The sequence below is a fragment of the Columba livia genome, chromosome 2, assembly GCF_036013475.1.
Source record: "Columba livia isolate bColLiv1 breed racing homer chromosome 2, bColLiv1.pat.W.v2, whole genome shotgun sequence".
Classification (NCBI taxonomy): Eukaryota; Metazoa; Chordata; class Aves; order Columbiformes; family Columbidae; genus Columba; species Columba livia.
The window spans coordinates 61807973-61936707 of NC_088603.1; the positions used below are offsets into that span (position 1 = coordinate 61807973).

Genomic DNA, 128735 nt, shown 5'->3' on the forward strand with positions numbered 1-128735 from the left:
GTTATTTCATTAACACATGTGCACATCTCCTGAACTGCGGCTTCTGTATTTGCATGCTTTTATTATTAATTAATATTTCAATAAAATTGATGAGCAGCACCAATTCAATAAACATAATTAGATTAGTTTCTACACAAAGCTAAAGGACAGCACAGCACAATGCAAAATACAGAATATCCTAAGTCAAACTTCCTGTGCATGACAATGGCCCTTTATAATTGTTTACCTACTTGAAATTCTGCCACATCATTTATACAATTAAATATTCCTTGCAATTTTATACATTAAAAATATATTTGCACTGCTAGTGGGGTTCTGGCAGGTAGCTAGTTTTGCCTTCCTGTAAATGACTGAGACTAAACACATAGCTGTATATTGTACATGTCAATGGACTATATGTAACATAGCATGACATTGACAATACGTATGGTCCACATACATGTACAAATGACAATATATTTTTGACTATTTCTGTAACTTGAAAAATTGTACTTGATTTTCACCAGATGAAAGACTGGAGTAGACTTGATTGATTTTTTCCTGTAAATATTTCAGTAAGTGGTTAAAAAGTGCAACAAAAACAAAAAAAAACACCCTATTTTTCCAAATGAAGTGACTACTTGGCATAATTTTGATGGAAGTTTCAACCAAGTTAATACTCCTTGATTCACACAAATATTCTGATTAAAACTTACAACATTTGCAAATTACAAGCAAACTAAAGTGACCTTCAATAACAATAATGTGAACTTGGTCGAAGTGGCTTAATGTATTAACAAGGGAGCTGCCTAAGCAGGAGAGAATTCTCTGTCTTGTAGAGAACTATGAAAGGAAGGAGAAAAAAAGAAAAAAATATTGAAAATAACAAAACCTTTGAACAGAATTCATATGAGGATAAACATTATAGAAATAAAAGGGATGGGCAGTAAGTACAGAAACTTGAAGCTGCATCAACTGCAGGAAGCAGATCTGCATCCCACCCCGAAGACCTTGTCTTGAAATGAAAGAAGAACTGGCATGTTGGCTGATAGAAAGAATGAAGTAGGGAAATATGAAGTTTTATTTTTAATAGATCTGTATACTTCTCCTAGTGTTAATTAAAATCAGTATTATTCTGGAATTCAGCATGAAATTTGGTTGTGCTTTTCTTATTGTGAAGCTCTGAAAAGGAAAACCACGGGGACAGTTTTTCTACTTTCTGTTGCCATTCGCACAGGGGCAAGAATGTTCAATCCTTAAATTTGGGCTTGTAGGAATTTTGCATTCTGAAAGTCCCTGCAGGACCCAGAGTATGGCCAGTGCCTGCATTCTGCTCCATTCCTGGATTCCAAGGAACTATAGTCCTGCTGCAGTAGCTTGGGAATATCTAAAAAGAGTGTGTCAGGGAGAATGACACTTGGTCAGCCATGTTTTCAAATGTTTATTTAGAAGAGCAACAGGGAATTTGAAATGCTAGGTCACACTGACAAATCATCAGGTCAGTTCACATGTGAACTCACGTGTGACCTTCCACCATAGCTTTTTCCTAGAAGAAAAGATAATATCCTTCAGTTACAGTTATAGCCTACAAACACAGTTGTGCTAACCTCTTGGGAAAATGCAGCTAATCTTAGGATAAAATAATGAGATCTCAAGGTCATGGTCAAGGGTTGTTTTTTTTTTTTGTTTTTGTTTATTTGTTTATTTGTTTGGGGTTTTTTTTATTGGGTTTGGGATTTTTGTTGGTGGTGGTTTTTTTATTTGTTTGTTCAGGGTTTTTTTTGTTGCTTGGTTTGGTTTAGTTTGTTTGGTTTTTTTCCCCTTGTAGGGGAATAGACTTCCAGAGGAGATTGAGCTAATCAAGGGTTGGAATACTCTCAAGATTTGCTGTGAGGCCCTATTCTGTGGCAGAGAACTACTGTCTTGTCAGTGTAAAACTAAATAGATTATTTTCTGAACCGAGAAAAATCATTCTTTGTGCAGGGCTGAGAGAAGGCTTCTGGGAGCTCTAGGGAATTCATTGTAAAGTGTAATTGTATCCTTGTATCATGTAAAGTAAGTGTACTGAATGCTGCAAAAATCCACAAGGTAGATGCATGTTGACATTAACATGATTTTATTGTTCAAATAAATGTCGAAGGCATACATAGCAGTTGATGATGGCATTCTTGAGTTAAAAATGAAAATAAATGCAGACAAAGAAGAACTGCCCAATCTCCCACTTTAAAATATGGAAGGAGTTAATTTGCAGACAGCAGTAAAATGAATCCATAGTTACATTGCTTTATTAAGGTAGTGTGATCATATAGTGGGTTGACCTTGGCTAGCTGTCAAGTGTCCACCAAGCCACTCTTTGTCCTTCCTCAATGGGAGATAGAATAAAGGCTCATTGGTCAAGATAAGGAAAGGGAGATCACTCACAGGCAAAACAGATTCAACTTGGGGAAATTAGTTCATCACCAGTTAAGTAGAGCAGGGTATTGAGAAATACGAACAAATTTTAAAACACCTGCCGCCCACCCCTTCTTTCATCCCTGACATAACTTCACTCCCATCTTCTCTACCACCTCCCCCTGAGCAGTACAGGGGAATGGGGAATGGGGGTTGTGGTCAGTTCATAACAGTTTGTCTCTGCTGATCCTTCCTCCTCACACTCTTCCCCTATCCCAGTGTGGGGTCCTTCCCATAGAAGACCATCTTCCATGAGCTTCTTCAATGTGGGTCCTTCCCACAGGCCGCAGTTCTTCACAAAGTGCTCCAGTGTAGGTCCTTTCCAGGGGGTGCAGTCCTTTAGGACCACAGTCCTCCAACGTGGGTCCCCCAATGTGGTCACAGGTCCTGACACAAAACTTTATCCAGCCTGGGCTTCTCTCCACGGGGCCACAGGTCCTGCCAGGAGCCTGCTCCACTGCAGTCCCTTCACAGAGTCACAACCTCCTTCAGGGACCATCTACCTACTCCTGTGTGGGGTCTTCCATGAGCTGCATGGTGGATATTTGCTCCACCATGGACCACCATGGGCTGCCAAGGGACAACATGTCCATCACCACGGTCTTCAGCACAGGTTGCAGATTAATTTCTGCAATGGTGCCCAGAGCACATCCTGCCCCTCCTCCTTCACTGACCTGGCTGTCTGCAGAGTTGTCTCTCTCATATATTTTCACTCCTCTCTCCCAGCTGCTGCTGTTGTGCAGCATTTTTCACCCCTTCTTAAATATACCACCACAGCATGCTGCCCCTAGGCTTAGCTTTGGCCAGCTGTGGATCTGTCTTGGAGCCAGCTGGAACTGGCTCTGTCTGACATGGAGCCAGGTTTCGGCATCTTCCCACAGAGCCACCCCTGTAGCACCTTTGCTACCGAAACCTTGCCACATAAACCAAACACAGATAACCTTAAAATGGGCTTTTGTGATTTTATAATACAGCTTTACAAAACTTAGTTTGGGAGCTGTAAAAGATAAGTGTCTTGAACAAGAAACATCAGTTGAAGAACAAAATAAAACATTTTTTCTCTTCCCCACTGTGGCCCCTGGAGGGTGAGCTACCTAGCAGATGGTGAACTGAAGGATGGAATGGAGACAAGAGAAGATTAGGTTGGCAGAACATGCTTGCTCTGAAGTATCTTTGATTTCTTCTTGAGACTCATTTGTCTTTACCAATACTGGATGATGGCACATTTTCAACAGTACACATTCAGGACTGGAAACTAAATTCATAATTTTAATTAAACTAAATTGCTAAATTAAACCTCTATTTGAGGACAGAGGTCTTCAAAGCATGACCAGAAATTGAGTGTCGTTATGTTATTTGATAAAAATCCCATCTCCACATACTACATATAGCACAAAACAGCAATGGCAAGCAGAGGGCATAGACCACCTCTCTAGGAAGCCTCTTCCTATTCAGGGAATCTTGTGATTGCACAAGATGTCTTATGGCATGTTTAGGGGACAAACCAAAGGCAAAGAAATGGAGGGACCATGGTGTCTGGGAAAGGACTGAATGCAGATAAATACAGGACTAAAAGGACAAAAAGGGTTGCTCATGTGTAAACAGGTTGCTGGTCAGTACGGTTATCTGGCCATACCCTGCACCTGATCATTACCTGTCGGGGATTGGCTCAAGGAGCACAGACATGAGTCCACCAAGCAACTGTACGAGCAGAGCCCATTTTAGTTGACATAAGTAGGCCTTAGTTAGCTTGTCTATTAGGCCGTGGGAAAGGGGGGAACGGAAAAGTACTAACTAAGGCAGGGTCAGGATATTTTTGAAGAGATAAGAGTCAGAAGAATGTGGGATGCGCATAGCTAGCTAAACCCAAGTAGGTGGAGTAAGTAAATGTGCTTAGCCTATTAGATAGAGACAAGTATGCATAATTATGGTATTTGGTATAAATGCACGCTATCTCGGGCAATAAAGTTGAAGTATGCTTTATCACTCATATTGAGTCGGCTGCATTTCTTCCTCCGTCCGCTCGGGTCTGGAACTCTGATGGGATTTCTCTCTGCAATTACCTGCTGTCCTGCCTTCTTAAATTCCATTTCTAAATATTTTCCTAGGTGAGGGGGTTCTCTGTTCTGTGTGGATGTGATCATATGAAGCTCTAAGTGTCAGCAACTGGAGTTAAACCATGGATTATAGGGCCTGCATATCACCAGTGTCATTCATTGGAAAGACTGGAGTGAGTAAAAACAAGTGCCAACAGACTGCAGTGTGAATCGGGGTCATATGTGTCTATGGTGCAAGCAATTAGACCAAGTGAGAGTACAAATATCAAGCCAAACTAGGTGGAAATGAAATCAAGAGGTGTGGGCACAAGGTGTGTCTGTGGGAGTGAGGCAACTGGAGAAGCTCACATCCAAAGGGACCAGGAGGTCTATGCCGAGTGATGAAGAGGCTGTAAGATCTGAAGGTCAACTGAGACACTGCATGTGTATGCGTGTGTCTGCGCAGGGGGCAACTGGGGAGAAAAAAGATCCAGGCTGGGTGGACTGCGTGTCTAAGCTATTGGGGGGGGTGTGCCTGGTTACTGGAAAGGTCCACAGAGTGCATGGTTGTGTGCTGCTGTGTGCAAGGAAATCTGTGCCAGCAGCATGAGTGGGACTGTGACGGTCTTGGGACTAGCGTGGCCAGATGTCAGCAACTGTGGAGACCTGGGATCCATGGCCATTTACTGGATGGACTGCATGTCTAAGCCTAGCTACTGAGAGATCCACAGTGCATGTGTTTGTGAGTGACGAGGTCTGTACCAGCCATTGGAATGGGGCTGCTGGCTTTGGGGGCTCATGTCTAGGGTACAGCAGCAGGGGAGATCAGGGATCCAGGTACCTGCAGATCCATAGTGTGTGTTTGTCTCTGAGCGAGATCTGTACCAGCAACTGGAATTTGCCCTCACCTCCACAGGTAGATTGTTTTAACTGGATTCCAGCACAGCAGCTGTCAAGTTATGGTCCACCAAGCTCTGCCAGGTCATTGGAGTCTGGTTACAAATGAAGGTATGAGGATGCACAACAACAGTTCATTAGATTTCTGCTGACTCCTGGACTATCTGTGCTCTAAGATTTTGCATGGGGTAACTCCAGATTAGGGTAGGCCTGCTCCTAGGCCAGTGGCAAGCTAAAGGAACACAAGGTTTTATGGAATGCCTACTGCACTGCACAGTCCAGTCTTCCACGTGATTTTTATTTACTTTACGTCAACAACTACAGCTTAAAGCACAACCTACTAGCAATCCGGACCAGACCTGCCGGAGCTCGAGAGGCCACAGAGGACTGCGGTGCCACTCGTTCTCCGCTTCTCCATCGGGAGGGGGGAATAGGATGCTCGGGATGGCAGAAGCTGGGCGACCTGGCCTCGACTTCCCCGCCAGCCGGGGCGGAGGGTGACGGTCCCGCCCCGCGCCGCCCCTACTCCCAACTAGGGGAGCGCTCAGAGAGCTATCAACTCCTGGCCTCCTCTCCACCTGCCCCGGCCCACCTGCTGCCCAGCACCCGGCAACACGCAGGGAGGAGCGGGCAAAGACGCCGCCAGGCGCAACCAGCCATTTAAGGCAGCAAAAGCAGCAGCTGCCCCTGCGTTACTCATTACCTCAGGTTCCGCGGGGGGCGGGAGCGGCCGCGCGCCGGACAGCCCTCCCGGCCTATGGAGGCGAGCGGCGGAGGGGCGGGCAGGCGGTGCCGGACGCTTGCCAATGCCTGGGCAGCGAGGGCGGAGCTTGCTGGAGCTGCCGCGCCGGCTTCACACGGGCTCTCGGTAGCGCCAGAGACTGGGGCAGAGGCAGCTTGGGCTGACGGGACCTGCCGCCACTCGACAGCCGGCGGTGAGTGGGCACCCCTTTCGGGGGGGTGGGGGGTGTTTTTCTTGCCCCCTCCCGCCTCGTTAGCGCGCTGGCTAATATATTTTTGTTCGGGTAACGAAGGCGCCAGGGGAGGAGGGGCTGGGCGTGCTGGAGGAGCTGCCGTGGGCTGGTGGTGCCCGCTGCTGCCGCGCGACCAGTGGCCCGCCCCTACCGGAGGGGCGCGCTGCGCCCTGCGCCCTGCCTTGCTGCGTGTGGCTGTTATGTAACGGCCGCGGGGGGCTGCGCGCGAGGCGGCGGCGGCGGCAGCAGCAGCAGCTTTCCTCCGCAGGATTAACCCCCTCGTTGTCTCCCCTATTCTCTGCGTCCCTTCTGTTCTCCCGCGAGAGCCCCGGGGAAGCGACTGGACCGGCGGGGAGAGGGGCTCGGTGCGGAGCTGCTCTCCTTTACCTGCCCGTGGGGATGGGCCCCGGCACCCTCATCTTCCGCCGCCATTGGGGAGGGAAGGCGCGGCCGCAACCTGCGCGGGGTGGGGGAGAATGTTTCCCCGCTCCTGGCGGCACTGCCGTGGTAGGTCGGTGGACGGGTGATGCTGGCGCCTGGCTGTGGGCGGCTGGCAAGCCGGGCTCTGCCTGTGGGCATCTCCCGGAGGAGCTGGGGGAAAGATCCACCTTGCGCACACACCAAACGTTCTGCTATTAGCCATTATCTAGATACGACAGCAAAGCCTCTGCAGCTGCTTCTTCGTGTTGTTATGCAGAACAAGCGGTCCCCTTTTATGGAGATCGATGGGTGAAGACGATTTGCCTTTTTTTTTTTTAATTTCTTTTCATGAGTGCCCGAGTGTTAGCTGAAGGCTGTCTCCGAGAGCTGCTCCTATACAGCGTCCTCCATGAAAACTAGCATCAGGTGTGGGAGACTGTTTAGGGACTGCAGTTTAACACCCGCAGGTATTAAGCCAAGTGCAGTACACACGGGTGAAAAAAACTGGGAGCAGACAAAATTCCGTGAATTAATCTGTGACTTAGGCTACATAGATTGGAGGAGAAAAAACAAAACAAAAACAAAACAAAACAAAAAAAACCCAAAAACAAACAAAAAAAACCCCACCACTTCCCAAAACAGCAGCGGTTGCAAGTGTTTCTTCAAGCTTGGGTAAAACCTTTTGTACCTGGCTGAAAATCTTCCACGGGAAAGCTGGGTGTATCCTACACGGTGCTGAATGCGCAATTGAAAAGTGTGTGTCTTAAACGTTCGCAGCTTTGAATCTTGCAGTAGGTGCTGCTGACAGGCGATCTCCCATGTTTTGCAAGGTCTACATGAGTAGGTTTAGGGGGAAAAATTCTTTCAGATTTTACAGAGGATTGCGTAACTGCTTATGTTTATTTAAATGGCAAAGAGAAGGAGGGGCAAAACCAACCCCCAGCCTGAAATGAAACACATGGGATGAGACAGTTTTCACTGACTTCTACTGAGCTTTCACTCTGTTTTATCAACTAATATAATTAAATAGCATGCTTTAGAAGGTTGGCAAGTGTTAGCATGATAATGAAACAGGGGTTTTTCTTCCTGTGCTGTGAAAACTTGGTGAAAAACCAGAGATACCTATATACTTTAATAGTCTCGGGTTTAAAATAGCGTGGCTGTTGATCAAATGTGTATTATTTATTTTTAACATGTCAGTGGCCATTTTTTTAATCCTTTTGTGATGAGCCACTTATTTTTCAATTATTTTTTTTTTACAGGCCCTACAGCAACTCAACCTCACCCCTCCAAAAAACAAAATTAAATACTGCTTTGAATGCTTGTATATCAGCTAGGTCACAGTCATATGCCTTTAAATAATCCATCATTTGTAACTACTAAAGTGTATGTCCAGTATTAAATCATTGTACAGTGTAATGGTTAGACAGCATGCTGTGTAAGGATCAAATTGCAGGTAAAGTTCACATAGGAATCTCCTTCAGTGCTTGCACTTGACCCTTGTAAATGTAAGAAAAGATCTTTATAAATGGAAATATACATCCAGCAAGTAGTTGTTTCTGTGCCAAATTTAAACTGGATTTGCTGTGGTGAAAATAATGTATTTTAATTAATTTTTATAGTAGATCTGTTCATTCCAGTTACTTTCTGTAGGCAGCTGTATGATAGAAATTATTTTTAGTTCTTATGCCTTGAGGTTAATTTGGAAAAAAGCAGACTCTTAAGGAGGGAGGCAGGCAGTTATGTCAATTTATGTTAAGATTAGTGTATTCTAAATATAGGTAGAGGCAATTAATTGTACTTATGCATGTAAGAATGCTTTAGAGAATAAACCATACAATGTTTAAACATGATAACTTGCTTTCAGATGATAAGCTATGATGAAAATTAAAATAATATCAGATATTTTTCTTATTTTGCATACTTTGATTATGTGAGTCTTCAGTGTGAGAATGTAACTGTGTTCACAAGCCTGTATCACTCTATGAAGAAAAACTTAAGCAAAGAACAGTTTTTCCTGTGGTGTAGTCACTCAATGATGTCATGTCCTTTCTATTTTACATGCATACTGCTTGCAGACCTTGCATAAATGAAATGGAGTCTTTTCAGCAAGCAACAAACAGGGTTTTTTTCCTTTCACCCATTTTTATGTTGTGCATAACTGAAATTAAATGAAGGTATATAATTTTCACCCCTACTTTTTCTCTGCCATGCTGGCATGATTACTTTGGGCATAAGTACTTTCAGGTGCCTCTGTCAGTTAGCTGAAAAGAACTTTGCTTACTGTTTATATTGCCATAGTGTCTAGAAGCTGTGATCAGAGACCTTAACTAATGTGTAAGGTGCAATATAACTGTGGAATAACTTGGGCCTGGCCCCCAAAATGTGGTGATTCAAAATGGAACACCACACTGTAAGCAGTACAAAAAAGGGAATGCAGCTGTTGTTAAGAAGCTTACATTGGTACGTGTGTGTGCATTATTCAGCTGTGGATTTTATCTTTCTCGTATGTTAGAGCAAAGGGGAATGTAGGTCTCAATAGAATACTCTCACAGTTCTCTGACAGAAATTCTGGTATCAAAGTGCAATCTTGGGGCATGTGAATAATGGCTTGGGTTTGGGGGACTTTAAAATGTGTTTAAGTTGACTAAATGCTGAAAGTTGAAATAAAAATTAAATAGCCTGAAGATAAAATGTTTTGCATTGGGACAATGTAGATTTTTTTTTTTTATTTTATTTTTACCATTCTTTAGATTTAAGGTTGTTCTTTAAATTTTTGAAATGAGAGTTTTCATTTCAAAATCAAAGCATTATACAGGAAAAATTGCTTTGCCTTATTCCTCAATGTTTTCTATAAGCTGTTCTAGCTCTTTCTTCCTATCATCTCCCAAACCCACAAAAAATATGTAGTAACAAATACACCTTCAGAAGAAAGAAATTTCTTAGTGAATTCATCACTCTGCCCAACCTAAACTGCCCATACGTATAAGTACTGCAAGAATTTCCCATTTTCGTGTAGTCTGGTTATTAGAATACTTTCAAATAGTAGTGAAAGTAACTGTATATTGAGAGGATGTTATTGGTAAGAAGACCATACATCAGGGCATAAGGAGCACATGGCCTGTACATGTGGTACAGGACAAGTACGCATATCCTGCCAGGTTTCAGGACCGTTTTTCTGACTGGACTTTTATCTGAAGTGCTGACAGAGCAGAACAGACTGTTTTTTGTGTGTGTGTTTGTTTGTTTTGTTGTTGTTTGTTTGTGTTGTTTTGTGTTTTTTTTGTTTGTTTGTTTGTTTTTGTTTTGGCTTATATCAAAACATATGGGACGTTTTTCTCTATTGTTGGTTGTTACATGTAGCGGGTGAGCAATTCAGTTTGCACCCGCTAAGAGGGAATTTTAACTTTGCTGGGATTCTAAAGCAGATGTGGAGAAGCCTAGGTTCTTGCTCTTGCCAGTCTTAAGGTTCTGTCTTCTTTTCCTCCTCATCTTTCCCCTGCCTCATAAGTATCCAGATACGAATTTAACCTTGTCCTGAATAGAAACCTGGGAGCTAGAAACCAAGAGGACACAGACCAAAGCTTTAATGCATTGTGTGACAGATGAAAAGACAAAAATGAATCTGCAGTGTAACTGTCTTAAGTAATCATACGAAGTTCATTCTTAACCAGTTTGGCTAATCTCAAGAATATGCTTGTTCAAATATTGGAGCATTCAGCAAAATGAGCACAGAGGAGCTTAACAAAAAGGACATAACAGTTTTCGTTTGAATCTCTGAGTGTTGCAGTCCTAGTTGAAACAAGTTCTTAAATGCACAGTTGAGGAATGGTGTTCTACTGGATCAGTGCTAAGGAAATTCTTGCAATGGAAATTCAGATGCTAAGAGGTCTTGCTCACGAAAATGTTATTTTGTTGATGACTCTGCTTATTTTCAAATTAAAACCAAATCTGCATCTGCTTGTCTCATCTGATTTTAGCTGTGGAAGGACCATTACCCAAACATTTCACCAGACAGGAGCTTATAGGTGTGAAAGAACTTACTGATGATTTAGCAAGGCAAGTATATTGTACTGAGCTCTGTGTAATTGAAAAAAATCTCAAAGGCTATTTTTCTTTTTTTTTTTTTTTTTAATTCAGACAAAACTGAAGCAGCAGACTTGAAGAACATAAGGAATTTTTAGACAATCTAATCTGACTCATCTATTAGTTACTTTCAGTTAGTTATCCGAGACCAATAACATATATTTGATAAAAATCCTTCTTTCAACGATGCTTGACTAAATGTATCTTCTTTCAGGATGTAAAGTATTTGTAGCTATTCTTGGAAGTTACCTTTAGTGTTTCCAAGGGTCGATTGCCTCCCCTAAGGAAGTCTTTATTTCTAATTTGCACTGGCATAACCTGAATTTTCAGCCATTGAGGTTTTTTTATATCTTTGATAGTAAAGAGCTGTTTAGTATGTGATGCAGTTCCTCTACAAAGGCATTTCAGTACCTCACTCAAGTGACTTCAGTCACTTGACAAATTACATTGGTGGAATTCTTTTAAGTCTCTGTAGGTGGTACACAAAACCCCCTTTCTTATTGGTGTTTGAAATGATCTCCTTGCTGCACAATCTCTGATCTCATTTCATGGCGTGAATCTTCATTACTCGTGGCTTTGCGGAAATATTCGGAAAGGGTTCTATGGAAGTTCTGATTAGTAGTCTGCCTTGGGTGGGGATGGCAGGAGGGGACATTGTATAGTGTATGAAGAAATGAGGCAAAGCAGATTCTACAATTGCAATATTACAAGTTGGGGAACCTGTACTCAACTAATCCTAAAGTGATGATAGGCCTAGCGTGTTATTTGAAGCTGTAAATTAAATTTATGACTGCTGTGGAGAACAGCCATTGTCTTCCAGTCTTTTTGGTTCTGTGATTCCCAAGTCCTTTTTTTTTGATAGGCCATGAAAAAAATACCTCATCTAAACAGATGAGGCTCCTCTTTTGTTGTGCCTTAATCAGCACTTCTGTGAAGGCTCTTGCAGACACTGTCCTGTGTGTTTATTTGCAGAATATGTGTCCAGATTATTTCTTAATCTACCAATGATAGCAGCCAAACAGAGCTCGGAATGCATAATTAGTAAGTGAAATCTTTAAATGGGCTAGTCATATAATGGAAAAAAATGCATAGTAAGAGTAAGAGTTCACCAATACCTAAATGTGTGGTGGATGCTTGTATTTATGCTTTTGCCTTCATAGTTGAAACCTTGATTACAGTATATTGTAAAGCTAGGTAAGAGTTATTTAGTTACATAAAGAGTTGTTACGTGGTTTTAAGTGTTGTCAGGTGAACATGTGTCTTTTAGAGGAAAAACGTTCTAATGGAACTATTGCTGATAAAGGTGTGTTTATCTGTGTATAGGTGCTTCATTTATGCATATATAAAGAGGTCATATTTTATCAAGTGGTTCTTTGAAACAGAGAAATGTAATTTACTAAAAACTAAGCTTAGTTCTGTATATAAATATGTGATATTGTACCAGTAACTATGTAGGTGGATAGTAATAGTTTTTAGAAATAGAATAAATAATCTCTCTACTTGATAATGTGTTTTCTAAGGTTGTTCCTTTAATGGCACGTATAACTTAATCAGAGTCTGAAAGACTATTTTGGTGAGGAGAAACATTGAACAACTTGAGTAGTCGCCTTTTTTGTTACTCTTTATGTGTCCTGCTGAAGGTTGTAATGTAGCTCTATGATCTACCCAACTTTCTCCTTCTCCATAGTGCTGGATACGAGTATGTTGTTAAGAGAAATCAAGCTTCAGCCATGTAGTTCCTCATAAAGCCTGTGAAAGGATTTAGTTTAAGTAAAGATGGGTTTAAATGTAGATAAAGTTGTGTTAGCTTTGATGGGTCTGCGGTGTTTTCTGCTCATTTTCCTTCTGTGTTATATTCTAGGGAAAATGGATGCCTCTCATTCACCTGAGCATCACATGGGGACAAATAAGCACAGAGCAGAACTCAGAAGAGATATGTCTTAACTCTGATTCCTACTGATAGCTGTAAAGGAAGCTTAAGGGAAGCTTTAAGAGCATTCTTCAAAGCCTTGCATTTTATTAGGAGGATGTTGCATTTCTCCAGCTATTTATCCCTTCCCTCAGCTTGGATGTTTATGCAAAACTGTGGGAAAAATATTCCATCTGCTGTGCTTTGTCTCTGCTGTTTTTATTTGGCATAAATAATTACAGACAAAACAAGTGAGAATTCCCTTTAATGGTGATGCTGTAACATTTTTTAAATGTGGGGAAGATAGATCAAGTACTAAAATAAAACAGATTCAGTTAGATAAATTAAAATGCCTTGCACAGTTTGATAGCATTATGGATCCAATTCACTCATAAAAATAGCACTTCTCATGCTCATTGAAAAGTTACTTTCTTTTTTGCTTGAATTGGCTGTAGGGTCTTAAGAAATTTTGGATGGTGGCTAGCTGTGGTGCAGTGGATAGGTTTTACCAACAGTGCAGAAACATATCTGACAAAAATGGTACCTTAAGCACTTGCATGCTTACCAACACTTGATGTGCAGTAAGGATTAGCAGAAGAATGGAAGGTAAAAACAGAAAACAACATAAAACTACAAGGTTGTGTGCCTGTGGGCAGAATTCTTTGTAGTATACCTATTTTCTAAAAGACAATCACCTTTCAGGTTTAATACCATCTAAGAAATAAGGAAGGCTGGTGGTTTGGCTAGGCTGAGGAGCTGAGAATGTAGGTGTGGAAAAGCTGAAGGCAATGCATTTATAAGAGAATGGCACAGAAATAGGTCTTTTTGTGAGGTTAAAACAAGTAAAATTGTTAATGTTGACGTATGGGTTTTCAAATCTTTATGTAATACTGGACTTATCTCAACTTGCTGGCTGTATTAACTGCATTGCAAGGGGTCTACCATCTCTCTCTTTTCCCCCTACTGTGTTTCTAGTTCTCCATAAAATCAGTAGGTTCCTGGCAGTAGGTTTTCTTGAGCATTCATTCAAATGTGAACACATACATGAAGTGCTATCTGACTGAATGTAGAATCCTATTTTTCTTGGTCAACTAAATAAATGTATAGATGCTTTTGCACATTAGTCTTATATTTCCCCACTTTGGAAGGTCAGGGTGTAAGGAAGATCAGCTGGATGAAATTCATCCATAAGCTAGGAAAAGCCTGCATAGTCATACTTGGCTTAACAGCTCACAAAAATGGAATAGAGTGCTTGAAAGATTTTGTTTTGTTTGTTGTTTTTGTTTGTTTGTTTTGTGTTTTTAACCTGCTGGTAACATTTTGCAGATAGTAGAACAGTATCTTTGCATATAAATGTAGGGTTTGTTCTGTGGATTACCTACTTTCCCTTCTCACTTACCAGATCAGGTCCAGTCAACATGACTTTATGAAAGGAAGGTCCTGTTTGACCAACCTGATCTCCTATGACAAGGTGACCTAGCTAGTAGGTGAAGGAAAAGCTGTGGATGTTGTGTGCTTAGACTTCAGTAAAGCCTTTGACACCATATCCCACAGCATTCTCCTGGAGAAACTGGCAGCTCACAACTTGGATGGGTGAACTCTTCATTGGATAAAGAACTGGCTGGGTGGCTGGGCCCGAAGTGTTGTGGTGAATGGAGCCAAATCCAGTTGATGGCTTATCATGAGTGGTGTTCCCCAGGACTCAGTATTGGGGCCAGTTCTGTTTACTCTCTTTATCAGTGATCCGGATGAGAGGATTGTGTGTATCCTTAGTGAGTTTAGAGATGACTCCAAACTGGGTGGGAGTGTTGGGTGTTGGGTGTTGAATGTTGGGTGGCAGGGTTGGAAGGCTCTACAGAGGGAACTGGACCAGATGGATCATTGGGCCGAGGCCAGCTGTATGAGGTTTAACAAGGCCAAGTGCTGTGTCCTTCACCTGGGTCACAACAACCCCAGGCAGTGCTACAGGCTTGTGGAAGAGTGGCTGAAAAGCTGCCTGGCAGAAAAGGATCTGTGGATGTTAATCAACAGCCAGTTGAACAGCCAGCAGTGTGCCCAGGTGGCCAAGAAGGCCAACAGCATCATGGCTTGTATCAGGAGTAGTATGGCCAGCAGGAATAGGGAAGTGATTGTCCCACTGTACTTGGCACTGGTGAGGCCACACCTTGAATCCTGTGTTTACTTTTGCTCCCCTCATCATAAGGACATTGAGGCACTAGAGAGAGTTCAAAGGAGGGTGATGAAGCTGATGAGAGGCCTGAAGCACAAGTCTGATGAGGAGCAGATGTGGGAACTGGGGCTGTTTAGCCTGGAGTAAAGGAGGCTTATGGGAGACCTTATTGCTGTTTACAACTTCCTGAAAGGAGGTTGTACCATGGAGGGTGTTTGTCTCTTCTCCCACGTAGTATGTGATAGGACAAGAGGAAATGGCCTCAAGTTGTGCCAGGGGAGGATTAGATCGGATATTAGGAAAAAAATCCTTCTCAGAAGGGGTTGTCAGATATTGGAACAGACTGCCCAGGGAAGTGGTGGAGTCACCATCCCTGAGAGTGTTTAAAAGGCATTTAGATGAGGTTCTTAGGGACATGGTTTAGTGCTAAGGTTAGGTTAGGTTATGGTTGGACTCGATCCTGAGGGTCTCTTCCAACCAAAATGGTTCTATGATCATGGACACAGAATGTACAATAGAATTGCTGAGTGGCAAGGAGGTTGCAGAAAGACTGCCTGGGTAATCTCTATTTTGAATTGCATCTTTGTAATTATTTAGGATACAGTTAAGGTACCGTCTCCACTCTACTTTCTTACAAAAGCTCTATGGTGTGACTGTAAGCAAAGCAGAACCTTGGACTGCATAAGAACAATAGCAAAAGGAATCATAGAACAGAAGGGAGTCAAGGACAGAATTTTTAGATTTTTACTTCTTAGTTTTCTGGGGCATATGGTAGAAGAGGTTAAAAATTTAGGGAGGAATCAGGGCTAAAATTGAGAACTTGAGCAGATATTTCATTTTAGGCCTACTTTATCCAAGTTATAATCTTTGGGCTCAAGATGAGGAATTTGCACTGCAGACTTCGGGTTTTAGCTAGAGGATGACCCTGATGGTCAGTGTAAACATAACTGTGGAGTTGTATTGCGAATTGCATTGGAGCTAGGTGTTGCACATGATAAATAAGGTTGGCATATGTGAAGGCAAGGATTACAGGAAAGAGTAGATGTTAATAATAGCGTTATTGCGTTGTAACTGTGCCATTGTGCTGTTGAGGCTTTTCCCCAAGGTCAGTGGCCTGCTGAACAGAGGCTTGCTTGATGCTTGAATGCTTTCTGCCATTAAAAAGTTTGAACTGAACATTTTCATTAGTTCACAGGACTTTTGACCTCTTTTTTTGACCAACCTTTCTTGGTAAATATTCTAAAAACCCCTGGTTTTGTAATACTTGCTGCAAATAAAAGGAATTCAGCTTACATTCAGAGGAAATGTTCCTAGCCTAGAGGCAAGCTAAACAAAGCAGATGAGAAAGTATATGATATAACCCAAAAAGCTAGACATTCACACTTTTGATAGTGGTGGTTTGGCTTTTGTTGTTGTTGTTGTTTTTTTTTTAAAAAAAAACATTTTTTAGTGTGAAGATAGTCAACTGTGTTAATACATTTGCAGCTAGTAAGACTGTATTTTCTCCCTAGAGGCAGAATGTTGGTTCTTCAGAGCACTCTGTACAATCATATACCTGCTTTATGTGGTCTAATAATTAAAGCAGTGTACAGTATGGGATGGGTCCCAGGGCCCTCATTATGTTCTGGACTTTGGCAGCAGAACAGAAGTGTTTCTTCATCTCTCTGCTTTGGTTTCCCCGTCTGTGACATGGCAGCATTGCTAACTTCTGTTATAAATACTAAGCTGTCTGCACTTCTTGAGCAGATTAGACATGCACTAGTTCTCAGAGACAGAGAAGGTACTGCAGTGAATTCTGACTGCATCAGATACATGCATATTCTGTAGAGTTGCCTAAGCTGCTGAAATTGTTAGCAAAAATACTCTGGGCTTAAGTAAGTCTTTGGGTCTTCCTTGTTGGTGCTGGGAGATTAATTACTTCTAAGAGCAATTCCCCCAAATATAAAGCAATGCTGTACCAGAATTCCTTCAATATGTTGACACCTGGAGAGGATGCAGATAAGTGGAAGTGTAAATTAATATAAATCTTTCAGTAGAGCTGACAGTTGGTCTGTACTGAGGCTCTGGGCTTATTTATATGTACCTAGTATTCATGAAGCTACAAAGAATTGACAGCCGGAATTCACAGAAACAATAGCTGCTTGTTCCCTTATTATTGGAAGAATCCAGGTTAATATGTGACTTCATCTAGGGGAGTTTTCTCAGCTGTCTGTCTGCAGATTGTATTGTAGTCTGTATTGTAGTCTCTGGCAAAAGAAAGTTTGATGATATGAGAATACTTCTTTTTCTAATGGGTTAGGCATATGCTGAGAACATAGATCTGTACTTTCAGTCTGTTTTAGCATGAGTTAGTCATGACTTCAGTCAGTTTGATCTCTAGCTTAATCTCTGTCTTCATCAGTATCTGTCTATATAATGTGCTGTATTATCTATTGCAGAGTGAGAGAAGGGACCAGAACAGGTTTTTTTTTGTTATACTAATATGACACAGACTATACCACAACATACCATAACATAACACCTAGTTGTCTAAATATTCATTTGATTTCTGGAATTCCGTTTTTTTGGGACAGTTGTTCTTTCACAAGCCTTCTGAACTCTAGCATCTGCTTATACCTCTTAATGTCATATATGGCTGTGTTTGGTGATGTGGACCTGCTAGCTTGGAGCCAGCAGTATTTGGAGAGGTTGGGATCCCTGGCTAGTCCCACCTTCCTTCCCTCTGCTGGCTCTGGAAACATGGTATCTAATTGTGTACATATTAGACTTTCTGGATGGTGATGAAAGGTGTTTCTTTGGTTAGCTGTAATTGTTGTACTTGGCATCTGCACAGCTCATGCTTTTCAATAGCAGCTTAATTTTGTTTTACAGAATTTAATAATTGGTATTTTGGAGTAGTCACTGTATTTTGTCACTTCCACCTGTCACCCTGTTGTGGCCTGTTCACAAATTACTGGCCTTTACTTCAAGCAGAAGCTAGCACGTACCTTCTGATACCTTTGTCCTGGAAAAAAAAAAAAAAAGGTGAGGAAGACTCAAGACTGCATTTGATCTTGAATTTTTGGCAAACAGGTTATTATGTATTTCTCATTGGAAGATTATTTCTTTAATGTAGCATGATCTCTCTCCTCATCTCTTATCACTAATAAAGATACTGACCCCATTACAAATCTGATTTCATGTCCTGTGTTCTGCAATTCTTTACCTTTTCATAGAGTATATTAATTAATATATTTCTCTTCAGAGCATGTTGTTTGTAGTGTTAAGAAACAAAATTTTAAGTTAAGGGTAAGTCAGTATTTTCATAAACCATGTAGCTTTTTAGTAAATTTCCTGCTATTACATGGGATTTTAACAAACTGTAATTATGGTTCAATAAGAAAAGGCATACCTATGACAATTTTGGGCAACCACAGCAGAAGCCTAGTTTTAATCTATCCTTGACTGCGTTAGACGGCGAGAAGTTCTTTGAAATGAGTCTGCTTTGCATACCAGATGTCACCATTCAATGCTGAACCCTTTTCTCTGGAGCGTGTCCTGTTCCCCCAGCCCAGAAATACTTGAAACACCCCAATACAATGTTCATTTATTGATGTCTGAGAGAACTAAGTCTATTACTGGCCTTTCTAAAGGCCAAATATGTTCTTTAGGCATTTTTCCTATACCAAGTCCAGAAACTAATTTATTAGTAACTGAAAGTAAGTAAAAAATGTTTTCAATAGATACAGCTATCATATTGAAGACAGTAGTATGGACAAAAAATAATTTAGCCGTTTTAAAAATCACACAATTCAGGAAATCAGAACCCTTTCAAGTGTGGGTTTCAGCTCATGATTTGAAATCACTACTTCCTTTTTTAAACACACTTCTGCTGTGCTGTACAAAGTTGAGTTATGGCTATGGGTAACATGGGATAAGGCAAAGTTGGTCAGCAATGTAGTGACGCTGACTAAAGAAATTTTAGTTCAGGAGATACTTAAAAATGTAGGCGCGTGGTTATTTTTTCTAGTTTCGGATGAGACAAGACCAACACAGATGTTTTCTTGCTTATAGTTTGTAAACTGTTCAGTTGTTGTATCTTTCAAGGATATTTACATTGAGTATAGATTCTTGACAGAATTGTTAAGAGCAAGAGGGGGGGGATTGGACTAGAAGATCTTTTGAGGTCCCTTCTAATCCCAAAGATACTGTAAAGAGAGGGCTAGCCCAGAAAATCTCTTCGAAGATTGATTGATTGATTGCTTCTATGGCATGCTTCTGACATGTTAAGGCTTTTTTCTTTATGAAGACACCTGAAAATAATTTGTGTTCTGCTGCTCTGTTTAAGGTTTCTTTTAAAAAAGGCAAACCTATCCTACATGAACACAGGGTAACCTGAAAGTTGTTCTCTGTAGTAATGATATCCCTTCTCAGTGCTTCTGCATCATCAATTTAATTCCAAATGAATTCTACAGCTACAGTTCTTTGAATATAAACTTGAGAAATAAATGGTTTTGTTAACTAGAGAGACTTACCTAGGCATTTCTGAGGCTTCCTTACTTGTTATCCCCTACATTATATAACTTTAGTAGTATAACATTAATACTTCACCACACTTTCAAAATATTCATTTTTCAATTAAAAAAAAAAAATAAAGGTCTCTTTATTTTTCCTTTAGAAAAAAAAAGTAGATAGTAATGCCCACAATGCAAATGGCATATATTTATTCAAATCAGTAGAGTGACAATAGCCATTAAATAAAGGAACAAATACCAAGTCTTCTCTTATAGGCTGACGCAATGACAGTGCAATTAGGTTTGTGCCCTATTTTGGAATGTTCCTTCCTTGACTTTTTTTTTTAATATGCTAGATTTTTTTTAGATGGGCAGAGTTACACAGTTCTATGTATTGACTGTTGTTTGATAGTGGAGGGCAGTGAGTTCTTGCTAACTTGGTATAACACTTATTCTTCATATGTTATGACCGAAACTGTAGCCTGTAAGTAAACTAGTGCAAGTTAATGTAGTGAGTTTACTCTTCTCTTCTTTGTAGCACAATGGCTGACAATAAAGCGAAGTCAACAAAACCTGTGCATAAGACTCCTCCAAAGTCTCCTTCAGACCCAGCAAAGGACCGAGCAGCAAAAAGATTATCTTACGATTTAAACAGCTCCTATGAGGGAGCTATGGCAGGAGAAATAAGTGCTCTGGAAGAGGCCTTTAGAAAATTTGCCATCCATGGTGATACAAGAGCCACAGGAAAAGAAATGCATGGGAAGAACTGGTCAAAGCTATGTAAGGACTGTCATGTGATAGATGGGAAGAATGTGACAGTCACAGATGTTGACATTGTCTTCAGTAAAATCAAGTAAGTTTATTTCTGACAATATTTCCGTGTCTCCCCAGCATGTTTTGTAGATATCATCTAAATTTATCTTCTGTTGCTTACAGATGTTGTGAGGCACTGTATGTGTTTGCCACAGTTGATCCTTTTCTTTTTCCTTATACTGTGATGCTTTGTCTGAAGATACAGCTTTCAGCTTCTGTCATGTTATCTTAAACTGAGTTCAGTGTCACAGGTGTTATGCCATACAAAGAGTTATGATGTGATCAAGACAAATGCAGGGTATCCACTTCTTTTGAACTGCAGTAAATGATGTGAATGTTTCCTGAAGGATATCTGAGTGAAGTCAGGATGTAGTTTTATATCTTGCCAAAATTCAGCCACAGAGGACAGAGGTTAAGGTGTACTAAAAGCCATTATTCTGACAACAGTTCTAATGTCCAGCACACCACCGACTCAAGTTTAGAGTGTAGGGCCATGCCAAACAGATGATGAATTTGTGATGCAGACTGATGGCTGTAATTAGTTGGTTAGGATTATCTCAGTGGTCCTAGTTGTGAGCAGACTGGAGCTTTAGTGAAACTTTCTCCCCAGATCGAAAACATAGGGAGGCTTGATCCAGAAACGTGTCACATCCAAGGGAAGACATTCAAATGTTCTGGCATATTCTGTATGAAGCCCCAAATTTTTTTTTTTTTTTTTTTTTTTTTTTCTTGCATTATGTGTAGCAGTGGGTCATTTTCACCTTCTCTCTCCTCTGGTATCTGATCTGATAGCCTTGTCTTTTCTGCTTTTCATTACCGCAGTAACTGTTTAAATAGTCTCTGTCGAGGGTTTAGATTGTGGGTGACAATAAAACCCTGGCAGATGTATTGTTAACCTTCTCTCCCCCCCCCACTTCTTTCTTTTGCCCCTCCCTATCCCCCCCCCTTCCCACTAAGGACAGGTGATTGGGAGGAAAAGAAGGACAGAGAGCAGAGAGTTGGAAAAATTAAAAATGTTTTACTAGTGCTACTAGTAAGAATAGAGAAAACAATACAAAATATACAAAACCAATCTTGAAAGTCCCAGTAACTGCAGAGCTGGCACCCAAAGTCCTGGATTGGACTCTGCAGCCAACCAGAGCTGGATTCAGTCTCTCACTAGGCCTCAGTTCGCAGGGACGACTAGCAAGATCCTCTCCTAATGTCAGCCATAAGCAGAAGGGAAAAGAAGGCAAAAAGGGAAAAGAGACAAGCTCCTTGTGATCTCCCACTTTTATACAAAGTATTTACGTGAATGGAATGTTATACACAGTTGGTGGTCAGTTTCTTGGTCACTTGTTTTGCACCGCCCCTCTCGCGAGATGTCCATCCATACTTATCAGTAACTTCACGTTCCATTGCTATGTTTACCAAAACATGTATCTGGTTCTCCAGGAAAATGCAGCTAATATTAAGGCTTTAGCTGACAAGCAAATTCCCTAAAAGAGAAACTTGTTTTATAACAAAACTGGGACATTCCACCCCTTATAATATGCCATTCACAGAATACTTAAACCTTATCAATACAACCTCTCAATACAATCTAATTAATAACTACTCTATATATATACACACACACGTACATCTATACACAGGAGTAATTAATCTTAATCAGTGGACCTTCCTTTGAAAAGCTTCATTAAGTTCATTTTGTCACAAGAGTCTCCCAGGGCAGGAAAAATGGTACAAGTGCATCTCGTGACCACTCTTTTTGGGTTAAAGACATCAACTTTGAAGAAGTTGTCAGGTGCCACTCGAAGAAGCTAGCTCTGGTTTCATCTTCACTGTCTCGATCTGAAAGACACTTATTAAACACTGTTAGTACGGCAATTCACATCATGCAGTTCAGTATTGAATATTTTCACCTAAAATCAAATCCCCTTGAGGTACACACTGAAATTCTTCATCCTTAAGCATTACCCACCAGGTGCTGCCAGGTCCCTGGGCAAAAACAATCCTGTGAATGGGCTTGCCTTTGCCTGAGGCAGGAGTAACCCAGACTGCCTTTCCTAACATATTTTTCATGTGTACTACAGGGACTTTATCTCCTTCCACAGTACGAAGAATTTCTGATTGGGCAGGCCTGGCTCGATTGGTTGATCCCCTAATATTGACCAACCAAGTGGCTTTTGCTAAATGTGAATCCCAGTTTTTAAAGATTCCACCACCAAGTGCCTTTAGTGTAGTTTTTCACAAACCATTGTACCTTTCAATTTTCCCAGGGGCTGGTTCATGATATGGAATACAATATACCCACTCAATACCATGTTCTTTGGCCCAATTGTCTATAATACTGTTTTTGAAATGAGTACTGTTGTCTGATTCAATTCTTTCTGGCGTACCGTGTCGCCAAAGGACTTGCCTTTCAAGGCCCAAGATAGTATTTCGGGCTGTAGCAGGAGGTATGGCATATGTTTCCAACCATCCAGTGGTTGCTTCCACCTTTGTAAGTACGTAACACTTACCTTGACGTGTTTGTGGAAGTGTAATATAATCAATCTGCCAAGCTTCTCCATACTTTAACTATCACCCCCCATACCATACAGGTTTTAAATGTTTTGCTTGTTTGATTTCAGCGCAGGTTTCACATTCATGAATAACCTGTGAAATAGTGTCCATAGCTAAGTCCACCCCTCGATCGTGAGCCTATTTATATGTTGCATCTCTACCTTGATGCCCTGAAGCATCATGGGCCCACCGAGCTAGGAAAAGTTCACCTTTATGATGCCAGTCTAAGTCCACCTCAGCTACTTGAGTCTTAGCAGCTTGATCTGCTTGTTGGTTGTTTAGATGTTCCTTGGTGGCTCGACTTTTAGGCACATGAGCATCTACATGACAAACTTTTATAGGCAGGCTCTCTAGCCGAGCAGCAATGTCTTGCCACAGTGTGGCAGCCCAAATGGATTTAGCTCTGTGCTGCTAGTTGCTTTTCTTCCGTTGCTGTAGCCACCCCCACAAAGCATATGCTACCATCCATGAGTCAGTATAGAGAGAAAATATTGGCCACTTCTCTCGTTCAGCAATGTCCAAAGCCAGCTGGATGGGTTTCACTTCTGCAAATTGACTAGATTCACCTTGTCATGGTTCTGTAACTTGTCATGTGGGACTCCACACAGCAGCTTTCCACCTTCGATGTTTTCCTACAAGACGACAGGATCCATCTGTGAACAGTGCATACTGCTTTATCAGTCTTTGAAAGAGTATTATATGGTGGTGCTTCTTCAGCACGTGTTACTTCCTCCTCATCTGGAGACATCCGAAAGCCTTTACTTTCTGGCCAGTCTGTAATCACTTCTAAGACCCCTGAGCGACTGGGATTTCCAATTCGAGCTCATCGCGTGATCGGTGCAATCCATTTACTCCACGTAACATCGGTTGCATGATATGCAGAGGGAACCGTCCTTTTGAACATGCAGCTCAGCACCAGCAGTCGAGGTGCTAGGAGGAGCTGTGCTTCAGTACCGATCACTTCTGAAGCAGCTCAAACTCCTTCATGTGCTGCTAGTATCTCTTTTTCAGTTGGAGTACAGTTGGCCTCAGATCCTTTGTATCCTCAACTCCAAAAACCTAAGGGTTGACCTCAAGTTTCTCCTGGTGCTTTCTGCCAGAGGCTCCAGGTAAGTCCATTATCTCCGGCTGCAGTGTAGAGCACATTTTTAACATCTAGTCCAGTCCGAACCCGTCTGAGGGCCACCACATGAGTTATCTCACGCTTAATTTGTTCAAAGGCTTGTTGTTGTTCAGGGCCCCACTCAAATTGGTTCTTTTTACGAGTCACTCGATAGAGAGGGCTCGCAATCTGGCTGTAGTCAGGAATATGCATTCTCCAAAAACCTACAACGCCCAAGAAAGTCTGTGTCTCCTTTTTATTAGTAGGTGGAGACATAGCTGCAGTTTTGTTGATCACATCCATTGGGATCTGATGACGGCCATCTTGCCACTTTATTCCTAAAAACTGGATCTCTTGTGCAGGTCCCTTGACTTTGCTTTGTTTTATGGCAAAACCAGCATCCAAAAGAATCTGAATTGTTCTCTCACCTTTCTTGAAGACTTCTTTCGCTGTGTCGCCCCATACGATGATGTCACCAATATACTGCAAGTGTTCTGGAGCTTTACCTTGCTCCAGCGTGGTCTGGATCAGTCCATTGCAGATGGTAGGACTGTGTTTCCACCCCTGGGGCAAGTGATTCCACGTGTACTGGATGCCCCTCCAGGTGAAAGCAAACTGTGGCCTGCACTCTGCTGCTACAGGAATAGAGAAAAAAGCATTAGCAATGTCAATTGCTGCCTTTGACTCCAGTTCAAATTGCAGTTCTAGCATGTCAGGCACAGCAGCACTCAGTGGTGGTGTAACTTCTTTCAGGCCATGATAGTCCACAGTTAGTCTCCACTCATCACTAGACTTACGCACTGGCCAAATTGGGCTGTTAAAAGGTGAGTGAGTTTTACTGATCACATCCTAGCTTTCCAGTTGACGGATCAACTTCTGGATGGGAATCAAAGAGTCTCGATTGGTGTGATATTGCTGGCGATGCACCGTTGTGGTAGCAATTGATACTTGCTGATCATCAACCGTCAGCAGTCCTACAACAGAAGGGTCATCTGAAAGACCAGGCAAATCAGACAGCTGTTCAGTTTCCTCAGTGTCCACAGCTGCTATACCAAATGCCCACCTATACCCTTTTGGGTCCTTAAAATACCCTCTCCTGAGGTAATCTATGCCAAGGATGCACAGAGCATCTGGACCAGTCACAATGGGATGCTTTTGCCATTTTTTTCCAGTTAGGCTCATTTCAGCCTCTACAACAGTCAGTTCCTGGGATTCTCCAGTCACTCCAACAATATTGATGGATTGCGTTCCTTTATAATTAGAAGGAATTATTGTGCACTGAGCACCAGTGTCCACTAAAGCTTTGTACTCCTGGGGGTGTGTTGTACCAGGCCATCGTATTTGTACAGTCCAATAAACTGTTATCCCTTTCCTCCACCTGGTTGGAGGCAGAGCACCTCTAATTTCTGTTTTGCACAGTCTCTGGGTGTGAATTAGAGGTTCCTTCCAGAGCATCAGAATCTCTTCTGCTCCTTTTGTAAACTGGAGCAGCCACCTTCCTAGGAGTTTTTCCTTTTATCTCACATATTCGTTCTTGAAGTTCTGAGGTAGGTCTTCCATGCCACTTGTTCATGTTTTCTCCGTGCTCGTGTAGGAAGAACCACAGTGAACCTCTTGTTGTGGGCTGCCTCTGTCCTCTCTCTCGAGATTGGAAACGCCTTCTCCTAGTAGCTGAAACATAGGTTCATACAGGTCATGAATGGTACGTGTCTTCTCTGAGTTGTTTGATTTCTTGCAATAGCTTTTCAAACCAGTCATCAGATATTTCACACAGTTTCTCCACAGCAGAGACACAAGCCCGTAGAGAACCAGCAAGGCTGTCCTCAAAGTCTCAGAGCTGCTCAATCACTTCAGTAATATTTTGTACACCTCCAGCTGACCAGACCATTCCTGCCAATGACTTAGCATATGCAGGTGGTGCACTTTGTACAAATCTGCGCCACAGAGGTCGTGTACAATTGATTCTGTCTGGGTCCGTCCCCTCTTGGCTGTTTGGTCCAAAATAGATGATCTCTCTCACACCTAATTCTCTCAGGAATTGGATAACTCTCTCTATAGTATTCCATTTCCCTAGTGTGCATATACAATCTTCCTTGCAGGGAAATCTTACTTTCATAGCTGCCAGGAGTCAGGTCCAGAGGGTAGTTGCATTAGGGTCTCTTGAAATTGCCCTATCAGTGGTGGAATCTTTTGACAGAGATCCCAGCTGCCTGGCTTCACCACCTTCCAATTCAATTGTTTCTGCTCCATTGTCCCAGCATCGGAGCAGCCAGGTTAAAATATTCGCGCCTTCACAATGACTGAAGTCTTTTCGCAGATCTCTCAGCTCACCTGGAGAAAAGGACTGAAGGACTGAGTGGTGGTCACTTCATCTCCTCCCTGTCCTGATGCTGCCCCTTGGGTTGATGTTGGCCCTGTGCCATCACCTGCTGCATGGGTAGTCTTTCTAGTGACTTTCTTACAACCAGCAACTGATGCTGGTATGGTTTCACCATCCAGAGTCTAAATGACTGTCACAGTGATTGCTATGATTACAGCAGCAACAGTGACCAGTGTGTGAAGAAGGCAGGCCTGCCTTGTTAGCCTTTGAGGCTGGAGAAGTAATGTTACCTGCAGCAACCGTGGCAGAGGAGCTCTGTATAGGAGCTGGAGCTTCAGCCTGTGAAGCCGCGATTGGGGGGGCAGTGGCTGCAGTGGCAGCTTTCACTAGGAGTGCTAGCGGCTAGGAGTGCTTTTTGCTAAAGCTTCCGAATACGCACTGCAAGTCTCAGGACTAAAAAGAGATGCAAACCTCCTATTGAACCTCATTTATCTTAACAGTAATACAAACTGACACACATTCAGCAAACCAGATAACACCATCACAGTTCTATCAAAGCTCCAAGGATATTCAAAACTCTCTAAAACATTTGCAAACTGTCCTAGTGAAAAAACGAAAGTATTGTTAGTCAGCCTTTCTAAAGATTCTCTCGACCAATTAGCAAACACATATCTGTACTGCTCTCTTATCTCTCCCGGAGGCTTTTCAAGGTAAAGCAGAAACAAGCAGAAATTCATTAGCGGCTGCAGTATAATAAAATAAACCAGTGCCAAACCACATAGTATCATCATAACCATCGTCCAGTTTCTTGTTATATAATGAATACTTCAATTCAAAAAGAAAGCCCAACACAGATATGGGATCACTGAGCACAATGTAGAAAATAATTGATACAACTTATGCCATAACATCTTTAAATCAATGTAATTAACTTTGCCGTAATATCACTAAATAATGTCCGAAGCAAACAGACGCGCAAGTATCACAACTCTGAGTTGTCACAGTGCCAAGAAAATTGAAAGGTACGTCAGAGCAGTAGAAAAGCCAAAAATCTCCAGATTTACCCCTTTCTCTTGCCCCATGTTGGGTGCCATTTATCTGTTGAGGTTTTAGATTGTGGGGTGACAATAAAACCCTGGCAGATGTATTGTTAACCTCCTCTTCCCCACCACTTCTCCCTTTTGCCCCTCCCTTTCCCACTAATGACAGGTGATTGGGAGGAAAAGGAGGACAGAGAGAAGAGAGTTAGAAAAATTAAATATGTTTTACTAGTGCTACTAGTAAGAATAGAGAAAACAATACAAAATATACAAAACCAATCTTGAAAGTCCCAGTAACTGCAGAGCTGGCACCCAAAGTCCTGGATTGGACTCTGCAGCCAACCAGAGCTGGATTCAGTCTCTCACTAGGCCTCAGTTCGCAGGGACGACTAGCAAGATCCTCTCCTAATGTCAGCCATAAGCAGAAGGGAAAAGAAGGCAAAAAGGGAAAAGAGACAAGCTCCTTGTGATCTCCCACTTTTATACAAAGTATTTACGTGAATGGAATGTTATACACAGTTGGTGGTCAGTTTCTTGGTCACTTGTTTTGCACCGCCCCTCTCGCGAGATGTCCATCCATACTTATCAGTAACTTCACGTTCCATTGCTATGTTTACCAAAACATGTATCTGGTTGTCCAGGAAAATGCAGCTAATATTAAGGCTTTAGCTGACAAGCAAATTCACTAAAAGAGAAACTTCTTTTTTAACAAAACCAGGATAGTCTCACACCTCATTGTGTTGAGGGACATGCTTTAAGGAAGGTCCCTTAATTGTACTTGTAGCTTGTATGAATGTTTATTTGGCTTATGCTCTCAACTGTTGTGGTATAATGTTGGGGAGGACATGCAAACTTGAGTTGCTTACAAGGGTAGCTGAGAACTTGCTGAAAGCACTGACCATTTAGAGTGCATCAAAGCATAGAAAGGCAGTGGACCTTGATCCTGAAAGGCTGTCCAGTGTAATACAAATAGTTAGAATGATATTACTTATTTGATTTCTTTTTCTTTGTTTCTTTTCACCTCAGAGATCTTATCTAGATAATTGAAAACACTATATATGCACACTTCAGCCCTCTTGTTTTTGTATCAGTCCGCATTCTCTTTGAGTCCCTACTTTTATTTTTTGGAAGTTGTGCTGCTGGAGTTAGGTATACTGTCAGTGAACTAGCTTATTTGAAATGGATGTTTAGGGTATAGGGTTGCTTGTTTCTTTCTTGATCTATGATACACAGTGCTGGCATTTATTTTCAAATTTTCTTTGGCTTTCATCAACTTAAATTTTCCCTGTATTTGTCATCACAGGAAATAATAAAAAAATCTTAGAGCTACTTTCTCATGTCAGTATCTGGGCAAGTTAGTGATAGAATAGCCCCATTATATGGCATAAACAATTGTGCAACATTAGCAGCTCTAAAGAAGTATCAGCTTTGGTGCCTGCTGAGGTAGAAGGAATCAGGTCCTGTTGTGCAGGCATGAGTTTTGATGTGTGGGGACCTGAGGCTCAAGGGGAATGTTAACATATTCCCTTGTGATTGTTTATTCTCAGCTCAGCTGAGGGGTTCTTGTGTCTGCCTCTGTGGGGAGATACCTGTTCAGCAGTTTCTCAGACCTTTCTTCCTGACCGCTATGAAGTGTTGTCATTTTTCCTGGAAGAAGCATACCATCTTTTCTTCTCTCTGTCTAGTATTTAATAGTTTACAAGTTAAATGCATCAAATGCAAAGGCATTTTAATCTTGTTTATTAATTACTTGCTTACCTATACTGTACATATAATGTATTTTATATATTCTTCTCTTTTAAAGTTATTTTCTTTTTAAATTGCTATTGCTTAAATGGCAGATGGGGAAACTTACTATAGCTGAGATTTGCTATCTTTATTAGGAATATCTGTTTTTCATGTGCATGCTTTTGGTAGGTATACTTAAGTATACTTCCGCATTTTCTTAAATGTTTATTATTGAGAGCATATGTCAGCAATTCTTTTTAGTCTAGATCACATTTATTTCATCTATAGTATTTTATGTTTTAACAAGAGAGGATTTAATGGCTGTAGTTACTCAAGTATTAGCAATATACTGTAACTTAGGAGGCTGATGCATAGGCTGAGTATGCAGGGTTTCTCAAGCGTGTTCAGACAGCTGCTTTTCCTTGCTTTCTCTTTTGCTTCATGTTTAACCCTCAGCTAAAGGATAATGATAGATTTGTTGATGCATTAAAATAGGCATATTCACAAAATATACTTTACTCATTTCTGTGCTATAAGCAGCTTTTTCCCAGCAGAGCATGTGGCTTTTTGTCAACCCTTCTGTGTTGAAAGAAAAACATTGAAGACTATTAAAGAATCTACAGTTCCTCAGAAAGTGCCAGGTATACGCCTCAGTAAGAGTTATGTGTATAGGTATCAGAAGGCTCTGTACTCCACTGTTGCTTTTATGTTCTTCAGCTAGACTGCTTCTCACAACATGGACTTTGGCCTGGGGTTCTTAGGGTCAGCCATAGTGGTTCAGTCAGATGGGGCTGATGGATCTTGGCAGTTGTAGTCTGGCCAGGGAACACACTCAAAGATAAGATGTTTGTCAGGATAAGAAGAATTGGTCTAATTGGTCTAATGCAAAGAATGCACAGTAGTACACATGAAAGGAGGACTGATAGAATTGTATGTTTGGTAAGAAAAGATGTAAATTGGGTGATCTCCCCCCGGTATTTTTGTTTAACAGTAATTTGTATGTTCTTAAGGGTCTCACAAATCCTTCCATTTTGGTGGATTGTTACATAAACTGTTGTGTGTTTAAAAATTTGTTTAATGATGTATTTTTCTGCCTTTTTTTTCTTCTCTATTTTTAAAACCTTTCTATTGTCAGTGCAGAAAATACATTAAATTAAGCAGTAATGAATTTTGCAATGGAATTACTTGAAATGAAAAGCCAAAGCCCACTTGTGAGAGTAGCCATGTGTATGAATATAAGTTTATGCTAAATATTTGGATTGCACTTATGCGGTTAGGATAGACTCCCATTTCTATAAAGTTTGAAAAATTTTTGTTTTTTTTTAGGTTATAAAAATATACAACAAAGACATCTCACATGATATTGTTATCTTTCTATGCATGTTGTACCTAGAAAAGCAAAAGAAATTGTGAGGAGTGAATTATGAAGTTTTACAGTATCTTATAGGAAGAAGTCTATTAAAAATGCAGCAAAACCAACAAAAGTGTACATAACTGTAAATGCAGTTACATACTAAGCTTTCCTTATTGTATTTTATAGTTTCACAGCCAAAACTTGAAGTTGGACTCTTCATGTGTTTGTGGGACTGCATACTATGGTAACACTATAGTTACAGGATAAACTTCCATTTCAAAGCTAGCTCCTTGCATTAAGTTATGTAAAAATCTCATTTGCTAATTGGTATCAAGATAGCTTTTTCTCTTTAAATGGCAAAAGGAAGCAATGCCTTATCTGAAAAACCTGCTTATATAGTTTTTGTTTGTTTTTTAAAAAAAGAAATAGCCTGAAAATACATAGTAGGAAGTATTTTTTTTAACTGGCCCATAAAGTCACAGTCACATTCCATGAGAAGGAAAGATTTCATAAATTACTGTATGTGAAATGTTTTATGACGGGACCAAACCAAATATTTTTGCAATGATAACAATTTCAATCTTCTCCTAGCTCAGGCTTTTACTAAAATGTAAGGTTTTAGTGTAAATATCTTAGTAATATCAGATAATTCAAAGCATTTTTCACATACTATCTGGACCTTGTATAGACATCTTTATATTGGGCAAATTAAGAGTGATAAGGCAATCTGAGTCTACTGAATTTTGAGACATACAACTTGCAGACATGCAGTAGCATTTGAAAATGGATGGTTTTCATGAGAATGGGAATTCCATGGATATCTTTTTAGTAGCTGAAACAATTGTCTTCCTTCTTGGAAGTTTTCCTCATCAACTGGCCATTTCTTTTATGTTACTGTTCCAGAGTTGTAAAATTTTGTAGGCTGTGTATCTTGTGCTTGCAGAGTGCAGATATGGGTTCAGTGAATCTTGTTGCCTTGGAGAAAGCAAGCTCATTGGTGACACAAGAGAAGGGCACAGAAGTGTTCTGCATTTGGTATGAAAAGCAACATGTGACTGCATTCTTCTTAATCCAGTAAGAGAGTGAGACACAACAGTCTAAGAACTTTAGGGTTTTTGTATTAAGGAAAGCAGAATACCCAAGTAGAATAGATGTTACTGATCTCTGACCAGCATTATGGAATGTTGCCTTAAGAACTTAAATTTCTTTGTTTATTGGGGTCAACAACTGCTCTGGGAAACTGGATATGTTAGCTATGCCATACACATACTCCACTTGTTGTATGTAGTTAATACGGTAATAGTAATAGCCCTGATATAAATACCTCTGCTCTTATTTTAGAAGTGTTACCACTAAACACTGCAAGAATATTGTTTAAGCACTGCCATAAAACTGCTAATTCTATGACATTATTAGATAGAAAAATAAAAATATTTCTGTTTACACTGGCATGTTACTATGGTTGCAGGCAGGCCTGGGTGATGTCAGGCCCTGGATTCATTGTAAGCATTTATTTAGGTAGTTGTCTCCAAGGAAACATTTATTTGTTTTGATGTTACTATGTGTTAAATGTTAAACAAATTTTTGTGGTTCTATACTGGATTGTTATTGAAGACTAGTTAATCTACAGAAGCCTTGTAAATATACCTTACTCCCCATTCTCTAAAATATTTTTGGTAAAAGATCAAGTGAAAGCATAATTGTCCTCTCAAATTCCATTAATAGTTTCTTATATTGCTTTGACATGTTTTCTTGTTGCTGAGGAAGCCATGTGTTCTAAAGGCCAGAAAACTCTCCTCCATTTTTTTGAGAAAGGAAGGTTTTGTTCCCATGGAGAACCTTCACAACACACTTTACTGTGCTCTGACTTCTCAGCAGTCCCGCCCATGCTCTACCCTTAGTACATCTTGCAGTCAGCTGTTCAGCCTGGTTCACACAGTCTGGATCAGTCAGGTCTCTGCAGGGCTGCTTCCACTTGAGGCGAGCTGGGTCTTAATTCAGCAGTAGTTCACCACTGCTGCAAGACTGTGGAAGAATTAAAGTGGATAATGTTTGCTTTAAGCAGCTGGCAAGATAACTCTTGGCAAGAATGGGTACATGCTTTCCCCATTTGTCAACTATAATATAATTATTGTCCTTTCTTTTTATTGAACAATTACGATACTTCTTGCCTTCTGAATGTATGTGAAAGGAGTAAAACTTTGATACTTGCACTCATTTAAAACAAATATCTCTCCTTGAGGTTTCTCTGAAACAACTTGTATTTAACAGAGATTTTACTGAAGCCTCTCCTAATTTTAAAAAATATCAGAATAGGTATGGAGTGGTCTTTCTATATAAATCGAGCACAAAGTAGTTGTAAGTTGTGTTTTACTTCCCTACTGGAGAAATTCTTTTAATGGTGACACAGAATCTGATTTGCATAATCATACGTTATGCTCGAAGTAGCTGTAACAGTTAACTTGTGTACATTAATATATCTGTGTTACAAAATAAGTTTTAAGTGGATACAGAATGGCATGTGAAGCATAATCTGTGCTAAAAATTATCTCCCAGGCAAATTGTGAAGTAGTAGAGTTATAGACAGAAATGTAGGAAAGTTACAACAGAAACATTCCTACGTTTCTGTCTATAACTCTACTACTTCACAATTATTCTTTACCGCATCATCTGTATGTATCGTCAAGTATTCATGTATGTACATATGAATGTATTGTTTCATCAAGTATTCTTTACCACATTATCTGCACCGTATTTTAATTGATTCAATCTCCTGTTCAAGAAGCCAAATGTAATGTTGCCTTTTGCACTTTATCCTTGAGATATTAAAAAAAAAAAAGCAAATGTTCTCCCCCTTCTACTAAGAGGCATAACTTCTCATAAATGATTACTTTTTTAGAAGATGTATTTAGATTCACTTGCTGTTATGCAAACTTGTTCTGTGCATGTAAAATGGATTAAGTTCTGTACCCCAAATGATATATGCTGATTATGATTTTAAAAACATCATCATGAGTAGACATCACATGAAAACCCATAGATATGGTGGTGGGCGATTAATTTCCCAGATGATACAGAATGCTGCATGATATCATACAAAGTTAGCTTGGTATTTCCTACAGCTTGTGGCATATGCTGCTTATAGACTACAATGACTTCTAGTGGTTTAGAGTAGAGGTAAGACTCTGACATGAGATCTTGTGTGTTTTTAGAGGGTTTTTAATTTTTTTTTTTTTTTTTTTTTTTGCAAATCAGCCTTATTGCACAATAATGTAAAATCACCTGTTTTTCATTTATAAAAGCAATTAATCAAAATCTGTGAGGGAGATGAAGACCAACGTGAGAGATTTCTCTAAGTACACTGGTAGCAAAAGGTGAGCCGACTACTTGGTGTGGCAGGGGACCTACTGACAAGGGACAGGGAAAAGGCGGAGATCCTCGAGGAATTTTTTTGCCTCCCTTTTGAATCAATAGGGCTTTCCCTTAGCATTCCCCAGTCCCTGAGCCTGCCAGCAGAATCTCTGGGCATGAAGCAGAACCCACAGTAGAGGAAGACAGAGTAAAGAATGACCTGAGCCAATTAGACATACGCAAATCCTTGGGACCAGGTAGGATGCATCATCTTCAAATGGCTGTGGCAGCTGGGGGAGGTTCCCAGTGACTGGGAAGACAGATGTCACATACATCCTCAAGAAGGGCAAGAAGGAGGATGCAGTTACCTACAGGCCAGTCAGCGTAACCTCAACCATGGATGCTGTCAATTAACTCCTCTTGGAAGGCCTTTCTCAACACACAAAGGATGAGAAGGTGCTTTGGAGCAGCCAGTGTGGATTTGCCAAGGGCAAGTCATGCCTGATCAACCTCCTTGCTTTCTTTCTATGGTAAGGTGACTGGCACTGCAGACAAAGGGGTGGAGTATATCTTTGTTATGGCAAGGCCTTGGCCCTAGTTGCATCATCACCAGGTTGGTGAGCTATGGGCTGGATAGCAGGCTGACAGTCTAGGAAACAGCTCTGGTGGTTGTAATAGACAACTGACTCATGAATATGGGTCAGCAGCAGCCCTTGCAGTGAGTGAGTTACAGCAGCATGGGCTGCATGAGTAAATGTGTGGCCAGCAGGTCTGGGGAAGTGACCCTTCCTTTATGTTTGGCACTTGTGAGACTGTATCTGGAGTGCTGTGCCCAGTCTGGGGCTTCCCTGTGCAAGAAAGAGAGTTATACACTGGAGGAAGCCCAGTGCAGGGCCACCAAGATGGTTGGGGACTGCTTATGGTATATGATGACCATGGCAGGAAAAAATTATGTATCATTCTTTATGTTCCTGTACAGAGAATAGAAACTAGCTTGGTGTTCTGAAGTTAGAGCAGAAATGTTATAGGAACAAAGCATGTGTTTGACTTCTAAACTAGGACATGAGCTAGAAACCCTACATCTTGTAAAGAAAGCTAATATACCATAAGTGTTGTAATTCTGTTATGTTTAATTTGCCTGTGTGTATAAAGCTACCAAAAGAATTAAGATGTGGTCTGTTTAGGGTGTGATGCTGGTAAATGGAAGCATTTGATGCAGTTTTTCGTCTTCCTTCAACTTTTTTGTTTTTTAAAGATAATGAGTTTACTTGGGAGACCCCCATTCTTGTGTTCTTTCCATTTTCTAGATATTTAAGAGGACTATTTTACAGCTGAATCAGAACACATCTCATCAAAGACTGGTTGTAACGTTAAGCTGAAGAAGGTTTCCCCAATGCCCCAGCTTAAAAACCCACCAACCAAAGACAAAAACACAAAAAAACCCAACCAAACAAAAAGCTAACAAACAAACAAAACCCATGTGTCTCTACTATCCTCCCTGTCCTGTTTTGTCTTCACCACCAACAGGAATGTAAAACTCTTCCTCAGAGAAGTCTTGGCATATTGTTTTCAACTTTGTGGAAAGCCATGTTAATCAGGCTACTAGATCCCATGATTTGTAGTTGCCTGGAGTCTTGAAATGCTTGGTAGCTGGAGTCTGGGGCTAACATTACAGAGGAGGAAGCGAAAGGGTCACTTGTCAAGACTGAGTGTGCAACACCTGATCTGCCCCTTAACGCTGGGCACTGGGTCTTATCTTGATGGAGTTAGATCTGGGCCAGGCAGGTTTAAGTTATTGATTTGAAATTGTTCCTGGGAGCAATGTTATATACAATGCACCGTCTTCCTGTGTTTTGGTCTAGCTCTAGTCAGACTACTAGTTGGCTAGAAGTTTTAGATGCTATATATGAGTTAGGACTTGCAGTGTTAGGAAACCCAAGTGGTATTACCAGAAGCCACTTCTTTGAAAGTCATCACCCTGATTAATTAAAAGTGCTGTTACTTCCTGCTTTCTGGCTTTATTGCAGATGCTTGTTGTTTTCTTCTGTCTGTGTGCACACTAAACTGAAGAAACATGAAGGAAATCTAATTTTTTTTCTTTCATCATCTGGTAAGACAGAGTTAGTGCTGTAGGCCTGTTCATCTCTTTGTCTCTGCTTATACAGCAGAGCATTGTACCACTTAGTGCAATTTGTGATCATGGGCACCAGCAGCTGCAGAACAGTGGTGATCTTTGACACCAGGCTGTGACTCTCATGACACATGACAGCACTTGCTTCATTGCCCAGTTATCTTGGGTCTTTATTCTGTGCCCCTCAGTTGCAAATAGTGTTCAAGAAGATAAGCTGATGAGAGGAGCAGTTGCTGTGCTGTCAGTGGCTGTGTTTTTCTTTAAAAGCTACCAGTCGCATCCTTTACATAGCATATATAGTTATAGAAGTATGTACTAGGATAAGTTGGTTTTGTTTCAGCTAACAACAGATACACAGTGATACTATAGCATAATAGCATTACACCACAACCAAAAAAATCAGTATGAGAAAACAAGATAGGTCTGTGCTTATTGTTTGGAATCTAACTCTGTTATACAAGATCTCCAGATATGCTTATTGTGCTTCCCAGTTCAGTACCAATTATCCCTGGATTTATCTTCATATCTGAGGTGTTTGTTATTCAGTGTGGGGTAGTGTTTGTTAAGCTTCTGAATGGAACTGACAGTGCTGAGAATGGAGAGTTTATCTGACCCAGGGAAGTGTGGAAGTAATACAAGAGGCTACTGACATGAGGATCATAGAGGAGAGGGTAGGCAGCACGCACTTACTCATCATCACATGCAGTCTGTATTTCACACAAAGTTGTTGTGTATTCATTTTTTTGAAGAGCGAGGCTCTGTGGTATGGGGTGAATGAAAAGTGGTGACTGCACTGTTTATCACCTTGTCCAGTTGCTTCCATGTGTATATATACTGCTGCCCACCAAGCTAGTTTCTGGCACTAGGGGAACATGGTGAACCCTATTTTGATACTCCTTATGCTTAGTCTTCCTATGTCTCAAAATGAAACAGGTAGCTGAGATTTGGAAGAAAGATTACTATTTACATATGCTTCCTGTGATGAAGGCTGTATGGAAATAGATGCCTGGAACACTTGTATTCCAAGGGGATATCAGTGTGCTCTTGTGTGTTAAATACCATACTGCATACTATTCTCATTTGGCAGGGTGTCAATGCAAGGTTTCGCAGGTTTGCTAACAGTATGCATTGATTAATGTTTACAGCTCTACAAGAGGGTGTCTAGGGAGAAGTTTTTGAGTGTGGGGGGTTTTTGTTGTTTTTGTTTATTTTGCAAAAGAAGTGAACAGGTGAGTTGGTATTCTTAAAAGAGCCTATGGATAGACAAAGAAAGAAAAAGTGAGTGCCTTGACATTTATAGGGTCTTACTCTTTCATCTGAAGTGCTTTTTAATTTAAGAGATTTCAAATACAAGAAAACAATAGGCCAAAGTACTGAAAGGTAACTATAATGAAAGAAAATGTATACCAAATATGGTAGCTCATAGCCACTCTATTAGATTATATTCTTGTGTATATACAAAAATAAAGAATTTTGATATTTTTAAGCGTTGTATTGGAAATACGTGTCAGAGAAAAATGGTTATGAACTGTCTGTGATTTGAGTTTGGGACTTTTTTTTTATGCTAATAGTTAAAGATAATGAGTGATGTGAATGTAAATCTGAGAGTAATGACTATAATCTGATTAAACAGTTTTTGCTCCCAGTAGATCCTGGTACTGGTTTAAAATGAACAGTGAAAAGTATTCATTGTAGTAATTCATTGAGAGGACCAATACATTTACCATGTGTTTCAGCAGCTCATTCTTTATTAAGACAACACAAATAGCACTAAGCTTTTGTAGTAAAAAGAAATAAAAATTATTTCCTTACTTTTACAGAAAAGCTGAAACTGTGGTTTCCTTTTCCAGACAGCTTGCTTTGCTTTCATCACTTCACCTCACATGAGAGTAATGGCAGAGCTTTACGTTGTGCTTAAGTGGATAAGTGGATGGCGTAGCTGGGAAAACTGTTGAGCTAAACTGCACAGAACTAGCTTGATTTTTTTTTTTAATTTTATTTTATTTTTAAAAAGTTTTTAGGCAACAGACTGTGGCATATTGGGTCTCATCTAGCCTGATGAAGAAAGCTATAGATACTGAGGGTATTGAGGAGTCAGTTACAGAAGCTGTTTTTTTTCCTGCTGTACTGACTGGTTGAACACTACTTGTTAAGCTAATGGCCTGGTTTTGAGTTTGAGCTGCAAATCTAGCTGACTGCAACTTCAGCCAACATTGGCCATTTGGAACAGTTTGTCTGATTTTAATAATTATTTTTTTTATTTAGTCCTGTGTTCTGTGAACAACAGTACAGTATCTCATGCATGCTTGGGAGATTGTTCATTTTACCGCCCTGGTAGATGCTACACTGTGCCAACCAGTCACTGGCTTCCTTAAGTTTTAGTTCTATGTCTTTAAGTACTAACCTATGAAAGGCATAGTGCAGATGGACAGTGAAGTGACAGTCACCTGAGGTAAACAGTAAAGGTACATAAGAGCTATCAGACTTAAGGGCTACCCATAGAGAACTAGATTTCTTTAATGTTAGGGACACTGACTTGATGTTATCTACCATGACATTTGCACTTTTTGCAAGCGTTTCAACTCTGTCAAAGCCTTGAGATGAAGAAGATGACAAGATGTGCTTTCTGGAGACAGTTATCCAAATGATTTATCCTAAGTGTTGATTAGTTTCCTGTGCTTGCTACAAGTGTGATCTCTTAATCTTGGAAGAAGTCATTTGCTTAACAACACAGCTTCTCTAACATATGTGATGACGCTAAAGGAGTTGTAATATTGACTGACCTCTCAAGAGTGTTGTTAATTGTCATATGCTGTTTTTTAAGAAAATGAAGCACTTAAAATTTGCCTGATTTGTGTTTACTCAGAATTCTGGCCAGCATTTCTGCTTGTCATCTTCATTGAGCTCTGCTTGAAAATCTGTGAGGCTTTTTGGAGTTTTGAAGAGTGAGAGGATTTGACTTCTGATGCCTCAAAGGGTGGTGGACAACCTACCTCTGCTGCAGGGTAGAAAGGCACAAAAATACGTTAGTTTTTGTAGCTGTGGTTTCTCAGGGCTTTGACTTATATAGGTGTAGGATAATGCGTTCAGCAATGCATAAAGCTTGCTTTGGTTATTTTCCACCCTGTCAGACTTTCTTTAGTAATTGAAGCAGAGCATTAGCTCGAACCAGTTGCTATTGAGCTCCTCCTGGTTTTGCTATCCTTACTGTAAGAAGTTAACTATAGATACATGCATCAAGTACTTAAGCTAGTTTTAAATTAACTACTTGTATAAACATACATAATATAGACGTTTTCTAATAAAAATGATGAGCATGTAACCATGCAAAGATGTTTGCTGCTTGTTATGAGGGGTTTCTACAGCAGAGCTGCACAAGCTGGTATATGCTGTGCACAATGTAGACCGTAGCAGTGTATATGTACATGGCATTGTCTTAATCTGTTGGTTTTATGTCATTCTATTTTCCTGCAAGAGTCAGTTTGCGGTTTTGCTTTGTAGGCTATGAGGATATACTTACTTGCTTATGAACAGCAATCTACCCTACAGGCAGTGCTAGTGGCATGTGAGAGACCAGATGTTGAATTAGCTCCCACAGAAATTAATCAACCACCCTCATTCAAAAGATTTTTATATTGCAAATAAATGAGAAAAAAGAATCTGGTAGGTAGGACAATCTTATGGCATATTCACTGCAATAAGAGCAGAGAATTCTAATAGTAGTTGCACCATTAACTAGCCACAATTTAGAACACTGACCCTTCTGTACCAAATGTTGTAGGAATGGTTATTATTGCATTGAATATCCTTCTTGCACCAAAGCACCATATTGTCAGCAAATGACAGTTGGGAGCAATACTTGACTTCTTTGGTTCAGCTGGTAAAATCAGTGGCTTTGAAGCAAATGTCAGCTTCAGAATTGAGATAGTAATTCAGGGAAAAAAAATGAGAAGCCTTATTTTCTTAATATAAGTAACTAAGAGCTGCTAGGTATTGCTAATGTAAGAATGTAGTAATTCCTGCTTGAAAATGGAACAGAAAGCACTCTTTATACAAAGCAAAAGTCAAGAGGACAGTACATATTTAGCAGTTTGTGTTCAAAGAAGAGTTGTGACCTTACAGAGAATGCAAATAAGATGCATTTAGGAGGAGTTTGTATTGATCTTCAAGAAGGCTTCTGATATTTGGTACGGCTTTTTACCTAGTGAGGCTTTTTCTGTTTGTTTGTTTGTTTTTAAGGAAAAGCTTAAGGTATTTTGAGGTTATTAAATGCTGTTGACTATTCAGTGGTATCTGGTCACAGCAACGTTGTTCAACTGGACTGACTTAAGGACTGCTTCAGTTTAATCCTAGCAGGCCCTGTGCCCTGATGGACTTTGCACCAGATGTAGGAGGCAGGCTAAATTGGGCAGAAATTTTCACTTCTGGTTCAGTAATTCTGGCTGCTTCCTTAGTTCAGTCACTGAAGTTATGTTAGACATCTCCAAAATTGTCAGAATCTTTCCCAGCACTGGCTTGGTACCTTCCTTCAGTAGCCGTTGATCTGAAGTTACAGATTTCCAGAAGAACGTACACTTGTTCTTTCACAGTCTCCTCTCTGCTTTCACAATTCATTCCAACATCTTGGAGGTAAACATCTGTTTATTGTAAACTTTTGGATATTTTAAATACAGCTAGTACTTTAAATTGAGAGAAGTGTGATGTGAATAAGAGAATATCTGTATTGGTATCAACTATAGTAACTTTCTGCATTTCTTTTGGATTGGTTTCAGGTGCACATGAGTCAGCACTGTAAATATGATAAACAAACCTTCAGTCCAGTGGAGGAGACTGGGTCACTGTCTATGTATAGCTTTCACTAAGTGCCAAGACATCATTGCCATGGACTGTTCTGCAGATTCTGTGATACAACTGATACTTCCATTAATAAAATAAGTTTGCCTCTTTGGACATGGAGAGAGGATCAATATCTCTCACCCCGAGGAGGATTGCCTCAGAATTGAAATGGCTTATTTCTGAAGCTGGGTGTAGCTTTATTGTAAATACTTGTTTGGCAGACTTTGGTAGACTTACCTTGGGATTTTTAGCTTTCATTTAGTATTTTTATCAGAAAATTGATAGAACTCTGTGTTTTGCAAACCCACTGTTTGTTTTTTGTTTTGGTTTGGTTTTTTTTCCCCTCTTCAATTTTTGCTTTGCCTACATTGAATTATTTAGATCTCAGCTCACTTACCATTTGCAAGGTGTATTGTACTTCCTGCAGATGTTCCTTATTATGATTAGTAGGGGAATCTTGATTTAGGTTGATGGTTGCCTTTTCAATTACTGCAACTTTGTGTTGGGATGGGAAAAGCATAGAGGTAGCTCTTAAGGTATATAAAGTAAGTAGGCAGATGCATTAGCTATTTTTTACCTAAGCTGTGCAAAGGTACATATCTCCAAAAGATATTGTAAGGAGAAATGATAGAGGCATAGCAGAGGAACTTATTAAATAATATTCTCTGCATTGGCAATAACTTACATATGGAATTGTCTTTAGACTAGTAGATCTGTGGAAGAAATGAGGTGCCACCTTTCTCATATGCAAGTGTTACATAGCTTATGCTGCTGTATAATTTAGCCTGAAGACTTCCCATCCACATTGACAGCTACCCTAGCCCCCAGTTCTGTTTCTATAGGAAAGAGAAATTTGCTACTGGAGAAAGTAATAAGGAGGGAAACAGTCCAGAACTGGTACTTTACTAAAATGCATGTATAACAGAAAAGCAAGTATATACCCCTCAATTTATTTACACCTCTATGACACACATGAGCAATAATGTTTTAAGACCATCTACAAGAGTTAGCAGAATGTGAGCCTTTTCAGCTTCTACATGAAGTGTCTTGGACATCCCAGTAGTTAGAAACTGCTTATCACTCTGTGCAGTCTCATGGAAGTTATTTCAGTGCCTGTTCTGCAAAAAAGCAGTAAGATTTTTCTGGAAATGACATTGATGCTTGAGTGAGCAGAGAAATGTAATTTCTGTAATAGATTTGTACATCATTGCTTTATGGTAATATTGCAACCTTATGGTAATGTTGCAGCCTTAGTTTATGGTTATTTGTCATTTGGGTTTGCTGGGTTTTTTGGTTTCTTATCACCTGGTTGCAGCATCAGCTCCCTGAAAATGTTGGCCTGTTAGTTTTTGAACTGTTTTTCACTATGCTTTGGTTTCAGGTTGACTTGAAAGCATTTTATTATGTGGTATGAGAAGAATTCAATATGTTTGGTGTTCCACTGTTAATTCACTGTGGTAAGAGTATATTGAAACTATTGCAAAAGGTGAACTGAGCAAAACTGTGCTCTTGATGTCAAATATGTCTTCTGATATTGTCTTCAATACTCTACCTTCGAGAGTTAATTTTCAACATGATTTCTGAGTGGGTTACAGTTTTGTGTATGTGATTTCAAAAATACAATGTTCACCAGTTAAAACTCTGCTTAAAAACCTTCATTTATGTGGATATTGTTCTAGATTACTTGTATATGATCCAAAGTAGATAGTATAATGTCTACCAAATAAGAACAAGAGCTTATTTAGACATATTTCTGAAAACTTGGATTTGGTATCTGAAGTACTTTTATCTTTTAGTTTGTTCTGTCATGTGAAGAAGGTTTTTTTAAAAAAAAAAGTAAGACTGGACATTTAGAAAAAATTCTTACAATTGTTCAAGTTCAGTTTACCTCCTAATTTTTCCTATCAGCAAGAATTATCTTGGACTCATAGATTTTCTGTTCTGTTTCCTGCCTCCTGTCTGTTTGGGGTTTTTTTGAGGATTTTTTTTGTGGTTTGGTGGGTGTGGGTTTTTTTTTTTTGTTTGTTTTGGGGTTTGTTTTTTTTTTGGTTGGTGTTTTTTGGGGGGGTTTTGTTACTTGGATGGTTGGGTTGGGTTTTTTTCCATCTTTTTTGTTTGGGGCTTTTTGGTGGGTTTTGGGGGGGTTTTTTGGTGTCTTGTTTTTTTTGCTTGTTTGTTTTTGCTTCTCCACCCCTCCCTTTTTTTTTCTGAATGATGGAAAAGTATTTCTTCCACAGATTTTTGTGTGCGTTCACTTTGAGTGAGCTAACTTTGTTTGTGGTTGAAGTAACTTGGTGTTTCTGCAGGTTTGTAGCTGATTGAACAATGCTGTACCCAAAGCAAGAACATGATTTAAAGTGTTGAAATGTCAATTGTATACATCTCTGTGTGTGCTTTTCTTTATTTGTGGACAGAGATTAGAAGGAATATTTTGCACATCAAACAACTATTATGATTCCTATTTGCATTTTTAAAATTAGTACAGTTCTCTTCAAGTGGATCTCCTTTCAAGTGTTGTTCTACTCTTGCTGTTTGGGAGACTGTTTTGGCCACAGTCTACCTGTTTTTCTGTCTTTTTATTTTGTAAAATGAGAATGACTGCTGGCAATGCAGACAATTACGTTAGTAATTTTAAGTCTTTAACTGCTGTTTCAGAAGACAAGAAGGTAAGAAGGATACGGGGAGCAAGACATTGAGAATGTTGGAGTTTTAACACAAATTTAAATCTCCCATACAAGGAACACAGAGAATGGGAAGACTGGTGACCATCTGCATATTCAGAGCTTTCTTGTGACCATCCAATTGTCCCTTTCATGCAGGAAGGTAATCTTCCAGAAGGAGAGGCACGTGCAGTTTCTTTGTTATTTAGGTTATCCATCTTGTTTTGCTTGAAAGAGAAAATGTGATATTTCAGTTGTGTGTGTATCTGCAGTCCAGAGTCTCCTTGCTTGAAGGCTATGATTTGGTCCTTGGCCTTGGTTATGACAAACAGATATCTTTCGGGTTCCTCTGCATGTGACCTCTGGATATGGACTGCTATTGTAGTTAGTTTTTCTTCTTTCACTTGGTGTGTCATTCTTGATTTCAGACCTTTGTATCTCCATCCATGGGCAATGATTCTCACAGACTGAGCTTGTGCTCTCAGTTAACACAAGCTGTCTATTTTTAATGCTGCTACCTTCTCATATCGCCAGCAGAAAATCTTAGCAGATAGGTATATATCTGTGTTTTGTCCCTGTCTGCAGGATCAGTGAAATAATCTCTACCACATCCACACATGTTTTTACTTACCTGAATGCATCTGACCTCTCAGAAGAGTTCACTATCATTGAGCTGTCACTGCGTTCAGAAATTGCTTTCACGCTTATATGTGAAAAGATTATTATATTTGACATGGAAAGAATTCCAGCCCTGCGAAATCCTTTCAAAACCTGGAATGTTGCTGTTATAAAACTGTCTGACGATTATATTTTCTTATTGGGACAGTCAGATAAAAATGTGTTGGTTTTCCTCTAATAGAAAGTCCCACCATGGTTTGCGTGAGACTGTTCTGGCTTCTGTAGTAGCATTTTTGGAAGCAATGAGCTGCTATCAGTCTTCAAATACCTCAAGCCATGATGCTTAATGTTTAAATTATGTTTCAGAAATAGCTATGCAAAGCATGTATAGCTATGCAAAAGTATGTATAGTATTAAATAGTACTATATTTTTCTCTCAAAAAAAAAACCCAAACCATTATGTAACTGGAAAAAAAATTATTTAGAGGGTTAAGGGAGAATGTCCGGGAGCTGGAGGGGAGCTGCATACAGCTATCAGCTAGTGCTTTCTAAATTTCTTGGCCATGAAATATGAATAAACTTGCTGTGCCTTGGTAGTAGGGTCATTAACAAACAGCTGCAGTGTCTGAATAATAGAATGAATATGTTTTACCTGAATTCAAGGTTGCTTTTTCCATTGCTTTCCCTTTTTCTTTAGTTGGTGACTTTTTTTCTTTATACTGAACAGTGTAACTTCTGAATTAGGATGGGAGTTTTGTCAGAGGCCCCACTGGAACAGAGTGTTCCAGACATCTTTCCATATAGGAACAAGCAATGAAATGTTAAAATTACACTTGTAGTTTTACTTGGGCTTTGTAGCGACTTTAAACCATGTCCCTGCAATATACAGCCTTTTTCTTGTCACCATCTTGCATTGCTCATTTCTTGATGCTCTGATGTGGATTGGCCCAACATAGGTGAAATGGACATTTTGGTAGCTATAAGGATACTGCCTGGGAATTAAAAAGGCTTCATAAATTAAATACTGGAAAAATTTGGATCTAGGAGTTTGTTGAAACATCACAAAATCCAAGGAGGAAAAAAAAAAAAAAAAAAAAAATTAGGAAAGTTAGCACATAAGTTTGGTTGTGTTGTTTTTTGGATTTTGTTGTTTGTGGGTTGTTTGGTGGGTTTTTTTTTTTGGGGGGGGTGTTTCGTGTTGTTGTTTTTTGTTTGAGGTTTTTTGTTTTCCTTTTTTTTTTAGTGTAATTTTAAGGAAAAACTGAGAGGATAAATACTTTCGGATTATAGGTTGCTAGAAGGAAGCTTGGATCCTCGCTTCTGTTGTGTAATGAGTTGGATCTAGCTATTCGTAGAATCATTGAATATTTTGGGTTGGAAAAGGCCTTTAAGATCATGGAGTCCAACTGTTGACCTAGTGCTGCCAAGTCCACCACTAAACCATCTCCCTAGGAACTGTATCTACACATCTCTTGAACATCTCTGGGGAGGTGACTCAACAGCTTCACTAGGCAGCCTGTTCCAATGCCTGACAACTCTTTCTGTGAACAAATTTTCCTGATACCCGATCTAAACCTCCCCTGGTGCAACTTGAGGCCATTCCTTTTCATCCTATCACTTGTTACTTGGGGGAAAAGACAACACACTCCATGGTACAACATCCTTTCAGGTAGTTGTAGGGAGTGATAAGTTCTCCCCTCAGACTCCTTTTCTTCAGGCTAAACAGCCTCAGTTCCCTCAGCTGCCCCTCATCAGACTTGTGCTCCAGACCCTTCACAAGCCTCAGTGCCCTTCTCTGAACTCTCTCCAGTACCTCAATGTCTTTCTTATAGTGAGGGGCCCAAAACTGATCACAGTATTCAAGGTGGGGCCTCACCAGTGCCAAGTACAGTGGGATGATCACTTCCCTAGTCCTGCTTGCCACACTATTCCTAATACAAGCCAGGACAGTGTTGGCCTTCTTGGCCACCTGGGCACACTGCTGGCTCATACTCAGCCAGCTGTCAATCAGCTTCCCTAGATCCCTTTCTGCCAGGCAGCTTTCCAGCTACTCTTCCCCAAGCTTGTAGTGCTGCCTGGGGTTGTTGTGATCCAAATGCAGGACCTGGCATTTGCCCTTGTTAAACATCAAAAATTGGCTTAAGCCCATCAATCCACCTGGTCCAGATCCCTCTGTAGAGCCTTCCTACGCTTCAACAGATCAACACTCCCACCCAACTGGTGTTGTCTGTAAACATACTGAGGGTGCGCTCAATCCCCTTGTCCATATCATTGATAAAGAGATTAAACAGAACTGGCCCCAGTACTGAGCACTGGGGAACACCACTTGCGACTGGATGCCAACTGGATTTGGCTCCGTTCACCACAACTCTTTGGTCTCTGCCATCCAGCCAGTTTTTTACCCAGCAAAAAGTACACCCAGCCAAGCCATGAGTAGCCAGTTTCTCCAGGAGAATGCCATGGGAAACATTGACAAAGGCTTTACTGAAGTCTAAGTAGACAATATCCACAGCCTTTCTTTCATCATTATTCTGTTAATTGTGCAGTAGTTTAATTTCAAGGTCCAGTTCTTACTGAAAGCATATTTTAAGCTCTAATAGCTTGAGACTTGATGAGTTAAGATCTCACCATTAAGTCCTATTTAATACTGCCATTGATCTTTGACCTTTTGGAGTTGTGTTGGAATGTTGTCTGAATCAAGTAAGATGTCTTATAATGCATTTGTACAATATCTTGTCCATGGTAAGCTACTGAACTTTTCTGTTCTGATCCTCATTAATAGAAATATCGCTGTCTTATGTAACTCTTTGATTTCTACTGTGGCAATTTCCATTTACTTTCCTCCATCAAATGCTACATCCTGTTCTTTGTTAAGTGGTCTCACCAAATAACTTGTTTTCCTTGAGTGAGAACATAATCAAAGCGTAGATACTGCATGTGTAAAGAGAGCAGTAAGGAAGGTTATGGGCTAACAAAAGCCTGATGGGACTGGATGCTAACATGAAAATTCATTTGGTTGCTTCTTTTCCTATTGTGACCATCATGTATTTATACAAATTCAGGTTAGTAATATAACAGAAATCCTGGAAAATAGCTGATAATCTGAAAGCTCTCCTTGAGAATCTTTTTCTTTTCATATGTAGAAACCGTTTTGTATAGTTTCTGTGGATTAACTGCTTGCGATGAAATGCTTTTACTTTTCCTTAGAGGATGTTTGGCCATGCAGCATTGGCATTGCCCACAGTCATGGCTTGTGACAGTATACTTGCTTCTTTTCAATGGTGTTTGTCTTGGACATTGTTTTGTTCCATGTAGACTGGTCTTCTTTTTAACCGAATATTTTCATACAGCTGGGGAGGATGTATCAAAATAAACGTAGCTGTTGAGGTTTTTTTCTGGAACATGAATGAGATGTGTCAGCTCATATGGGGTTGCTGATGAGCTCCAGAAGGATGCCTTATCTGTGCTTCCTACTTTTCTTTCCCTGAGTTATCAAGCAATTAGTTCATTTGCACTGCTTTAAATGGCAGAGAAAGTATGAGTGATATTAGTTCTCTGCCCTGTCCTTCCAGCTGTATTGCCTTTGCCATAAGCCTGTGAACTTCAACAGCAGAAAGAGCTTTTGAAACTGTAGTGACTGTATTGACTTATTAATCTCTCTGAAAGATAAAATGCTAAGTAGTATTATGAGAAAGTAGCTTCTTATCACTACCTTGTGTGGTAAGCACATCACAGCCTGGTGAAGACTGACGGAATGATTAGCTGTTGAGAACTGTTAGTAAATCTTCAGCTGTCTTTAACTGCTTTCATTTATTGCTATGATGCTGACTTAATGAATGTTATGACGTCATCCTTTTGGATTTTCATATTTTGGATGAGCTCAGCAGTGTACCTGGCAGCTGTGAACTGTATTAAGTTGTTACACTGTGCTTAACAGTTTCTGCTCCCTTGCCCTATGATCTGTGTGTGTGTGTGCTCAGCCTAGTGTATATTCTCAAGATGAAAAGAACCAAAGAGAATAGCAAATAAATTGAGCCCTCTGGAGAAGAAACTAGCATATCTGCAGAAGCCTAATTCTGAGGCAACCGTCTTCTTATGTCACCAATGGTTTGTCCCCTATCACTTGGGTCTGAGACCTGTCTGCAGCCTCTCTTGTTTTGATGACCATTTCTTACATATTTCTGTACTTTGGCTGACAAAGAGTGCTAGTCTTTCATGTACCCGAAAGGTAGATTTCTGTGTTACTGAGCAACATGCTCTGTAAGTTGCATGTCATTTATTGGATTCTTTCACAGAAGTAGACAGTATTCTAAGGATAAAAGCACTTTTATCCATTTTGTGTGTAAGGTTATTACATTCTTTGTGTAAAGTCCAGGGGATTGACAGCCAGATATATTATTTTTATGATACCAGTTAACAAGGAAAAGTTGAAGTCCTTCCAGACTACTTGGTAGCACATGTTTCTGTCTTTTCAAACTTGGGTACATACCTGTCATGAGAAATGCATTTGCAGATTTCTTCAACGTATGTTGAGGCATGTGCTTTCTTTATGCTTCACAGAATTTTCCAAATACTTCCTTTACAGCTTTTTATCAGCAGCTAACCATTACATGGATTTTTATTCTTAAATATCCAGATGTAACATTATTTTTGCTCTCTAACTGGGGAAAAAACAAACAAACCTCCAAATGAGTAGATTCCGATTCTGCTACTCTTTCTAAGCGAATTTTATTTCTTCTCCTAAGCCCTATATAACCATCAGACCTACTTTCTGTGTGAACTTTTTATTTTCCACATCCGCCTTAAGTCCCATTAATGTCTTTAACCCCCACAACTCATTCTGGGGTTTGCTTTCCTTTGGAGGCTTTTACCTACTACATGTTTTTGCCAAGTCATTTTCATTCTCCAGTCCCCCTCTTTCTTCCCTTCCCAATACAAAAATGAATTTTCACCGTAAGTGAAGCACATAGGAAGGAAATGCTACCTAAAATAAAGTCAAGGGGAGGAAAAGGTTAAATTCAAATATAAGAGAAGAGAGTTTTCATGACAGAACCCTAAAATATTTAGGTTAAAATAAAGCCTGGTAAAGATATTTACTTCTGGTGTAGAGAGCTGATGAAGTCAGTCACTTGCTTCAGATTTTCGAAGTGTGGCAGTTCATGAGCTGTCATAGTTTCAGATACTTAAAATGAACTATGTGCACTCTGCTTTACCCTTGCTCAGTAATGAGACAAAAAGTACCTGGAGGAAACTGGCATTTCCACCCTCAGTTCCTAAGCAAATGATGTGTGTTCTTCTGCCCTTGCTGCCCATTCCATGACTCCCAAAAGGTTTCTACAAGTCATGGCTATTTCTGTGATATCAAGAGACCGTTTTGCAGTGTGTTTTGCATGATGCCTCTCTAGTTGCATTACACTCCTGGAATGATGAGAAAACTGGTGATGGCATTGCCTTGTGATTGTGGGGTATATAAAGTCATTCAGTCCAGGTCCTTATATCTGACTTGGTCAAGGTACTAGAAGTTATAGACTAGTTGTCAAAGTCATCTGAACATCTTCTTTGTCAGTCCTAATCTTTCCCTCAAGGGAATCCACTTCTGGTAAACAGCCATGCACTCAAGCGTGCCTGTGCTCCAGAAAAGACCACTGCCTTAACTGAAGATCTCTGTTGTATGTTCTTCCTAGGATCATTCTTCTGGGGATGTTTTCTGGAAGAATATTTACTTTCCTAACAATTTTCCAACTTAGTCCTGCTTGCATCGACATCCAGATGTCTGATTTTGTTATCCCAGTTCTACCTGTTAACTGGGCAGAAGTCTCTGATGTGATACCTCAAGTTTTGTTTCCTTAATTGGTTCTTTTACAACCGCCTTTCTTTAGAGCTATAGGATAATGCAGTGCAAATAACCTGATAGAATTGTTATGGTATCTTTCCTTTCCCCTGCCCCCTTCTTTCTTCATCTATATTTGTCAGATTTTTACACAAATCTTTGCTTTGGGTTAGTCATACATTGTTCATTTTTAGCCAAGAAACTGTTCTCTTTTGCATTTGTAAGCTTTTTGCATTGTATGTCTAAATTTTGCAATTTTATTCTTTCTGGGCAGTGAGTGCACACTGCCAACTCGTGCAATTTTTCGTCCACTGGTACCTCCGAGTTCTCTGCAGGGCATTTTTGTGGACCTGGAGGCGACTGATCATGTAGCTTAAGAAGATGTAAATCAAGAGCTATGTGGGTTTGTTGACAGACTTTGCCTCTGTCGTTGCTACCCATTGAGTCTCTTTTCTCCTCTACATTCAACTTGTGACTGTACAGATGGAAGACAGGGTAGGAGCGTGTGGTCCTGCTGAGTAACAATGTTGACAGCAGCTGCTCAGAGCTCTTTGAGCTCTTTTGCTCTTTGAGACCTGCCTCGAGAGACAGGAGGGGTTGTATCATGGCTACTTGGTCATTTAGATGTTATGGTACCTGGCATACACGCACCATACATGCCATACCAAAAGTGCCAGAATGTGTTGTGAGTTAATCAAGAGTTATGTTTTTAGGGTTTTCCACAAGATGGACCATACCTTGCAACTGTGGAATTTTTGAGTTAATTATCATGCTTTTCAAATGGGTTTGAGCATATCCTAATACATAGGAGGGGGAGAGAGAGGCTGTTTCTAGTGTGTAGAAAAAGATAATGAATTTTAAAATCAAAGCTGCTTTACTAGGAAAGTTTTACTTGGGATATAGTTCCAAAAATTCCTTTACTCCCAAGCCTACTTTTAGTGTAGCTCCAACTAATGTTTTTTGCTGGTAAAGAATATCTGTCATTTTTGTTTTGGGTCCAGCAGCAATACTATGTTGCTTACATATATGTTACACCTTAAGTTGGAGGGGAAAAAGAACCACCTCCCAGTGATAGGGAAAATATCAAATGTGAGAGGTAGGAATGGCTGTGTCTTAGACCAGGAGGGGATGTTCTTTGTTCCTTTTGGCACCATTATTTATGTAGTTTTCCTTTCAATACAGGGGGAAAAAATGGTCATGCTTTTCTATTTGATAAGTGCAGAACCAAAAATTCTGCATATGTTATTAAAAGTAAAAGGAGTCAACATGAACTTCAACAGTTTTTGCTGAAAGTGGTCATTCTCTGTGTGATGATCCTGACTGATGATCCAAGCCAAACTCTAGCAGTCCTGATTAGAGATTTCAGGTAAACTATGTGCTACAGAAAATTGCATTTGAAAGGTCTGAATATTAGACTTAGCTTTGACTCTCTAGTGAACATGGGCTGTACTGTGGTGTTACGCTGAAGATTTGCAGATGCCAACGCCATCTTTTTCTAAATGAGAGGCAAAACAAAATGAAGTCCTGACCTCTTGAGCTGGTTAAAAGTTACTGGATATGTTTCATCAGAAGAGGGATTTTAACCCTATTAATGAAAATCCTGGACAAATTCCAATTAATTAACTGCAGTTTATTCCTTGTGCCTTTCTGATTAACGAAATACTGGATTATATTCTTCATTTCCATTGTCATGATGTTCTTTTACTAGGTAATTCCCTGAGATACTCCCAGCATATGCTTCACCTAAAGCAGAAAAATAATTGCAAATGGCAAAGTTTGGTCAAAAAGCAGATAAACTTTATTTCTGAGTAAAACAGGGACTGTGAGGGATGTAGGGGTTTGCTACATGTTGGTCTGTGTTGAAAAGGATACTAGTAATAGACGGTATGTAAATGGTTGTGTTAGTGGTGTGTTTTGTTGTGAATAACTGATTTCTCCTTATGTTAAAAGCCTGGGATAAGATATAATTTTATGTTTAATTAATTGAAGTCAGAGTCACATCCTGACTGTTGGTGTCTAGAACTGAGAAATCTCCCTTCCCTGTTTTGTTAGTGGAAGCACCCTCTAGCTGAGGAAAATTTGACCTCTGAAGGTGTCTGAGAGAAGAGAGGCAGATACAGATGAATTGGTCTTCCCAGTTGCTCTTGTGATGCTTGAATTAAAATTAGATTTCTGTGCAGATTTCTGTGCCTGAGATTTTTGTTGCCAGTGTGTTTCCTTTATCCTTGCATCTATCACTTCTTTCTGTATAAACAAATGTCACTGTTGAAAAGACTGGTCTGGGTTGTGTGGGTGTGGTGGTATTTTTATTTTGGTTTGAGTTTTTTTGTTATTTTTCAGATTTGCTTGAAATGCTCTCTAAATTGATGTAAAAAGAAATACTTAAGTGGCAAACAAAACTCATGTAGTAGCATGTTTCCTAGGAACAGGGACCCTCAAATATTTCTATGACTTTGAAGGTTTCATAATGTCTCCTGCATAAACTGACTATTTTAAAATGTTAGAAAACAGACTTTCATTGGCTCCTGTTTTAGTTAAACATGTTTCTGGTGAATGCTGGGTTTCTTTGTAAGAGTTTTATCAACTGAACCCTTCAGCCTGATGGATGTAAGAGATCTGCAGGAGTGACTATAAATAGCTGTTTGTAAAGTGTGATTTCCCACTCAGATTTTGCACTGTACACTGCTTTAGCAAAATCTTCTCCACTAAATGTAGTAGTAATTTACTGGTGTGGAAATGTGGGCTTCTTATTAGTGAAAACAACAGCAAGTCTTCAGGTCTGAATTTCTGGGGGACTTATGAGTTTATCAGGCTACTATATTGTGTTTTCTGTGGACCTTTGAATGTTTACAAAGGTGATGGTCTAAGAAGAAAAACATACTGAATTTAAATGCATCACTTTAAAAATTGTCAGTTGTTAATAGAGGAGGAATTTCAAGTTTTTAAATGCTTTTCAATAGTTTGCTTTACACAATAGTGTTATTCTTCATTTACCTGTAAATACATGAATAGTCACCTATGATTAATACTTTAGAACCAGTTATCAAAGAGGAATAAAAAATATTAAATAACAAAACTCACTGAAGATGCTTCAGTTCTTGTCTTTTATGCATGCAGGCTTTACAAGTGATCAGCTCAAAGGAGACAGTGTTTGATTTGATGACCCACAAGCATTCTCACAGCAGGCCAGGTCCCTTTATTTCCTCTTTATTTCTGAATGTTCCTCAAGTGAAGTTTCTGAAGCACTGCCCTACTGATGTACATAACAAAGAAAGTGATGTTCATGGGTTATGTTTTATTTGACACCTTAAGTGGGCTGCATGGGTCTTCCTGTTCTGTTGCAGTTTTCTGTTGTTCACTGTAGTAAACTGAAACAATTCTGCTCTTCTTAGAATGCTTGTTATGCTCTCTGGTAATTTCTTTCAATTTTTGTGTGTTTTGACAGGGGAAAGTCTTCCAGAACTATCACTTTTGAGCAATTTAAGGAAGCTCTTCAAGAACTCTCCAAGAAGCGATTCAAAGACAAGAATGATGAGGAAGCAGTTCAAGAAATATATAAACTAATTGAAGGAAAAGCACCGATTATATCCGGAGTAACGGTATGTTACTGATTAGTGGATGGAGTGTAGTACTTGTCCCTTGTTCTACCACAGCGTTGTTGAATTCACCTGCTTCCTGTTACAATCCACAAATCCAACAGGCAACAGCTGTGCCAAGCTGAGTGGGAGCAAGGATTATGCAACAGCCAAATATTGCTCTACTGTGTATTCTTGTGTGGCACTGTCATTGCTTCTCTTAGGAATTGTAGTACTACCTTGCAGCACGATCAGGAAAATTCAAGGAGAGCTCTAGTGTGTGGTTAGAACACAGAAATGTTCATGAATGAGTAGTGTATCCAAATCAAAAAGATTAAAAGGGAATTAAATTTAGGATCTTATTAAACAGTTCTACGATGTGTGAAATGCCAAAAGACTAAAGCAAAGATGTCTCAAAATACATTTAATGCACCATGTGAATCCCAGAACATTGGTTATCTGGGAATAATTATAATGTGGTCTGGTCTTTATTTTTTGTTTGTTTCAAGCCTGTCAGAACTATAATGTTCTTTCCTTTTTTTTTTTTCTTCTGTTTTTAAACATTGGCATTAAGCTTTATATATGAAAAGGAAGTTATAAAGCCTAGTATACATGAACTTGATTGCCCTTTTAAATGCTCAGGTTAGGCAAGCTTTTACCCTGTAGTTTACAACATACTGGAGTGTTTACCATCAGCTTCAATAGTCATGTCAGTTTAGGTCATCTGATTAAAATTTGTGGATTTTCCTGAATTTTGGCTGGACAGCTCTGAATGAAAATATAATTGTCAATAATCTTTCTAGAAACTTGTTCTGCACAAATGAACAGTGGAAATGTCAGTGGGAAACAGTGTCAAAGGCTTTACTAAAGTCTAGGTATGCAATATCCACAGTCTTTACCTCACCAGCTAAGCAGGTCACCTTGTTGTAGAAGGAGATAAGGTTGGTCAAGCAGGACCTGCCTTTCGTAAACCCATGCTGATAACACTGTAATTTCATGATTGCTGTGCCCAAGGCAGCCTCTGACCATCACATTGCCTGCAAGTCCTTCTCTGTTCACAAACAACCAGTCCAGTGGAGTACCTTCCCTGGTAGGCTCACTGACCAGCTGCCACAGAATCACAATGTTAGGGATTGGAAGGGTCCTCCAAACATCATCTAGTCCAATCCCCCTGCTGGAGCAGGAACACGTAGATGAGGTTACACAGGAATGTCTCCAGGGGTGTTTTGAATGTCTCCAGAGGAGGAGACTCCACAACCTCCCTGGGGAGCCTGTTCCAGTGTTCTGTCACCCTCACTGAAAAGAAGTTTCTTCTCATATTTAAGTTCCAGTTTGTACCCATTGCCCCTTGTCTTACCATTGGTTGTCACTGAGAGGAGCCTGGCTCCATCCTTTTGACAGTCACCCTTTACATATTTATAAACATTAATGAGGTCACCCCTCAGTCTCCTTTTCTCCAAATTAAAGAGACTCAGCTCCCAGCCTTTCCTCATAAGGGAGATGCTCCACTCCCTTAGTCATCTTTGTGGCTCTGTGCTGGACTCTCTCAAGCAGTTCCCGGTCCTTCTTGAACTGAGGGGCCCAGAACTGGACACAGTATTCCAGATGCAGTCTCACCAGGGCAGAGCAGAGGTGGAGGAGAACCTCTCTCGACCTACTAACCACACCCCTTCTAATACACCGCAGGATGCCGTTGGCCTTCTTGGCCACAAGGGTATGGTGCTGGCTCACGGTCATCCTGCTGTCCACCAGGGCCCCTGGGTCCCATTCCCCTGAATTGCTCTCCAACATGTTGTTCCCTAACTTATACTGGTACCTGGAGTTGTTCTTGCTCAGATGTAAGATTCTACACTTGCCCTGGTTATATTTCTTTTAATTTTTCCCTGCCCAACTCTCCTGCTTGTCTAGTTCTAACTGGATGACAGCACAGCCTTCTGGAGTGTCAGCCACTCCTCCCAGTTTTGTGTCATCGGCGAACTTGCTGACAGTGAACTCTATTCCCTCATCCAAGTCACTGATGAATAGTACTAGTCCCAGTACAGACCCTTGAGGGACTCCACTAGATACAGGTCTCCAATTAGACTCTCTGACTAAACTAGCTAAATAGACTAGCCACGTCAGGAAGTTGTCTTTCACACACTCCAGGAGCCTCCTAGACTGTTTCCTCTCTGCTCTATTGTATTTCCAGCAGACATCTGGTAAGTTGAAGTCCCTCATGAGAACATGAGATAGTGATAGTGAGAGTATTCCTAGCTGCTTATAGGACATGCAGCAGGACATACTTTCCAGCACATGGACAACCATTAAGATGTAGCAGTAGTCCAGAGGACTACCATTAGCACATCAGAGTCCTTGGCTACAGAGGGAGGAGCCTACTATCCATGTCCAGTGCTGCAGGGTGCTCCTGCCTCTCCCTGGAGGTCAGGGCAGTGGTGGCCTCTCTTGTGGGAGATGTGCTAGGGTCAAGGCCTGAGATTCCAGATTAAGGAGGAAGAGGTAGAGGAGATCTAAGCTACACAAGGTGAGGAAGGAGCGACAGCTGGAGACCAAGTGGACGGAGACTATGAAGATGGAGAAGGCTGGAAGCTTGTGACTTCTTGCAACAAGAGGTCATCACAGATCTGTTCCAGCTACAGATGTCCAATTTCAGAATAAGTATAGTACTCTAGATGTTGGTGAGGATCAGCGAGACCCATCAGAGTCAGCAGAGTATGAACTTAGTGTCCAGACAAAAGGGGAAAAAATGAGTGATAAATGTCAGCCAACACTAACTGACACTATGGGGACATGCAGGTTCTTTTAAGGATCCTTGGTAGAATGAGAACTGGACACAATTTCATAGTTATAATTAGACCTTTATTATTATAGAAAGATTTTCATAATCAGTGTAGCGTATCATTACACAGAATTTCTAGTAATTAGGATAGCTTTCCTATTACCTAAAGTTGCAGTTACATATACTTATCAGTCACCTGGACCCTCTGCAGATCACATCAAATTCTTAATAATCAGTGCGGAACAGAATAATAATAATCTGGACTCTGCCTTAAAAAAGAACATGAGTCAGTCAGTACTCAGGAGAATAATGGTGGAGGGGATGTCATAAAGGGGGTCTCATGGTACTCTAGCCCACAGTGAGGGTGTTCCCCATTTACTCTTCTATCATGGTGTGAGCGTCCCTTCTATCACACCAGGGAGCACAAAAAGCCTTAGCAGTCTGTCTGCTGTTGGATCAGCTTCAAAAACCTTTTAGATTAGCTGATGTATTTATACCTCTCAGTTTGGGTGTTTGGTCTATACACTTTTCATTAGTGGATTCTGAAGAGGCTGCCAGACAATCGATATACAATAATTTTGGCTGCAGGAGACAGCAAGTTGTGGATGATAATGGCTGCATAATGATCTTTGTATCTTCCTGTCCATTGTGTCCTGTACATGTTGCCCTTGCTTTGAGCTAATGGTGCTGCTCCCAGCATACATCAGGCCTTAGCATGAGCTGTGTGTTAGTCAAAATCTGAGCAAGAGTTGAGTGAACAGTCACAAGAGTCATCCCTGACCACCAAGGGATCACAACTTTTGCCATCCAGAATATCTTATGTGCTGTTATGCTTCCCTGTTCTGTAATGGGTGTTGTCATACCCAATAGCGCAGTACCAGGTGTCAGGAGCAATGGCTACTGGTCACAGATATTTACTGGAGATTCCTCTTGTGGATGATCAAGGCATATATCTTCAACCCCACCTGATGTCTCAGGAGTTTTGTTGTTTCGCAGGTGCTAGGATCTGAGATTGTTGCAGATGCGCTAACAAGATTTGTCCAGACTTCTAATGTGGACCTCTTTTTTGTGGGTACCATCAGTACCACTCCAGAGGTAACCTGGAGCATATCAAGAGAGACTACAGAAGTCCGGGGGCGAGAATGAAGGGTATGGAGCTCTAGTCTTGCCTTCCTTATCCTTACAGGGAGGAAGAAAGCTTTGGTAGAAGTGTACTACACCCGGCTTATCGCTTGTGTTGCGGACAGGGCTTTGGCTTCTGTGACCAGAGGAATGAGGGCTACTGAGAAGGAATGGAACAAATGTAACTAAGAGTGTCTTTGCAAACTAGGCTTGCTAATCTACTGAGGAGAGTGTTAGACTGGGTATGGGAGGTTACCATAACCTGAAGAAGCATGGTCATAAGGGGTAGAGAAGATGTGTCTACATGACTAGCTTGACTTTGGGTCCATCTCAAATGCCTGTACACAAAAGCACATAGCGTGGGGCACAAGCAGGACAAATTAGTTTCAGAGCTATGACCTCACTAGGAGTGTGGAGGTGTGGTGGGACAGCTCTCCTGACTGGAGTGCTACAATGGATGGATAGAGGCTCTTCAGGAAATACAGTGCAGAAAATGAGGAAGAGGGATTGTGATCTGTGTAAAGGCCTTGCTTTACTGCATCTATTTTTGTATTGGGGCAGGTGATATGTGAGTAGAGAACTTGCAAGTAAGGAGCAGTGTACAGACCTACTGATCAAGAAGAGGAGACAGATAAAGGGTTCTTTATTCATTTGGAAAAAAACTCAAGACCCAAGCCTTGTTACTCATGGGTGACGTTAATCAAGATAAAAGTGACTGGAACCAAGCTATCTATAAGATTTCTAAAATGTATAAATAAAAACCCCTTTTAATATGGATGATTGATGATTTGAGGAGATACTCTGGACCTGCTATTCACAATCAAGAAAAAGTGGCTAAAAATTTAGGAGCTGAGACAGCCTTGGCTGCAGCAACTAGGTAAGTGTAAAGTTTAAGGTCCCGAGAGGAGTGAGCAAGATCAACAACGGAATTACAAACTTGGACTTCAGGAGGGCAGATCTTAGCCTCTTTAGTTTCCCACAGGAGACTGCCATGGGGGGCAAAGGGGCCCAGAAGAACTGGTTGATCTTTAAGATAGCTTCCTCAGAGCACAAGATTGGTCCATTCCCATGTGCAGGAAGTCGAACAAGCATGGTAACAGGCTAGCATGAATGAACATGGAGGTTCCACTTAAATTTGAGAAGAAACTTCTTCATACTAAGGGTAGCAGAACACTGGAACAGGCTCCCCAGGGAGGCTGTGGAGTCTCCTCCTCTGGAGACATTCAAAACACCTCTGGAGACATTCCTGTGTAGCCTCATCTAAGTGTTCCTGTTCTGGCAGGGGGATTGGACCAGATGATCTTTTGAGGTCCCTTCCAATCCCTAACATTGTGATTCTGACTGACCTCAAACACTAAAAGGAAGTGTGTAGGAGGTGAAAGCAGGGAAGAGGCTATATGGGAGGAATAGAGGTGCTGGAGTGAGTTCAGAGAAGGTCAATGAAGCTGGTCAAGAATCTGGAGCACAAGTCTTATGAAGAGCACCTGGGGAACTGGGGCTGTTTAGACTGGAGAAAATGAGACTGAGGGGAGACCTTATCACGCGCTACACCTACCTGAAAGTAGCATGGAGGGTGTTGGTCTCTTCTTCCAGGTAACAAGCAACAGGCTTCAAGTTGCATCAGGGCAGGTTTAGATCAGATATAGGAAAAGTTTCTTCACAAAAAGGGATGTCAGACATTGGAACAGGCTGCCCAGGGTAGTGGTTGAGTCACCATCCCCAGAAATGTTTAAAAGACATGTAGTTAAGGTTCTTAAAGGCACGCTTTAGTGCTAGATAGGTTAATGGTTGGACTCTATAACCTTGAGGGTCTTTTCCAAACAAAACGATTCCATGATTCTATGAAATGACTGATACTGAGTGCAATGGGGTATAGTATACGTTAGTTGTGGCAAGGCCTTGGCCCCAGTTGCATCATCACCAGGTTGGTGAGCTATGGGCTGGATAGCAGGCTGACAGTCTAGGAAACAGCTCTGGTGGTTGTAATAGACAACTGACTCATGAATATGGGTCAGCAGCAGCCCTTGCAGTGAGTGAGTTACAGCAGCATGGGCTGCATGAGTAAATGTGTGGCCAGCAGGTCTGGGGAAGTGACCCTTCCTTTATGTTTGGCACTTGTGAGACTGTATCTGGAGTGCTGTGCCCAGTCTGGGGCTTCCCTGTGCAAGAAAGAGAGTTATACACTGGAGGAAGCCCAGTGCAGGGCCACCAAGATGGTTGGGGACTGCTTATGGTATATGATGACCATGGCAGGAAAAAATTATGTATCATTCTTTATGTTCCTGTACAGAGAATAGAAACTAGCTTGGTGTTCTGAAGTTAGAGCAGAAATGTTATAGGAACAAAGCATGTGTTTGACTTCTAAACTAGGACATGAGCTAGAAACCCTACATCTTGTAAAGAAAGCTAATATACCATAAGTGTTGTAATTCTGTTATGTTTAATTTGCCTGTGTGTATAAAGCTACCAAAAGAATTAAGATGTGGTCTGTTTAGGGTGTGATGCTGGTAAATGGAAGCATTTGATGCAGTTTTTCGTCTTCCTTCAACTTTTTTGTTTTTTAAAGATAATGAGTTTACTTGGGAGACCCCCATTCTTGTGTTCTTTCCATTTTCTAGATATTTAAGAGGACTATTTTACAGCTGAATCAGAACACATCTCATCAAAGACTGGTTGTAACGTTAAGCTGAAGAAGGTTTCCCCAATGCCCCAGCTTAAAAACCCACCAACCAAAGACAAAAACACAAAAAAACCCAACCAAACAAAAAGCTAACAAACAAACAAAACCCATGTGTCTCTACTATCCTCCCTGTCCTGTTTTGTCTTCACCACCAACAGGAATGTAAAACTCTTCCTCAGAGAAGTCTTGGCATATTGTTTTCAACTTTGTGGAAAGCCATGTTAATCAGGCTACTAGATCCCATGATTTGTAGTTGCCTGGAGTCTTGAAATGCTTGGTAGCTGGAGTCTGGGGCTAACATTACAGAGGAGGAAGCGAAAGGGTCACTTGTCAAGACTGAGTGTGCAACACCTGATCTGCCCCTTAACGCTGGGCACTGGGTCTTATCTTGATGGAGTTAGATCTGGGCCAGGCAGGTTTAAGTTATTGATTTGAAATTGTTCCTGGGAGCAATGTTATATACAATGCACCGTCTTCCTGTGTTTTGGTCTAGCTCTAGTCAGACTACTAGTTGGCTAGAAGTTTTAGATGCTATATATGAGTTAGGACTTGCAGTGTTAGGAAACCCAAGTGGTATTACCAGAAGCCACTTCTTTGAAAGTCACCCTGATTAATTAAAAGTGCTGTTACTTCCTGCTTTCTGGCTTTATTGCAGATGCTTGTTGTTTTCTTCTGTCTGTGTGCACACTAAACTGAAGAAGCATGAAGGAAATCCAGATTTTTCTTTGAAGCTTGATCTTTGTTCCTGACTTTCTGTAGGATGTTTTGTTTTGGTTTTGTTTGTTTTTAATGCATGTGCATGTATTCCCATTAATTGAAAAATCATTTTGGTATGGAGTCCTGGTATAATCACCAAAAAAGGAAAAACTTTCCCTTTGAGAATTTTTTTTTTCCCATTTCATAGTCAGTTTTTGGTTCTCATTCTTTACAAAGTTTCTGGATGTCACCAGCAAATAAATAGTTTTTAAAATCTTTCTAAAATTTGTAACAGTACTGATTCTGAAGGCTTCTAGAACATTTTAGTTACATAAACAAATCTCTAGGGCAACCTTTTCTAGGAAGAAATGCTATTACATACTGAAGTTTTATGGTTGACAGAACAAATACAGAAAGCCATTCGCTTTCAGTGAGGAACTGAGGAAGGATGATTGCCACTGACAGAGTGTTGCCAGGAAGATCGTGGCTAAAATGTGTATACCCTTTTGGTAAGGAGATATATTAGCACCTTACATACTGCCTATCACAAGCATTTTTGGCAGTGCAAACACTCCCAGTACACTGCTGCTTTTCTACACAGGAGTACTGTTCCTGAGTTACTGGTTATTTTGAAGAGCAGCATTGTATTCTGAATAGCTAGCACCATTTTTTGCAGCTCCCCCATCAGAGGGTTAATATAATTGATTTAATTTAGCGTGTGAGTTAAGAAAATGTGATAGTTTGGGGAATTAAAAAAAGGGGGGGATGTTGGGGGAGTAATGCTTACAGTCTGACATTTTGTTAGGTAGTGTTTGTAAGTCAAACCTGAGTCTTTGTCAGTGATGGCAAGCAGTGGAAAGAGGGGGAGTGCAAGCTCTCAAAAAGCTAGCTGAAACCCATTAGGGTGTTCTTCAGGCAAGTTGTTTCAGTAAAGGCAGGAGTTCATTGTTAAAACCATTGCACTTCATGTCTGTTTTGAATGCATTATATTCCTGAAGTCCAGTAGCTTCTCTTGCTGCATTTGCTTCCCAGTAGTTGGTTCTGGAGAGCCTTTCTGGGAATGGTGCCATTTGTGCAAAGCTGCATGGTGCGCAGCTGACAAGAGCTTGACACGAACTATACTGGCAGCAGAAACTGAAGCAGTGTGGCTACAACTACGTGGTGATACACTGATCTGGTTGTGCAGCCTGTTGCATTGAACCAGGTCCATGCTCCAGCTTTCTTGGCATTGGCTTGGTGTTTTAAGCTGCGTGCTTTGTAAATAGATGATAATGAGTGCTGACCGAAAATCAAGAACACAACCTTAGCAGCACTGAATTGTTTCCCTTCTTGTCTCAACTTTGTTCTGGAAGGAAAAGTCCTGAAAGGGTTGGGAATCTTTCAGTGTTACACTGTCACCCTATTTTCATTATTGTGGCACAAGCTTCACAGGATGCTTTTAAGCCTTTGATGCCAAAGTTGAGGTGGAGGTCCTGTTGAGTCCATAAAGGTCATGCTAACTTTACCATGTTGATGCAGTTTCTCTGCTGCAAACAGGCCAAGCCAGTGCAACAGCAAGGCTTTTAGTGGATATATATTTCTTCAGCAAATTGCAATATTCTTCTACAGTGATGTTGATGGAATGTATGTTCTTGATTTCTATGCTCTCATTTCCTTTTTATTGTAGCTCCTTTCAGTTCTATAAGGATTGATAGTACACTTCTGAAACTTACTCTGATTCTTAAAACTGATAAAATTGAACGTTCTACTTGCTCTGCAAACTGCTCTTTGATTCATCTTTTATCTTGAAGTAGAAGGCAATATCTGCCCGAGTTAAGAGGTATCTTTCATAAGAAAGGAAGGAGGCATGTGGCACTGTTGCTAAGGCTTTAAGAGTTTACGAAGACTATACAGCTTTAACTTTCTGTCTTTCGTATGAGGGCTGTTTTAGAGAGAAAAGTTGAAACATGGGTAATTTGTAATTTGGATGAGCTGTTAGATGTTTTGGTTTCTATCCTGGTCAAGCTGGAACAAGTTGCCCAGAGAGCCTGTGGAGATGTTCAGGAGTTGACTGGTGAAGTTTCTGTGCAGGCTCATTTGAGCCTTACTGTGAGCAGGAGTTTATGCTAGATAAGGACTCGTATGCAAAGGTTCCTTCCAACCTAAATTATTCTGAGTATGATTTTGAGTGTTGATAATCTCCAGGGATAGAGAATCCCCAGTCTCTCTAGGTAAGCCATTTCTGTGCTTGACCAACCATAGTGATGAAGAATTTTTTCCCGTGTGTCTAGTTGGGATTTCCCATCTTCCAGATCGTGTCATTTATCTTTTTTTTTTCTTTTTTTTTTTTTTTTTTTTTTTTCCCCTATGTACTTCTGAACTGGATCTATTTCTAATATAAAGCCTCTGAGGATAGGAATAAGATTTGCCTCTCCTTTTTTTTTTTTTTTTATTCTGAGTCTGAATAAACACCCTTTTCTCACCTCCTTGTATGCCACATGCTCCAAGCTCCTCACTGTCTTAGCAGCACTTCTCTGTAAACACTGACACAAAGTAGGAGAAGTACTGAATTGCTAATAAAAAAAGCATGATCATCTTAAATTAGCAAATCTACTGGTCTAAAATTTCCTTTTATTTCCCATAACTGCTGCTTAGACCATGCCCTGGTCTGATTTTCTCAGTGAAGTTTTGGTCTGAGAAGAGTTTCAGTTGAAAGAGGTGGGATGCATACGTGCCTTTTCTGACTCATCTGAGATGTTTCTATGAACTTGGAGGTCATATGACCACATCTTTGGTTGGAAACTGACTATGAAGGAGCATCAGCCATTTTTAAGAGATTTTTCTTAAGGTTAGGGGGCGCACAATGGTCCAGCAAAACACCAGTAAAAACACAGGCTTGGCAAATGAACAGGTCTTTTGTCACTGATCTCTTCTTTGGATAGAGGCAAAGACACTGAAATTACAGCTGCTGGCTTGTGTTAAGGGAAAAAACTGAGTGAAAGGAAGAATGGTCAGTCTTGGAGAAGTCTTGATATTTTTGGAAAATACCTTTGATTCATTTGGTGTTTCAAAATGAGTTTATAAAGCGATTATATTTGATTTTGTTGTGCTAAGTAAAACTTTACTCTTAAAGAGAGATGGGGTTGTTTAATCAAAAATAAAAATTTAAAGTTCATATTCATCCTCTGTGATATGCAGACTTTGTGTTTAACTGTTTGTGCAAATAAGTGAAGGAAAATGGAGGCTTCTGTGGACTCACAGAAAGGAAAGAAGTTGGACTCCATTTATTGACTTCAGAAAAATATAACTAGAGAGATTATATAACTTACTCTAGACAGCAAACGGTTCACAGAATCACAGAATGGTTGGGGTTGGATGGGACCTCTGGAGTTCATCTTGTCCAACCCACCTGCTAAAGCAGGTTCACCCAGAGCAGATCACACAGGAATGTGTCCAGGCAGGTTTTTAATGTCTCCAGAGAAGGAGACTCCACAACCTTTCTAGGCAGTTTGTTCCAGTGCTCTGGCACCCTCAGTTCAAGTAGAATTACTATATGAAAAGGCAATTATTCATCACAGGGTGTATTACTTTTTAATTAGCTCTACTGTGAATACAGGTTTCCTGGTTATAAGGTGCTAGAAGGCCAATGTGGACAAGAAAACTGTATGAATTAAGAAGCAATACAAGTATTGTCTTAATTTCAATATAGGGAAATAACCACTTCTGTAAATAGTATTCTGAGACTGCAAGGCAAAACCCCCTAAAGACATTTAGCAATGCTGTTTTGAGAAGGGAATGCTCCAGTGGTAATTTTCTTTTAGAGAGTGACAGAACTCAGACCTCCACAACACCTTTTTCCTCAGGGCTGTATGTGAAAGTAACACAGCAGTGTAGTGTTGTATGTGTTACATGTTGGGCATATTTGGAGGAAAAAAAGCAGAAGTTTCCAACCTGAGATTCTCATTAGGTAATTATGTATATGAAGAAATTCCCTTAAAACAGCTTTTATTTAAATAGTGTGAAGGACATGTGGCTTTCCGTGGTGTACAAGTTATAGCATTTGTTCCCAGTCTAACTGAATCCAAGTATCCTGTTCCTCTCTGAACAGATTCAAGCATCTTTGCCAAGTCTCTGATCTTTTAATGTTCAGCATTAAAAGGTATTTGACGTATGTTGTCCTGTGGAAGAGCTATGTGTTACTTTGAAAGCCTGTTTATTAGATCTCATTAATGAGCATTTATTTGCGCTGAGGTTGAGTAGAGGGAGAATGAGGTTTTTGATGAAAGATAGGTTTCCTGGAGCGTTTACTTTGCAGCAATGATGCCCATGTCACTTTTGTATCTAAAATGCACCGTAACAGGGTGGCATACATAAGAAAGATACCCAAATTTTTTCAGCCTTTGTTCATCTTAGCTCCATTTCCACTACTATGCAAAAATCTTTGGTGTTTTCCTTTCTGATTTTAAAATGTAAACTTAAGGATTAAAGAGCCTGTTCCCAGTCTAAGCACATAGCTTAGCATGCTCCTATACTGTCTGTGAAATGACTTTTTCTTTCTGTTTGTGTAGTCACATTTTCTTTGTCTTGATGGCAAACTGATTTTTTTTTTTTTTTTTTTTTTTTTAGTAGCCTGATACGCCTCAGTGAAAGCAATGTAGCAGAAAGTCTTAGCTCAATGCCATTTTCTGGACTGCTAGTTTGCTAACATTGAAAACAACTTTCAGACCTTCTGCTAGTTTGTTGCTTTTCTCATGGATCCTGGAGTTCAAAATAAATTTGTCTTGAAACAATGAATTCTAGCTGTATTGGTTTGGTTTTTGTGTATTGGTGGATCCAGGCTTAATGCTTGGATGTTGACATAATGGATTTTGAACATGGCTGTTCCCTGTCACTTGTTTAAATCTTTGATGCTTAGAACTTGATTATTAATTAGAAGTATCTCATATTGAAAGTCTTTTCCAAGAGTTTTTGACATCACTTGCACTATTTCGTTCTTGGCTATATGATTATTGTTGTTGTGCATAATGGCAAGAAACAAACATTTTTTTTTGTATCATTTTGCTGGGATTAGATATTTATGTAGTCTCTATCATTAGCAAGATTTAAATGTTGGTAGGATGTACAAATTTCTGTATTAAGAATAATTGATTTCTAATGTGGGGGTTTTTTTCTTTCTTTCTTTCTATAGAAAGCCATTTCATCTCCAACTGTATCACGCCTTACAGATACATCAAAATTCACAGGCTCTCACAAAGAGAGGTTTGATCCCAGTGGGAAAGGAAAAGGCAAAGCTGGCCGAGAAGATCTGGTGGATGCTTCAGGATACGTATCTGGCTATAAGCATGCAGGCACATATGATCATAAAGTACAAGGAAGCAAGTAAGGCTGAAGGTTTACAACACAGAGGAGGAAAAAGAGAGGGCAAAAGAGAATATATTTGTAAGAATGATGTAGATTAATCCCACATGTTTTGGTTATTGTGAATGCTAAGACTATGTTGTCAAGAAATTTTCAGGAACTGGAACTGATTTCAACATCTGCTGAGCTACTTGCAGCACAATGCCACTTCGTTACATTCCTCATGTGTATATTGGCAAAAATAAATGTATTGGTACAAAAAAATACAGCATTTTATTGAGCTTTAGATAGAAAAACAGAACAAAAAAACCAACCACCACTACCATAAAACATCTAAGTCAAGACAATTTTATCACATTTTGTCAATTCAAGCAAAAGATCTCAAGCATTCCTAAATGTCCAGTTGCCTTGAGGATGTCAAACAGAACCTCTTGAAAAGAGGGTCTTTCATAGCAGTCTTTCTGAAGAATATCCCATTATTTATACAGTTTTATTTGACTACTGTTTTGGAGCTTTTAAAAAATGTCTTATATGGAATCTGGCACTTTCCTTAAAACATTCAACAATATACTATTGGGGAGTAAGTGGTTGTAAAATACAAGGTGCTAACCTGTGTCATACACCACTCATGAAAAACTGAAAAAAAAAAAAAGCTATTTCTAGGACAATATAGGTTCTAAAGTATTTTATGTTAATAGAAAGTAGTGGAAAATATTAATACTTTCCTCCTGTCTATACTTTGCTTTGTTACTGTGTGTACTGTAACATAGTTCTGACTGGCTGGATTTGGATGGAGCTATTGTACTAACCTGAGAGGTGATGAATGAGACATTACCAAGAAAGTTTATTAAAGCTTTTTGCAGTCTGTTTTCAAGTTTGCACTGCCTCACATTTGAAATGAAGGGGGCATTAAGCTAATTAATGCTTTAAAATATTGGTTATGACTAAACACTGCCAATCAGTTTGCTTTTAAGTGAATGTTATTAAGCACATACATTGGCACATATTCCCTTTAAGCTCTAACATACCTAAGAAAAGTTTACAACCCCTTGGAATTAGGACATTTACAATTAATATCCATGTAATTAGGTGTAGTTTGTCCACAAAAATATGCTGTTATAACCAGGATACATTTTATGTTAGATTTGTTTGAAGCCAGGGGATTTGATTCTCTGTTCACTTTTGTTGCCTAACTTGGGAGTAATTGTATTGATAGGCATGGCTTTCTGCTGCTATAGAAGGAGAACTAGTTCTACGGGCTTAAGGTACAGGCAGCTGAGTGTGACCTGCCTGGGGCCCAGAATGCCAAGCAGCTTAACAGGAATAAAAATAACTCAGTTTTTATAGTGGTTAAAAAGGAGGGAAAAGGCTGGTCCAATTTTCCGCAAGACCTGAACAAGTACTGTAATGTATTACTCTGCTTCTCTAAAACTATGAAAGATAAGATTTTCAGTATTCAAAATCAGTTGCTAGCAGTTCTGCCATGCTTTCTTTCCAAAAGAGCTCATGCACTGATTTTCATGTTCAACTCTCAATAAAGGTTAATAAATTTACTGCTCTCCCCCAATCTGCATCAGCATCCCACTCAGAGCATTTAAAATGTACTGAGCACTGTGTGCTGTCAGTGCAGGTCAACAGGCTGTATTTGGCCAATGTCTGGAAACAGAGCACTGTTTTTTCAGCCCTTAAACTGTTCATGTTTTGTTTTTCGGACATTGAATGGTAGCCTTTATTGTAACTTTGCCTACAATGACCCTTTGAGCCTATACATCAGCCTGAAACCAAAACAATAATAACAAAACAAAGGCAAGGACTTCCTTTGGACTGAGAGGTTTGTTTATAATATATTTGGGGTTTTGTTTTGAAGAGGGATGGAAATTTTCCAAAACTTAGGATATGTTGTAAAGATTTAAATGGATTTTGCCATGGTTGGCTCTGGTTACCTGGGAAGATTTTTGATGTGTATAAGGATGCTCAGGATGAGAATCATCCAGAATTGTGAAACCTTTCCAGGAGTTACCCATTGTTCTTGAAGAAAAATTTCCATGGAATTGAAGGATTGTACATTCCTGTGTTGCACTGGTGAACTGTCACACTCTGGGGCAGAAAATAGCATACTGTGATGCCAACAAGGGCTTAATTATTCCAACATGGTAATTAATTGTCTAAATGTAGAGAACCTCCTTCTACATCACTGGTTTCTGAGCACCTGAAGAAGACTCTGGGATATTCCTGTTTTTTTATTAATAAGAAGGCTAAGCCTCTAACCCTTGATAAATCCTTCAGCTAAGTGACAGACAAAACCAGTGTCTGTATTCTTCCCATTGACTTTTAAGACTTTACTTGTAACTCACTGGTACCTGAAAATACCTGGACCCAGCCCAAATGAGGGGTGAAGTGCAGCCTACTGGACTACAGCCCTTTCAGCACACTGTTGATCTGGCTGTTGCTAGCTAGCTGCCTTGTTTGGCACATCAGGTGATACTTAACCTGAGGTTCACAAGTAACAGGCTTTCTCAGGTACGCAAATACTGAGTGTCAGTAATGCCAGACTGTTGCTACTCAGGAGGAGTGATTGGCTAGGAAGGTTTTAAGGTATAAGTAGGTCTTAAGTTGCTAGTTCATGGTATGAGAGAGACCAGTACACTCTAAGATAGAAGACATACAAAGGAACTGAGAATGTGGACAGATCCAAGCTGACACAGGCTAGAAATTGAGCCACCCTGTTTTGCTTAGAAGAGACTGATGAAACTACCTAGATTCTGTGAGAGTTTACTTTGCATTACTTGTACAGTATAAAATCCCTGCCGTGAACCAAAGTACTTTGTTTGGACCTTTGAAATACTTCGAATTGGCGTAGTAAGCTTTGGATCAGGTACCTGAGAAGATGCTTCAGATAGCAGTATTTTATTTTGAGGAGCATACCTCTTTGTTTCTTCTTAGTTTCTACAGTTAGATAGTTTTAAAACTCAAGCAAATAGATGCATGGAAAGAGGTTATTCTGATATGACAGTGATAAAGGGAAATATTGGCTGGAAAGATAGTACTTTTGAAAGATTTTTCACTTTTACTACACTTGGTGTGGAAGTTAAGGGCTGTGAATAAAAGCAACATATGCAGCTGTGTATTAGGAGTGCAGCCACCTGTTTAAGCTCTTACCTTTCCGCTAATATCTGTAGAAAATTAAAAGCCTAAATACTAGCTTGAATGTTAGCCATAAGTTCCAGTCCTGCTTGGAAACAAGGCACAGTACATTTTATTGTTCATCTGCCATTTCCTCAACTCAGGACAGCAAGTACAGCTGGTACCACAGAAATGATGGGAAGGGATAGCTCAGGCAGTACAGGAGGTGACCCATTTTCTACCCTTGAAGTGTTGTAGAGCATATGCTCTTCCTGTGCACCATACTCCAGATTAAGTAAATGTCACATCTGAAGTAAGGACATGGGTACCTAATAAGGTTTACACTGCTTTTTTTCAGGCATCTCAACTCATTAAATCTAACTTTCCAATCTAACTTTCTAGTCTGATTTTCAGCATCTTATATAGCACTTTTTTATCTGACATCTTCTATAAAATCCTGTTGTTCCTAATTATCTTTGCATTATTGCTGAACAGGCTATCAAAAAAAAGGTGATCAGAAAATTCAGGAAGCTTTTAAGAAAAACTGCCTTAAAGAACAAACTCAAATTATACTGTTCATTTAAAATTAAACCCTTAAATACTATGGCAGTACACAATCTTACTGTATCTCTACTGAGGCTTAAATGACCATCAAAGCCTTTGCAAGACGGTGGACAAGAAATAAAAATCCTCACTGAGGCAAAAGAATAGTCTTGTTTTCTAAAAATAACCTAGCTTTTAACTAAAATATGCAGAAGTCAAATAGGATTTCATTCTATTGCTTGCTTACTAGTTCCATCTAGTTACTCTATCTGCTTTAGTTACTTGTCGAGAATTTTGCAACAATCTTACCAATATGGAAATGTCAGAAACAAAAAATTATTGTCCTGCTTTTTGTGACTATCAATGCCATCACAATAGGGTTACTGAGAATAAGCTATTTAAAATTGTACATTTTTCAACAGTCCTGTGTGAACTGTTGTCACTAATTGTAATCAAATATTTGGATTCCCAAAGGAAATGTTGAACATTGCACAGTGACCAAGATCTAGCCCCCGTTTTTTTCTTTTTAAACCTACAGTATTTCTGATCTCTTTTTCACTTTCAATAAGGGAAAGGGAGATGTCAAAACTACTCACACATCACAGCCTGTGTTTTTTGTCAGCATAGAGATTGTCCTTCAAAGATATTTTGGATTGAAGTGTGATATTTTCTATGTATTTTACTTACTTTACCTAAATTAAAAATTCCTCAGGCAACTTTTTGGCCTCTGTTAATGAACTGGCTTTTCAGCCACCCATATTTTTCCTCTGTTGGCTCAATTAATATTTTCTATGGTAGCTAGATTTAGTTGGAACTAAAAGGCAAATGACTGCTATGGATTTGGTTTGCAAGTGATAAGTATCCCAAACATCTGTAGAGAAAATCCTCATGTATCTTTTTGCCAAACCAAAACTTTAGGGTTGTAATGGATAATTTTTTCCTAAGGCCTATCATAGTTATAAAAGAAATGTTAATTCTTTGTGCCTGCATGTATGATATTCAAAACATAACCACGCCTTTCAGTGATGCATGTGTTCTGGGAGCATGTGCCTGTCATCCATGAATAAGAATTTGTTTTCACTGGCCAAGAAAGAAATCTTTTACTTTCATGATAGAGCAAATGTACCAGTACATGTCCTCTTAACTATATTAGCCTTGGGTGCGTGCCAAAATAACTACACCTTTGTGTAAACTGTTTTTAGTGTGAATATTATGTTCTTGGCTTGTTTATTAGTTGGTAATGAGTAATGTAATACACAAGGCTTGTACAGATTTGTGTGTGTGTGTACACATACTCTTTGGATCCAGCTAAGTAAACTATATAGATTTTGATCCAAACCGCAACTCTTATTAGGGCCAGACTCCAGTCCTGCAGCCAGTACTGTTCAGCTTGGCCAGTTGGTGACACTGCCATTCTCCCTCCATAGTATGAAGGTAAAGATCTAAGGAGGCTTTTATGTTTTTACAAGTCTACCATGTTCCTATTTCTGGGGTAAATCACTTTTCAGTGGTTTTGTCATAGACTTAATGTGACAAGAAGAGTCTCTCTTATAGTGAGGAACTAGGAGAGACAGTGTCAGGGTGAAAGCAAGATTTCCTCTGAGTGCTTTCAAGAGACCATTTAAACTTATGCACTGCATAGGTCCTATATTTTCCCTTGCCCCAACTTCGTGAAGCAAGTTGACACTTACCTATGTGTGCACACAGTTCATTCATCATCAGTTAGTAAGTACAAAGTCATGGTGTATTGAGGTGGGAACAGGAAACAGGACTGGTTTAAAATGCTTATGGACTTGAGTCTTACATAGACCTTTATGAAATTAAATATCTGAAGCATAATGACAGATCTCAAACTTGTGTGAAATTCTCAGAGTCTGGAATGCCTCAGCTTGATACATGTGTACCTCCTGTATTTGGAGTGCTTGCCCATAAAATACCATTTAGTCATTTTGTGCACCCAGGTGCCCATTTGGCTTACCTAATATAAGCTGGAAATAATGAACTGGGATGTTCTTTTTAAGTCTTCAGAATCCTAAAACAAGTGAAAGACCTTTAGTTGCATTCATGCTGCATGCTTGCTTATTAAACTCAAAAACAGTGCTTTGAAAGACGTCCCAGCTAAGAACGGTGCAGATAGAACCTCCACATCTTAATTCTCCAATTTTTTTTTTTTTTTTTTTTTTTTTTTTTTGTGGAGAGAAACTGCAGTAATATATTTGGTATTTTTTAATGGTTTTCAATATATTAACTTGGTGTTATTGCTTCAAAATCCCTATGGAGAAGGTGGATTTCAAAAAAAAAAGCCTCTTTGCTGGTATTCTTGACAGTCATCTGCAATACTGGTAGTCTGATTTTTTTTTTTTTTTTTTAATAAATTTTCTTTTGTAATCATACACATGCACATGCCCTACTTTGGGGCATGTACATACAAGTGAGTGGCAAGACTACAGAAGAGGTTTTTTTATTTTAATACCTTACATTTGGAAATTAACATTGAAATGCCCAACTGACTAACCCGATTTGGAAAAATGTTAAGCACCTACCATATTCCATTGCAGTGAAACAGCCAAAGAATTAATTTTCAAATATAGTTACGCAGCATCTCTTTTTGTGAATTACTGTAAAGCTTATGGCACTGTAGGAAGTGAGTCTTAACACTCATGGTAATTTGCCTTTACCTTCAGTTGTCTTTATTCAAGGTTTTTCTATTACTTTGCACATTTTTAGAACAGATCACAAACGTTAATAAAGTTGCATTCAAGTTAATTACAAATGTAGCCATAAAAAGATACTTCATCCATTTTTCCATTTTGATGAGGAGCTATATTATGGATGATCAACAAGATAAGGAAAAAGATGGCAATCTTTATCCCCACAATGCTGAATTATTTTAAGCTCCAGTTTACATCAGATGAGTTTCTGTATGCTTGCATTTGCTCAAATGCTATTTTTAAACAAAGTAATTAAATAATGTGAAATAATGCAGCCTGGACGCTGTTAAATAGGGTTATATTCATGCAACTGAAATGCTGTATTTCTGTAACATTAATGCTGAATATATACTAGGTCTTTACAAAGGCTTTGTGTAAGTTCAGTTAACCTACAAACTCTGATGTCCTGTGTAAAATCCTGATAGCAAACTACATTTGTTAGCCCCGTAGTGTATGAAGTGTCAAGGTCATAGACAAAAACAAGTTACAGGATGAACAAAAGTGTGTTTGTGTGCATCTTTGTGCTGCATTCAGAATATGTCAGCTTTGGCTAATTATTGCAGCAGGAAAAATGTTTTGTATAACGTGTATAATACAAAGTAATTTGTCTTTACATCCTGTAAAGCAGAGAAATAGTGACTGTTGGATAAGTATATTGAAGTTTATTCTTAGCAACGTTTTATGTTTCACAGATTTAAATATTACAGGAGAAATATATATTTATACGGAAGTATAATTTTTGAATGTTTGAGGTTGGTTTTCTTCAGTCGTGAACCATTTATTAATCCATATTATGCTTTATTCCTTTGCTAGTTTGTTTATCTGTCCATGCTATTCCAACATCCATTTCTAACTTGATTTAGATGTTTTGATGCTTTATTTGCACAAATCTGGATGTGCATGCCATCAGGACATGATTATAAAGTGTAGAGGCAAAACTGTTTTGTCTTTGGTTACCTAGAGCACTAATAAAAATTTAATTGTTAAATAATGGTAGTATGTAGATAGGTCTTGTCATAGTCTTCCTTGGAACACTGTACAACATGATAGAAACCTTCAGTGAATCTTACTGTTTCTTGTTCTTATTTTCATTTGTCTTTCATCTTGGTCCAGAAAACCAGGAAGCTGCTGTGTGCTAATAATTACCTGTAATATTTATAATTGCAGGCATTGCAAACATTAATATTCAGCTGTACTGGCCTACTGTGTTCACTGTGAAATTTCAACACGGTAAAAATTTTACATGATCATTTAACCATGTAAGTTTACTTTTTTTTCTTAGAAATTTAACACTGAACTTTTTGTTTTCCTTATTGCAAATGAACAACTTGAGCATAGTATTTCTTAATCTTAACTATAATAGATAAATATATCTTAAACAAAGATTTTTTAACCACTTGACGAAGGGGGCCAGGCACCATCCAGTGCAAAGCACACTGAGCAAAATCTTATCCCCACTGCAGTCAGTGCCAAAATTCTAACTGGTGTTAGCAAAAATGGAACCATCACTACCAAGGGGTTAATATGCTTAGTAACCATGACAAGAGGTTATGGGGGAGCACAACAGTGATTCTCTCTTTCCCTATTTTTGTTTCTGTTAATTTAAAACTACTACTATTCAATCTTTAAAATAAGAAACTTGAAGGGGGGATCATATACTACTAGTTTGTACTAGTTTTTTTCAGGAAAAGGAAACAAATATATATATATATATATGCAATATATTTTTACACTGTTTATTAATGCTAGAAAGTATTAAATGTATCACTTTATCAGTGTGAATGTTAAAGTAATGACAATGTTATGGATGTTTTAAACATTTAAACATTTGAAGTTGTCTTGTTAAATTCTAAACCCACATTAACAATGGAAAAGCTACTTTGTCTACAACATTATTGTTGATACTTTATGGAAAAGTTCAAGTACAGCAGTTGTTTGGTTAGCACTGTAAAAGCTTGGCTTTAAAAGTTGTAGTGAAATCCATATTATAAACAACATTTTTAAAAGCATAGCTTCTCATAAAGTATGTTACTGCTGTTGACTGACTGTATAAAATGGTATCTTTAGTTGGTAAAGTGATCAATAAATGTGTTACTACATCATTTCCTGGATTTCTTGAAATAAATCATATTTGCTGATGAACTTTGCTACCAACAGTAATATTACAATTTAGATGTTAAGCAAATTGCTAATGAATTTATAAATCACATCAAAATACTCTCTGAACAACCAGCTCTTTGGTTCTGAACAGGATATATTTCTTCTTTACCACTTATTTTCTGAAGTTATTTAATTAAACTCAGAACATCCTAATAACATAATGACTAATGTGACAATAACCCAGGCACGTTGCTGCCTTAGAAATGTAGAGGTACTGGATTAGGAGCTACAAGGAAACATAACTTAACAGGTTACAGATACACTGTCTCTTCTCCAGTTCTTGAACTGGAAGTGGTGTTCTCTGTGTTCACACAAAGACAACCTTCTTTAGAAATGCCCTTTAAGTGAAATCTAATACAGTTGTGTCTGGAGATAGCTTTTCTTCCTGCATAGACACCATACACTGTTTGTAGTATGACTGCCAGATAAAGCTCCTTTTGTATTTGAACATGTGTGGTTACTGAAACTGTAAAAAGCCTAATGAAGCAGAACCTTTAGGGATTACTAAATGAAAAATCAATATTTTTTTTCCAAGCAAAAAGCTCTTACAGAAGGCGAGATATTACCCTTATGCTCTATGAGAATATAAGACACTAAGATTTATTTTCAAGATCTATTTTCCAAAGAGTTGAGGATTTTTAATTATTTTCCTGTAGAGGATTTTTAAATTATTTTCCTGTAGAGCATTTTGAAATGCCTGCTCAACCTTACATGCCACTTACCCATTGTGACTTTAAAATAAAAAAATTTAAAACCATCTGCCAGGATGTGTTGTCTCCAGGAATACAATTACTTAGGCTAAGTTTCCTCTGTGTGTAGCTGCTGCTGCAATGACCACCCATAGATTGTATGTGTAGAGGTAGTCCTATTGAGATGGGACTGACAGAGTGCCATCTAACCCTTGCTGGCTTTCTGTTCCAAGCTTTCAGAACTGACCACTCACATCAGCATCAGTTAAGCCTCCTGCTCTCATGTCCATTTGCCAAATGCACACTGATCTCTCCCTGCTTCTACCACAGCCAGCGCTGCATGGAGGAAGGCGGGGGAGAAAAAAAATTTTTAAAAAAGTAGCTACCTCTACCACATCTGAGTCTTCAGAGGACTCATAAAGCTGGTCTCCTAGTTAGCCTTTTTTCATTTTCTCAGCTTCCTACTTAACTGACTGCACTGCTTTATTAAAAATGTAAACTAACCCAGGCCCTTTGAAATTTACTGCTCTGGTTCACATTCCAACCAGAAGTTCATTCCAGGTCTACATTATTTCCAAAACTGTGAACTCAAAAGATTACATAACCATCCATGGGTCACTTAAGGGCTCAAGGCTGCAGAGGTTTTCAGGAATGAATGTGGGAGTATAAGGAGTGGCAGATACAATAGTAAAGAATAGCCAGCTTGGGCTGCTGGAGTGAATCACAGATCTTGATTCCAGCTAGCACAGGTGTGTCTTCCCTCTTTAAGGCAAGTAAGCTAGTCAACCGGAGCATCAGTTTTACAGCCTCATTGGAATGATAAGAAAAAACTGTTACCATCTTTTATATATTACTGTGGTAAGAAGGCAACTTTTTCTGTAACAATCCCTGATACTAGATGATACTATAGAAAAGAAAATACAAGTTTGAATCCCATTTTTACTTGACCTCTGTGAACACTGTAATACCAGGAGAATTTGTATGTGGAACAGAAATTGGATAGCATGGTATATTTTCTCTGAGTGACCCAGCTAAACAGCTTCTGTATCATCTAATTAAGTGCTTTTATGGTAGCGGAGGAGACTGCATTCTTCATCCAAGGCAGTTTTGTTTGTACTCAAGAAGCAATTCCAGTTAAGGAACTGAGGGTCACACAGAAAAATAAGAATTTGCTATCATTGCCATTATTAAATGACTACTGAAAAAAAGGGCATGGCCTGGGAATTCTAAGCACAATGTTGTGGAACATGAATTAATTCCAGATATTGAGACTGGTTTTTTTTTTAATGAATGTCAATATATATTTGATACTAATATATATTTGACCAGTGAGATGCTTATTAAGAAAATGCCACATACTCACCTGAAAGCTTTTTTCAGTGAAGTAGTGCCTTTACTAGAGCTTGTGAGTCTTTTGAAGTCATCCATTCAAGCATTCGAGAGAAAATACATGCAGTATATTATGTTGATGCATTTGCTTGGAATCATTTGAAAGCAGCTTAGTGGTTGTAGTATTTCTATAGTTCCACACAGAGCTGTCAGTTGAATTTTGTGCATTACGCTTATATTTTATTATTCTGGGTTTTTTTAACAAAATATAAACAAATAGACCATGTACATAACATTTAAGTACAATCTCTCGATTTTAAAATTAACTGTTAAACTTCAAATACAACTGTTTTAAAACAAGCAGGATTTAGAAAATATTTCGGCATCAAGCCTGTTTAAACTGCTACTTTTGCATCAATAATTTTGCTAAGCTTCCGAAGTGCACTAGCTCAAGATGGATTCATGCCCTTTACCATCCCTCCACTCCTGAAGATAAATCGGATCAGATATTTTTCTACTGATAATAGGGTTGGGCAGGTAGGGGAACTGAAGCAACTTCAGTAAAGGCATTCTTTACTGTCTGAAGTAACCTGTGCACTATGTCTTTTAGTTTTTTATTTTATTCATCCTGTTATTTTTTTTCTTTTGTCTCTGCTTTATTTTTCTTAGGTTTAGAAAGCTGAGGAAGGAAAAGAAATGAGAAGAGCACTTAAGAATTAAGAGTTGTATTCTGGTCAACAATTTACAAACACTGATATTTCACCCACTGTTTTTTTTTCCCACATTTTGTCTATTGTAAAATGGCCTCAATATGGATTTTAAACATACATAATATTAGTATAGAAGATTGACTTCAGTTGCCGCTGAAAAGGACAGTATTTGAATACTAAAAACAACCAAGTGCAGGCAGGGTTGTTCTGGTAGCTATAGTTGACAGTTATTTAAGTTGATATTTGAAGAGCAAACTGTCACTACAGTGACAGTAGACTGGCAGGATGCCCGTTTATTGTAAACTAAGGAAGAAAATACTGTTTTACATTGACCATTTAGAACAGCTAACGCAGTGGAGTCAGTACTGCCAGGAAAAGAAGGGCAGTTTCCAAGGTTTCAAATTAAGTAGTGATCAGCTTTCATACTGTCTATGATTGTAGCCAGTCACTGTCCAGAAACTCTATCATTTGTTCTGTGATTAAAAAGCATGTTGTCATAAACGGGAAGGAGCACAAAGGCATGATGGCAGCCAGGGGAACCCAAATAGCTCAGAGGAAAGGGGGCTTTGTCACAGATATTCCAAGAGCCATCAGCCTCCCTGTCCAGCTGCAAAACACAGAGATGAGTCAATGGCTCTTCAGCACACCTTACAAATCAAGGCAGGTTACTACCTACAGGCCTACGCAGCATGAGCATTTAGGAATTGTACAACATTATGGGACATATATGGAAGGAACCAAAGGCAGGGACATAGGTGGTCTGAGTAGGAACAAGCACAGGAAAACAGAGAGGTAAGGGGCTGGTCGCTGGGCTGTACAGTTGTTTGGTGATGCCTTGAACCTTCTGAATGCCAGCTGTTCTGTCTTATTAAATTTAATTTCTAGCTATTTTCTTGGGTGAGGAGATTATCTGTTTTGTTTCTATATGTACATATGGAGGACTAATTTCCAGCAGCTGGGCTCAGACCATGGGTCACAATAGCCAGTGGTACCTGTGGTGCCAGCAACTAAGTGTAAATGAGGCTCTACATGCCAGCAACTGGAGTGGGGACCATTGGTAGTAGGAGGCTTTGTGTCTGTGGTACCAGCAACTGGATCAAGTGAGATGTATACCAGCATGTCACTGCTAGGAAATACCATGCTGTACCTAGTCAGCAAGTAGGTGAAGGGGCTTTAGCATTAGTTACCAAAGCTGCCATGACTGGGCCAGCTGGGTGTATGTCTCTGAGACAACTGGAAGAGCATACTGGAGGGGCCAGGCAGTGAGGTCAACTACTGGGGACACCACAAGGTCTGATGATGCGTGTAGATAGTGATGCAGGAGGCAACTGGAAGTCATAGAATAGAGGGTCTAGTTACTCAAGGGATCCACAGTGTGTGCTGCTATGTGTAAGGATGGGAGAGGGGCGGAACTGTACCAGCAGCTGTGAAGTGTAGCTGTGGTACTCATGGGCTTGCATGTTCAGGTGCTGGCAGCAGGGGAACAGAGGGATCAAGGTGCTGGCTGTTGGATAGACTGGAGGGAACCATGCCGAATATATGTATGTTTCCTACTCAAAGCTCTTCATCCTGATCAGAGACAGGCTGTTGGTACTGGTTTTGGTTGTGTTGGTGGTGCTAACTTTGTTTGTGTAAGTGCTGAGTGTTTCTGGCTGTGTTGATCAACACGGCAATAATGAAACAACTCTGCCTTCTTTACGATGTTTCTAACATCTGTTGTTGCCCTTATTTTTATTAAAAAGTTGATTCATATGTTTCTTAACTGATAATAATTCCAGTGAAATCGCTGAACTTGAGTCATGGCATGTGCATGTCTGCTAATTCTTGGTAGAAACTAAAGTTCTGCAAATTAAAAAAATTCAGGCAACCAGTTTTGTCCATTTCCTCAGCTAAATTAAATGACTCTTTTTAAGTTTTCTTTCAGTACTGTTTTGGTAGTTTTACTCTGTTTTAGTACAACTAATTTGAACTTCTACTCCAAAGCAAACTTTTAAAGGGAACATTTCTTATAAATTACTTTGTGGAAAAAATATTGTAGTCATACATTGACATCTATCCAATAAGAGTAGATTCCACATGAAGAAGTCACTGGATCAGATGTAGTATAAAATAGAAAAAAGGAAAACATAAAAATTATAAACATACTTACATTTAAATATATATTTAACTATAATTAAATGTATACTATGTTAATAAATATATATAATATTAAAAATTGGTATAAAATGTTTCACATTATTCCAAATTTTGGCTCTGCTGTGTGACCAGGCACTATCACCAGCATGAAGTTATATTCTGTGTTAACTTTGAGATCCTCTTTTAGCTAGTTGCCATGACACAGACATCTTGAAGGATGTAATCATCTTATACTGAAGTAAATATTGTCTGCCTTAAAGCAGCACCACAGCATTTTGTGCCAAGTACAATCTATGCTCCTTATCACCTTATTATCTCATCAACCTCATAAACAGCACTTGATAATGGCTTTCATGCTGAGCTGTGTCTTATTCTAATCTTCTCAGTTTCTTGTCTGTCTTCTCTTGGCCCATAGCTTGATCTAATTTACACATTACTGAGATAGTTTTAGATCAAGTGGTATTTCTAATTAATTTTAAAAGTAATTTGAGATTGTATTTTAAAATTCCATTTTAGACCAAATTTTCCATTCCTCTGTAGATCCCCTAGAAGGCAGATCATATAACAACTCTTACTTCAATTACGGAATACTCAGCTATTTTTCCCAGATATTTTACTCAAACTAGAATGGCATAAATTATAAATTAACAGAAAAGCAAGCAAGATCCTGAAACCAACTTTGATCCCAAAAGGATAATTATTAGGATATTAACTTTTCATCTGGTCTGGACAAAAACAGCAGTGTACTTGTGGTTCCAAATACAACCAATAGATATATAGATATAATTTGATTATATATAAATAGGATATAATATATAGATATAATTTGATGCTTTCAGCATTGTAGATTATTACAACATTATTCAGGAACATAAGAATCAAAAAGTAAGCCAAAACTAAATTGACTAGTAGCACAAAGACTGATGTTATCTTACATTACCCAATCCATTTATGGTATGTAGGATTAGAGAACTAATGGATTAGATTTAGTCCTCAAAAGAGTCTCCCTTTATTATATATTATAAGATCTAGATCCAATCCCAGATACTTCCTCTGGTATTTCTACATTTATATTTGGAATGTAAAGAGTTTCTGTTTTCATGTGATGTTTTGAACTCTTCTGTGTTGGTAGGTCACATGTTTTTGCTTCTTTTTCTTCTTTAATCACCACTTGTCCACCCTCTAGGAAGAAAGCCTAAAACTTGCCTTTGATGGCCATTCCATCTGCAATTGCATTTGCTGTGAGTTTCATGCACACTCCCATCTTTTTATTACAAGTACAGTAGTTTCAAAAACTTTCTTTAGTATTGGCTTGAGTATTAGAGAGTTTAATATATATTTTTATTTAATTCACTAAAACACCATTGCATCCAAATCTCATTAAATGAAGCCCTACATATAGTTTAAATTTCAAATCCTTTCTAGTTATTATGGTGTTGTGGTTTAACTCAAGCTAGCAATATAACCATGATAGCCACTCTCTCACTCCCCTGCTCCCACCCATGAATAGGGCAGAGAATCGAAAGGGAAGGGAGAAACCTGTGGATTTAGATAAATACAGTTTAATAACAATAACACTATAAATAAAATTGAAATAAAATATAAAAGATAATCAATGTAATTCCTCACGATCTCTGTCTGCACTGAGCAGCCAGTCCCAGGCAGCACCCTGGTCCGAACAGCCAATCCTGGAGAGAGAACAGAGAAAAAAACCAGAAAGGCCCAGAAGCCTCTGCAAGTGGCAGGATGGCAAAAGGCTGAACTAATGAAAGTCCTAAACAGAACTCCTCCAAACAGGTGTCTGTCCTGGCTCTGAAATGACTTAAAGCAAGCCAGAAGATCCCAATTCTCCTTAAATATGAAGCATGACTCTAATGGCACGGAATATTGTTATTGATCAGTCTGGATGTCAGTCAAGGTCTGTCCCATCCATGCCCCCTTCCCCAGCTGCCTCACACCTGTGAGCAGAGCTCAGAGGCCTTGACTCTCAGACCAGAGAAATTAAAAACATTACCTCTGTGCTGGGGTGTTATCTTCTTATTCTCGAACTAAATCCAAACAATAACCATGCTAGCTATTAAAATCTTTCTAACTGCATGAAGGAAATTTTACTCATTTTCAGTTAAACCAGCACATTTGGTTGCATCAACATGAAGGGTATCCAAATAATTTTTACTTCCTGTAGAAAATCACAGAATCACAGAATGGTTGGGGTTGGAAGGGATGTCTGGAGATCATCTAGTCCAACCCACCTGCTAAAGCAGGTTCATCCAGAGCAGATTGCACAGGAATGTGTCCAGGTGGGTTTTGAATGTCTCCAGAAAAGGTGTCTCCACAACCTCTCTGGGCAGCCTGTTCCAGTGCTCCATCACCCTCAAAGTAAAGAATTTGTTCCTCATGTTTAGATGGAACCTCCTATGCTTCAGTCTGTGCCCGTTGCCCCTCATCCTATTGTTGAGTACCATTGAAAAAAAGTCTGGTATCATCCTCTTGACATCCACCCTACCCAAGAACCAGAGTTTTGAGAAGCAGATTCCTGCAGCTAATTTACTGAAGTGTTGAAGTTGGCTTAATGCTTGGATGGGCTAACTGACTTACGTTTTAGAGTTTTGGGTTTGTGTTTGTTTGGTTTTGGTTTTGTTTGGTGGTTTTTGTGTTTTTGTTTTGTTTTGTTTGTTTGTTGTTTTTTTGTCTGGTTTGGTTTGGTTTGGTGTTTTGTGTTGGTTGGTTGTTTTTTGTTTAATCTAGGAGCTAAGAGGCAAGTACCGACCCGGCTTAAAGTAGATCTGCGTAATTATCATTCATGAGCAAGAAGGTTAGACCCATTATCTGGAGCTTTGCTAAAGCCTCATCCAAACCTATTACAACAGAGAGCTGTGATCTTTATTGATGTCAATGGGCTTTTCATCACATTTTCCTTCCTGGTGAGACAGAGGTAGACGCCAAAAGCTAAATGATATATTCCTATTGTGTTTTACTCCTGACTTATTAGAAATACTTATAGAAAGTTAGGATTAGTTGGAATGGAATAAAGAAAGGGTATGAGGACAAAAACCCAAACAAAAATAGGCAAAGTAGTGGAAACTTCGGGGAACAGGGAAGCAGAGAGAGCTGGTCACAGCAAAGGTAGAGAAGACACACAAGAAGCAGCCTGAGGATTATGCATTTAATAGAAGGCCATCTGTTCATGCCTAAAGTTAACCTTTTGATGGCATAAAAGGAGGCGTTTCAATAAGAACTTACAAACTTGTCACAAAGTGTCTATTATTGGTTTGAATCAGCATAAAGTTGCTCAAAAGCTAGAAAGCTTGTCTATAACATACAAAACACATTTTTTTTCTGAAAAGACAGAACTCCTGCAACACCAGAATTGGCTAATTTGCAATTACTACTGCATGCATCAGTGAAAAAGAAAATGTGTAAACAAGCACAGAGTTAAGAGATTTGCTTTTTTCTAAATCACAAGGGCAGATGCACTAGCACCTGGGAGAACAGTATACACTTTATCAAATGAGTTGCTCAGTCCTGTAAGAGCTGTTACAAAATGCCAGTGGAAGCTTTCCATCCACACACTTCCAGGTTATCATCACCTTTTATACAGGTACTTTAAAGATTTTCCTTTGATTAAAGTAGCTTTATTTTAAAATCTGAAAAACTGTCTTTATAGCTATTTGAGTATTTTGAAGTACATCCATACTCCTTCAACAAGCCAGTCAGCAGCCTCAGACACTACCTTTCCACATGTTGCTTGTCAGTTCACCTGACAGCCTGCCTTCGCACCCGACCCTGCCGCAGCACTGAGCATCCACCCACAGCAGAAGCCCCTATATCCTCAGCTGCTACTTCTTACCAAAAATACGGGTGTGGGCAGCAGGAGGGAGAGGTTTATGCACATGCACAGATTTCCTCTACTGCAGGATGTATTTCTACTAAGCAGTACAATACTGTCCACTCTGTACCACTGACTTAAAAATAAATGCATAGATGTGGATCATTCACACCTCAATGAGGACATAAAATTTCATGTTGTTGACAGGCATACACAGCACCTGATCAGCTGTACTGTTGCAGCACACAGCCCAGTCCAGTTTCAGTTGACCTACTGACCATCACCAGAGAGATAAAAAAGGAGAACCTATTTCCAGCAGAAACATGAAATACAGCAATAATTTGTGCTTTTTTGTGTGTTTGTTTTATAAAACACTTGATCCACAATCTCCTTGAAAGAAGTCTTTATCAGGAAAACCCTTCAAGTATCACTTCACATGAGTTTAGAAGAACCTGCCTTCCATGGAAAAAATCTAATTTCTTTAGATTTGATTTATGCCAGAACTCTTACTACCTTTGTTGGAAAATACTCACACAAGATAGAAAAATCACATTTTTTTCTATATCCAAAACTAAGAGCTTAAAAATGCATATGATTCTCATCACTGATGTTTATAACGCCATTAGGAGCAGTGTACACAACTGCTTAAGACATCTTTCAAGTCACAAGTTTATATTTGACTTAGCAAATATTGTTTAGTTAAATATAAAGTGAAATAGTGTTTAGTTAAATATTTAGTGGTACTTCCAAGTCCTTTAATTTACTTATAATTACTTTTTTATATACATATATATCCACAAGAAAAGGAGATTCTTCTGAGAAAAATACAATGAAAGCAGATTGATTGGACACTAAACAGACTCTTTGACTTTACACAAGAGTTCCCCTTGTACCCACTCATTAGCAAGTTTATATCTTGTTTCCAAAAACTGGCAAGGTGTATTAGCCATCATTATGGAGTAAACCCTTAACAATTGGTATGCGTTTTCTGTGATCCTAGCTTGACTCCAGAATATAGAGAGGGATGAAACTATCATGGCAAGATGTACTGTTTTGGCAGAGATTCCAGGCTTTCCCCATTTTGATGGTCCCATGACACTAATGAGAAAAAATGGGAAATGAATACATGCGGTCAGGTAAATTAAACTTATTGCTTGTTTTACTTGGTTACCTTAACCACAAGGCTAAAAAAACACAGTATGATACACAGCTTAGTTTTGAACACAATTTATTCCTAAATTTAGCATCAGAAGACTTGTGTTTTCTCATTCTATTACCCTCATTGGTGCTAAGCAAATCAAATCTAGTTATTACAGAACTTCACAAAATAAGCAAGCATCAGCTAAAAGCTAGCTTATTTAAATATGCTTAGTTAGGTGAGAGGTCAAAGTCAACAGTTAAATACTATCACCCTTTGACTGCTGTCTACACCTAAAATACTACTGAAGAAGTATCTTTAAAACTCACCTTTAAGCTATAAGCATCTGTGTTTTTCTTGCATATTTAAAAGGCTTCAAACTGGTGTTCTTTTCCAGAAACTGATCCAGCTGCTATTTCAAAGCAGTCTGAGGATATTTTAAAACAAATTAAGGAAAAAAAGTTTGTGAGTGTTTTCAACAGTGTTCGGCATCACCACTGAATCAGAGAACTACACCATGTAAGTAAGTGTGATGATTTTCTTCTTCCTCTGCAGTTGTGTGAGTGGTTTTATATAAAACTCTCTCTCTCTCTCTCAAAGAGCACTGCTTCCTTGTTTCATGTTTCGCAGCAGTAATGAAAACCCAGTGAGCTTCAGCAGCCATTACAGGGAATTGCATGTATTTTCATTAATTAAATATTAAGCGGTATTTCCAACTACTTTTGCTTCATAAAACGTGTTCAAAATTGTTTTTACTGTACAATACTTATATATTCATTTTTAATTAAGATTTTAGAAAAATAAATATAAATTCTAAAATATGTTATTAAAATATTGTATGAACTATTATGTACAAATAATGATATTAAATATAAATGATTATTTTTAAAAATTAAAACTGTTTTGATATTCACCCAGCAGAGAAGAGCTTCTTGTCAGCATATCCATATTTTCCCTTATGGAACTGACGACCACTGATTTACCCAGTTCAGAAGTCCAGAAGATTTACTTGTACAGCTCACAAATCAAGGAACAAATGCAGTATATGGCACTATTGGTCCTGAGATTTTAATCTCTCAATCTGCTCATAGTGTTAAAACAACCAATAGAAAAGCACACTTCCTATCTCTATTCCAAAATACCATGTGTGAACTCTAACTGAAATTTTTGACTGAACAGAGAACACAAAATGTTTAACCTCAACAAAGTCAATTTCATCTTGGGTTATCATAAAGATATTTTCTCCTGCCAAGAGTGTCAGTTTTCACAAAGCATGAGCTACAATTAGCTTGCAATAGCAATAGCAGTGCTATTTCTTTGGAGTTTTTTTTAAAAAACACTATATACACGAGTGAATGCATGTCTGTTTATAATCTTTGTAATTTACATGGCTGAAACAAATGTATCTAAACATCATAATGATAAATGATGACCAGAGAATCAAGACAGATGCAAGAGATTGCTGTTTTGAAATTACCACAAAGACGGGAAGGGGAAAGAAAGATGTTTTTTATGCTTGATCACCAACCAGGGGGCAGCAAAATAAGAATTTCAAGTTCACACTTTATGATATTTTACTTAAGGAAAAATAATACCTGTTATTCTTGATGCCTGCCTGATGTCAGAATTGAATGGCCAGAACAGAGTGTTCAAGTGTTCTTTGGTAGAAGATAAAATGCGGTATTTCCAAAGGTGAATAATTAGATTACAGAAAGATTTAGAAAAACAGAAGTCTCATCATACCTTAGTGAGAAATGCAAAGTATAAACAAGATGCTAAGCAACCAGAATCCACATGTTTGAAGGAGATGTGAGAAGTTTTTATATAATTAGCCAAACTTTTTAGGTAAAGTGCAGTAATCAGAATGAGAAGCCAGTGAGCATGATGTTACTCAGATAACTGGAGGATGAAATGAATGAATTCAGAGAAACCATACTTCGAGGAACCACCTTTTTCCTTTCTGATCTTCAGGGGGAAGACCAAAAAAGAACAGAGGCAAATTCTTCCAATGCTTAGTAAAAAGAAGGCTGAAAAAAGTTCTGAGGCGGCTGATGAATATGGAGTTGTTAGACCAGCAACCTTGAGTCATGATCTTCTCCTTTGAAACCTTATGACAAAGCAGTTTCTGAAAATCCTGAAAAAGAGTATTCTTCACAGAACCCATGTTCACAGCTAGCTCTAGATCCTGCCAGAGAGAAAAGGATGGAAAAAGTCCATGGTGCACAAAGATTGAACCTCCTGAGTGATGCAAAAAGTGCACACAGTCCTAAAGCTTTATAAAGTCATGCAATTGAATACAGCTACACCCTACAGCAAATTTTATACGAAAAATCCTCCTGTTAGTACTGCTCAATTCTGACATCAAGTCATTCATTTTCAGGCTGTGCTGTTGGTTTTGCTCTGACAAGTGGTATTGTGAAGGCTTTTTCCCCTCTGAGAGTAGGTAATTCATTGCTTGATAAATTTTTGCAGAATCTTTCTATTGATCTGCTTTTGGATTTTTTTCACATTACAGAAAACAGGTCCTGCCTTACCTGTACATTACAAACAAACAAACAAAAAATCAAGGTTGGCTAGTTAAACACACATTTTCTATGTTTCCTGACAATGCAAAACTTTGCCTCAGTTCTCCAGTATCTATTTTTTTGTTTTGAAAAATCTTAGTTCTTTCAATAAAATTCTACTTGGAGTACTTTATACATTCCTCATAACTGCAAACAGTGTCATCACCTTGTATGAAAGTTATTAAATGTAAAAGGATCTTCGCTTAAGGAAAAATAATGCATATATGAACTATTGGAATAATTTGTAATACACATTGCCTGTAGTAAACACAACTGAGTTTCAAATTTAAACTTACAGAATTGAAAAGCCAATAACTAAACCTGATTGTGTGCATGATGCTTAGCAAGGATGAGAAAGAATATCAAGGCGTAGTTTCAACTGTGAAAACATATTCACTGCCAAGTCTTAATGAGTTCTTTTCACATGGTTTCATGCAAACAGTATTTAAGGCTTTTGAAAGTGCTGTCCTTCCTGATTCTCTATAATTGGTGAAGACTAAATTTAAACTAGACTGGCACTAATGATTATTGATGCCATATGTTAAAGTAAGAACTCTTAATGAAGTTAAACAAAATGCATCTTAATGACGCTAAACAAAACTGGAAGTTAAACAAAAAGGCACGAATTAAGACATTTTGTTAGTAGACAAAGTAAGTAAGGTGAGAGCTACCTTTTGGAAACAAGCAAATACTGCTATTATAGACCTGTGAAAGGATGAATCTTTGGAGGGACATTTTAAAGGATCCACTAGGTGGTGCGCAAGGCATAGAGGAGACAGGCAACGGTCTGGAGACCTAACTCCCACCTAGAAACTGTTTTCAATGAAAAAAAAAACAAAAACAAACAAAACATGCAAAAACAACCTACAAAAACAAAACCCCACATCCAACAGTCATCACAAAGAATTAAAAGAAACCCCAAAATCTAAAGTTAAAGTTGTCAATGACAAAGCCCCATGAAACAACCAGGGTAGAAACAAATTTCACCTCACTTTGGCAATGGAAGTTCACTTCTATGCACATTCACTGACTACGTCTGGAGGAAAAAAGAATCTTTCTGCTGAATAGACAAATGTTTTCATCCTAAAGCCTACACTATGTGTTGTTCCTAGGGAAGAGCAGGGAGAGAGTGAACTACCAAATATCTAAGGTATGACACTGAGCTGAAACCCAAAAATCACATGCGTTTCTCCTATCACACAGGATAAAGGAAGCTTGTTCATCAGTTCCAAGTTATTTCTACTGCAAGATATGTGTCCATTATGCCTCTGAGGACTGTGGGGTAGAAGAGATTTAGCAATCTTAACAGAACTATGAATCAATATCTAGCAGTCCATATGACACCTTGCACCTATAGATTTGTTATATGTTACTTTTATTTATGCGCCTGACACTCATTATTAGCTCAAGGTCCTCTTTTGTGCAGCCCATGCGCATCTTTTCCTCCACAACACTACCTCCAGTTATTAGCCAAATGACGTAATGTTTATCTAAGCCATTACTTCCCTGCACTCCAAATGTACTCTCATTCATACTCCCTGCTAAGCAAGAGGCACTTTCTGGCCAGTCTGCACACAACTCAGCCAGCCACTACAGATATACATAATTACTAAAGACTGCAGTCTTTTCTTCAGTAAAGACACGAATCAGAAAGCTCAAAAATTCCTTCTACTTAAAGACTGAATTTGGTTTCCATTTCCTTACAGATATCTCTCAGAGATACTGATGGTCACAGAATAATAAAGTAGAAAACAACTGTAAAGAGCCATAGCCACATACTTCTTAATAGAAGACAGAGCAATAATTTGCACAATGGTTATCAACACCTTGAACAAAGCAATTGAAAGAATTTAAGTGCTAAAATTGATACCTGGATGAGTTGTAAAGTTAGCCTGGATGGTAATTTTATCATAAGCTTCAGCTTCATCTTGAAGTTTTAAGTTTGGGTCTTTTTTGAACAAATCCTTAGTCTTACTTTCTGAAAATGCAACTTTGCTACTTCTTCATGTCCTTAGTTACTGTTGAGACGTCTAGCTGGTGAAATATTAGACATTTACACTGTAGCAAAGAAAAAAAAAATAGGTTTGCTATCAAATAACTACAGATATTTTAACATAAGGATATATGCTAGGACGTGCAAGAGGAAAGAGTGCTAATGGATCACCTAGACAATTCTCATTTCCAAACATGACAAAATAAAATGTGGTACTTTTTGAACAGAACTGAAACACAGTTTTTCAAAGTTGAGCCACTGACCAAGTACTCCACACTTATTGTTTGGGATTATTAGAAAAATAGGTGATAACAGATTGATAATTTTCTAATTTTATGCTACACTGTTTGTGGGAATATAATAGAAGCTTGGTGATGAGAAGAATTGTAAATATGTTCAAGCAACTGCAGCTGGGGTGTAGAAAAACACATATATCACAGTCACTGTTATTTAGCCTTGTGTGTTTCACAAGTAGAACCTCTGTGTGTTTCACAAGTAGAACCTCTGTGTTTAGATAACATAGACATGTGAAAGTCTTAAAGGCACCTTATCAAGCATCCTTGAAATTCCTGCTCTACTGCAGGCAAAGATCAGTGTGATAAACTGTGTGAATCCCTGATACACAGACATAACCAGCAGGCTCACTGATCTTCTAGCAAGGACTAAACTCTGCACTGCCAGCATTCCTGCTTGTGTACCTCTGCCTGGGTGCTTTGGTGCTCTGAAAGCTGCAACAACATGCTAAGTAAGAAGGAGACAATGAACCACTGACAAACTGAAAAACAGTGGCCAAGTAAATAATTGCGTTATGCATGTGTTTATGTGAGAATACATATAAAAAAGAGAAAGTTATAAAAATAAATTTCACATAAATATGTAAAGACAAAATACTAAAATTACTTTAATTGTAATTGCTATAATATAGTCCTGTATCTTGATATAACAAAATGATAGCACCAAAGCTGACATTCAAAACACAATATTATTTTTTTTAATTGCCTGTGGTGGCTTGAAGGCACGATATATAGTTACATAAATACAAAGAACCAATACAATGAACATTTAAATTAAACTGAACTACATTATAACTAGGTTTTTCATAACAGCAAAACCATTCTGAACACATCAGAAATCCTTTCTCCTCTATGCTAACCAGTTGTGTTCAATTCCTAAAATTCTTACAAACCCATTCCAGGTTTAGAAACAAGCTGCAGGAACACAGGATGCTGGTGTTGAAAAATTAATATTTTAATGTGTTCACAAATTATAAATAAATATCGAGACTACATGGAGACATGTGATGCCAGTAGAAAAGGTGCTACCAGAATTAAATTCATGCACAAGAAACTGACAAGACTTATTAGTTATATCTGAGATCATATCTATGCTGCTGAGCGTACTACAAGACAGCTACTTTAAAATCAGATGTGACATACCAGAAACATTTTAGCCACTGAAGCATGAAGCTGTTTGTAAACCAGCTCAGTACACTGAGAGGCAGCCATCCTATAGTTATGTGTAACTGTCTTTTCAAAGTACTGGAGAAAAAATAAATTGGTGAGTGAAGTCTTGTAGATTTTCTAAGTGTTTCTAGACTTCACTGTGAATATTTTTGAACTCACTGAACTATACTGCTCACTTTTGAATGACACTCTAACTTCTGTGACAGCATTTCAATATCACTGTTTCAGTTAATGCATTTGTATCTTTTAATTTCAGTTGCTGGGGAAGACTTAATTTAAATGCATGATCTGTAGTAAAATGCAACAAAGATGTGTTTCATTAACTATCACTTACAGGATGATCTTCTAAAGTTTCCAAAAAAAATGAATTGATTATGTTAGGATTTTCATAAGTGTTTAAGTCAAGACATTAGAGCAACACCACTAAATCTTTAAGATTATGGAATTAAAAGACAGTATATCAATCTAATGTGATGTGTCAATACCAAGGTAGGTAATAAATGTTAATGGAAAAAATAAGTGTTCTTAAGATAGCATTGTAAGACATGAAATTCATACTAACATAACAACTGTACACAAAATCTTGACAAATCTTGTGAATCAAATCATTCTCAGAGGAAAGGGGATGATTTTTTTTTAACTCAAGTGTCAGGAAAAGGTTACTTATAGACTATAATTTTAAAAAACTCCATTATATTACATCTAAGTGTTCCTGCTCCGGCAGGGGGATTGGACTAGATGATCTTTTGAGGTCCTTTCCAATCCCTAATATTCTGTGATTCGGTGATTGGCTGCTGAAATTCCTCTCCCATTGATACCACATGTTAGAGCTATAAAGAAAACAAAAGAAACAAACTTGCAGACTTTATGTTAATGATACTTTTAGATTACCTAAGAATATAAAGTGGGGTGTGACAAATATAGAACTTTGGGAACAGTTAGGCATGAAGGCCAAAAGTGATGTCTGAAGGCAGTACCATTAGGAATTCATATGGAAATGGAAAAGCTTCTGAATACTTACTTCTTTTGAAAATTACTATTATTTAACTTAGTCTTACACATTAAATAATGTGATTTTATTCATACAAAGGTAAACATGCAAACTCTCTGCTATGAAACTCTAGAAATTGGGTAGAAGGGAAAAATGGAACAAATAGCCTTTACATGCAAAAAATAGTATAGAAATAACTCTAAGAAAGTCATAGAAAACAGAAAGGCCTCACAGTTAACATCCACTTAAAACTATATATCTTGCTATAGAATTCAGTCAGTTAGCAGTACTAGTTCTACCAGTAACTACTAACAGAAGTAGCTGTCTTCACTTTCTGTGGCCTTTGATATCAAGGACAAAGCAATAACTGACAATACAGATGACAGATCAAAGTTCATAAAGCAATAATATAGCATTTTGTTTTGTAGCTCCACAGAAAAGAAGAAAACAGCACAGCTTCCCCAAGGAACTAGAATCTAGTTTTCTTACCTTGTGTTACTGTGAGCACAAGGTAAGCCTATCATCAAGACATTTCAAAGGAACAAATGTAAACAAAAATAAAATAAGCTATCTTATCAAAACATTTGTCTATGTAGTTAATCTGTAAAAGAAGTGTGTGCATACCTATGAATTTAATTAAGCCGTATGCTCATAGGACAGTAACGTAAAAGCTTAATTGCAGAATATCATCGAATCATAGGATGATCTGGGTTTAGAAGGGACCTTAAAGATTATCTGGGTTAGAAGGGACCTTAAAGATGATCAGGTTCCAAGCCCCTTGCCATGGGCAGGGACACCTTCCACTAGACCAGGTTACTCAAAGCCCCATCCAACCTGGCCTTGAACACTTCCAGGGATGGGCCATCCACAGCTTCTCTAGGCAGCCTGCTCCAGTGCCTCACTACCGTCATAGTGAAGAATTTCTTCCTTTTAAATCTAACCTAAATCTACTGACTTTCAGTTTAAAGCCATTACCCCTTGTTCTATCAGTATGTGCCCTTGTAGAAAGTTCCTCTCCAGCTTTCTTGCAGGGCCCCTTGAGATACAGGAAGGCTGCTAGAAGGTCTCCCTGTGTTAGCAAACGAGACACATAACCACGGACGTAGTTATATGCGGTGCTTTTATTTCAGCGCTGGGAAACCAGGGGTTTGCACCCAAAGCTGGCTTTGACCACTGATTCGAACTCCACTACATTTATACAATTTGGTTACATACATACTCATTAGGGTTACAACGTATGTATTGCATATTCATCAGATTTCACAACTATTTGACATTATCAGTTGCAACACCTTGGAACTACTCTAAGCATGCGCAGTGCCCTCTGGTGGTCGTTCAGGGGCTCTTCAGGATGAAGTAAGGAGTCTTCTTCACTCATGTACTTTTCACCTTTTGTCACTGCACATGCACACTATTCCTATATTCATTGTGAAATCATGTAAAATTCTTGGATTTCTTAGACGTGCATTCTCAGCACATCCTATCCTTTCAAGATAAGATAAGGACTAACTGAGGACTGACTTTCAGTTCTCTTTTGGTATACAACCTGCAAAGCCTCAAGATAAGGTAAGAATCTTGGATATAGTTTACAAAACTTAGTTACAACTATAACACCTGGAGTCTTCTTCAGGCCGAACAACCCAACTTTCTCAGCCTGTCTTCACAGGAGAGGTGCCCTCTGATCAGCTTCAAGGCCCTTCTCTGGACCTTTTCCAATGGGTCTATGTCCTTCTTATGTTAGGAGCCCCAGAGCCCTCCAGATGGGGTCTCACCAGAACAGAGGAGCAGAATCACCTCCTTCGACCTGCTGATCACATTTATTTTAAGGCAGACCAGGATACAGTTGGCCTTCTGGGCTTGAAGCACACACTGCTTGGTCATGTTGAGTTTCTCATCAATCAATACCCCCAAGTCCTTTTCCTCAAGGCTGCTCTCAATCCATTGTCCGCTCAGCCTGTATTTGTGCTTGAGGCTGCCCTGACATGTGCAGGACCTTGCACTTGGCCTTGCTCAACTTCATGAGGTTCTCATGGGCCCACCTCTCCAGTCTGTTAAGGTATCTCTGGGTGGCATCCCTTCCCTGCAGCACATTGACTGCATCACAGTACAGTATTTTTTTGTATTCCCTAAGTTTTACCTTCATCCTTTTTTCAAAATATCTTTATTCTGAACTATTTTTTTATTTCCAAAATACAGTCCAAGCTGATAGAATTGAGTCTGATGTTTTACAGAAGCCAGTGTAGTATTCCCAAAACATGAACAGTATTTATGCAAAAGTTGAACATACTTATAATCTAACCCTGAAAGTCTACACCTTTGCAACTTTGAGGTCATCTGTTTATGGATTTTTTTGCACAATCTAATATTATTTAAAAGTGGTAGCAAGTACTTGGAACAATTAGATTAAGAATTTGTTGCTTGCTTTCTTCAGCTTCCATTATTTACATTTCTGCTACAGTAACCTAACAGATAACAACAGTTACTGACACATTCTTTAATACACACCATGCTCATAATTTTGCTTGAAAGGCATTCTATAAAGATGTGGCCTTGCAGTAATTTCATTTCATAAATAGAACAGCAACAGAGGACACCAGGTTTGCCAAGTTTGGAGATAAGATGGTTGAGGGGTGACCTCAGTGACCTCCAGCTTCCTGAGAAGGTCAACTGGAGAGGAAGGTCTTGAGTTCTTCTCCTGGGTACCCAGTTCCAGGACATGTGGCAATGACTCAAAGCTGTGTCTGTCAGGGGTCGTTCAACCTTGACAGGGAGGTCAAGGTCCTTGAGAGGAAAGTCAAGCCCTGGAACAGGCTTCCTGGAGAGGTGATAGATTCTGCATGCCTGTCAGTGTTTGGACAATGCCCTTAAGACCACGCTTGAGCTTTTGGTCAGACCTGAAGTGGCCAGGCTGTTGGACTTGAATGTCATCATAGGTCCCTTCCAGCTATTCTATTCATATATATTGAACTATGGCTCTAATACTCATACTCTGATTACATCTTATGGTACCTAAGGCAAGCACAGGCACATACTACAGCAACTAAGGCCACAGCGGAACAAGGAGCTGGATTTTTTGTTGCTACTTGAGGTTCTATTTGGTGGTTGGTATTTGTTTGCTTGGGTTTTATGGTAGAACTAGTAACAGTAGCTATTTGGTAACCATCGCAAAAGGATGCTGGAAAGAAGTAGTACATCTTTCAAATGTCACTTCATATCAAGACAGGATGAAATTGACTCTCCAGTACAAAATAACTTCTATGCTTCCAACATTTTCTTGAAAAAAAGTATTTATAGCAGGTATATGTTATGCAAATTAAATCACAGTCATCTTGTGTACAGGGAGAACATACCTCAACTACACAGACATGTTATTGCCTTCCTCAGGAAAGAAACTATAGAACAATAAAAATTCAGTGTCAAATCTGTGAGGGTTTTGACCACAAACAACCGTTTTATTTGTTTTATGAGCCTGCAATAATCAACTTTTTTTTTATTTTATGTTATTTTATTTTATTGGTAATCTCTGAAAGAGAAAATGGGTTGTGAGCTCTCTGATAGCATTTGGCCTACCTCCGCTGAGCTCTATTACACTATTTCTGTAGGAACAATTATAAAGAAAACGTAGTTAATACAGCAAAGGAGGCACCAAGGGTAAGATCTATCCAGGATACAAGAAACAAAGTATTTATTTCTAAATTGGGAACTCTCTCTGTGTATCCACCACTCCCTATGCCCCTCCCACGATTTAACTCAACCTTAACATCATATTTTGTGAAGATGTATAAGCCTGAATGCTATTCCCAAGTATCTTGGGATGTTTGAGCACTACGTCCTTTTAAAAAACTTCAGGTTTTCATGCCTTGAATTATAAAAAACACTTTGCATTTCACGTTACTCAAAGTTCAAGAAACACTGAACTATGTCAATGGCACATCTAATTAAGTTAGGTCTTATCAGGACTAGTACTGGACATAAGCCAAATTTCTGCTTCATTTTAGGTCCAAATTATGAATGTCAGTGATTTCAAACAGCTTTAGGAAAAATAAATTGTCACGAATGAGAAAACTACATTTGTCAGACAATACACTGCCAAATATCAGCCAGAGATTTCATTCAAGAAGAGGGGAAAACCCTCTTCAACCACATAAAATGAAAAGCTCAAAAAAACTCTACTTAATAATTCTTCTGGACCTGTCTAGATGACTCCTTTTTAGGTCATCACATTACATGCCCAAAAACTGATAAACTGCATTTTAGTTTGAGTTTACCATTACATAGTTATGCAACAGTTAGTATTGGTTATCAACTGCTTTATCTAAAAGCACCAGGCAAGAAAAACAGACATTCATTTTTTTTTCTTTTAATCTCTCAGCACACACAGTCTACTAATAGAGGAAAAGGGTTACTAATGTCAGCTCAATCAAAACAGAAAGGACAATAGCTACTGGCGCTTCATTATTACCTGGGAACAGATGAAAAGGGGATGGGAAACAATGGAAATTCCTATGCCGGAATTTCAGGCTTTCTGTCTTACTTAAGGGAGAAAGATAAGACAATCTGAGTGATTTGGTTTTGGTTTTTTTTTTTTCCACAGCCTAAGTTTAAGAAACTTAAGTCATGCTCCTCCCACATCCATCTTTCTTCCAGCTATGTCCTTGTGTTGCTTTATTCTGTATTGACTCTGGCAGTGATTTAACCAGCTTTCATGAAATAACGGACAACAAACCCAGAATTATGCAATAGTTTTCTGCTGGGTTAGCAAGTTGAATTGCTATACTGCATGAGCTGCCAAATGCCAGAGATGGTGCAAAGCAGGAAGATAAAGCACTGGAAGTGAAGAAATGAGAAAGCAGTGAGAAAATATTAAAATGAAGACAAGATACCCCCATATATCAACTATCAATTAATCTTATACATATTAAGAAATCACATATTTAAGAGACTCTCTCTTGTGGTACCTCTACCTAACATACATACATCTGAACAATGAGTTACACATGCTGACTTGGTAGATATTTACATCCCTTGAGCATACAAATAAACTACTACCTAAAGTGCAAAATGACAGGAGCCTCAACCAATCAGCAAACTATAGCTATTCTGGTGTATAGTGTACACAGCACTTACAAATCAGAGAACGTGTACTTGTGTGTTTGGGGTTTTGTTTGTTTCTTTGTTTGTTTTTTTTTTTAATCTGATGACTCCGGATCAACAGAACAGTATTTGCATTTTCCTCTTCTTGAGAGTAGCATTTACTAAGTACATTTAAAGGCAAAACACACAACACTGCCTATGACTAAGTATTTGGAGAATATGGTGCAAAATACCCAAACCTGACTTAAATGCTCTTCTGACATAAACCACTGTGAAGTCATTTGTTATTGTATGAATTGTTGATCGGGGAAAAGTGACACCAGTTAAACTTTTACTATATTACAGTAAAGGTTGTCCCTCAAATTTTCAGCGAGCAAGAATAAAGGAAGTACTAAGATAGTACAAAGTTATCTTTTACTTATCACCGGTGAATGAGGATACGGGAAGTGCAAACTACCTTCAGAAGACGCCGAGTCAGGGATTAGCAGTGGGGTAACAGACTCCTCCCGCCGATTCACAGGCAAGCGGCAGCGATAAGGGCCTAGGCCCGACCAGCACCTCAGCCGCCAGCGGTGCGGGAATGCCAGTGCGCTCGGGCCCCACAGAGCAAATCCTCCTCCCGACCAGCGGACTGAGCTGTCAAGGAGGGAGGGAGAACCCCCGCCTCCACTTCCGATCCTCTTTCTCCGCCCCCTCCCGCGGGGCTGCGAGGCAGTTGCCAAGGTGCCAGTACGGCAACCGGACCGTCCCCATCCTCTTCTTCCTCATCTTGGAAGGGACCCACAAGGACCATCGAGTCCAACTCCTGTCCCTGCCTAGCACAACCCCCAAATTCACGCCATGTGTCTGGAGGTGTTGTTCAGTCCTACTTGAACACTTTGTCAGGCTTGGGGCAAGTGTCACCTCCCTGGCGAGCCTGTTCCAGTGCTCCACCACCCTCTGGGGGAGGAACCTTTTCCTAACGTCCAACGTAAAGCTCCCCTGGCATTCCCTCGGGTTCTGTCATTGGTCACCAGAGAGTTCACTGAGTGCACCTCCTCCTCCCCTTATGAGGAAGCTGTAGTTGCCATGAGGTCTCCCATCAGACTCCTCCAGGCCGAACAAACCAAGTGACTTTAGCCGCTCCTCATACAGCTTCCCCTCCAAACCTTTCACCAACTTCGTAGCCCTCTTCTGGACACTCTCCAGTGGCTTTATATCCTTTCTATAGTGTGATGCCCAGAGCTGCAGACAGTGCTCCAGGCGAGGCCGCACCTGTGCAGTGTAGAGCGGGACAATCATCCCCCTCGGTCGGTTGGCAATGCTGTGCTTGGTGCACCCCAGCACACTTCTTCCTTTTCCTGCTTTTCCTGCCTTAGACCTCCATTCGCCCCCGCCTGGAACACACACGTCCAGCCCTCCGCGAATCCCCTTTTCTGCAGCCAATCGCAACCTGCCGGAGGCGTGACCACGGCGGAGGGAACAACGAACAAGTTGGAGCAAGTGGGAGCGAGATGCTGGGTGGGGCTTGTCGCCGCCTCAGCGCCGAGTGAGTTGCCGGTCTGGCAGCACGCGGGGGCGCGCGGCCGTGGGCTCTGCTGCTGGCGGCGCTTGTCCGCTGCTGTTGCGGCTGCAGGGCTGGTGCTGCTTCGCTGCCGCTGCTTCCAGTCCACCTCGGGCTTGAGGCGGGGGAGCTCCTTGTTCCCTGCGCTGAGGCTGTGCGCAGCGGGAGGAGGTGTCGCCAGGCCTGGAGCTGCGGACCGGCCTCTGCAGGCACAGAAGTGCAGTGGGTGGAAGACAGCCGGGTGCGGCGGAGCGTGCCGCAACCCCGGAGTGACGCACCAGGAGGTCAGCTGGAGCTCGCCTGTTCTACTGTAAGTGCAGGACCAACGGGGCTGGATGCGGCAGCGGCGGTGGCGCTTGGAAGCGGAGCCGGAGCGCCGATTGTGCCCTTAACAACAGAGCTTGGGCTGGACGTCAGGGTAGGGAGCAGAGGAGACGCGCCGGTGTGACGCAGCCAGCCCTGCCGGGCACGGACAGAGTGTGCTGCGCCCTAGACGTTTGGAGAGCGAGGCGCTGGGCCGTTGCGTTGTGGAAGCAGTTAACGAAGGAGGAAAGACAGAGAAGTAGAAACTGGCTGCATGTGTGTATTTCTGTGCGTGAAACGGGAACGGTCACGATCTGCACTGACTGAAGATGTCCCTGCTTATTGTAGGGCCGTTTGGACTAGATGACCTTTAAAGGTCCCTTCCAACCCAAACTGTTTCATGATTCTATGAAGATGCTGTTAATACTTACAAACTATTACCATCTGCCAGCCAGTGTGGAATTTTTGCAGTAGTCGTCCTTTTGTCACATGTAGGCAAATTATTGTTGAGCAAACCCATTTGCCACCCTTTGTAAACTATGAAGTATTTTATTTCTTGGTGATGAAAAAGGAATTATGTTCCAAAAAAGTGCATAAAAAATAAAACACATTTTAACTTGCTGGACTTCCTTAATATTTTTAACTATTATGGTTTAACCCCAGCTGGCAATCACAACCAGGATAGCTGCTCACTCACTCCCCTCACTGCCCCCCCAAACAGAGGAGAGAATTGGAAGGGAGAAACTCATGGATTGAGATAAACACCCATAACAAATATACTAATAACTAGTATAACTAATAACAATATATAACAACTATAACAATAACTAATATAACATTGCTACTACCAAAATATATATAAAATGGAAATAAAAGATGCTCAAAGCAATTCCTCATGAGCTCTATGCTGAGTAACCAGTCCGAGGAAGAGAGAGAGCACCCTGGTCCCAAACAGCCAATTCTAGAGAGGGAGAGTAAACAACAGAAAGGCCCAGAGACGCTCTGCAAAACAGCAGGACAGCAAAAGGCCAAACTAAAAGAACTTCCAAACGGAATTTCACCAAAACAGACTAGTAGCAGAACAGATCTGTCTCCCTCTTCCTAGCTGGAAAATCAAAGTCTGATGCTAATAGCCCAGAATATTATTGATCACTCTGGATGTTAGTCAAGATCTGCCCCATTTATACCCCCAATTCCCAGCTGCCTTGCACCTGGAGGCAGAGACCCTAGAAAAATCTTTGGCCCCCAGACGACTACTAAGACAACAGTAAGCTCTTGCATTCTGTTTGTTCCAGCTCGAAGACACTGGAAAGTTACTTGAAGAAAAACATTAATGCTGTCCAGGAGTGTTATCTTCTTGTTCTCAAAACAGAATCCAAACAGTGATGGTACTAGCTACAAAAAAGAAAAGTTTCTAATTGCATAAAGAAAATTAGCTTGCTTTCAGTCAAGCCAGCATGCTGATTTAGAAGATTTTAAGTTGTAATATGTTGTAACTGACTTGCTTGTTACTGTAATGTCGCTTGACAGTTATGACAAGTATAAATAATCTAGCATTAAATCTCTAATCTTAACACTTAAAGGCATGCTGTGTTCAGTGGTTTATGTTTTGCAAATTACATGAAATAATTTCATACCATTGTATTTTACCTTGGGGTGTTTATGGTGTTTTTAGGATAATGAATAAAGATCAGGCAGGATTGGACCTTGTTGAGGAAATCTCCAAATATCCTTAAATGTTTTAGCAAGGAGTGATGATTACTCAGCAGGTGGTGGTCTTCTCTTTCAGTTGTTATTCAGTCAGGACACTTAGTTGTTTTTTTCTCAGTCAAAACCAAGGTCCTGATTAAGGCTGATAAGAAAATTCAAAGTATGTTCTGGAAAAACAAAACAAAACAAAACAAAACAAAGAACATAATCAGATTCTTATGTGTAAGGTTGACAGCTAAAAACTTTCTGGTCATAGCCAAAAAGAAACCAATTTATGAGCGTCATGGAGCTTGATCAAGTGCTTGATTTCCTTGAGTTACTGTACACTTGGGATACTGCAACATTTCTTTGTATAAATTTACATTCTGAGTGTATTTTTTCAATTTCTGATTATAGTCTTATTGACTTACAGAGCATAAGGTTTAGAACAGTGTGTCTGTAGTGTTTTCTAATTTCTCTGCAGGTTCTTTAATTGATACATTTGGATTCAACTTTTGAACTAAAATAGTATTAAATTTAGAAGTGTTACGTATCTGCACAGTACAGACTTACAACAAAATTTGAAAATAAATGACATTTAAAACACAAAGGCAATTTTACAGGTGTTTTAACTGTAGAAACTGATGTTTAGCCATGTAAGGATTTTTGTAGTGCAAGACATAGGTACTAACATATTTAAGAAATGTCATTCATTTTTTTTGACCAGTGGCGTTGGGCTCATTAAATCACTATCTTGAACTTCAGTACCAAACTTCTACTCAAACCCTAGGGTAGGTGTCACCCAAGGTGAGTAGGTGAGCACCCAAGGTCCAGATGTACTCTTGACAAATGAGTCAATGAGTGTTTACTTTTGGAAAGAGAACCACCAACCTTATTTGCAGTTTTCTCTGTCCAAATACTTTCTGGATGTATTATGTTTTTGTATACAGATGTATATTAAGTGTAACATACAGCCTTTAATTTTTTCTTAAAGTAATTGCCTACATTTCTTAATTTAAAAAAAGACAATTGAACCATGAGGAAATAAATTACGTTTCTAGACTGACCTTTTCAAAAGATTTCTGTGAAAACAGATTGTGAATCTCAAGGTTTACAGTTGGCAGAGCAGATCAGATGTTTTCTTGCTTCTGAAGGTAGCATATCTTACAGGTCTTTTTCTCTTGCCCTGCTTTGCTCTGTCCTCCTTTGTTCCAGGTCACATACTCCTGTGCCTTTCTTTGTGCAGGTCTGGTGCCTGTCAGACTCTCCTGTTAGCTGTTATAACGCACTGGCAAGGCAGAAAAGTGACATCTTTCTTGTTAAGACTGGTTTCTGTTACTTTACTCAGTTAAAGACACTCATGGAAAGGTCCGAAATCCACCACAGACAGCAGAAGGCATAGGACAAGCTGGAAGATGAGGCAGTTACAGGCAGAAGGGAACAGAAATTCACTTTTTGGGAGCAGTGCATATCACTTTACCTTATCTTACACTGAGGCATCTCAAAATTGGGAATTGGGTCTTCAAATCTAAACTCTTTGTAATCTGTGAAGACAGACCTCTCCACATGATAATTCGTCTCATAGGACAGATATCTAAGACAAGTTGTAGGAATAACCTTTTTAATGACTTTCCGTGGTTTACAAGGGGATCTTGTAGATTCAGAGAGTGTTCACATTATCTCTAAAATTAAGAGAGATTAATCTTATTTTCCTGGCTTTCAACATGTCTTAGAGTAGGATTTGAGATATAATATTATCTTCCAATATGTATTTTATGGGAGGCTGAGAGCACCCACGTACTCAGTTACCACAGTTTAGCTGGTGAGCGGTCACTGTCATCTGGAATCTCAGCAGCTTGAGGTCACTAGTCCATACCCTCAGTCTCGTTTATACTTCCTTACCTGTAATCTATATCTATGCTAATGGCCCTTGATAATTTTCTTGTAACAGTTTTCATATGTGATAAAATACTAAGCACTTGTTTTCAGAAAGGATATTGTGTTTCAGATGCCTTGCTGGCAATATAAAGTAATTTCTGTATTTTAATAATTTCTTCAATAGATGGCAGTAGCTGCTTATTGACTGATAAATGAACACGATTTGTAGTACACTATCTAAACATAAAGTATTAAAACTCATGTTCATAAATAGGTATTTAACATGTAACTGACATGTAGCTATGTATGTTACAAGTGTGTCACCTGTTTTCCATATTTGAATGTGAAATCCTTTCTGACTATTTTCCTTTTGAGTCTGTTGCTTTTCTCAGAATTACATGATAGCAGAAAACTAATAAAATTATTGTAGGGCTTCCAAAGGTTAAGGAAAAATGTATCTCAGAGCATGCTTAGTTCTGAAGTTGAGTTTTTCTACATTTGAAAGCTGTCGTGTGTTACCTTGAGTTGGTTCATTTTACAATGTGTTACATCCAGACTAGAATGCTTTATCATAAATTATCTGTGCTTTTATGATCAGCACTTTACTTAAATAATATAAGTTTACTTGCACCAAAACCTTTATGGATTATTTTACATTGTGAAACATGTCATGTTGCAAGACTTTCAAAACCCGTCGCTGTTTTTCTACCATGTTCTGCTGCTTCTAAGCTTTCTGTTCATCCATGTTGCCTCTTCTGTCCTGGAGTCATAGTAGAGAGATGGCTACTCTGCTGTTTAAACATTGATCTGAAGACTTTTATATGGTTATGCCTGATTCATAAGGAGTTCACAAATCAGGTGCTTCATCTGCCATACATGATGCTGGCTTGAATCATATACTGAGAAGCTTTGAGTGGAAACCTTTTTTTTTCACCAGAATGATCTGCATTACTTTAAGTGATCTGCAGTTATATGAACAGCCACCATTATACAGATGAAGGAATACAGGGGATGAATTCTGGTTTTACTAAATACCTCATAAATAAATTTGGATGAGAATTACCATGGTCTGCTATTTCCATGGAAAGTTTGGTAGTATCTTGCTAACTATGTTATGGCAGTTTCAGTAACACAAATACAAGAATGACAGACATTGGATCTCATTAACCACAATAGAAACATGGAGAACTAGAAGACCCTGAAAAACACTGAAAAATCAGCCTGAATCACAAGCGGAGGACAAAGCCCATGCATGGGACCAAATCCAATAAATATAAATTGATACAGTGGAATACAACTTTAGCATAGGTGGGCAGGGAGGTTTAAATAACTTAATGACACTAACACATTTTTATACTCTTTCTTTGTTTCATGGATTAAGTGCTTTTACTACCATCTTGGCTGCGCCCTGAGTGCTATTCAGCTATACCGCACACCACCTGTTACCACTGCCCTATTTCTGTAAGTGGATACAAATGGAAACAGTGTCCCACTCTGTGTCCCTGGTCCTGGTGCTTCTTCATCTCTGCACTTCTGCCTAGTTGACCCTTAATGGCCTGAAAAGGGTGATATCCAAGTGACTGTTTTAAAGAAAAGATGTACAGAGAAGAGAGATGCAGTGATATCTTGGAGAGGAGGAAAGAGCACACCGAACTCAGCTTCACACTAATGCAGTAATTATTTGCTTTACAATATTCACAGGAACAGCAAGCGTGTTAGTGGTCATTCATTCCTCCAGGTTGGCAGGGCAACCACTTTCTATTGTGATGCTTCATGTCATACCTGGGGAGTACCAACGCACATGAGGAAGCAAACTTTCTGCCTTTTGCTTTCTCTCTCTAATGCCATGAAAAAGAAAGGATGGGAAGAGTGAATGGATAGTGAATGATGTTGTAAAGGCCAACAACTTTCTTGGAATACATAGAAAAGTAGTCTTTTGAATGTACATAGTGTTGTGAAAGCCTAGGCCAAGATTTTTATAAGAATAGTATTAATTTTTTAGTGTTGGTATGTGTTGAATAAAAAAAGAGTTGACTTTTTCTTCTCACTGTTCTGGATCATAGATCCTCCTTTTATATCACCATCATCACATATTCAGTGACTTCAAAATAACACAGAAAGTCCAACCATGTTACAGGAACTGTTTTGCAAACTATGCACGCGAAAGTAACACTAAATGTGATAACACTTATTAAATCTGATTGGACTGTGATACAAATACACTGAGCCAAGAAGACATGTAGCATTCCTAAGACATGTCCTTTGTGAAAAAAAGTGTATACTGATGAAAAAATTATATTAGTACCAGTGTCTGAGTACAATACATCCCTCATTTTTTGAATTTGTATCATTCTACTGAATACTCCTTTCTGACTTACCAAGCTTGCTTTTCTCCTACTTCCTTGTGCAAGATTCTTTCTTTCTTGATCTCCTGAGCTTCTGCAAAACACATCAATCAGCAGTCAAAAGGAACATGTTTTTTTTCTCTGTAATTCCCATCTTAGAGTCTTTTAGATGTGCCACTGTATTATATATTACTGTAGGTGAACTTTCCATATGCAAACCAAACACACACCATGGAGAAACATTTTTCTCTGTTTATGAATGTCGGTGTGTAGAATAAAAAACAAACAAACAAACAAACATTGATACAATCAGTAGCCTTATTTGATTTAGAGAATACCAGTTATGTAAAACCATTTGTAACAATCAAAATAGAAGACACTGAGAAGTTATCCACTGCCACGGCAGACCGACCTTTACTGGTTTATGTGAGTGTTTATCACATGTGCATGCACATCTTCATTTCCTGGCAGGGATGTTTAGAATACATGCAAACTTTGCTGGAGTGCACTGCTTGACCTGGAGAGGATAGTGTTTCTCTCGGTGCATAAATCCATGCATTTTGTGTAAATCTGAGATAAGCAAGTAAGTTACTACTCCCAAGCAGGAGTAGTTGGCTCCTAGGAGCTAGTTCCTATTCCTAGTTACAGCTTCTAAAGTCTGTTTACAGACCTGTTTGTATGAACTCTGCCTAGTCTTTTTTGGGCAAAATGAGCTGACTGAGCAGCATCTTATCATTTATACCTTTTATCCCATCTGAGCTTGTTTTACTATGAACTTTACACTCTAATATGGAGCATGCAAACAAATATACTGCTCCAGGGAAGACAGAGTTCCTTTTATTCCAGTGATTGGCTGTGTGATAAACACTACTTAGTTTGAATCAATTAAAATTTTTGCCTTAGTGCAGGAATGCCATAAATGCAAAAATGCCATAAAATCATTTCCTTATATAGTAATTTGAAGAATTAATTCTGGTTCTTTTTCTTTGCCCTTAAATCATTCTATGGCAGCTCCAAGAAGTTTAATGTTATAAAAAGATGGGTTATTTATGTCATTATGTGTATCCAACTAGCCCCAAGGTGTGGAAACTTAATGAACAGGCTCTAGCAGCAAAAACCTTTACAAAGTTTTTCAGAGTTTTCTTCTAATGTTTTTTCATATGAAGAAAGGACATACACGTACCAGAGTGCTGCTGGGCATAACCAACAAATAGTTATGGTCTGTAAGTGATTGGAAGGTAGTCAAGGACACCATGCTGAGTCTACATGCATGTCTCCCGCTCCTTACTATAGCATTTTTCAGGAGATGTAAGCGATCAGTATTGAAACTCATATATGTGCAAATTATGCTGTTAACAGTCCACTGTCCACATACTGCCACATAGTTCTTTACGAATATGGGCAGGCACATTCATGTCTAGTGTGAAAAGTAGTTAAGACAGGGTTGTTCCTCCTTCATTGTCAAGAACTCTGGAGGTGCTTGTGGTTGAGACAGGAATCTGATAATTTCTATGCCAGAGCAGCTGTCTTGTTCCTATAGTCTTTACAAATGAAACTGAAGACTATCTAATCCCATTTTTTTTCTTGACCACAGAGAATTCACTCGGGATATTTCATAGTTTGACATTGGCTTTGCAGGACTGTGCTGTTCAGTTTGAATGCAGATTCAACAGGCATTACACAAGTGAAAGCCTGGCTGACAACCATTGCAGACTTAGTGAAATGACAGGTGGGATGAAGGAATTTTTGCCTCAGTAAAACAAGGTATTTCACTAATCAGTTAATACAACTGTGAGGGCATGGTCTTCTGTCAGCAAACAAACAACTGAGACAGCTTTTGGGCAGACACTGACTACTGAAAGGAACAGATTTGACAGGTATGAAGACAAGTCACTGACTTGTATCCTTTCAGATGAAAAGAAAATTCCTGCCTTTTTTTTTTTCCTTACCAATAGAACAAGAGGTTATTTTATTTAAAAATTGTAAAAGATGTTGAAGTAGTTAAGTAATTCACTTAATTTGTTAAATCAAAACCATCCAAGCACTTCTGCTTGACAATAAATCAGTGTTTTTCTTTAACTGTAAGTCTGACATATTCACAATGGTGCAACACAGATTAGAAGTACGTTAGAGTTTGAAGAGTTCATCTCTCTACATCTCTATGTGAATGTGAAATGTAAGAATTTGAATTTTATTTAATTATAAGCATAATAATTCCAAAAACTATACAAGCTTAACAAAACTGACCAAACCTGATATCAGTTTTTTTCATGAGAACTTGAGGTTTGGCCTTTTTTTTCCATCCTTCAACAAGAGCCGAAGACCTTTTCAGCATGTGCTGCATAAAATGTATGCTTTTGAATCAGAACATCTTAATTTGGTACTTGCTAAGCAAGCAACCCAGACTTCTCTCCTAGTAGAAACTTGGAATCCTAATGGAAATATTTCAACCACAGTGGAACTTGATGAAAGTCACTGGAAACTTGTCAGTCAGCTGCCACTGGTTTGGGGAGGAGAGAACTGGTAAGTTTGATATAAGCCATCTTTGCTAGATAAGGTTCTTCCTTGTTGTGCTGTCTTCTCATATATTTCAGGAAGTTATCATTCCCATATACTGAAAGGCCTTCTAAAATATACATATTAGTTATATTTATCATGTGTGTTTAACTAGCTTAAAAATAATGCATTTTAAAACTTTCTCATTAAGTACATTTCATCATTGCTAAGACTTCACAGACTAGCTTCTGCTGATCTACAATATTTTCTGAGGGTTTCAGTGCAAGCCATATGAATTGCTACAGGGTACAGTCTTGAGACTACAGTATCTGTTGATTAAAATATTGAAATGGATATGTTCTTAATTTCTAGTATCAGGGATATAATTTGGTGTTGTCTACTAGGACAATTGGTAACACACTCAGTATTTCAGACCGTAAAACCAAGACTGTCCCTGCTGCAGAGTTTAATACTTACAAAAAGAAAATACATAAATATCAATAATAGGAAACTGCTGCTGCTGTGTAAACACTGTTATATCCTCTGCAATAATTAACAAGTAGGAAATATTATTTTACTTATATGTCCACACACAGACACATCCCCTTGTATAAGAGTTTAAACACCCCTAGAAATCTTCCATTTTTGGCTCCATTTGATTCAGTTACAAGCTTTCTATACCCCACCTAACTTGCGGGAAATCCTTTCACTGTGTTTACAGACCATTTGTGTGTGTGTGTGTGTGTTTACTTCATTCAAACTGAGAACAATGGTGTGTGTTTTTTTAATGCTTTTTATCTTTTGGAATTGTTGGAAATCCCACAGTTCTGCTGTCATTAGGTCACTTAGATAGTTTAGCTTTTCCCAGTTGTGTGTACTGTAGAAGAATAACTATGCTTTGATACTTAAACTCAGACGTCAAAGGTATCTGGTTTTTAAAGCTGGCCTAGTGTGGTGGCTTTTTAGAAAAGGTAAAAACAATTTATTTTTTTAGACACAGCTTTTTCAGCTGATATAACTTTACCAAAACACCTTGGCTTGCTTTCCCAAGGAGCATAGTAACAGCAGAGGGATGTGGTTTCAGGCCTTGCATCTGATCACATGGTATCCTGTGGCATGTCCTGTATCATGTCACAGGTCCTGCATTCAGTTAAATGGCAGAGACCTGCTTTTGCATTAACAGCACAGAACTGCCAGACCACGGGCATGGCCCTGTTACAGCCATACCTCCCTAGGGCCTGTAGTTTCAGAAGCAATGACTGGGACGGGGAGCAGGGCTGATTGTGGTCTCAGCTAATTTTTTGAGCTACTCAGTGAGTTTAGGCAATCTACTTTATCTTATTGTATCTTGATTTTCAGATTATAATGATTAAGAACCCTTTCCACAGCACATTAAAAAATTCCGTGTAAGATCTAAGTAAGAGTATCATTCAGCTTCTCATTTTGTAAAAACACGGGGTTTAAGTGTCCTCATCTGATGTGACAATCACAGATGCTCTTTATCTCAGGGACTTGTAATTTATGCTGAATAAAATATAGGCTTAGGTAGAGACAGAAACATGTCACTGGGACACCTAGATTGTTTAATTGTTTTAATCGTTTTTTAATTGGACTGTAAATTCCAATGTATTATAACATCAATTTGGCTAAAGGTTCATGATGTGTTGTGTACAGGTGGTGACTGAAAATATTTCTATTCAAAAGAGCTCAATATTGATAAAAGAATGTTTACAGGTCATGATATACATATCACCTTGCAAGAAAGAATTTGTTCAGTATTTTAAAAATAATTTATTGCAGGTAGTCATATGTGTAGTACTAGAACCTAGCTCATGAAACACAACTTTAAATTATTTTTCATTCAGGTGTTGATGAGCAATACTGTGCAATTTATCTAGGAAATGGAAAAGTGATCTTAACTACTTTCTGAACCATTAGTTCTTCACTGGTATTTTCTAGCAAAATCCAAAGAAATAGTTGGACAGCTAATGTGTAAGGGTGACCCATGTCTTTTGCTTGTAGCTCAGTTTAACGATGAGAGAAAAGCATCCTTCTGAGAGATAGGTTATACAGGTTATTTAAAATATAATACAGTGTAAGGAACATAATATACATTATTTTACTGCATTATAAAATAACTTAGTAAATGCTGCTAGTGGGTTTCTTAAACCTGACATGCTACCTACTTGAGTTATGTCTTTGCTTATGTGGTAGTGGCTGCTCAATCTTTTTCCTTTGTTGATTCTGTTCCCTTTATGCACGATATTATTGGGGTTTATGTATGTCTTGACTGATTTTGAATCTCATCTGTTACTGCCAGGTTATTTTTCTTTGTAGCATTTCATGAGTGTGCCCAGTAGACTCAAATCTAGGTGTTGTGTAGTTTTGCACATATGTATTCTGCTGGCTTTTCTGTTGTCTGCTCAATTTTTCATTACCAAGTCTGCAGCAATGCCAAACAGTAGTGAAGTAATCCTGTATCAACCTAGTGATTCCACATGGAAATATTCTGTTATCTGCTGATTAAAAACCATCTGAAAATTATTATATTGATGGTCAAACTGGAATTCCATAGAGCTGAAAGTCAAAACTGTAGATCTTTTCAGGATAATGCCCCCTGAAAAGAAACAAAGTAGGTGTTTGGGTTAGTTGGCTGTTCTGTGCATACTTCTTTGAATGTCCTTAATGTGAATACCTGCTAATATACCATATTCTTAATATGCAGTAAAAAGAATAGCAGTTTTCAAATTCCTGTGAGCTTTGCATTCTGCACATGATGCTTTTGCATCATGCAGCAGAAGGTTCTTTGTGCAACAGGGATTATCAAGATTTCTCTCCAGGGGCACTCAGTGAAATATACTTTGCTATATCTGCTGTCAAAGGTTCCAAGTTTCTTTCAGTGAGCAGTGAGCTCTCTTTCAGATTTTACTCAACAGTTCTGTCAATTTTAATGGTGGGGGGCTGCTGAACATCACTATTCTGACTTGAGTTTCTCCGTTTGTTGTCTGTTTATCAGTTTCTTGATTATAGTCTGTATTTCTCTTATTTCCATTGGGATGATGGTTCATGTATTTCACTGAAATAAAGTGCTGAGTTAGTGGACTGTGAGAATTTCTTTGAAATGCTGTGCCCATCTACTTATCTGCTTTATTTCAATTATGAGTAAGTTGATGCTGAGTGAATAATTGGATATTCCCAACACATACATGCAACCTGACCTCTCTAACATGTAATGAGTCCCTGACTCCTTCAAGAATATTATAAATGTTTGGGTAATACTGCTTAAAACAGCAAGCAGAGATGAACTTGCAACATGACGCTTTCTATGGCACACTTAATAAATGACACATACTTCAGATAGACTCACTCAGATAATGGCGCAATACAATGGAATCTTACTTTGACTGTAAAGCATATCCTTCTGTCCAAAGCCCGAAACTCTGGATTTGTCTCCATCACAGAGTGCAGTTTCACATAGCAAACCTGGCACTAGTTCTGATTAAGCTGGTATGCCTACAGAGCTTAGTGCCATACAGAGATACTAACCTGGCTTCTAAAGCAATATAATTACATCACCTCAGACTCCAATCTCAGTAGAATATCCTGCCTCCTAGTAAATATAATTACACAGCAACAGAGCTCTACACTGAGGTGGCCATAATGCTGACCCCTTAGCTAGTTAGTTTTGAATTAGCATAATTATCTTGATAAGTCTCTACTCTGTGCTGCATAAAGGTATTCTATACTTCAATGCTGATTTTATCACCTTGTTTTGTGGAACATATATAGCAGAGGTATATGGGGTAAAAGGGTAAAACTTTTCTAACTAGTCCAAGTCTGCTTGTATTTCAGACTTGAGTTCAGATGTTTCCTGGAATGCATCTGAAAAGGAATGTGCTGCTTCATTTCAGTGCTAATAAATCAGTAATTATTCTTTTTTCCCCACAAACAACATTGAGTCAGCTATCACAACCCTGGAAACGGCAGAGCCCACCTTAAATTTCTTAAGGTGAAACCTGCTATCTCCTCAGTGTTCAGCACAAGTCTGTTCTCTGCTCTTTGCCCTGAAACAGTATGGTAGTTTTGCTGTACTCAGACTGTGTACAGCACTTAAGAGATACCAAGGTTTGACCTTGACCTCTAGCCTGTACAGATACTTAAGCTCTAAGGAGTCACCTGATGGAAGGTAACAGAGGTGTTTTAGCTCATTTGCTTATTTCTTAAAATTTTATTATCAATGCCTGAGGAGACATAATTGATAAATATCTTTCTAACTGTCATACTTTATGTGTGTTTATTTAAAAAGCCAGTGGAAACAATGGGTGCTTTGATGGTTATGCTTAACTGTGTTTCTGTGTTGAATGTTTATTTTGACAGTGATCCCCCATTACCAATAAAAACTCTTTCCCTCTCATTTTCTCTACCCAAGCTCTTTATAATGAGCACAAAATTTTGTGGTTTTTTCCTGCTTTTTAGGAAAAAAATAACAGTATAGTCCTGGATTACCTGAAGCACATTACAAAATAAACTGCCCAGGATCAACTTATATGCTATGGACATTTGTTGTAAAAGAAAACTAAGCAAAGTTTATGCTATTCCAAGTTTACACAGTATTTTTTATGCAAAAGTTATGTAGCCATGATGTGTGATAATAAAATCAATAACAACACAGTGTCTTACTCCAGTAATAAGCTTTTTCTACAATAGTAAGTCCAGTAATAAGAAACTTTCATGAAGAGTGTGTGCATGTGGAAACTGGTGTCATGTTGCAGCTGAGATCTCTGACTCCCTGCTCTCAATGATGGAAAGAGGAAGTGGGATCTCTCCTTTTGAGTGACAAAAAAATACAAATTTGACTTACAGTAATACAAAAACTTATTTAGCTATACAAGCAGGCTGCAACCACAGTAACTGTTCTGCAGAGACAAGTATTATATCAAGAAAGAGCATGTTCTAATGCAAATTTCTCATTTCTTTAACTTCTGTGCTTGAGAATTTATAAAATACAGTCACTTGCAGAATGGCTCACAGTCGTTAAGAATAGGCACAGTTTGAGTGTAGCTCTTCTGGAGTAATGTTGAAGTATTGTTGAAGTAATTTGGTTAAAAGTAATTTGGTTATAACTGTTGAAGTATTTTGGTTAAAATCCTGTATTATCATCTACATCTAATATATATAGCAGTGTAAGTATTACATTCACCAACACCAATTGCTAATGAAAAGAAAAATAAATTAAATGTGTCATTAGACTGCATGTTGCTAAACTCTGTTTCTAAAGAAACCTGAAATAAGTGTCAACCTTGTTAGACAAATGTAAGATGACAAATTATTTGCTCTCAAACAATTTCAGTTCAAAATTCAATCAAGCTATAGTGGAATATGCTTGACTATGCTAAAGAGTAAATACAGGTTGTCAGAAAAGAGGAAGAATATCTGCTGAAGTTGGATTTCTAAAAATGATTTCCAGAACTTTTTTTTTATGTTTTTGTTCACAAATAATTTTCAAGTGTGAAGTAAAGAAGCCTGTAAACCTTTCTTTAAGTAGCCCTACTATTGCCAGCAGAATAATCATCACAAAAATTTAAGATGAGTGCGACTGTTCACTAAACCTCTGCTCAGATTTTGGCTAAGCCAGCTCATGTTAAGTCCTAATGTACAATGGGAGCAGAACCATTAGCTCAAAGGAAGGGCAACAAGTATACAGGATATGGTCACCAGAAATGGCTAAAGGTCATTATGCAACCACAATCACCTACAGCTTGCAGTTTCCTATGGCCATAGTCCTTGCATTAGCAATTGCCTGGCAGTTTCTTCAGAAGACATTAAAAAATTGATGGAAATACACCAAACTTCCAAGCCAGAAGATATAGATACATCAGCTTACCCAAAAGGTTTTTGAGGTGGATCCAACATCAACTGGACTCCCAAGGCTTTCATGCCTCCCGGTGGGATATATAGGATGCCTGCACCATGGCAGAAGAGAAATGATGAGCACTCTCACTGTCAGCTAGGTAACAATTTTGTACATAAGTGCATGAGTTACAAGTTATGAGCTGCAAGTTATGAATTAGAGAACTTGTGAGTTAGATACCTCAGGAATTACCATAGAATCATAGAATGCTTTGAGTAGAAATGCACCTGAAAGATTATCTAGTTCCAACCACAATGCCATGGGCAGGGACACCTGCCACTAGACCAGGTTGCTCAAAGCCCCATCCAGCCTGGCCTTGAACACTTCCAGGGATGGGGCATCCGCAGCTTCTCTGGGCAGCCTGATCCAGCCTCACCACCATCATGGTGAATAATTTCTTTCTTATATCTAACCTAAATCTTCTGTCTTTCAGTTTAAAGCCATTACCCCTTGTTTTATCACTATGTGCCCTTGTAAAAAGTTCCTCTCCAGCTTTTTTGCAGCGCCCCTTTAGATACTTGAGATACTTCCCTTGAGGGAAGACTGCTAGAAGGTCTCCCTGGAGTCTTCTCCAAGCTGAACAACCCCAACTTTCTCAGCCTGTCTTCATAGGAGAGATGTTCCAGCCCTCTGATCGTCTTCGAGGTCCTTCTCTGGACCTTTTCCAATGGGTCCACGTCCTTCTTATGTTAGAGGCCCCAGAGCTGGATGCAGTGCTCCAGATGGGATCTCACGAGAGCAGAGGGGCAGAATCACCTCCTTTGACCTGCTGGTCACATGTATTTTGATGCAGCCCAGGATACAGTTGGCTTTCTGGGCTTGAAGTACACATTGCCTGGTCATGTTGAGTTTCTCATCAGTCAACACCCCAAAGTCCTTTTCTCCACAAGGCTGCTCTCTATCCATTCTCTGCTCAGCCTGTATTTGTGCTTGAGTTGCTCCAACATGTGTAGGACCTTGCACTTGGCCTTGTTGAACTTCATGAGGTTCTCACGGGCCCACCTGTCCAGTCTATCAATGTATCTCTGAATGTCATCCCTTCACTCCAATGTGTCAACTGCACCACACAGCTTGGTGTCATCAGCAAAATTGCTGAGGGTGTTCATGTCACCAGCAAAGATATTAAACAATGCTGGTCCCAATACCAACCCTTGCAGGATGCCACTCATCACTGGTCTCCACTTGGACACTGAGATGTTGACTGCAACACTTTGAGAGCAGCTATCCAGCCAATTTCTTATCTACAAAGTGGTCCATCCGTCCAATCCATATCTCTCCAATTTAGAGACAGGATGCCATGCAGAACAGTGCCAAATACTTTGCACAAGTCCAGGTAGATTATGTCAGTTGAACTTCCCTTATCCGCCAGTGTTGTAACCCCGTTGTAGAAGGCCACCAGATTTGTCAGGCACAATTTGTCCTCAGTGAAGCCATGTTGGCCATCACCATCACCAATCACCTCCTTATTTTCCATGTGCCTTAGCATAGCTTGCAGGAGAATCTGCTCCATGATCTTGGCAGGCACAGAGGTGAGGCTGAGTGGCTTGTAGTTTCCCTGGTCTTCCTTTAAAAAATGAGGGTTGTGTTTGCTCTTTTCCAGTCAGCAGGAGTTCCCCCAGACTGCCATGACTTCTCAGATATGATGGATAGTGACTTAGAAACTTCATCAGCCAATTCTTTCAGGGCCTGTGGATGCATCTCATCAGGTCCCATGCACTTGTGCACCTTCATGCTCCTTAGATGGTCTTGAACCTTATCTTCTACAGTGGGTGGTTTTTCATTCTTCCAGTCCCTGTCGTTGCTTCCTGTGACTTGGGCAGTGTGACTAGAGCACTTGCCAGTGAAGACTGAGGCAAAAAAGTTGTTAAGTACCTCAGCCTTCTCTGTATCACAAGTAACCAGGTCTCCTGTTTCCTTTCAGAAAGGGCCTACATTTTCCCTAGTCTTCCTTTTATCATCAATGTGCCTATTGAAGCTTGTTGCCCTTGGTGTCCCTGGCCATATTTTAATTCTATCAGGGCTTTAGCTTTCCTAACTTGCTCCCTGGCTGCTTGGACAATTTATCTGTATTCCTTCCAAGCTACCTGTCCTTGCTTCCACCTTCTGTAGGCTTCCTTTTTGTGTTAGAGTTTGTCCAGGAGATACTTGTTCATCCATGCAGGCATCCTGCCATTTTTGCCTGACTTCTTTGTTGGAATGTGTCCTGGTTTTGTTAAAAACAAGTTTCTCTTTTAGTGAATTTGCCTGTCAGCTAAAGCCTTCATATTAGCTGCATTTTCCTGGAAAGTCAGACACATGTTTTGGTAAACATAACAATGGAATGTGAGGTTATTGATAAGAATGGATGCACATCTCGCAAGAGGGGCAACAAGAAACAGGTGACCAAGAAACTGACCAACAGAGTATAACATCCCATTCACGTTAATACTTCATATAAAAGTGGGAGATCATGAGGATCTCATCCCTTTTTCCTTATGGACGACATCAGGAGGGGACCTTGCTAGTCGTCCCTGTGAACTGAAGCCTAGTGACAGACTGAATCCAGCTCCCATTGGCTGCAGAAGTCCAATCCAGGACTTCGGGTGCCAGCCTTTTCATCTGCCAGAGCAGTTGCTGGGACTTTCAAGATTGGTTTTGTATATTTTGTATTATTTTCCTCTATTTTATCAGTAGCATTAGTAAAACATTTTAAATTTTTCCAACTCTCTTCTCTGTCCCTCTTTTCCTCCCGATTGCTTGTCCTTAGTAGGAGCAGGGGGAGAGGGAGGGCCTGAATGGGGAAGGTGGAAGAGAGAGGGTTAACAATACATCTGCCATGGTTTTATTGTCACCCTGCAATCAAAACCTCGACAGGATGCTTTGCTCCTGAGCTTGGAGGAGGTGTTCCTTGAATATTAACCAGCTCTCTTGGGCCCCTCTTCCCTCCAGGATTTTATCCCATGGTACTCTACTAAGCAGATCCCTAAAGAGACCAAAGTCTGTTCTCCTGAAGTTCAAGGTAGTGAGCTTGATGTGTACATTCCTCACTGCCCTAAGGTCTTCAGCTCTGCTATTTCATGTTCACTGCAGCCAAGGCTGCCCTGGAGCTTCACATTCTCCCGCACTAGCCCCTCTTTGTTGGTGAGAACAAGGTCCAGCATAGCACCTGTCCTCATTGGCTTCTCTGTCACTTAGAGAAAGAAGTTATCGTAAACACATTCCAGGAGACTCCTGGATTGCTTATGTCCTGCTCTGTTGTCCCTCCAACAGCTCTCAGAGTGGTTGAAGTCCCACATGAGGACCAGGGCTTGTAAAAGTGGGGCTGCTCCTATCTGTCTATAGATGGCTTCATCCGCTTGACCTTCCTGGTTGGGTGGCCTGGAGCAGACTCCCCCTCTAATGTCACTGACCCATAAGCTCTCCATCAGCTGCTCATCCATCCCCAGGCAGAGCTCCATGCACTCCAGCCAGGCACTGACATAGAGCCCTCTCCTTGTCTCATCTGCCTGTCCTTCCTAAAGACCCTATACCCTTCCATTCCAACACTACAGTCACAGGAGCCATCACACTGTGTCTCCGTGATGCCAATAAGATCACAAGTCCTGCCAACATGCGCACATCTCTAACGCCTCTTGTTTTTTCTCCATGCTACCTGTGTTTGCATAGAGGCATTGGAGCTGGGCCCCTGATGGAGATGACTTACTGGCTGGAGTGGCTGGAATTCCTTTGTGCTGCTCTTCAGGTGCTCTCCTGCTGACTTGTGACCCTTTTCCAGGCCCAGGGCATCTATTGCTGGCACTGACATAAAACTGGTAGGAGTGGGATGGATTGAGATTTCCCTTCCCCAGCAAGTTTGGTTTAAAGCCCACTTCACCAGCTTGGTAAGCCTGTGATTGAAGATGCTCTTCCTCTTCTCTGACAGATGAAATCCATCAGCTCCCAGCAGACCAGGTTTCTCAAAGAGGGCCCCATGGTCTAAGTAGCCAAACCTTTGGCTGTGGGATCAGACCTGTAACCATTTGTTGATTCACCAGAGTGGTGAATTAGTGAATTCATGGGTTAGACTAGTCTATGCAAAAGGGATATTTGTTAGTTTCCTTTCCTACTGTGCTCATAAAGGTTAATTTACATAGTACCTCATCCTGTACATTTGAGAGATCCAAACAGACAGTGAGAAATGAGCCAAGAAGAAAACTAGGACATTCAGCCTCACTTTAGAAAAATCACTACCAAATAGGGAAGAGACAGATGTTACAGAGGGTTATAAATTTATGTTGAAATGTGCTATTTGAACCTGACAGAGCCCTGCTGGTTACTGGTATGATACTTGTATCCTGATAGGACAGATAGCCAGGCAGAACTATAGAGAGCACCACTGTTTCCATTACTGGAATTACAAGTCAAATTCCCAAGTTGTAGGTTAATTACTTTAGGAATAACATGGCTGGTAGGTTAGAAACAGAAATTTAGCAAAGAATTTTTTACAGTGTTCTTATCTTCAAAACACTTAGATATTAGAGATGCATCTTATTCTAGTCTGATTTCACTTGCTGTGTGAGCCTAAATTCTCATCATCGTAGACTAGGCAAAGGTCTCTTGCCTGGAAGACATTCCTTCCTTTATTACCACTTCAATTTGCTATCCGACTGCTTTTCAAGTGTAGTCCTTCATGGAGACACTAACTGCATGTTAATTGTTGCAGGCAACCTAATACTTATGTTCAGCATAAAATGCAAACTGGTATTTATAATTTTATTCACTTCTTTTTTCTCCCTCTGTCCTTTTCTATAAGGGAAAAACATTAAAGCTGTACAACAATAAGTTGAATTTTGATATCTGCTCATCTCAAGATGGCAAATCAACAAAGAAAATGCTGCCTTTTTGGAGTTTGAACAGTGATCTGATGATTTGCCTAATGGAAAAATCTTGTTTTTAAGGTTACCAGTCCATTGTGTGCTATCAGATCAGGCAATGACACATTGCAGTGAAGAGATGACATTCAGTGTCACATACCAGGTCTGGCATGGTAAATGGAAGAACATCCCACTCATGCAGCTGTGCTTTTTGGTAGCTAGATTTGTACCTGAAGGGACTTTGAAACCAAAATACAGAGTATTTTGCATTTTTTCTGATCACTGATATGAACATAATGAAGATATTGTGCATGAATATCAATGGTAATGTATCGTGCATTCAGAAAGGGGTCATGTCCCTGTGTTTTACTTTAGAAATTGAGAAATTCAAAAGTTTCAGAACTGGTTCGACTGAGGGTGCATTTGTCAAGAATAGTCCTACCCCAGGAATGCTCAAGCTTATAAGTTCTCCCACTTCAGCTGAGTTGGTAAACTCTTGAAAATATAAACCAAAAGGTTTCCTTCCTCAGTTTTTGTCAATGGAGATGAACAGTCTGCAGAAAAACAAACAAACAAACAAACAAAACATCAAAAGGTTCTAACTTACCTAATTATAAAGCCTGTCCTCACCTACTGGCTGCTGTTCACTATCTTAACTATTGAATGCTATAATTGTACTAGTTACCCAAATGCGATGAAGCCTGTATGATAGATAAGACAGTAGTTTCAATCAGACTAAAATGTATTTTGTATTGGTACAAATACATACACACACACACACATATATAAAGCAAAACAACATCAGCTTTTATTCATTCCAGTTAGTTCCCTTCTGCTGTTCCTTTTACAGATTTGGAAGGAAATTAAACTTTAATATCATGTAGTTTTCCATGTGTTGTTACGTGGAAGCCTTAACACATCCTGCTACACTATACTTTAGAGTTCATGCCCACACTTCTTTGTTTAGCTCATCAGCTATTTTCAAGAGTCAAAGACTAAGTTAAGAAAAAAAAAAAAAAAAAAAAGGATCAGTAAAAAGAAAGCCTAAAACCTTATGTACAATTGTAATAATGAGCCAATATCTTGCTTCTTGAAGGGAGCTACACCTAGATGGGACAAGATCAGTGTCAACGTTTAAGGCAAGGCGGCAATAAACCGTGGCAGACGCTCCTTGTTACCCCCTCACCTCTCACCGCCCCATTCCTCTAGATCAGAAAGAGGATAGGGAAGATAAGAGGGATGGAAAAGAGACTTAGACTTCAAGTTGGAAGGTTTTAAAGGGTTTTATTAATGCTACTAATACATGAAAAACATATACAAAACATATAAAACCAATCTTGAATGCTCAATGTGGAGCTGGCATCACTCCAGCAGCAGCAGCAGCAGAGCCCCCAGAAGTCATGGGTGGGACTTCACAGCAAACCAGAAACTGGCTGCAGGGCTTGAGGCCTGTAGAATCTCAGGCAGACAGTCAGGGTCCTCTCTAGATGCCAACCACAGTCAAAGAGCCAACTGACCCTTGTGATCACCCTCTTATATAGGGGGTATGACAATTATGGGATGGAATACTCAATTGGTCAATTTAAGTCACCTGTTCCATCCACCCCTCCCACTAAAAGAGAACTGGTCTTGTTTTTAACAAAACCAGGACAATCAGTATCCATGAATTTCAAAAATTAGTTGGGGTTTAAATATGTTCCCTAAATATAACAGATTTCCTTTACCTACAACTATGTAAAAAATTAATTAGATAGAAGCAGTAAATCTAATTCATATACAGCACCAAAAGGAAAGGTCTTGTGGAGGCCAGAACTCCTACATCAATGCAGTCATAGATTCAGTTCTCCAGTGACTTATCTGGACTAGGCACTTTAATAAGGAACTGGGGAAAAATAACGCTCTCATACACAGTTTCTTTTGTTTCTCTGTTCAGGCTACCTACCATGTCAACATCCACAAGCATCTCAGAGCATGGAGGCAGACAGAAAACATGGAAGAGAAACAGTCTAAGCCTTACTTCAGATATGCCCCAAGATGATGGCCAACACTGTTGATTGTACTGGTAGTAAATTATTACTGCCTTGAAGCAATGAGGAAATGATATATATGGATTGCCTCTGAGGTGTGTTTCTGGGACATAGTGCTTCCTGTGAGTTCCACTCCCATAATGAAGGTTAAACACCAACCTTTGCTTAGGGCTGTGCCCAAAGGTATAGTCTACTTTTCAGAAGCAGATTCAGGTTTTTCTTCCTGGCTTTAACTGAATGCAGTCAGCCAAGATACTGAAGTAGTTCTAGGCAAAGTCTGACCAGGATTCAGATACTTGTACTTGTTTGTGGGTGAAATGATAGGCTTCTGTGGTCCAGTGTCATAAAGATGCAAGCAACATTTAGTTTCACTGCATATTTTTGTTGCTGCTTTTGCTTTCCCACGACTGGCTGAGCTTTGAATCTCAGTGAGGCAGATAAACAATGGGAAATTATCATGAGCAGAATGGACTGCAGAAAACTTGCAGGTTATAAGACTTATTTTCTACAGGATTGTATATTCATTAAAGCATTCATGATTTGGGCAATTGTCTTTCTATCCTGCTCTGCTTCCTGTGCGTGTGAGGTTGTGAAGACTAAATGTAATTTTTCTATTCAGACTTTTCCAATATTCTCTCAGATTTTAAGTAGGCTGCTAATGTGCACATAGTAATATATCTCAGAGACACTATATAGTGCTGTTACTTACTATATCACATACATAGGAAATGCTTCTAGGAGTGTTTGATTGACAATATGTGGCCAAATAAAGCTCTAAAAAAAATGTGAATACATTCTACCAGTACTATTTATTACCTAGGATATTCAGTAAATATTACTTGTTTGCCATAATTTTCTACAAGACTTCTGTGGTGCATGTCTACATAACATGAATTTTACAGTACAAAATATGTCTGCCTTCAACTAGAAAGTATGTATAGGCTTCTCACTTGCTTCAGCACTCATTTCATCCTGCTAATTATGTATTTCAAGGCTACTGGGTGGCTTGGGGCAGTCATTAGAAAGTCCTGCATCTTGTTATCTGCAGTATCACTAGCAATTTGCTGGACATCCCAAGTTCACTGGAGGCATTAGTATGAAGGCCAACATCTCATGAAATACCCTATACTTTTCAGTATTCATATCTCCACCAGGCTAAGTTGTTAAACTTTGGGGCATGTTGTAAGTCTTTGTCTTGAGAAAGTAGGGTGGAGAGGGTTTCAGATGATGTCATGTCTTCTTGTTTAACAATTGAGGAATGTACAGAATACAAATAGGTATGACTAATACTGAAATGAGCAGCCCAGAGCTTTCTGAAAGTGGTTATTAGGCCTCCACACATGCATATTACTTTAGGTGGTTTATTCAGAGAGATTCCCAGGTAAGAGCCAAAGGTCACAAAATGTCCTTTTGCTCTCCCTGGTTAATGATAGCCTATGGCCAATAGAAGTCCTGGGTTTATCAGAAATATCAATGTTCTCGTGTCCTGAAATACAGAAGGTAATGAAGTGTTAAACAATTATGCACAGTGGCAGGTGATAATGCAAGGGAGACATGTTCCTGGTAGGTTAATATTCATACAGTAGTCTATTACAGCAGCTGGAGGGTAATTTCCTTTTCTTTTGTCTGGGCTATGGTTACTAATATCCCCATTTTTCCTCGTCTGTCTCACTTTGATGTCAAAATAATTATTAAACAAGTAAGTACCCCCATTTGGCAAATGATTTTCACAGGAAGTCTGTCCACAAATATAAAAGGGTGAGAGTGAATGACAAATAAGTATACCTTGTACCAGTTTGTGCAGATTTGCTAAAATGCCAGCAGAAGCCCCCACAAAAAGAAACTGTTAATTATCTGTTAATAATCCTGTCACAAGGAAGAGTGTGTATGTGTCTATGAAGTATGAGTATTTTTTTAAGTTACCCATTCCACAGCAGCTTTCATAACAGTTAAATGTGGATTAACAACAAAGACACTATGGTTTAATGTTCTCCTTTTGTAAATTACTAATTACTAACATATACTGGAAGCAAGTATTGCATCTACCAATCTTTATGAACTTTAAGAAATGCAGTTATGTGTTTTGTCTGCTTTCTGTGTATTTTTGTTTATGTAGAAATAATGCACTGAAGTGATTTTCCCCCTGGGCATAGTATAAAGACAACCATATATGTTCCATATAAGTGATTCCCACTTGCTTGTTAATGAGTAATTCACAGAAATAAGATATAGGCAGTAGAAGTGAAGTACAGCACAAGGTCTGAATAAATAGACTCTCTTGTGTAGTTCTGCTGTCTGCACCAAACATTGCTGGAAGCAGATGTGTTGATGAGCACAATGCAGGAACACAGTGAGAATTCTGAATGGCATTAGCTGATATAGTTTCTTGGCCATGGAAGCCAGAAAGTGGCAGCAGCCGCAGCCCTGGGGCAGTGCAAGGTGAAGGGTCAGGATACGAAACTGATCCCAGTGAGATGCAGAACACTGGCAGATTTTTTTTTTTTTTTTTCTTTTTGCAAATGTATACAAAAAACAGTGACTGGCTTTCCTGTGTATCTGTTCTACAGTTTGGGAAAATGCTTCTCGCTCCTACAGGTTTCCCCAGTATTTCCTACGTATGTCAAGACACTTTTACACTATTACTTTAAGGAAAAGGTTTGAGTGTATATGAGCACCCAGATCAATGAGCTTTAAATCATCCAAGCTTATTGGAGCCAAATGACTTAATTTGAAGTTATTTCAATCAAAATCTCAGTCCAATTAGAGCATTTCCATAATATCCATCTAAAGTAGACCATATATGCATGCCCCTTTCTTCAGTGGTGGTAATTTCTTTATCTACTGTTATGGTTCAAAATTCTGACTTGACTATACCCTGAGATAAGTAGAAGGGCATCAGAGTTTCAGGAGCAACAAAGTCTGCTTCCTGAAAATGAAAACACACTACAGGCTTTGCCTCAGGAAATTTAAGCTAGTTTTAAAATGAGAAGCCAGTAGGCTGAAATGAATAGGTGAACAGTGATTAGCATGTATCTGTATTTAGTGTTGTTTATACTATAAGACCCTTTCTATTTGATCGATGAGTAATAGGAGAAATAGTATTAATAGCTAATGTTATTGCTTTTATTGCAATTTTAAGTCTCCAAAATGTTAACAATCATATTAAATTATTCCTTTTGTTGCCTTGATCCTTTTATTATTGGTGCTGTCCTGTTGTTCCAGAAAATGTTCTGATCTAGAAGTGCTTTACTCAGGTTATTTTTTTCTGTTCAAAAACACCTAACTGACAAGATCAGATTTTTGAATGGCTGTAATACTCAGGTATGCAATTTGAACTATTCTGGGAGTGGCAGCTAAAGGGAGTTTGAATAACAAGCCCTCATGGCTATGACTAAACCATCTGAGAAATCAAAAATGAAAGTAAATTCTTCACAAAATTCAGCTAAGTGTGCTAATGGGATAGCTGAGTTGCTGTAATTAACAGCTGTTTTTAATGGGCCCCTGAGCCACCCTACATGTGAACTACAGCTGTTGAAAGTGTGGTCAGCAGAGCCTGATTGCCTAACACAAACAAAAGCAATTGAATTCCAGCTTTTGACACTAATGCAAATTCCTTTACAGTGTGTATCATGAGGGAAGTAGAGGTTCTGCAGTGTCACTTTAGAACTGTGAGAGGATGTGGAATACTACAGAAAGGATGGCTATGATATAATAGCTGATAAGAAATCAAGGACTGGAAAATTCAATCAGAAGCCATTTTCCTACAGCACACAGCAACATGAAGATCCACCTCCTTAAAACTCATGAAGTTATAGTAAATTAAAATTAATATAAATAAGACAGAATCAAAGCTGTATCTATTGACTCTTGAAGCAGACTTACCTTGCAGGAGAATACTAGTAGTAGCATACTAGTATTCCTACCAGTAGAACCCTAGCTTTATCTTGACGAATCTTGCCTTCACCTTAAAAAGAAAGTGTCCGATGTTTTGGGCCCTAAAAGACTTTGCTGTGATGGCATGATTCATCAAATCTGCAAAGATATGCACCTCTTCTTTTTCACGCATGAGAAAGTAAAAATTCACACACAAAAAAATAGAATTTTGGTTACTTCTCTCGCCTGTCAAAGTCTGATAATGTTACATGCTCCTTCAACTGTAGAACTGTATAACTGGACAACAGTCACAATTCTTACAGTGAAAGTGAAGAAACGCCAAAAAATATTTCTTCCTGTTGTTCTTAGCTTTGGCTTCTAATGTTACAGAATCTACCATCACAGACCTACTGTGAGGCAAGAGCTTCATTCCAGATATAAGAATCAGTATAGATCTCATAAAGAAGACCACTGATTCCCAGTAAGACAAAATTATGAAGAAGCGCCGAGACATTAAGTATATGCCAGAACCATGGCCCTGAACCCAGCTTACTACACACATCTCTTCCTATTTCAGAGCATTTCCTTGCTCTTCCACATAAAAATAACTCATCCAGAGTCTCACTGTGCTCTTCTTTTGTCCCATGCTCACCATGTCCCTGTTTTTCACCTCAGGTGTTTCTGATTTTCTTCGTTACTCACAGTGCTTATGCTGTGGCTTCCCTTAATACCTAAAATTGGGATCCCTGGCTTTCCCTTATTTGTATCTTCTGTAGTTATTAGAAGTTCTGTATATGAGTGTTCTGTGAAAGCTGGGGCCATTGATGCGAAGAACTTAACTTTTCCTAGAACTTGGGAAGTGAGGAAGTAATAATAGTTATATTCAGTTAGTCGCATATATCCAGGCTGACAAAACCAGAAATTATGGGAGGACATCAGGATGGCTTGCTAACTCTTATTATACATATTGTGCAGTTTTTTCATTGCTAAATAATGAAATTTTGGTAATTTCTGCATCCATATCTCAGATAGTCACCATTCATAGATGATGCCTTATGGTTGTTCAGTGTCTGAGGAGATGAAAAAAAAGAATGAACTTATGTCATTGGTAAAGATGAACACAGAGTGTTCTCTTTTCCACAGCATCAGAGAGCATGCTGCCACAGCATGGATTTCCTAGGATCTCTTGGGGAAATTTCACATGCATTTCTTGCATGCTGGTACATCCTATTCACACTACAGTTAGCATCAAACTTTCAGTGAAACAAAAATTTGCCAGAAAATATTATCTTCTTGATCCAGAACATCAATACTTTTTTGTTTCTTGGCCACTGAAAGTCCTGGGAGTCCAATCTCCCTCTCCACATTAGGGATCCTGAAGCGTTATGGATCTGTGGCTTCTGGGCAGCCTGCAGACGGGGTCTACCCCAAGGACAGGTGTTGATTGCCACTCAGGTTGCTGCAGTTGTCCAGAGAAATTGTCATTACTGTCAATTCTGATTAATAATTTGTTAGAAGAATACTGATAGCTACATGAACTTTAAATTCCCTGAGCAGCTGCAGGGCACCTGGGGCACTTTCCTTAGAATTTCAAGTTATGAAAATATAACTAACTAAATAAAATATCAGACCTTTTCAGACCAAAAGTAAACAAGAGTAAGCAAACCTTGCTTTTCAGTGAACTTGACAACTCCTTGTGCTTCACACCTCCTTCAGCACAGACCGCATTTTAGTAGACATAGGCTAGACACCAACATTTTGAAATTAACTCAGTCTGATATTCTAAACCTTAGCTCACTTCTTTCTTAATATGTTACAGTACCAGTATAACGAGTTGTACTTAAATAGAGACTAGTTGTAAATAGAAAGAATTATGGGATGTGTGTTAGGGGATTAACTTTCTGAATTAATACAATGTAAGTTTGTTTTCCAAACATTTCTGTTCCTATTGTTCAGTGTCATGTCGTTTATTGTCCTGTATATTACAATTAATAGTAGGAAAATGTTTTCTACTATGCCTAGTGGAACCATACTGGAACACTTTGATTATTAATCAATTGTGATTACCAAAAATTAACTCAGTACAGAGCAATCAACATCAGACCGATTTAGCCCACTCACCCAGTGTTTACAAACAAACTAGTGAAAATAGAAATGGAACAAGGGTCCCAGTCAGGTGTTACTTTGTATGAGAATCTACCTTATTAATAGATCAGTACTGAAAAACCAACACACATGTCAGGGAAAAAAAAAAAAAAAGGTAGGAAACAGTAGTGCTTTCAAATTCTTTTTTAGGGGAAATTATTTCAGCCTTAATAGTAAATCAACTCAGAGAGTAAAGACAATTATTACTTTGCATGTGATAATGATTTACATCTTTGTTATTTATAGCTAAATACAACGTGAATAATTTTTAAAGCAAACTCAATGACAACCATATTTTCAAGAGCACTAAACTGCTTACTAGGGAATGTTTTATTTGAAAAAATTGCTGAGTGATGAAAATATTAAAATATTGAGCTGCTCATTTGGAATGACTTAAAATTAAACTATTTGTTTTGAACAGTAACTTTCATTTGCATTTGGTTTACTGTATGAAAAAAAGAAATGAGCCTAAGTAATTTGGAAAATAAATTGTTAAGGTCATTTTTTTTTTCTAGAGTGAAAGATTCCAGGTTTATTGGAAATAAGTGTGTTTTCCTTTAAATTTGTGTGTGATCTTTTGTTGTGATTTCATCCAAACGAATATATTTCTCTTTTGCTTCAATTCTAGTTATGTAATTACTGAATGAAAGAAAATAATATTTGCACTGCTCTAGTAGAGATGCCAATAAAAAGTAAAATTATAAGACACAAGTATGTTTGCTGCAGCTGAATTTCATAAGTTTTATCAGGCCACAAACAGCAGTCAGGCTGAGAAAAAAGTAGCACTTTTGAGTTTTAACACAGGATAGGTCAAATAAGGCTTCTGAACTAACCTCACATTTTTAGTTTTGGATTAGGGTGATCACTATATTGTTATGAATTTAGGAAAATCCTGATCAGAGTGGGTTTAATTTGTTGTGAATTATAAAGATCTGGGCTCGAAATTGTATTAATGACAGTAACAAAGAATGTGGCTAATGAAATAATCAGACAGATAATGTGTTCACTGCGACAGTGCTTCGCATGTACTGAAGTTGTGACAATGTAATATAAAATGGAAACTTCCAAGCTAGTAGCTGGGTGTTGTGATGCTATATGGCTTTAGAGAAAATGTCTTCTGTCACTCCCAGTAAGTTTGTGACAGATCCAATTAAATGAACCAATAAATCTGTTCCTTATACTCAAGATCTTATACGCAAATGCCATGATCATGCCGAAGGGCGGACATGAACAAACAAAACATTGCTCAATGATGTGCATCATATGGCAATAATGTCATTTAGTTTCTCCAAACAACATAATGTTTTTACTGTAACCTCTAGTTCATATTTATAAAATAAGGTTATCTTTCCTTAAAAACTCTCATTTTGGCTGAGCTTTTGAGGTTATTTCCTTAACTATGCTAAATCAACTGATTTCATGTAGTCAACTTGGCGATTTCAAAGAGTTCCTGTAACTTATATTAATCTATTCATGTTTGATTTTAAAATGTTGAATCTTTCCCTTGTTCTGCTGTGTTTGTTTCTTTGTTTTTGTTTTGTGTGTTGTTTGTTTGTGGGGGTTTTGTTTGGTTTTGTTTTTCTTAACAGTTGGATTAAAATAATTATTTTTCCTTTTTGTTTCCAGTTTCTTGTTATGTAAATATTTCATTTGTTCTGTAGTCCCTACAGAATTTTCCAATGTATAGCTATACTGTATATTAAAAAAGCACAGTAAAGCCCTCTCTTGAATTAATTCAGTGCCAATTAAAAATAAACAAAATTTTATATTCCTGGGCAAAATATTACCTGCTTCCACAAGTAAAAAAATACTGCTGCCTGCTTTCCCAGAATAAGTGCAGAATAACCATTTGCTTTTCTGCCATGGCATATCAATCCACTTTAAAAAACATATTTTCTGCAAAAAGTATTTTAATTATCATGTTGGAATGTCATATATTTTCAGTAAAAAATCAAGTGTAATAAAATAAGTCTCTTAGGGAAAAAGACACTACAGTAAAGTCGAGGTGTGTAGTAGTTTTTTCTTTCAAATGGAATCTTGTGGTTTCTGCTAAAACATTTCACATATGCCAGATAACAATATGACTTCTAAATGATAACATGCAGGGAGAAAAAAATTGCTACAAGTAAACAGATCTTTTTGCTAAGTGTGTATTCCCCACTCTTCTTTAATGTCTTTGGTGGGGTAGTCACTGTATTCTGTTTCCTAAAGCAACACAATTTACAAAGACCCCCAAGAGGGAGAAGAATGACCACGATTATATTAAGCTTTGTGTTTGATAGATGGGAAGTTACTCATAGCTGTAAGGAGGAACAACATGTAGAAATGGCTTTGTTGTTGTTGCATTTGTTACATTGCCAAGATTAGAGCTTACTGAGGATCATAGTTTACTTTGCAAACTAAAGCAATGTCCTATTTGATCTAAAATAAGATCATACTCTCATCAGTTCAAAAGAAAATACGAGTCATTTTTATATAACTGCGAAACTCGGGAGATTTTAGCCTTTGCAAATAGTCCTTCTGAAAAAAAGTTTTCAGATGATATTGGTTTTTTTTGGTAACAACTGATTGAAAACTTTTGAGTCAGTGGAAATCAAGCCTTCATCTCCTTCTTTAAGAGAGGTAAATGTGTATACCACTCCCTGGTTAAAGATGCTTTAATTTCACATGTATTTATACTTCAATTGTAATAACTTCCAATGTAATACACTTAAAAATATGCAAGCGGTATTATGTTGCAGAAACCAGTCAGGCAAAGATAAAACTGTGAGGAACTTCAGAGGAATTCAGCAATGATGAAATTCAGTGTTGATTAAAGCAATGTATTTGACTGAGAAGGGGGATCTGAACTACCACTCATGAAGTCCTAAGTAAATCCTATCATCTTCAGGACAGGTTTTATGTAAATAACTTTTGTCAACTCCAAAAAAAAAAAAAAAACCAACAAACAGACACACTACCACCACCAACAGAACAACAACAAACAATCAAACGAAACGCCCACCAAACTACCAACCCTGACAAGCATGTAGCAGTGATAAGGATATTAGAATTAGGAAAAAAAAAAAAAAAAAAAAAAAAAAGGGAGATGATGTATGGAAAAAAAAATCCAAGAAACTGGCACAAGTTTAAATTACAGTACTATTTAGAATATATTTTTAATTGTCTAACTTCAGTCCACTTTCTTCTCACTTAATTGTAAGAGTATCATCGAGATGGCTAAATTATGAAAGTACATCCCCTTAATGCTAGTTTCAATATACAAAGCATAAACAAACACTTCCAGAGG

The 128735-nt window shown here is 39.1% G+C and overlaps 1 protein-coding gene across 1 annotated transcript; it reads left to right on the forward strand.

The window, feature by feature from the left end:
• The first annotated feature begins 6064 nt into the window (after positions 1-6064).
• Positions 6065-74410, forward strand: TPPP (tubulin polymerization promoting protein). The gene is made up of 4 exons (XM_065052217.1): positions 6065-6298; positions 19954-20268; positions 53191-53344; positions 65762-74410. Exons 2-4 carry the CDS (start codon positions 19958-19960, stop codon positions 65954-65956), a joined length of 660 nt encoding a protein of 219 aa, XP_064908289.1. The 5' UTR covers positions 6065-6298; positions 19954-19957; the 3' UTR covers positions 65957-74410.
• The last annotated feature ends 54325 nt before the right edge of the window (positions 74411-128735 follow it).

Coding starts and splice junctions, on each gene's coding strand:
- TPPP (XM_065052217.1), top strand. CDS start 19,958: ATGGCTGACAATAAAGCGAAGTCAACAAAACCTGTGCATAAGACTCCT. Junction 20,269..53,190: donor ATTGTCTTCAGTAAAATCAA/GTAAGTTTATTT, acceptor GTGTTTTGACAG/GGGAAAGTCTTCCAGAACTA. Junction 53,345..65,761: donor CGATTATATCCGGAGTAACG/GTATGTTACTGA, acceptor TTCTTTCTATAG/AAAGCCATTTCATCTCCAAC.